General features: G+C 47.6%; 4 protein-coding genes and 1 long non-coding RNA gene across 9 annotated transcripts; 2 read left to right on the top strand and 3 right to left on the bottom strand.

Annotated features, from left to right (window-relative positions):
- Positions 1–2,044: 2,044 nt before the first annotated feature.
- On the bottom strand, positions 2,045–20,581 carry LOC134936028 (transmembrane 4 L6 family member 5-like). The gene is made up of 5 exons (XM_063930931.1): positions 20,228–20,581; positions 18,644–18,709; positions 7,304–7,491; positions 4,758–4,978; positions 2,045–2,316 (listed from the first exon to the last, which is right to left on the bottom strand). The coding sequence occupies exons 1-5, from the start codon at positions 20,408–20,410 to the stop codon at positions 2,312–2,314; spliced, it is 663 nt and encodes a 220-aa protein (XP_063787001.1). The 5' UTR covers positions 20,411–20,581; the 3' UTR covers positions 2,045–2,311.
- Positions 16,342–94,444, top strand: LOC134936030 (uncharacterized). Of its 4 annotated transcripts, none has more exons than XR_010180439.1 (3): positions 16,342–16,467; positions 58,558–58,715; positions 94,293–94,444. It is a non-coding gene; the product is annotated as an uncharacterized LOC134936030 (long non-coding RNA). The 4 variants fall into 4 exon arrangements; XR_010180437.1 differs by lacking the exon at positions 16,342–16,467 and adding an exon at positions 19,794–19,876; XR_010180438.1 differs by lacking the exon at positions 16,342–16,467 and adding an exon at positions 43,733–43,880.
- On the bottom strand, positions 56,994–61,032 carry LOC134936029 (transmembrane 4 L6 family member 4-like). The gene is made up of 5 exons (XM_063930932.1): positions 60,815–61,032; positions 60,642–60,707; positions 59,322–59,494; positions 58,533–58,728; positions 56,994–57,329 (listed from the first exon to the last, which is right to left on the bottom strand). Exons 1-4 carry the CDS (start codon positions 60,995–60,997, stop codon positions 58,536–58,538), a joined length of 615 nt encoding a protein of 204 aa, XP_063787002.1. The 5' UTR covers positions 60,998–61,032; the 3' UTR covers positions 56,994–57,329; positions 58,533–58,535.
- Positions 94,229–97,496, bottom strand: MBLAC1 (metallo-beta-lactamase domain containing 1). 2 transcript variants are annotated; one of them, XM_063930930.1, is made up of 2 exons: positions 97,209–97,496; positions 94,229–95,121 (listed from the first exon to the last, which is right to left on the bottom strand). In XM_063930930.1, the coding sequence occupies exons 1-2, from the start codon at positions 97,221–97,223 to the stop codon at positions 94,489–94,491; spliced, it is 648 nt and encodes a 215-aa protein (XP_063787000.1). In that variant the 5' UTR covers positions 97,224–97,496; the 3' UTR covers positions 94,229–94,488. The 2 variants fall into 2 exon arrangements, with proteins under 2 accessions (XP_063787000.1, XP_063786999.1); XM_063930929.1 differs by lacking the exon at positions 97,209–97,496 and adding an exon at positions 96,516–97,018.
- Positions 97,497–97,754: 258 nt separating this feature from the next.
- Positions 97,755–112,497, top strand: TAF6 (TATA-box binding protein associated factor 6). Its single transcript, XM_063930928.1, has 15 exons — positions 97,755–97,842; positions 99,125–99,297; positions 99,405–99,491; positions 100,922–101,075; positions 101,320–101,376; positions 101,545–101,661; positions 101,751–101,893; positions 101,980–102,057; positions 103,300–103,401; positions 103,521–103,703; positions 104,175–104,249; positions 104,330–104,455; positions 105,924–106,097; positions 106,244–106,447; positions 112,174–112,497. Exons 2-15 carry the CDS (start codon positions 99,148–99,150, stop codon positions 112,396–112,398), a joined length of 1,875 nt encoding a protein of 624 aa, XP_063786998.1. The 5' UTR covers positions 97,755–97,842; positions 99,125–99,147; the 3' UTR covers positions 112,399–112,497.
- The last annotated feature ends 13,015 nt before the right edge of the window (positions 112,498–125,512 follow it).

Here is a 125,512-nt window from a genome sequence, read left to right on the forward strand (position 1 = left end):
ATAAGGAACCTATTAAACCCAACCTGGAGGGATTTGCATAATTTTGAATTATCCCTGTCTCCTTTAGTAGGAAATGTCTTATTACTGTTATATTCCTGGCAAAGTTGTAAAGATTAGTAAATGGTAGGAAATCATTTAGATTTGGGTATGAACAGTAGGGGAGAAGGACAAGCCCTTATACAAAAGTAAGATTATCAGATTTGGGTGCACGCAGTTCACACAAAACTTACATGTGTTCTCTTTTCATACTCAAACATCACCTAAAACGGGTATGGGTCATTGGATAGACACAACTTAGGTCGACAGTCATTAGTTCGACCATGGGAGGTCGACATGCATTAGGTCGACAGGGACAATAGGTCAGCGTGGTCATTAGGTCGACATGTACTAGGTCGACAGGTCGAAAGGTCGACAGTTTTTTTTTACTGTTTTTGGCGTTGTTTTCTTCGTAAAGTGACGGGGAACCCCAATTAGTGCACCGTGTCCCCTCGCATGGCTCGGGCAAGGTGCCTCGCTCTGCTACCGCTTCACTTGGCACAGGTTACCGTTCCAATAGTGGTCCACGTGGATCGTTAAGTATGAAAAAAATCCAAAAAAAGCAAAAAAGTAAAAAAACTCATGTCGACCTTTTGACCTGTCGACCTATTTACCATGTCTACACAGTGTATGTCGACCGTCGGAGGTCGACGTAATGACTGTCGACCTAAGCTGTGTCAACCTAATGACCATATCCCCCTAAAACGACCAGGCAAACTGTGTGACTGCTTCGTAACCTCTATTAGCACTTAAATACATTTATAACATGCAATATGTGGCATTTCACCTTATGTATAGAAACTTCTATTTTCCAATAAATTGGCAGCTAAATCTCTTTGGCTGAGATGTATTAAGCCTCCTAAAGAGTGGAGAAATGAACCAATCAGCTTTTAGCTAGCACTTCTCAAGTACTTTCTATAAAAATGATAGGTAGATGCTTATTGTAAGCTATGGGCAACCATTCCGCTTGTCCATTCCTCAGAGACTTGGTACAGCTCCCCCTTTGTTAGACTGTTCTAATACTGTTTTGTTCGCAGTTAGTAGAACATGCTGCGGCTATATATATATATATATATATATATATATATATATTATTTAGAATATAAATATTGGAATACAAATTACAGTTTGATGTTGACACTATCTATGTCTGAGCCACCTCGCTGACACCAGTATGCCAACATGGTTAAAATACTTCAAGCATTTTAATAGTATCGCCTTTATAACTTTAATCATGCTGTAAAAGACTATCTGGTAACATCAGTAAGATTTGTTGGAAATTATGTATGTTCAGGTGTTGACATTGCAGAGTTATATAGGCACACACCAGAGGATGCCTCCATGAACAGCTCAGTAACTTAACCAGTGATGCTGGTTTATTGATAGATAGCAGGTACAGCCGTACTCACTGTTACATGCACATTGGTGTTGGAGCGGAGCTTGAGCAGAGTGCGGTTTCAGACAGCTTACCAGCTGGTGAGTGTATGCAGGCACAGGTAATTGCAGGCCTCTCTGGAGATAGGTAGGAAACTTCTGTCTCCCACCATGTTACACTATACAGATGGCTCCTGCCCATGCTCAGTACAGAGCTCAGCGGCCATCTTGGGACAGGGCACGAAGCCTCCCCGCAGAACAGGAAGACTGGAGTCAGCGCAGTAGTGCTCTGCTCTTTCAATAAGATTCACTATTCAGGCTGAGTGAAAAATGTTGTCATTTACTTTGACATATTATCGTTTTACCTGGATTTTCCTGTTGTTTTGCATTATTCCCAGGATATCGTCTAAATCGGCGCAAGTATAAACGTCACCTGCGCCTTCACTCGCAGGATTGTGTCAGCCTACGTGAACATGTTCTATTTTCTTTGTGATTAACATTTCCAGCTACACAAACAAGAACAACCCTTTGCTTAGAACACAGAAAGACCTTCCACGGTTTTTTTTATTCACAGTCACAAATCATAAAAAAATATTACATACTATAAACATAGGAAGAAAAACTCCCAGAATCCTTTCTGCTGAAGTAGATATTTATTGGTCAGTTGGGGGAGGGGGGGGTGGCTTATTCCACGCTTTTTCCAGTAGTTCGCCTTCCTGTCCTGTCATTGCCACACGCAACAGGTTAACCTTGTTAACCAGGTTAACAGGTTAATCTTGGGGATGGGCAGGGTTTGAGGGGGGTCTGTAAGGTGCAAGGCGTTTTGAAGCCACAAGCCTTTGTAGTGGGAGATTATGGGTTTATAAGGGCTCTACTTTCCACAGCGAGGAGTGTTGATACATCAACCTGGAGGGATAAAATAAAGAAATGTAAACAGGGGTTTCTTAGAACTTTGTGATTTGGGAATATGTTGTTGATCTATTAAAGTGGTTCTCAAACTCGGTCCACAGGACCCCACGCAGGTCACGTTTTCCAGGTCACTTGGCACGTGCACTGTGTAACACCAACTGTCACAATTACAAAATCCACAGGTGACCTGGAAAACATGACCTGCGTGGTGTCCTGAGAATTGCGTTTGAGAACCAGTGATCAATTATAAACTAAAGATAAGAAATATATAAGAAAATTATTTAAATGTTTTACATTATTCAGGCAAAACCAAATCCCCGATAAGTGACCATTTTTAAGGCGAAACGTGCAGCGAAAATACATAGGTAGTGGACACTATGTATTTTTGCTTGAAAAACTGGGGTATTTTTTAGCATGATTTAATTAAATAGGGGGATAAAAAAAATCGATGAAAAAAATAGTGAAAACCCCCAGTTTTTCACGGCTGCAGCATTTTCGCCTCCGATTGGATGCCCCCTATATACTTTTAATTGTCCTTTACACACTGTATTTTGGCGATTGTGCTGTACACATCATGTTTTTGCTGATTGTGCTGTATATTGGTGATTGGTGCTTGTGTTGTACACAATGCGCCTCATTTATAGCTTGACGCATTTCGCGCACTGATTGCATGCATAAAAATTATGCCATACAAAAAAATGCATTTACGTGTGTACACTGAGTTCTGCGCATCTGCGTCCAACTAAAAGGCAAAGCAGCCTTTCTATGTCAAAGGAAGCTAGGCATACAAATAGCTACAGTATACTAGCTCCCCACAACTGCACAAAGATGCTTTGAGTAAGTTAATATGCAGACCAGGATCATCAGTACAAAATAAACTGTTTGAAGAAATGGGCAGCAATCCCATGAAACGCGTAACAAAGTTTATGCAGTTTGTCACATGCTGTACCAGATGACCAAGACACATTTATATTGACGTCATACTACGAATTTTTAGGAAACTATTTATTGTGAAGAAGTGGTGCTGACTATTCCAATGGGGGAACCTGCACTAGAAAGGACATTGTTTTCATTCTGAAATTACAGTAATAGCTGGGTGTAGTATGGTATGCCGGCGGCCGGGCTCCCGGCGACCAGCATACCGGCGCCGGTATTTCGACCGCCGGCATACTGACAGCGTGGCGAGCGCAAATGTGCCCCTTGCGGGTTCGCTGCGCTCGCCACGCTATTTATTCTCCCTCTAGGGGGGTCGTGGACCGCCAAGAGGGAGAATAAGTGTCGGTATGCCGGCTGTCGGGATTCCGGCGCCGGTATACTGTGCGCCAGGATCCCGACAGTCAGCAAACTGAAGACCACCCTAATAGCCAATTCAAAATTCTGCAAAAAGGGGACAATATGCTGCAGCTCAGGGCAAAATGCATATAAAGTTACCAACAAATGAGTAACTAAGAGAAACCTAATATTACTATTATTTACATTTTGAATTGTTCCTTCTATGTAGATTTGAGTGCAGTGCACACTTTTTGGTAATTTTGCAGTCAAAACTTCAGATCAATTCAAGTTTCATTGTACGGCGCCACATTTTCTCCGCTATCGGCAGATTATAGAACTACATTTTTCCCCGCAGAATCCTTTTACCCAAGTTTTAAACAGCATACTTACTAAAGGGGAGATTTGTCAAAGATTGGAGAGAGATAAATGTGGAGAGAGACGAAGGCGTCTGTTCATGAAGCAGTGAAAAGAGTGGAGAAGTGAGCCAGTGGAGAAGTTGCCCATGGCAACCAATCAGCATTGATGTAACATTTATAATTTGCATACTATACAATTTTACGGAGCAGCTGATTGGTTGTCATGGGCAACTTCTCCACAGGCTCTCTTCTCCACTCTTTTCACTGCTATGTGAATAGACCCCTAAATACCAACCAATCACCTCCTAACTGTCATTTTTCAAACACAGCCTGTAACATGGCAGCTAGGAGCGGATTGGTTGGTACTTTGGGGCAGATGTATTAACCTGGAGAAGGCATAAGGAAGTGATAAACCAGTGATATGAGCAAGGTGATAAAGGCACCAGCCAATCAGCTCCAATATGTAAATTAACAGTTAGGATCTGATTGGCTGGTGCCTTTAACACCTTGCACTTAACACTGCTTTACTACTTCCTTATGCCTTCACCAGGTTAATACATCTGCCCTTTTGTTCTATGGTACATCTATTCAGGGACATGCATGTTATCTGGGCACCAGGAAAAGATGCTATAGCCTGTAATGGCCATAAAATTGTCCCAGCAGTCACTGTACCTGTGCACCATGATTTCCTGTTTTTATGGCTACTACAGAAATATCTGTACCCTGGGCATAATGTTACTAGATCGTAGGTTGCCCTTACTGAGCTTTCAGATGTGAGTGTCATATATTTGTACAGTAATATGTTCTTACATATGGCCTCTTTCTTCATGTCTTCATAGCCAATCTCCTCTTCCCGGCAAGTGCCGCAGATGCAGCCAAACAGGCCGTTGAACAGTTGGACAGTGCATAGGATGACTTCGAAGGAGCTGGCAGCCAGCAGGATTGAAAAAAGGATTATATTAAACTCCGCCACATCCTTAGGTTCAACACAGATGTCCCATGACTCTCTGTGGAATATGTAGCTGTCATTGCTGGAGGATAGAAGAGATAACAAGGTGTTAAATAATCAAGGCTCTGCAGAGGAGGACTTAAATGTAGAGGGCTCTGTACAGCACCGGTACAGAAGATATGAGTTATGTTGAGTGGGGAGCCCAGTAGTGTAGCAATAGTGGTGGCTTGGGGGCGCTGGCGCTTGTGTTATGCAAATTAAAATATCCCTCCAAAAATGGCCGCCGCCAAGAAGGAGACAGACGCTAGAGGTCCTACTGGACCTCTAGCGTCTTTCAGGGACGCACAGCGCGTATATCATTATCTGGAAGTGCCAGGATTCAGGGAACGTTGGCACCACTGGTGAGCATTAAAAGCCTGGCAACAAGCAGAAAACCCATGGCAACAGGCATGAAAGCCCTGGCAATGATCATGAAACCCCTGGCAATGAGCAGGAAACCCCTGGCAATGAACATGTAGGTAAAAATTATAAATAATGTATAGGGAAGGGGCTCCATAAACTTTTTTAGCAGGGGGGAGCAAAATTTATAGTTACGCCACAGGGGGAACCCAGTCTACTATTTTCTCTAACCTAAATGATAAATGTCATAGGCAATCTTCAGCACGCACACATTGGAAGTGACAACAGTTATCTGTGATTATTATTGCACCACAAGGCAGTAAAGCAATATATAGCAATCTATCTCATAATTGACCTAGGAAGGCTTGATTTATACTGTATACAGGCTGTCTATAATTAAAGTTCACCTATTCCAAGAAGTCTACAGCAAAAACTACTTATCGGAATGTCGCCTAAATCCATGGGAAGGAATTTCAAGGCAAAAAAAAAGTTGTTACAAAAAACCACCACCAGGGGGGGCGTTTTATAATGTTATTTGGACCATTGCTGTGCAGTACAGAGGCGATTTGGGTACAGTCAATTCAAAACATGTTTAGTATGATGACCACCATTATCTGCCACCATCTCAGAAGAAGGTTGCTGTTCATTGGAAATAGTGATGAGAGGGTTGACGTGCTAAAGGAAATTTGCTTATCCTTATAAGCGAACAATCACCCCCTGGTGATGAATTTTTGAACTTTTTTTTTTTTTGCTGTGAATTTCCTTCCCATGGTCTCATGAAACCGTGCAAAAAATTTGACAACATTCCAAAAAGTAGTTTTTACTGTAGATTGCTTGGAATATTTGAACATCAGTTATAGACATCCTATATATCGGTTATGGTTCTCTATTAGGACACAGGAAGGGAAAATACTTGGATCTCTAGAAAGACAGAAGGAGAGAGAATTGACAGCATAGGAAAGGAATGAGTTAAACATCTTGTGAGGGGTGGACCTAGCTGGAAGGAAAGTACAGCCCTTTGGGAAAAGGGGAGGGTTAGTATATATAGGGAAGGACAGACATCTTGTCTCTCTCTTGTTGGTGAAATTGCCTTCCCGCCCTCCCGCCCTGTTGGTAAAGGTTTCTGGCACGGAGTGCCTTGGCAGTAAATTGTTTGGCTGGTTTTATCGTTGGCTATTTATTGGCGGAAAAGAACGGCAGTTGGTGGTTGTATGGTAAGCTGTAGTGATTTACAGTTTGATTTGGTTTAGGTGCACTCACCTCCATCGACTTATTTGCCGCTTGACCACCCGTCCGGGAAGGCAGCGGCAGGGCACCCAGGAGCGGTGGGTAGTCACTGTGGGGGTGGAGTTGTCACCTATTACCGGTTTTTGATAGTTGTAGTTAAATTAGGATGGTTTCGAATTTTTTGTATTTTACGGTTAATTTAGGTTAGTAGAGCCGTTCTTTTTGCTGCCACCATATGCCGGCTGTATCGGCATCTTAACAAAGTTTTCATTTACAGGTTTGCTATGGTTAGGGTCAAATAAATAGCTAGCAATTTTTCTGCCAAATTCAAGTCTCCGTGTCTTTATTTATTGGGTTTAGAGGTAACGAATGCTTTACTTGGAATGAACGGGTCCACCAAATGTCACTAGGATGTTTAGTCACCTACAGTGTCTGTGTCTACAATACGCAGAATTTCTGGAAAAAAAATATTATTTGTTCTCTAGAATAATAAAGGAGAAGGATAGAATGTTCTCTAGAAAGGCTTTCGTTTTAGGGGCCTATTTGTCAAACAGAAATTTGTTGGAATCCCCCCTGAAAACACATGTTTTTGAGTAATAGCTGCAAATTTGAAGCATCCCCCAGGATGTATTTGGATGGGGGGCGGGGGTGACCACAGCAGATTTTGGAGGTATCTGCTGTCTTTCTCCATTGTCGATCACACAAACAGCAACCATAGGTAGTGGAAATGAAGGGCACATCTAGAAACAACAGTACAGAGTACACAATCTGCGGGTCTCACTTGTATTCTGGCATTGGTTTCTCAAATGGGCGACCCCAGACAAGGGTGGGCCCAGCAGTGGTGGCATTCGTGAGATCCGTGATGTAATAGGCGCAGACGGGGCCTCTGAAAATTCCCGTAACGCACATGACCAGGCAAAAGAGGGATCCAGTAAGTCCAATAGCAGAGCAGAGGATGGAGAAAAACATCTGGGGGGGAAGGACACACAGCGTTTCATAAATATAAGGCATACACAGCTATACCGTAATATAATAGTAAGTTCTGGTGACCTTCTGTACCTGTTGACCTGAATGTTGACCACATAGTGTCGACCTAATGTCTGTTGACCTCTACATTGTTGATCTGTCACCCAGATACCAAAAGAACTTAGAGTTCCAGGCAGCCTGGCCTGCGGTGTACATGTGTGTGCTGCATTCTTTTGGATGGGATAGTTGTAGGGACTACTTTGATTTGGGTCTCAGTAGTATAAAGATGTCATCAATATACCCAACCACAGCCTGCACTGGTGGACATACCTTAAAACATTGGTCACCCCTAAAATTTCATCCATATATTTGAGGTTTAGCAGTTACCATTTCTGGGGTACTACCACTTGTCTATTCCCCGGGCAATAAGCCTGTACAGAACAAACGCCTCTGCCTCACCACCCTTTTATGTTCCATCTACTAAAAAGTTACGATTGTGTACTGATCCCATTCTGCTGTATTCCCTGACTATAATTATTTTATCTACACTGGTGAAGACTGTTAATATATTATATATAAGCCGTTTCTCTACGTATTACTCCGACTATTATGTGCAGGGTAAGAAGGCTGCTGCCCCATCTACAGATGTGTCTTCATTCACCTACTGTAGCATTTCTGCATTATAGCGACTTTTTTACACAGCAGTGGTTTTATTGCAGTCCTAAAGAGCGCAAATCCATCAGTGGTGGTACGCGCACCTTGTGCAAAAGGGCAATTATTTAGGGGAAAAGACGCATGGTGTGGCTCACTCACATTTCTCTGACGTCCTAGTGGATGCTGGGAACTCCGTAAGGACCATGGGGAATAGCGGGCTCCGAAGGAGGCTGGGCACTCTAGAAAGATCTTAGACTACCTGGTGTGCACTGGCTCCTCCCACTATGACCCTCCTCCAAGCCTCAGTTAGATTTCGTGCCCGGCCGAGGTTGGATGCACACTAGGGACTCTCCTGAGCTCTTAGAAAGTAATAGTCTTAGATTTTTTTTATTTTCAGTGAGACCTGCTGGCAACAGGCTCACTGCAGCGAGGGACTAAGGGGAGAAGAAGCGAATTCGCCTGCTTGCAGCCGGATTGGGCTTCTTAGGCTACTGGACACCATTAGCTCCAGAGGGATCGACCGCAGGCCCAGTCCTTGGTGTTCGGTCCCGAAGCCGCGTCGCCGTCCCCCTTACAGAGCCAGAAGCAAGAAGATGGTCCGGAAAATCGGCGGCATGAAGACTCAGTCTTCACCAAGGTAGCGCACAGCACTGCAGCTGTGTGCCATTGCTCCTCTCACACACTTCACACTGCAGTCACTGAGGGTGCAGGGCGCTGGGGGGGGGGGCGCCCTGAGGCAGCAATAAAAACACCTTGGCTGGCTAAAATACCTCAATATATAGCCCCAGGGGCTATATATGAGGTAAATACCCCTGCCAGAATTCCATAAAAAGCGGGAGAATAGGCCGCGAAAAAGGGGCGGAGCCTATCTCCTCAGCACACTGGCGCCATTTTTCCCTCACAGCTCCGCTGGAAGGAAGCTCCCTAGCTCTCCCCTGCAGTCTACACTACAGAAAAGGGTTAAAAAAGAGAGGGGGGGCACTAAATTTAGGCGCAGTATACATTATGTATAAAAACAGCAGCTATAGGGGACATAACTCAGTTAGTCCCTGCATTATATAGCGCTCTGGTGTGTGCTGGCATACTCTCACTCTGTCCCCCCAAAGGGCTTTTGTGGGTCCTGTCCTCGTTTAGAGCATTCCCTGTGTGTCTGCGGTGTGTCGGTACGGCTGTGTCGACATGTTGAATGAGGAGGCTTATATGGTGACGGAACAGAGGCCGATATATGTGGTGTCGCCCCCTGTGGGGCCGACACCAGAGTGGATGGATAGGTGGAAGGTATTAACCGACAGTGTCAACTCCTTACATAAAAGGGTGGATGACGTAACAGCTGTGGGACAGCCGGCTTCTCAGCCCGCGCCTGCCCAGGCGTCTCAAAGGCCATCAGGGGCTCAAAAACGCCCGCTCTCTCAGATGGCAGACACAGATGTCGACACGGAGTTTGACTCCAGTGTCGACAAGGTTGAGACATATACACAATCCACTAGGAACATCCGTGACTTGATCCCGGCAATAAAAAATGTGTTATACATTTCTGACAGTAACCCAAGCACCTCTAAAAATGGGGTTTAGGTTTGGGGAGAAAAAACAGGCAGTGTTTTGTTCCCCCATCAGATGAATAAATGAAGTGTGTGAAAAGCGTGGGTTCCCCCGTTAAGAAACTGGTAATTTATAAAAAGTTACTGATGGCGTACCCTTTCCCGCCAGGAGGATAAGTTACGCTGGGAGATATCCCCTAGGGTGGATAAGGCGCTCACACGGTTGTCAAAAAAGGTGGCACTGCCGTTTTAGGAACGGCCACTTTGAAGGTACCTGTTGATAAAAAGCAGGAGGCTATCCTGAAGTCTGTATTTACACACTCAGGTACTAGACTGAAACCTGCAGATCGTGCTGCTGCAGCGTGGTCGGTGACCCTGTCAAACATACTATTTTGCTAATATGAGAACATATTAAAGGCGTTGTCTTACATATGAGGGATGCACAGAGGGATATTTTGCCGGCTGGCATCCAAAATGAATGTAATGTCCACTCTGTCAGGAGGGTATTAGAGACCTGTCACTGGACAGGTGATGCTGACTTAAAAAGCGCATAGAGATTCTGCCTTATAAGGGTGAGGAATTATTTGGGGATGGTCTCTGGGACCTTGTATCCACAGCAACTGCTGGGAAGAAATATTTTTACCTCAGGTTTCCTCACAGACAAAGGTACAGTCCTTTCGGCTTCAGAAAAGCAAGCGGGTCAAATAGCGCTCCTTTCTGTACAGAGACAAGGGAAGAGGGAAAAAGCTGCACCAGTCAGCCTGTTCCCAGAATCAAAATTCTTCCCCCGCTTCCTGTGAGTCCACAGCATGACGCGGGTGCTCCACAGATGTAGCCAGGTACGGTGGGTGGCCGTCTCAAAAATTTCAGCAATTAGTGGGCTCGCTCACAGGTGGATCCCTGTTTCTTTCAAGTAGTATTTCAGGGGTACAAGCTGGAATTCGAGATGTCTCCCCCCAGCCGTTTCCTAAAATATGCCTTGCTGACAACTCCCTCAGGCAGGGAGGCTGTGCTAGAGGCAATTAATAAGCGGTATTCCCAGCAGGTAATACTCAAGGTGCCCCTACTTCAACAAGGACGGGGTTACTATTCCACACGGTTTGGGGTACCGAAACCGCATGGTTCGGTGTGACCCATTTTATATATTAAAATCCTTGAACACATACATAAAAAAATTCAAGTTCAAGATGGAATCGCTCAGGGCGGTTATTGCAAGCCTGGACGAGGGGGATTACATGGTATCCCGGGACATCAAGGATGCTTACCTGCATGTCCCCATTTACCATCCTCGCCAGGAGTACCTCAGATTTGTGGTACAGGATTACCATTACCAAGTCCAGACACTGCCGTTTGGACTGTACATGGCACCGAGGGTGTTTTATCAAGGTAATGGCCAAAATTATGATACTCCTTCGAAAAAAGGGGAGTTTTGATTATCCCGTACTTGGACAATCTCTTTATAAGGGCGAGGTCCAAGGAGCAGTTGGTAGTCGGGGTAGCACGGTTGGATTCTAAACAGTCCAAAGTCACAGCTGGTTCCTATGACACGTCTACTGTTCCTGGGAATGGTTCTGGACATAAACCAGAAATAGTGTTCCTCCCGGAGGAGAAAGCCAAGGAGTTGTCATCTCTAGTCAGAGACCTCCTGAAGCCAAAACAGGTAGCGGTGCATCATTGCACGCGAGTCCTGGGAAAAATGGTAGCTTCCTACGAAGCAATCCCATTAGGCAGGTTCCATACAAGAACTTTTCAGAGGGACCTGTTGGACAAGTGGTCCGGATCGCATCTTCCGATGCATAGGCTGATAACCCTGTCTCCGAGGACCTGGGTATCTCTACTGTGGTGGCTGCAGAGTGCCCATCTTCAAGAGGGCCGCAGGTTCGGCATACAGGACTAGGTCCTAGTGACCATGGATGCCAGCCTTTGAGGCTGGGGGGCAGTCACACAGGGAAGAAACTTCCAGGGACTTTGGTCAAGTCAGGTGATTTCCCTACACATAAATATTCTGGACCTGAGGGCCATTTACAATGCCCTGAGGCCGGCAAGGCCTCTGCTTCAAAACCAGCCGGTACTGATCCAATCAGACAACATCACGGCAGTCGCCCATGTAAACCAACAGGGCGGCACAAGAAGCAGGATGGCGATGGCAGAAGCCACAAGGATTCTCCGATAGGCGGAAAATCATGTGTTAGCACTGTCAGCAGTGTTCATTCCCGGAGTGGACAACTGGGAAGCAGATCTTCTCAACAGACACGACCTCCACCCGGGAGAGTGGGGACTTCCTCCAGAAGTCTTCCAAAGGATTGTACACCATTGGGAAACTAGGTTGATTTCTGCATTTCCTGCAAGCAGGAGTGACTATGGGCCTTAAATTAGGTTCCATTAAGGTACAGAACTCGGCTCTGTCGATTTTCTTTCAAAAAGAACTAGCTTCAGTACCTGAAGTTCAGACATTTGTAAAGGGAGTGCTGCATTTTCAGCCCCCGTTTGTGCCTCCTGTGGCACCTTGGGATCTCAACGTGGTGTTGAGTTTCTTAAAATCACATTGGTTTGAACCACTAAAAACCGTGGATCTGAAATATCTCACGTGGAAGGTGGTTATGTTATTGGCCTAGGCTTCTGCCAGGCGAGTATCAGAATTGGCGGCTTTGTCTTGTAAAAGCCCTTATCTGATTTTCCATATGGATAGGGCAGAATTAAGGACTTGTCCCCAGTTTCTCCCTAAGGTGGTGTCAGCGTTTCACCTGAACCAACCTATTGTGGGGCCTGCGGCTACTAGAGACTTGGAGGACTCCAAGTTGTTAGACGTGGTCAGGGCCCTGAAAATATATGTTTCCAGGATGGCTAGAGTCAGAAAATCTGACTCGCTGTTAATCCTATATGCACCCAACAAGTTGGGTGCTCCTGCTTCTAAGCAGACTATTGCTCGTTGGATTTCCAGTACAATCCAACTTGCGCATTCTGTGGCAGGCCTGCCACAGCCAAAATCTGTCAATGCCCATTCCACAAGGAAGGTGGGCTCATCTTGGGCGGCTGCCCGAGGGGTCTCGGCTTTACAACTTTGCCGAGCTGCTACTTGGTCAGGGGCAAACACGTTTGCAAAATTCTATAAATTTGATACCCTGGCTGAGGAGGACCTGGAGTTCTCTCATTCAGTGCTGCAGAGTCATCCGCACTCTCCCGCCCGTTTGGGAGCTTTGGTATAATCCCCATGGTCCTTACGGAGTTCCCAGCATCCACTAGGACGTCAGAGAAAATAAGAATTTACTCACCGGTAATTCTATTTCTCGTAGTCCGTAGTGGATGCTGGGCGCCCATCCCAAGTGCGGTTTATCTGCAATACTTGTACATAGTTATTGTTAACTAAATCGGGTTATTATTGAGCCATCTGTTGAGAGGCGCAGTTGTTTCATACTGTTAACTGGGTATAATATCACGAGTTGTACGGTGTGATTGGTGTGACTGGTATGAGTCTTACCCGGGATTCAAAATCCTTCCTTATTGTGTACGCTCGTCCGGGCACAGTACCTAACTGAGGCTTGGAGGAGGGTCATAGTGGGAGGAGCCAGTGCACACCAGGTAGTCTAAGATCTTTCTAGAGTGCCCAGCCTCCTTCGGAGCCCGCTATTCCCCATGGTCCTTACGGAGTTCCCAGCATCCACTACGGACTACGAGAAATAGAATTACCGGTGAGTAAATTCTTATTTTTTCATGGAGCACCAAATGGGGCTATTTGGTGTGATTTGAGGATAGGTATATGTGGACACATCTGTGATAAAGCAGTAAGCCTTAGGGCCTAAATCAAAGATGGACGCAGTACATACAGCAGCTGCGTCCAATGTCTTAACAGTATTGTAGGCCCTGGGCAAAGCAGTGCACTGGGGCCCTTACCCACCTATTCACGGGAATAAATAAAAAATAAATAAATCTTATTTACCCATCCTGTGGTCCAGAGCTGTCTCTCCACATTCTTTCAAACAGTGAATGACTGTCAGCACTCTGATTGGTTGATAGCTCCAGCCATCCACCAATCACAGCTATTTAGAACGGCTAGGCAGCATCCTCTAGCTGACTTCCAAGAAACTCCTGAGGCCTCAGTTTGGGAGCAGATTTTCCCTGGCCTTCCCCTGCTCAAAGGCCCCTAGAATCATGAAGCCCTGGGCAGCTGCCCAGTGTGCCTATATGTTAAGATGGCCCTGGCGGCAACTACAAATTCAAGTTTAGTAAATAGCATCCAGTTGGTCCAGCGATGGCTACAGTTAAATATACTGCTGTCAGTGTACTAACCAGTCCTGTTATGAGGCCAAGAATGAGCACTCACTCGTAACCTAGCAATCTCCTGTGCCCCAATCTCCTGTGCCCCAATCTCCTGTGCCATTATCGCCACAGTAATAAGGAAAGAAAATGTCACCTGGCACTGCAGGAATATAGGGGTGTATTCATGAAGCAGTGAAAAGAGTGGAGAAGTGAGCCTGTGGAGAAGTTGCCCGTGGCAACCAATCAGCTGCTCTGTATAATTTTATAGTATGCAAATTATAAATGTTACTTCAATGCTGATTGGTTGCCATGGGCAACTTCTCCACTGGCTCACTTCTCCACACTTTTCACTGATTCATGAATAGACCCCATAATCACACAACAGCAGCGTTTCTAGAACTGTTAGCTTCTATTTTCTTAACTGAATATTGAACTATATCATACTTGCCAAGTTTCTGGCTGGTCAGCATTGTACCAGCATAGGCTGGGTGGTCCGGGAGCGTGGAAAGATGCAATTGCATCAACATGCCCTCACCCCCTGCTATACAATTCCCACATTACTGCCACTGTAAAGCAGGGGCAGGGCTAAAATTACTAAATTAATGAATCGTGCCATCACCCCGCCAACTTTTACCTCAGTAAGTGGGCAGCTACAGGTGCGAGTGAGTCACAGCATGGGTGTGCTGGCGGGGGTAAGCCGGCTCCGGGAGAATTACCCACTTTTGTAGCGGGCCGGGAGTGTCACCCCATTTTTCGGGACCCTCCCGGCCATTCCAGGAGAGTAAGCAAGTATGAACTATATATAGTTTTGCAAATACCAGCATGTCCTGCCGGCCTCTGACACTAGATGGCAGTGTCACACTTGCTCACATATTTGCCTGCTTCCAATCAGGTGACCAGTAATAGATCAATGCTGTATGGCAGTGTATGCTTGTAGGTAACTGGCGCTACAATGATAGAGGAAGGGATGTATCATCACCACAAGTGCAGTGAAACCACTGAAAATGCAGTTTTCTGAGGTTTGACCGTCTTTCCCATATGTACAAATATTCATTATTATTATTATTATTATCCTTAATTTATATGGTGCCACATGGGATCCGCAGGCCCCAATTACAGAGTAAACAAATAAGCAAAACATGAAGACAGTGACTTATAGTTCAATATAATATAGGACAAGTAGAGAGTATATAAACATAGCTGCGTCAGTAAACAGCACTTATCAGGGCGGCAGAAAACCGAAGGATTTGGTGCCATCAAAGGGAGTATTGAATAGAAGATAGGATAAGTAAGAGACACAAAAGCACATGAGGGAATAGGACCCTGCTTGTGAGAGCTTACATTCTAAAGGGGAGGGGCAGACAGACAGGGGTGACACAGATGGGGTACATAGAGAGCGTGGAACAGAGGGTTAGGATGAGATTAGGCTGGGTTCATAATAGTAACGTAGAGTAGGGTTTTCCTATTTAGACCAGGGGGGTCTACTACGTTATGCCAGCTGTCAGAATCCCTGCCGAAGATCATGCCAGCAGCTGGGCGAGCGCAAAAGAGCCCCTTGTGGGCTCTCTATGTTTGCCACGCTGCGGGCATGGTGGCGTGCTACATGCACCACGCTATTAATTCTCCCTCCAGGGGTGTCGTGGACACCCCAAGACAGAGAATAGTTGTCGGTATGCTGAGTGCCGGGATCCCGACAGCCAACATATCAAATGCCTCCCAGACCAGGGAACCGGTAGATTTACTAAGTAGCGGACCTGCAGACAGGATCCCCCAGGAAGATGGCGTGATGGCCATTTTCCTGTACATTTGTTCAGTAGAGAAGTCTCTAGAAACAGTGTGGAGTCTGCTGCGCTGCCAGAGAGGAGGGAACCGGTGCAGAGCCTGCGCACGGACCCTCTCCTCACCTAAACTGCTCCTGCTTGCTTAGCATTTACTTCTATTGCCGTTCTAAATCCACCCGTCAACGTTGCCAATGATCCGTGGTCTTGACAACCCGCTCCTGGAAATTTAGCAAAGTCCTAACATTACTTTATCTGACTCAAAAAGTGGCATGCCACCCACATACTGTACGTCTTTGGTCAAACGCCCTAAAACATACCCAGGTGCAGGGCTTCGTGATGAATCAGTATCACATCTTCTACTTTACACAATAATAAAGATGTTTTCTGATAATACGTGTAGATAATGTCTCCCAGGTAATGGAGTTCAGCCTCCATCCAGTTATCAGACTTTCACTGTCACACGCCAGATGTCACATAGCTTGTACACAGCAAAGTCCACCAGCTATGGAGAGTTAATATACATCTACAAACAGGGATACTGTAAGTAGGGATTGACGTGCTGTATACAAGGGCACCAGGGCAGCCAACAGGGGGGGACTGTGGGAAGTGGTGTCCCGGGCACTTACAGAGAGGGGAGCCCACCCCTGGCTCCAACTGCCAATACCTGTAGAGCTGCACCAGCCTGTGACTCAACAGCAGTCTGATACGCAAGAAGGACTTCTTAAAACAAGCCTTATCCGTTCCTGTAGGTCTGTAACACTCCACCTATATGTAACGTCACACTGTATGACCGTCACATAGGGGTGGAGCAGTGTGGCAGAAACTTTTTTGGGAGGGGTCCTGTCTATTTTGTCAGTCCCAGGCCCCTTCATTTCTGAATACAGCCCCGAAGGGCTCAGTGAGCAGGCAGGGACAGGTCTGCCCGATGTGCTGCTGCGGCTGTGCTGCTATACAGACACTGCCGAGATGTGACGAGAGAGGCCCCTGGACCTCCCCTGCGCCCCTGGAGCTGTCCCTGTGCCGGGCGACCGGCACCATGAACACTATATTCTTAAAAAAACTTTATGGGACAGGAGACGTGGCCACGCCTCGTGGAGTTGGCTATCCTTCCTACCACCAGGGCCCGGGCTATCAAAAGACCCGGGCATGCACCCTGGCTTCCACTGCAGGCGCATTGAGGAGATGGGGCAATATCGTTCTGCTGTGTGGGCAAAGTGGGCAGTGTTGCTGAACATACAGCCAAGGCTGTCCAGACCGGTCACGGGCCCTTGTACAGGGCCGTGGCCAAATCTGGGGAAGCGTGGACATAACCCCTAAAACAAATGAAAAATAGAATTACTATGTGCAGCGTCAATCACCGTAAAGGGGCACGCCGCAAGCTGCTGATTGGGACAATGATCCCTTCAGCAACAGCCCCAGGTCCCTCCCCCTTTCCCTCGCGGCGCCCCTGATGATGTCATCATAACATACAGATGTGTGAAAGTGATTAAGGTTTCCACGCAGCTTTCACAGCAATATTTCATTTTCTATTTTGTTTGTTTTGTTTTTCCGCTTTCTATAGAACCTTAATGGTGAACTTAGCAAGTTATTTTCTGATTGTATCGTAATAAAACAGATCTGTTCTCTCATACATACAGTATTACAACATAATAACGGTGATTATGTCACTCACATACAGTGTGAAATAATAACACAGTAATAGGGAGAGACCATTATATTATAAAAGTTTAGGTGGAGATCTGATAACCCGGAGAAATCGCACTATGGGGGTCATTCCGAGTTGTTCGCTCGGAAAATTTCTTCGCATCGCAGCGATTTCCCACTTAGTGCGCATGCGCAATGTTCGCACTGCGACTGCACCAAGTAAATTTGCTATGAAGTTAGGTATTTTACTCACGGCTTTTTCATCGCTCAGGCGATCGGAGTGTGATTGACAGGAAGTGGGTGTTACTGGGCGGAAACAGGCCGTTTTATGGGCGTGTGGGAAAAAACGCTACCGTTTCTGGGAAAAACGCGGGAGTGTCTGGGTGAACGCTGGGTGTGTTTGTGACGTCAAACCAGGAACGACAAGCACTGAACTGATCGCACTGGAAGATTAAGTCTCGAGCTACTCAGAAACTGCACAGAGATGTCTTATCGCAATATTGCGAATCTTTTGTTCGCAATTTTAAGAAGCTAAGATTCACTCCCAGTAGGCGGCGGCTTAGCGTGTGCAATGCTGCTAAAAGCAGCTTGCGAGCGAACAACTCGGAATGACCACCTATGAGCTGAGACACCACATATATTGGGGGGAATTCAATTGTTTGAACAGTCGGTTGGGTGTCTGTTTTTTTCTGTCTATTAGGAAAAAACAGACTCCCAACTGACTTTTCCAACAATTGAATACCCCCCCTTAGTGAGCATATGAGACCATATTTGCAAAGTACCAAAAAATCTGTACTTTCCGCATGCACAGGACCCAGTTTGCATGTGCGTGAACGGGTCATGCGGCATAGGCTTGACAGTCTGATACTATTTCGGGGGTGGCGACGGGCTCCGTTTAGAAAAATGTAGGCGCATCACTACTGTTTAGCGGGTGGGAACAGACCAGGTGATCTCTGTTGCAGGACGGAGATTTACTGGGCTCTGTGACGGGTGGCTTTGCGCGGCCCCATGGGTGCCGTTAGCCGCCCGATGGTGGGTGCTTTTGCTTTGATCTTATGCTGCGTCCTATGACGCAGATTGGATCACTAGTGCAGCAGGAGGCGTCTGAATGTAATAGGCTCCTCCTGCTGAATTTACATACAGTGCTATCACTGCCGCTTCCAAGGATGCACCAGTGATAGCAAGTCCAACAACCTGAATGGCCCTCATTCTGCCCTGCTGGTAACATGATGGATTTCTACAGAGCAATTTAAAATAAAAAAATAAAAAAGTTGTTCTTACCCCCCAGCGGTTTCCGCAGCAGCCTTTCCGCCCCGATGCATGAATCTGGATTGCTGGAATCAGCACCTGGTATGGAGAGAGGGTAAAAGGCTGTATGAAGTATTGTATCTTACCAGCACATTCTCACATGCAAAGACTTTAAAAAAAGTAATTTCCGTCCAGTCCTCCCTCTGAGATGAACACTCTGGACACAACTGTGTTGTAAACTGGAGTACACGCCTAGAGATGTGTGCTGACACAGACCACTCAGTACACTTCTCTCCCCCCACTCAGCACTCAGCGCGATGTGTGTGGAGTGTGGGGGGGGGGGGCTGCTACTCACTTCACATTGCAGGGAAGTGAGCGACCTGACTAGATTGTGCCTGTATCATGTAGGCACAATCTGTAATTGGCTATAGCGACGTGCGGGGCCACGCATCGCTATCGTTATGGGCATACACACGGAGAGATCTGCGCTTAACTTCTAAGCAATCTAGTCAGATTGCTTAGAAATTAAGCACGGATCTCTCTATGGGAGGGTACACACGGGGCAGATGTGTGCTGAGCGGTCTAGCGCAGACCGCTCAGCACACATCTCTCCCCCCCCCCCCCACTCAGCACTCGGCGCAATGTGTGCTGAGCGAGGAGGGGAGACGCTCACTTCACAAAGTGCTGAATCTAGCACCGGCGATATCGATCTATCGCTTGAGGGGCATACACACGAGAGATCCCTGCTTAATTTCTAAGCAATCTAGTCAGATTGCTTAGACCTCTCCGTGTGTACCCCCCTGATGTGTACCCCCCCCCCCCCCCTTAACACTTATTCCAATAAGCCCTCTGAGTCCAACATAAAGGGCTTAAATGAAAAATCTGCTGTTCCAGGTAACCCTACACAATGACCTTTTCCTAAGCAGCTGGACTGTTAACATTATTATATTATCATCACATCTCTACGCTTAGAGACTATGGGGTATATTTATCATAACAGTTTTGCAGGAATATGTGAGTATCCCCTGGATATATTAGCTCTGTTAAAATAAATAAAATAAGGTAATTCTTACCTGCACCCAGAGACCGGTGGTCAGTGATCCGGTGAGGGCAGCCAGTCATCTGGTTGCTGTGCTCTTGCTGTGACCCCTGGTGCAGTAAAGTGATGCTGTAAAGCCGACATCTCACTTTACAGCATTGGGGGACAGAGCAGAGCACAGGATTCGGTGACCTTCTGCCCTCACGGATCACCGGTCCTGACTGCAGGTAAGTGTAAGCTGAGAAAGGGGGTGTTGCATGTGGGGAGGGTGGGAGGCTATACCCCACGGTGGAGGCGCATGCACGGTACAATCTCAGGGTATTTTTCACAAAAAATTCTCTGAGAATTGCTGCACGTGGATTGGGAGGGCCAGCGCTTTCTGGCAGGCTCTGTCCCTGCATGCGATAATTGATACATCACTGTGATCTATTCAATTATCACAAAGCGATTTTGGTGGACTTTATCCCGATTCCCGACCCATCCAAATCTGAGCTGCATATTGTGATAAATATGCCCCTTTGACTCCATTAATACGTGAAAAATAATAAATAATAATGAACAAAATATTAAATTCTCACCAGTAAGCCGCCTGCGATAATCCCTAGGAAAGTTGTAACCTCATAGGTGAGTTTCTCTCCAGCGTTCTCTGCCGCCTCTACGCTCCATCCCGGGAAGTAGAGGATGACGTTCGCGATGATGCAGATTATAGCCAAGGGATACAGGGCTCCCCCGATACATATGGCGCACTTGCCAGTGCACATGGTGAGGCAGAGGAGTGCCAAGGAACAGATAACCCAACAGATAGACAATATCAGGAACGGAGAGGAGAGAGAGGCTCCTTTTATGCCGCCTTCCAACCTTGCAGGTTGCAGTCACGAGACGAGACCCAGCCTCGCTGATTGCAGTCACGGGGATGAGGGAATGGAGTTTGAACTCAATATTTCACTGAGAGATAGAGAAGAAGATGCTCAGAGATACAAGTTATGATGCTGTGTCACAGGATGGCATTATGTCATATATATTGTGACTGCAGACGTATGAAAGACCCAACATTCTATAGGAACCGATCCGCCCAATTCACACTCAAAATGAGTGAACCATGATGGATTTGAGGAATGGTTTTTGACCCATGTGATTTGCTTTGCCTTTTCAGATTGCTGAATTCAGCAATTACCTAACCCGGTTTTCATGGCAAGTGTAACCGTACCAAAAAAAAAATCGTTTCACACAGAAAAACAGAGTAAAATGCAGGTGCACACTCTATGTACTAAGCACTGCTAATCTGCATAATTTTAATACACTCTACAATTTAACATAGAGTATAATTAAGGTGCTTAGCATAATATTTAGCCAAAAATATAGGCCCACCAGTGGCGACCAGGTGACCCTTATCTGGTGGGCCTCTAACATTCCTAAGGTTCAAGTCTGGAGCATTGGACCCACCAAGCCAGCACAAGCCAACCGCCCCATGGCATCACAATAGTGAGAGATAGCGGCTAAAGTGTTAAAAGTGTTACATTGGTACAGTACGAAGCAGCAGGTATGTGTTGAGAGTGAGAGGTAATAATTAGGGTGTTAAATTATGTTACATTTAAAAAAACAAAAACTATCTAAGTGCCAAAAGTGCTAAATTAAGTGTTACAATATGATGCCAGAAAGCAACCAGGCCTCATCAACCCAGGGGGCCCCACACCCCAAACTCATCCCTAAAACTGACAACTAGAGATGCACTTCTGCCAAAAAAGTGCACATAGTGTGAAACGCGTCTCATTATAAGTATGGGGATAAAACCAGAACTCTGCCAGCTCTGAGCTTATGCAGAATTCAAGTGCATCTGAAAAGCCTTCTATAATACTTCACTATAGTAATTTAGTTCCACAAAATAAAGTTTTGCAACAGTTGCAATTAGGGTATATAGGGGCCAATTCAGTAAGGATAGCAAATTCTGCTAATCAGCAGAATTTGCTATCCTTTAGCACGCATACTGGGGGCCGCCCACCATCCTGACCGGCGCCTCCCCCCTGCTACAAGCAGAAATTGCGTTCGCCTCGCAATTCCTGCTTGTTAGCAGAAATTAAGGATGACTCCTGCCGGCGCAGCTTAGTTGCGGCCGCAGGAGTCACAGAGCCATTTTACCTGTTGCGATGGCTGCGTGTGACATCACGCAGCCACTGCGACCGCGCCCCCAGCACGCCCCCGTTCGCGACGCACAACCCACCGTTCGGATTTCCCTGCCCCTGCAACGCTCCGTTTGACAGGCAAAGGCAATCGCATTTTCTGCGCCGCCCCACAGAAAATGCGGACGCATGCGCAGTAGGGCCCGCTGCGCATGTGCCCGCGGCACTCCCGCAATAATTCCGGACGAATTGCGACTTGCAATCCGTACTGAATTAGCCCCATAATGTGTAAATAATATAAAATAAAAACCTGATTTAGGCCGACAATGCTACGGTTCTGTTTACACAGTTATAAATACAATTTTACTGAGATTTGTGCATGCGCAGTAGAGAAGTCAGTAGGGAATGGTGCGTCGGCATTTGTGCATCCGACTCTAGCACAGCGCCGGCGTCTCCTCACAACTGTGCCAAAAGAGAGGAGGGGGCCCCTTCCATTCAAAGACCCTCTCCGCTTTTAGGGCCTAATTCAGCATGGATTGTAGATGTGCGAAAAAAAGGCACATTAATGATCCAGTAGTCTGACATGTGGGGGGATGCCCAGCACAGGACAAGTCCGCCCCACATGACGGGTCCTGCTCCCCCCCACCCCACCCCCGCAAACGTGAAAGCATCGCACAGCGGCGATGCTTTTGCATGTTTAGAGTAGCCTTCCACCTACGCAGCCTAAACGCCAACGCGACGCCCCCTCCCTCCCCTCAAACGCTTCTGCGTGTCAATCGCGAGTCAGAGTGGACAGGATGGGGCTAAAATTAAGTGGATTGGGCAATATTAACCTTGCCTCTCCCCACCGACCCGCAATTTGCGGCATTTCAGCCTAAAGACGTGAGAACCCGCCCCCAGAGTGGTCAGCGCTGGGTCGGAGTTCGTGCCACTATGGAGCGCTAGGGTCTGTGTAATACAATATCTGGGTTGATCTGGTGACTCTCGGCAGTGGCGAGTGCGCTTTTGATTGCTCAGAATGTCCTTCTCAACTGGGCCCATTACAGCTGCGTACAGGAAGAATTCCTCATTTAAACGAAGGTTTTATGGTGATCTGGTCGGTTATATTATATTCCATCTTGCAATAAGGGATAACCTGAGGATTTGGGGGTTTTAGCGTTGGTTTCCTATAAAAGCTGTTTCAGGATTGTATAGAAAGGTCTATGGGGTATTTTTACTAAGGTGCAGGTTTATAGAAGTGTAGATGTTGCCCATAGCAACTAATCAGAGTATACTTCTCACACTGGTGTATTTATAATGGGTGTAGTGTGTGCGGTGCACTGGGTCCAGGGCGGCTTACACAGTACACCCTGCACCCATTTTATTCTATACTTACCCTCCGGAGTCCCACATCGCAACAGCGAAACTGCAGAAATCAATGGGGAAAAGGTGCAGCCGCCATTTTCCCAGTGTTTCGCGCCTGCACAGTAGGAAAATCACTGGGAAAATGGCCACCACGCCATTTTCCCAGAGACCTGCGCATGCACACTACACTCTGGGACAGCACTAGGGTCCCCTAGTGACCCTAGTGCCCAGAGTCAAGAAAGCTGCGACCAGAGAGGAGGGGGCCCAGAAGGAGACTGCATATGTGCGTCCTCTGCTCTTAAGCCGTGCCTGACGTCACATTTATCTAGCACCTTCTAGAAGATAATAGCTAGAAATTTGATTGGTTGTGCCACTAATTCCACTTTTATAAACCCGCATCTTAGAAAATAGGGTGTGATACGGGAGCCCAGCGTTCAGGATGCCAGCGGTCACATGACCGACACCATCATCCTGACAATTCGAATGCCGACAGGCGATGGGGTAATTAATTGACCCTCCCCTGTCCCTACCCTAACCCGCCTGCGGTGGCGGCTAGGGCTGTCACATAGGGTAGCGGCTAGGGCTAATACTGATCACCCCCCCACCACCACCTCTAGTGCCTAAACCTAACCCCCCCTTCGGGATGTGTTGGTATTACGGTTTTGGTCACATGACAACCGCATCCCAGTAAATATACCCCTTAGAGCAGTGATGGCTAACCTTGACACTCCATCTGTTGTTGAACTACACATCCCAGCATGCCCTGCTACAGTTTTGCTATTTGGCCATGCTAAAACTGATGCAGGGCATGCTGGGTTGTGTAGTTCAACAACAGCTGGAGTGTCAAGGTTAGCCATCACTGCCTTAGAGTGTATCTCATTTTTGGTTTACCAGCTGCTGTTTATAATCCTACTGTATGTAACGCAGAGGTGATTGGCTCTATTTGTTTTGGATTGACTAGGTGATCAGAGATGGCCCAAAGGAAAAGGAGGGCAAATTAGCAGGGAAAATTATTCATAATTTAAAAACTTTTCAATTAATCGCCTACAAATGGGGTTATTTCACATCCTTCATTTAACCCTCTTGAAACAAGTGTCTCTAAAGTAAGTACCCAACAGGTTTATTGCTTAGTTAAAAATGTAACTAGAGGGGATATTTCATAAAACATAATTATCATAAAAGCTGTAAAGTGTGATATTTATGTTCTCTGGAGATAAATATCTCCTCACCAGTGGCAGTTGTAGAGCAGTCCAAAATTCAAACAGTGGAGCCACACCCACTACCAGTGAGTCCCGGACAACAATGTCTGGCAGTGTTGGAGGTCGCAGTTGGTGTGGCTCTCCTGTTTGAATTGTGAACTGCTCTACAACTGCCACTGGTGAGGAGATATTTATCTCCATCTCCAGAGAACATAAATATCACATTTTCCAGCTTTTATGAGATAATTATGTTTTATTAAATATACCCATCTGCCTCCTCTTTTCTCGTCAGATTCAACCAATTCAATAGCTCCAAACAATAAATCATCTGGATTACTTTTATCACTCCGATTTGTCACTTTATTCTTAATATTTCCATAGTGTTCCAAAAATTCAAATTTAGAAATGTTTTTTTTTTTTTTTGCCGATACATAAGAATCCTAATTACCAGTGCATTGACCGTGAGCAGGTTCACCTTAATAAGGATCTATATAAAGTGCAGCCCCTACTAATTACCTCTCTGTGGCTTTACCGCTGGTCAAATCAAACAGTCCCGGTGTGAGCTCACCCACAAGTTTCAAAGTGGCAGCCAAGGTCCAAGTACTGTAATTAGTACAATAGCTCCGGATTCTGTGGCACAGTATGGAGATTTGCAGAAAGTATTTGATGACAAGCGGATAGATCCACTGACGCGTTTCTCCTCAATATGAGGCTTTATCATACTTCGGAAATTATACAGGTGCCCAGAGGCATAAACTTATTCCGTCCCACTCCATGGGATCCACTGCACCAATAACTTGACTGGTGGCATCATTGACTCTCTGCACCAGAGGCGGATTGGCCATAGGGTCTACAGGGAAAATTCCCGGTGGGCCGAGGCCTGTTTTATTTGAGGACATGTGGTCCTATTTATAGACATATGGAATAAGATGCCAAACAATTTTCATATACAGGGCCGGCCGCCCGTTACGCGGGGTATGCGGCTGAGTTAGGCGCCACAGTGAGGAGGGTGCCGGCAGCCAGGAGTGCATCACACCCCCAGCCTACCCGAGAGCCCATACTGCATACCGCCAGCTTAAACTTTGCTGACTGGGAGGACGATACCCGCGATGCGGCTCCGCCCCCGTGTGTAACCAGCCAATTGAGTTGTTGTACATTATAATGTCATGCCGCACTCCGCACTCACCCACCCAGCTGCCACAGCTGTGAGAGCTGCTCTCTCAGGTGGTGCCACACTTCCCTTCATTGCAGGCGTGCGGCCACCCACCCTTCTGACTGCGGGCGCATGCTGTGCGGCAACGAGGTGCAGCCTCCCGATGCCCCACAAGCCCTGCCTGTCCTCCCAGAAGATGGCAGGCCACCGCGGGTTGTCAGTAGCGGTAGTCGTTCTGCAGTGCATAGAGAGAGCTGGGGCAGGGCAGTCTGTGGAGGAGACAGCAGCAGTGGGGCCTGGTGCAGAATGTAGCAGCCGGCAGGGAGAGGAACTACTGGGAGCAAATTACATGGGGGATCAACTACAGGGGGCATAGCTGCAGGGGGCATTACCACTGTGGGCTAAACTACATGAGGGCTAAACTACTGGGGGCATTACCACTGGGAGGCTAAACTAAAGGGGGGGGGGTAAACTACTGGGGTCATAACAGCAGGGGCATTGCCACTGGGGGGTAATAAAGCCAGCCTGGTCCCAGATCCGCTGCAGCCGCCCTCAGACTCCTTGCCCGCCCCCAGACCTCGGCACGCCCACAGCCTCCTCCTCTGCAGTATCTCCGAGGAACACAGCCTCCTCCACCCCACGCCTACTACAGCCTCCTAATCCACCGCACCACAGACCACTGCCGCTGCTAAACAGGTAATCTTACCCTGCTGCCTTTCTCCCTAGTCCCTACTGCATGCCCTTGCTGTCCCTCTTTGTCACTCTCCATGTCCCTGCTGTCACTTTCCATGTCCCTGCTGTCACTTTCCATGTCCCTGCTGTCACTCTCCCTTTCCCTCTGTCACTCTAAATTTCGGCTCATTCAGTGTGCTATAATGTGAACGTAGACTCATACCATGTGCTATAATGTGAACGTAGGCTCATACCGTGTGCTATAATGTGAATTTCAGCTCATATTGTTGTGCTATAATGTGAATTTTGGCTTATACCATGTGCTATAATGTGAATTTCGGCTCATTCTGTGTGGTGTAATGTGAATTTCGGCTCATACGGGGCCTAATTCTGAGTTGATCGCAGCAGCAATTTTGTTAGCAGTTGGGCAAAACCATGTACACTGCAGGGGGGCAGATGTAACATGTGCAGAGAGAGTTAGATTTGGGCAGGGTGTATTCAAACTGAAATCTAAATTGCAGTGTAAAAATAAAGCAGCCAGTATTTACCCTGCACAGAAACAAAATAACCCACCCAAATCTAACTCTCTCTGCAAATGTTATATCTGCCGCCCCCCCCCCCTGCAGTGCACATGGTATTGCCCAATTGCTAACAAACTTGCTGCTGCGATCAACTCTGAATTACCCCCACTGTGTGGTATAATGTGAAAGGGGCACCAGTATGGGATCCTACTATTGTGGTGCATAATGTGTACAAGGTGTATATGGTGTGGTAAACTACACAGAAGGACACGCCCCCATTTCCACATAATTACAACCTTCACTTGTACATACCCCCACTTCAAAATTTCCACATCGACCACTGGGTGCTACTACTGTGTGCATTATTACTATTGTGTGACCACGCCCCTTTATTTTCGAGGCCACGCCCCTACGGTGCGCACAATACCTTTATTACATGGGCACAGAGGGGAGGGGGGGGGGGTGAGTTCCCCCACCTCTCTAGGAATACTTTAAGCACTGCTCCTCAGTCACCCACTATCTCTGTCACATCTGCCTCCCCAGTCACTCACTAACTCCCTGTACCCTTGGGGGTACTATTGTGTAGCCACACCCCTTTCTAGTGAGACCACACCCCTTTCTTGTGAGACCACACACCTCTTTTGAAATTTGATCCCATCAAGGGGCGCCAAAGTCTGAACTCGCTTACCAAAAAAATTGAGCTTGGACCGGCCCTGTGTATGTATGAAAATGACTTTGCCACTTAGCCTGTGATTGCAGATTATCTAGTGCATGCTCTGACTGCCTGCTTGGCTGACATATAAGATTGAGTGAATAGTGATTGGGATACGGTTGGTGTAATAAGCATAAAAATATATCTTTCTAAAGAATTATATAGTTTCCTAAATTCTGAATGTGCATCATATAATGTGCTCATAATATTTAATTTTATTTCCTTTTAACTTCCCCCTTGGTGCTGGACATCCCTACTATCTTGAAAGTCTTGGGGGGAGGGTGCTGCTGCCATGGCCCATGGCTAGACCTTACACCTCTGGTGCTGCCCATGTGGGGCCACTAGTACAAATTTTTCCAGGGCCGCTTTTTGTTCCCTATCCGCCCCTGCTCTGCTCTATCCACAAACGAATGACTACTAATGACCTAGAACGTCCTGTATGCCATATGGAACCCGACTTTCAGGAACTCGCCACCATGCATAGTCTGGGAGGACCCCACTCCTAAAACCATCAAGAACAGACTCTAGACCTAACTTTTCCCACGCGTTTCATCAATGCACCACTACTTTCCTAACACAGAATGCGTCGCTCTCTTTTCTGCTAATCCTGCATTAGTATAATGTGTTATTATTCTGAGTATGTAAAGTGCTTTGAGTCCTGTGGGATATGTAATTAAAATGATCAATTATTAATATTATTATTATTACACAGCCAGATCATATATCCTGTAAGTTACTCTATACGTTGGACTTTGCAGTATATAAGCTGAATGGCATCTGGCATATGACTGTGACAGTCTGATAACTGGATGGAGACTGAATTCCATTACCTGAGAAACACTTATCTCCACTTATTATCAGGACACAGCATTGTATAAAGGAGAACATGTGATTTATCATAAACCTGAGCCCCGTCACTGGGTTATATCGCCAGACACGTAACTAGCAAACATGTAACGCCTGGGGTGACCCAAAGGTATACATATAGAGATTCCTTGAATCTAACTGCGTAGTTATCTGCTCTGATCTATATGAGACTGTCCGGCATCCCGACCTTGAAGACCCCGACGTCAGAGGGGGTAAGTATTTTTATACCCCCCAGGGGGGGTATAAAAATAGGGGTCCGATGATTCAGCCTTTATTATATATGGAGGTTTGCAACACGCACGGAAACTAACGATGTTACAAAGTCGCAGGCTATTGCTCTCCTCCCAGTGGGCCTGTTGCTGAGTCGCACTTTGCGCTATTTTAGCAAAACACATGAACCACTAAAATGGCGTGGGGGTCATCCAGCACAGGCCAAACATCGCAAAAACCTCAAAAAGAGGTTGACCTCTGGCTATGCAGCCTGACCGCATAGGCAGGAGCACCGCCGCCATGTTTCCTATTGCAGGAAACACCGGAAATGTCATCGACCAGCCCCGAAAACGGCCATAACAACTGAATTTACTGTATTTATGACGGGGCCCAGACGTTGCACTCTCTAATGGTTAGTCAAACCAATGAGGTTGCAGGCCACACCCCCTCAGCAGACTGGCCACACCCCTAAACATGGGTCCCTACCACTGCATTCCCCCGGTGGGCCCTACATGTCCCAGTCCGACACTGCCCCAGGCCGCCTGCCGCCTGTCAATAGTGCGCCCGTCAATAATGCAATATTCATAATGCGTTTGCATTCTTCCAGGAATTATTGGTCGCGCACGTGCAGTGCGGGCACGGCGCATGCGCTGATGGCCAAAAAGCGCCCATTTGCAAATGTTGCATCACTGCGTCCATCTCAGAATACCGCCCACTGGGGGTGATTCCGAGTTGTTCGCCCGCTAGCAGATTTTAGCAGCATTGCACACGCTAAGCCGCCGCCCTCTGGGAGTGTATCTTAGTTTAGCAGAATAGCGAACGAAAGATTAGCTGAATTGCAAATAGAAATTTCTTAGCAGTTTCTGAGTAGCTCCAGACTTACTCCTAGATTGCGATCAGCTCAGCCCGTTTCGTTCCTGGTTTGACGTCACAAACACGCCCTGCGTTCGGCCAGCCGCTACCCCGTTTCTCCAGACACTCCCGCGTTTTATCCTGGCACGCCTGCGTTTTTCTGCACACTCCCTGAAATCGGCCAGTTTCCGCCCAGAAACACCCACTTCCTGTCAATCACATTCCGAACACTTCAACGATGAAAATTCTTTGTTCTGCCGTGAGTAAATCTACTAAGTTTTGAGCTAAAATACTTAGCGCATGCGCACTGCGTAACATGCGCATGCGCATTTTCGCATTAATCGCTCCGTTGCGAAAATCTGCAACGAGCGAACATCTCGGAATGACCCCCACCTTGTTTAACACATGCACCGTAGGAGTTTTTGAGAATTGCAGTTGCAAAAAAAATCGCTCGGTTCCATGAACATCAGCTTTGTCTGGAGAGTATGAATCAGGCCCAATGTGTGGTTTTGATATACTGTAGGGCCTGATTCTGATTTATGAGTAAAGCAGAATTTGATAGCAAGTAACTGTGCACCTAGATAATGCCATGCTGCGCTGCAGGTGGGGCAGATGTAACAGAGAGATCTAGATGTGAGAGAGGCGTGTCCAAACTCAAATGTAAATTGCAATGTAAAAATAAAGCTGTCCAGCATTTTACAGGGCTGCATGCAAAAGCAGCCAGTAATTACTATTTACCCTGCGTGCAAGCATATACGGCAGCATGGTTTGTGCAGGTGCTCAGTTACATGGTATTTTGTACATTAAACCCACCTCAGGATAAGGCCTATAGCACATTATCCTGCTGGATGTAGCCAATAGAAGATGTGCAGACTATTGTCATAAAGGAACGCACATAGGGGGTCATTCCGACCCGTTTGCTCGCTGCGTTTTAACGCAGCACAGTGAATGCGTCCCTGCTGCGCCGTAGTGCGCCTGCGCATGCGGGATGGCCGTAGCAAGACAGCGATCGCCTCTGCTTGATTGACAGGCAGAGGCGATCGATGGGCGGGAGGGGGCGAAACGGCGGCGTTTGTCCCCCGTTACGTAGGCGCGGTCCGGCCAACGCAGGCGTGGTCGGACCCAACGGCGGGCGGGCCGCAGTGGCTGCGTGACATCATACGCAGCCGCTGCTGGACAGGGAGCGAGGAGTAGCTCCCGGCCAGTACGCTAAAGCTGCGCTGGCCGGGAGTTACTCCTGAAGTGCAAAGGCATCGCCGCAGCGCGATGCCTTTGCACTTCTGCGAGGGGGCCGGCACTGACATGCGGGACGGGACAGCCCTGTGCTGGGCGTCCCCCCGCATGTCAGGAAAGATGATCGTAGCTGTGCTAAATTTAGCACAGCTACGATCAATTCGGAATGACCCACATGGTCTGCAGCAATCCTCAGTGCTCAGTTTGTATTAAGACGTAATCTATGGCAAGAAAATGTTTCACACCCCATTACACCACCTCCTGCAGCCCCAACACCTGACACAGGGACCGACTCAGCGTGAGTTGTAGTTTTGGGCAAAACTACTACTCCTTTCACTAGTGAGCAGGGCCAGATTAACAATGTGGCAGATGGAGCTACAGCTCCAGGCCCCAGATAAAAATAGGCCCATCACCATGACAGCATGATGATCATTAACTGCCCAGTTGGTCACATGGTTTCCATAAATGATAAGAATTGAAATTATAATTCTAATTTCCTCACAAATTGATGTTGGTTTTCTACTGTTACTTATTTTGGGAGACAATGGGGCTTATAGTGTAGTATGGGCCCTCATAATATGGGCCCTCAACTCCGGAGCCCGGGGCACGTGACCCCTTAGCCCCCCCCTAGTTACGGCCCTGCCCATATGTCACTAGCCACACCCATGCAACATTAGCCACACCTCCTCAACTTCTTACAATAGGCCCTTGATCATTTTCAGCGCCAGGCCCATGTGGACCTTAATCCGGCCCAGAAATTTAATTTGTCAGACCGGGCAACTTTTTTAATGCTCAGCTTGTTGGTATATGGAGTGCGCGGTATCCGGTCCTTAGGTCGACCACACTTAGGTTGACAGTCATTAGGTCGACCACTATTGGTAATCAGAATCAGCTTTATTGGCTAGGTATTCTTGCGTAAACATGGTCTTTAGGTTGACATGTCAATGGTCGACACATTAAAAGATCGACAGGAGTTTTCACAATTTTTTCCCAACATTTTTTAAACTTTTTCTTACTTTACGATCCACAAGGACGCCGATTGGGAATAGTAACCTGTGCCGAGCACAGCGGTAGTGGAGCGAGTCACCGTGCCCGAAGATGCGAGGGGACACGGTGCACTAATTGGGGTTCCCGGTCACTTTACGAAGAAAACAACACAAAATTTTTGTAAAAAAAAATACCTCATGTCGACCTTTTTCCATGTTGACCTTTTCCGTGTTGACCTCATGACCATGTCGACCTATTTTAGGTGTTGCCCTAGTCACTGTCGACCACTGGTTTTTCACCTAATGACTGTCGACCTAGTTGGAGTAACCCAATGAACCACACCCGGAATGTGCTAATGCACTTCCTCCATGAGGCTCAATAACAGAAGCATCTATCCTTTACCAAGATGGCTGCCTGTGCATTTGTGAAGCCATCTTGCCACTGTGCTTGAGCACCACAGTGCTACCCTGGTATGTAGTACAGAGCTCCATTGGGGGATCCTGTGATTTCCTGCAATATACGCTGCACATACTGTACATAACCAATTGGTCCGCTGTATGCTCTGCTACCTGTCTGCGTAACTGTTACTACGACTACACTAAACTGTGCGCTACAATGAATCCAAGCTCATGGTTTAGTCTATCTGACTGGGGTGTCTACAACACTTCTCTCTGCTGGCATCTAATTATGTCCTGTGTACACCACAGAACAGTACACACATATAAACAGTACTGCGACGGCATAGAATGCTCCGTGCCAGAAAAGTGAAGTCTTATTAAGCGTAGCAGCTCAAAGAACTATGCCACATGGAAATCTGCAATGGAAATGCAATTTAAGCTTGAGAGACTGTAGAACGTTGCTATTCAGCCAGGTGACAGTCCAAATCAAGGGGACAGTCCAGGTGACAGTCCAAATCCTGATAATATATATAAAGCCGTGGGAACTATAGGCTAGAGCCTTGAACAACATGTTTATTCTGTCACACATGGAAAAATTTTAGCATGTGACATGTGGATAGCCCTGCAGGCAGCATATGGGAATAAGGGCCTCATGCAAAGAATTAATCTGAGGCAAATACTGTATGATACTAAGTTGAATGAATGCAAAAGTGTGAGTGACTACGTCAATAGAACGATATCCATATTTTTTAATGTACGCAAGTGTTGGAATTCTCAGACATCACGCACGCAGTAAGCAGAGTAAGCCAATTTGCTAGTAGTCCTGGGAGACAGGCAGGGGCGGTCTAAGGAAGGAGAGGACCTGTATGTAGGCCCCCTCATCTCTGGCAGTGCTCTGGCTTTATGGCATGCGCAGTTCCCCAGGAATATGTTGCCCGTGCTGTATCCAGAGACATTTTTACAGCACAAGCACCGTTTTCCCAGTGGTTTCTGTCTACTGGGAAATGCAAGACTCCGGAGGGGTAAGTGTAATTACGTGGGTGTAGTGTCTGCAGTGTTGGCTCCCCTAGATACTGTGGCCCATGTGCACCATATACCCTGTGCATACCCATTACAGATACGTCAATGGAGACAGCATTGGAAACCAGTTAAAAAAATCTTAAGAAACTTCAAAGGTTCACCTTTCTGTTATGATCTGAGGAAAGTACCTGGGCAGACTGGCGTGGAGACATGAGTGACTGAAGATGATGAGTAGGATGAACTTGGAAAGATGACGATCTTCTGGATCTTCTGGACAATAACCCCGGACACCTGACAGTAAGACTCGTAGAGTACACCAGCAGGTCTTCTTACCTATAAGAGCCACTTTTCCCTTAAGGCTAGACGAGCCTACCGGTACTGGGAAGCCCACCAGGACTTAAGCCACTGGCGACAGTACAAGCTTACCCCCAAGATGACCAGAGTTATCTGTCGGTAGAAAAGACCAGGACTGAAAGAGAAAGACTAAGACCAGGAATTGGTCTGAGCACAGACTGCGACAGTTGTGACAATGTACACAGTTAAATAGAACAGGGAGAAAGACTGCAGTGGAATGGGACTGTGGTGATAGAGGCAAATGTGGTGGTTATGTGTGAAGCAGCTGTATGCAAATAACAATGATAATGGACAGCAAGCAGAAAGATCAAAGATACAGACAAGACAAAGAAACAAATATTGTGTGGAAGATTCCGCACTGCACCTGATGCTAAGGCAGACAGGATCCAGACAACAATGGGTCTAGCAAAGATTCTTTAGCACGAGAGCTCACAGGACTGGCAGTTTCCCGCAAGAAGCAGGGACTATAACCAGCATTTTGGGAGTGACCAGGAAGGGAATAAAAATGGTGTTGCACCAATCACCTGCTGGGTGAAGATAATGATAAATTGCACGTCCCTCACATACACTAATCACCTGACAATAGGGAACGCCATCTGTATCTGGCATCCCCGTTGCCAGGATTCTGGTGGTTCCCAGCCTGCAGAGCGCCCAACTCCAGCCTGTTGCTAGGCGCAATGCGGGACCAGCGGCCCTAGCGGCCGAAAGAGAATCCAGGAATCCACGCCTTCTCTTCAAAGCCATAGCCTTTCGAATGGACTAAAAAGTGCACCTAGCCATGTACAAACTTGGAGTCTAAGATTTTTTCCACAACAAACACCTGGCACCCTTGAACCATGACTAGGGCAGTTGTCCTAGAGCCCCCGACTTTAAACATTCTTGAAACAAATGCCGGATTCAACAAAGAACAATGAAAAGTATTATTGATTATCAGAGATCTGGGCAGCTGAAGGCGGAAAGCTACAGGATTGATTTTCTGAATTATTTGAAATGACCCACTCTAACCCAATTTCTGAGATGGTTGGCAGAGCTTGATGTTCCGAGCAGATAACCACACTATATCTCCTACCCTGAAAGAACAAAGTATCCAAGATTTATCAACATACCTCTTGGGCAGGACCGCAGCATCTTCCAGGGCTTGATGTACTTTCCTCAAGATCCTCTTGAGATGAGACACAGGAGAAAAGGATGGACCTGACTGTTAAGATGGAGTGAAAGTATTAGACTTTTGAAGGAAACCAGAAACACAAAAGAATGGAGATATGGAAGTACATATGGAGCCGCACTCAGCTAGTGCAGCTCCATCGCAGATGAGCACTACCGGCAGGACTAGGCGATCTAGGCGCCTAGCCCCACTACGGGAGTGCACAGAGACACTCCCATTAAAGTTAATGCAGTGCGTGTGCATCACGGGTGTGTACGTGCCCCAGACGCTGCGATGGGCGCACCTAAGTGGGCGCACCCAGGCACCAATGGAGACTCAATTAGCGTGGCTCCATCTATAGAAGTATGTCCACAATTATTATATGCAATTTCTGCAAAGGCTAGATGGTCAACCCAATCATGCTGACATTTAGAAACGTAACACCGTAGGTACTACTCCAGAGACTGATTTACCTGCTCTGTCTATCCATTGGACTGTGGATGATACCCTGAAGAAAAGCTGATATTGATCCACACTTAAAAAAATAGACCTCCAGAAACGTGTCACAAATTGGATGCCCCTATCGGAGTCCGTGTCTTGAGGTAACCAATCAATTCGTAAGATATGTTGGATGAACAAAGAGGCAAGATCCTTGGCACTAGGCAATTTGGACAGGGGAATGAAGTGATCCATTTTAATGAAACGGTCGACAAAAACCCAGATAACCAAACACTTGGAGGACTTCAGCAGATTCACAACAAAATCCATAGATAGATGAGTCCACGGTTTGGAGGGCACTGATAAAGGTAGCAACTGTCCTGAGAGAAGAACCTGAGGAGTCTTGTTTTTGGTACAAACTCTGCATGCCCTTACAAACTCCTGTACATCAGTCTTGACAGTCGGCCACCACACAGAACATGAGAGAAGGTCCAATGTCCGTATGCTCAGAACTCAGCAGATCTGAATTTCTCTGTTACAAATAGAAGTCCAGATGGAGTTTTGGATGGGGCCTTTGCCTGTGCTGACTGAGTGTGTGACTCGAGATTCACAGTAAGACTGGCAAAAATACATCTCGGGGGAAAAAAATGCACCAGGGACTTGGAGACTTCTTGACCTGGCACAAAACTCCGGGACAAGGTGTCAGCCTTCTGATTCTTGGTTCCAGGTCTAAAGGTGATCATAAAATTGAATCTAGCAAAAAACAGTGGCCATCTGGCCTGCCGGGAATTAAATCTTTTTGCTAATTCGATGGACAAGTTCTTGTGATCGGTGAATACTGTTGCCGCATGTCTAGCCCCTTCTAGACAGTGTCTCCATTCTTCCAGGGCCCATTTGACTGCCAAAACTTCCCGATTTCCAATGTCATCATAATTGACATCTGCAGATGACAACTTCTGTGGGAAGAAGGCACAGGGGTGAATTTTGTGGTCGATCGGATCCTCCTGTGAGAGAATGGCTCCTACTCCGACTTCAGAAGCGTCAATTTCTACAATGAAGGGCAAATCCAGATCAGGATGAGGGAGAACTGGAACGGATATGAACGCTCTCTTAAGATCTTCAAATGCTTTCATCGCCTGTGGAGACCAATGAGTAGGATCTGCACCTTTCTTAGTTAAGCTCACTATAGGTGCTACAATTGTGGAGAAAGAATGAATAAATCTCCTATAGTAATTAGAGAAACCAAGGAAGCGTTGAATGGCTTTCAAACTTGTGGGACGAACCCAGTCAAGGATAGCTGGGAGTTTCTTAGGATCCATAGAAAATACCTTGGACGTGATAATATATCCTAAGAATGTTACCTTTTCCACCTCAAACTCATACTTGTCCAGTGTAGCTTACAGATGACTCTCTGAGTTTCAAAAGAACATCCTCGACATGTGCCTGATGTTCATGAAGAGATTTTTAATAAATCAGTATATCATCCAGGTATACGACCACAAACTTCCCCAAGAATTCTCGGAGAACATAATTTAAGGAGATCTTGAAAGACAGCTGGAGCATTTGAAAGACCAAACGGTATCGCTCATAATGACCTGAGTGAGCATTAAAGGCGGTTTTTACACTCGTCCCCCTTTTTGATCCGGATCAGGTTGTATGCTCCTCATAAATCGATCTTGGAGAAGATCGCAGCCTCCCTTAATTGATTGAACAGGACAGAGATTAAAAGCAATGGGTATGAATTTTTAATAGCACTTTTATTCAGACCCCTATGGTCAATGCATGGCCGAAGGGAGCCATCCTTCTTGGCCACAAAGAAAAATCTGTCCCCTACCAGTGATTTGGAAGTTAAAAAAAAGCAATTTTCTAGACTCTCCTGAATGTACTCCTCCATGGCCTTGGTTTCTGGCAAGGACAATGCATAGAGCTGACCCTTAGGAAGCTTAGCTCTGGGCATTAACTTGATTGCGCAGCCATAGGAGTGATGGGGAGGCAGTGACTCAGCTTGCTGCTTGGAGAAGACATCAGCGAAGGCCAGGTATTGGGTTGGTCACCCCTCAGAACCTGGAAGTGCCGACCGGACATGTACGGCCAAACATTTTGCAGAACATTCTGAGCCCCAAGTTCTCCAGTTGAACACTGGGTTATGTGCTTTGAGCCAAAGTAGACCCAGTACAACAGGGGTTAGAGGACAATGGACAAGGAAGAAGGATAACTCCTCAGGATGTAAGACTCTGACAGAAAAATTAAGAACCGGTGTCCGGGAGTTTACCCGGCGATTGAGGAGCGGATTCCCATCCAAGCCGCAAACGGATATGGGTACGTCCAGATCTTCTATAGATCTTCCCTGGTCACTAGCAGACTCCAGAATCCAAGACGGACAGAACTTAGATCCAGGCAGTTGGAGTGGAGACTTTAGTGGGAAGAAAGAATGAATTATTCGGGGAGATGGAAGAGAGAACTGAGAAAATCCCCCATTTTTTACTCAGGTATGCTTGTTTTCCACCTTTTTGAGGGCAGGTGATTGCCAAGTGCCCCTTGCCCCTGCAATACAGGCACAACCCAAGACTGCATCGCCCAGCCTTCACATGGGGGGAGTCAAGCGGAAAGCCCCAATCTGCATGGGCTCCACAGTATCTTTGGAAACCTCCGCCACTGTCCAACGAGATGTCGGCAAAGGAACCTCCTTTTCCATCTTCCGTTCCTGGATCCGCATATCAACTTTGATAGCAAATTCCATGAGGCCATCCAGGGTTGCCGGAGTCGGATACTGAACCAGATAATCTTTAATTTGCTTGGTAAGGCTCAAGCAAAACTGGCTCTGAAGGGCCGGGTCGTTCTAACCGCAATCATTGGCCCAACGGCGAAACTCTGAGCAATATATTTCCGCTGAATTTCTCCCCTGCTTAAGGGAACGCAGATGTGCCTCTGCAGATGCTGCCTGATCCGTGTCACCATGCCTTGAAAAACGCATCTACAGAACGCAGACTACGATGATCCGCAAGAAGACCAAAAGCCCAGGATTGAGGATCACCCTGCAGGAGGTAAGTGACAATACCCATCCGCTGGGTCTTTGACCCCGATGAGTGAGGCCTAAGCCAGAAGTAGATCTCTGGTAAACCTGTCTGGTAGATTGAGCTTTGGCTCCCTTGGTGGCGAGGATCTTCTGGACAATAACCCCAGACACCTGACAGTAAGACTCGTAGAGTACACCAGCAGGTCTTCTTGCCTATAAAAGCTGCTTTTCCCATAAGGCTAGACGTGCCTACCGGTACTGGGATGCCCAGCAGGCTTTACGCCACTGGCAACAGTACGAGCTTATCCCAGAGATGATCCGAGTTATTAGACAAGGACAGAAAGAGAAAGATTTATACCATGAATTGGTCTGGGGACAGACTGACGGGGCTGTGACAAAGTACACGGGGGAAGGGGCGGGGGGGTGTGGGGGTGATTCAGACCTGATCACTGAGCTGCTAAAATTGTTGTCTTGCAATCAGATAGTCGCCGCCCAAGGGGAGTGTATATTTGCTGTGCATGTGCGCGATCACATGTGTCCGCCGAACTGCTAAAAATCCCTCAGTCAGCAGCCGGCTGCAAATCCATTCTCACCTCACTCACTATTGAATGATTTTCCCACTGTGTGCAGTCTCTGCGCAGCCCAGGACTTACTCATACAGTGTGATGAGAACAGGCTGATTGGGTCTGGAGCTGACGTCACACACCCTCCCAGAAAATGCTTGGGAACGCCTGCATTTTCCCTGACACTCCCAGAAAACGGTCAGTTACCGCCCGCAGACGGCCTCCTCCTGTCAATCAGCTTGCGATTGCACTTTTTGCACCAGCCTGTCACTGACTGGAAATGCCATATTATTGTTTGCCGACACACGTGCGCATTGTGGTGCATACGCACGCGCAGTTTAGTGCTTATTGCCCACTGTGCGAAAAGACACAGAAGCAATCAGGTCTGAATCAACCCAACGGTTAAAGAGGCCGGTGAGAGAGACTGTAGTGGATTGTGACTGTGGTGATAGAGGCAAATGTGGTGGTTATGTGTGAAGCAGCTGTATGCAAATAACATGATAATGGACAGCAAGCAGAAAGACAAAAGATACAGACAAGACAAAGAAACAAATATTGTGTGGAAGATTCCACACTGAACCTGAAGGCAGACAGGATCCAGACAGTAGTGGATCTAGCAAAGATTCTTTAGTACGAGAGCCCACAGGACTGGCAGTTTCTCACAAGAAGTAGGAACTATAACCAGCATTTTGGAAGTGACCAGGAAGGGAATATGAATGGTGCTGCTCCAATCACCTGCTGGGTGAAGATAATGATCAACTTTGTGCAGCTGTCCTGCTGTACGTCCCTCACATACACTAATCACCTGGCAACAGAGAACGCCGTCTGCCTCTGGCGTCCCATTTGCCAGGTATGGGAGGGGGTACAGATTACCTGGGCCCAGGCATGCCAAGGGGCCCAGGCCAGAGCACACCAGACACCATTTTTTTGGTGGGACAATTTTTTTCTTTATTATAAATCAGTGGGCGGGCGAGCAGCGGGTCAGGCTGCCGGGAGGGGGATATATGTGTGTGTCACCTGGCTGTTTGTTCCTTGTCATGGACGCCCCTCCCAGCCACTTCTACCTTCTGCACCGCTTCTAGGATCTCGCGAGATGATATCATCAACTCGCGAGTCAAACTCTGCAGCCAGCTGTGGATGTCTTCTTCAGAATCAGCATGCTCCGGGAGGTGGGCAGGGACTAGGAGGGGAGGACATGCAGCTGGCTGGGCGTGGCCTGTGGGTTTAAGAAGTGGCGCAGCTCATCTCAGTTGTAAGAATCAGCAGCAGGGCTGGTCATCTCGTCGGAAGCTAGTCTGTTAGGCTGTAACACTGTGAGTTGGGGACTGTGACTGTGAGGGACAGATATATATTTCTATATAGATATATATTTACCTACATATAGACACAGATAAATAGACATACTATGGCCACACCCACTCTGGGGGGTGGGGCAGGAAGTTGTTGTACCGGGTGCGCAGGATTTTTTTTGGCAGCCCTGCCAGGTATCCAGCGGTTCCCAGCACGCAGAGCGCCCGAAGCCAGCCTGTTGCTAGGAGCTAGGCGGGGACCAGCGGCCCTAGTGGCCGGAAGAGACGCGGCGTCCCGGTCACCGGGCAACAGCTGGGACCCGCGTCTCCCCGCGGCCGCCATGCGGCTACTAACACTTTCTTGAAGTTTTAAATTACCAACTTCTGTAATGCCAGATAAGAACGATAATCACTTCTTCACGGCAGACCCAGTCAAAACATCGATCTCAACCTTCCCGTAGCTTGCAGGGCAACCTCTGTTCTGGTTTCTGTGGTGCCTCAGAAGTCCAGCTCCCATTAATGCAGCGCACGGTGGCATCTTTGAGGAGCCTTCTGCACTGCAGAGCCAAACTAAATTACTCTGATCCAGTCAAGTGTCAGCCCAGTGGGCAGTGGTGTCAGCGGTCGGCCCAGCAGTCAGTGGCATCAGCACCTAGTCAACCCAGAGGCCAGCTGTGTCAGCGGTCTGCGCAGGGTAAATACTAGCTGCTTTTGCATGTAGCCCATACGTTACGGTATCCGGACTCTGTGTCGACACCACTTAGGTCGACATTCATTGGTTGACAGTGAATAGGTTGACACTATAAATAGGTCGGCATGACCATTAAGTTGACATGCAAAACTGTCGACATGAGTTTTTAGAAAAAAAATATTTTTTTGAACGTTTTCATACTTTACGATCCACGTGGACTACAATTGGGAACGGTAACCTGTGCCGAGTGCAGCGGTAGCAGAGTGAGGCACCTTGCCCGAAGCATGGCGAGCCAAGCGAGCCGCGTGAGGGGACATGGTGATGTCGGACCCCACCCATGAATTGGAAACGGGTCCTTCCCGGGTAGGATCTTGCACTGGAGCCTCTGCGCTGGCTTCCTGACTCGGCAATATGCCGTGTCGATTGCCATAGCAACGGGGGCGGAGCCGGCAACGGGGGCGGAGGTGGCGCTGGGAGAGAGCTCATCTCCGCTCCGCCTCTCCCTATGTAGTAAACGTGTCCCGGGTCTCATCAACCCGGGAATCAGTTTACGCTGCCACTGACCTGGTACTTAACCCGGGGAATAAACCCTTCTTATTACCCGGGTTGAATTACTGGGTCAGGCGACCCAGGAATTCTCCAAGGCCCCTCTCACATCACACAGTGACCCGTGCCGACCCGGCAATATGCCGTGTCGATACCAGGTTATTTTGGCGATGCGAAAGGGGTATAAAGCATTTTATCTGGAGAAAGCCATACTTCTGTTTTCTATGTATTTAGTTACATAAGAAATGACTGGGCCTAATAAAGACCTGATCGCAGCAGCAAAATCGTTCTTTAATGGGCAAAACCATGCTGCACTGCAGGTGGGGTAGATGTAACATGTGCAGAGAGAGTTAGATTTGGGTGTGGTGCGTTCAAATTGAAATCTAAATTGCAGTGTAAAAATAAAGCAGCCAGTATTTACACTGCACAGAAACATATAACCCACCCAAATCTAACTCTCTCTGCACATATTATATCTGACCCACCTGCTGTGCTGCATTGTTTTGCCCATTAGAGAACAATTTTGCTGCTGCAATCAGGTCTGAATTAGGCCCACTGATTTCTCCACTATTTCATCGCTCCTGTCACACTTCTGCAGCCTCCATTGGCCTCTAGATGCATCATGTATCTTCTTACCTGTAGAAATAGAAAGAAATCTGGGAAGATACGTTCTCCTCCTGCATTCCTCCTTTGCCCCTGCCGGCTCCGTCACCTCTACTCCCCCGGCGGCTCCTGCTCCCCCACTGGCTTCAGTCTGCTCCCCCCAGTCGTTTCTCCGATCAGCAACGGTTCACCAACGTTGATCGGAGAATGCACAGATCATTCAAACATCTTTCACAAATGCTACAGATGTCTGAAATCTCGATGTGACAGCGCTTTACCGCAGGGGCTGTCCTGGCTCTTCAAACATATAAACAGTGCAAAAAGTGCAAGGCGAAAACCGGTGATCTTTTTTACTTCCACTTTTCGTTTTGTTTTGCCATTAGACCCCTAAATGTACTGTATAGAAGGTGAGGATTTGTGCCAGTGTCTATGGAAGCTGTAAGGAGTTTCTCCTTAATGACAGCAAAGTAAACATACAGATGGGTCCATGGTAATCTTGGCTAGTTTGCTGCACCTAGGCACAACATGGTTTATTAACATAAACCCTTCATCTATTGTTCTCATCTGCAATACAATACAGAGAACAATACAGCAGGGGATTAAGGTGGTCATTCCGAGATGTTCGCTCGCTAGCAGTTTTTAGCAGCCGTGCAAACGCTATGCCGCCTCCCACTGGGAGTGTATTTTAGCGGTATCCGGGCTCCAGGTCGACAACAAAAAGGTCGACACACCTTAGGGCGACGGCAATTGGTCGACACACCTTAGGTCGACATGGACAAACGGTCGACATGAACACGGTCGACATGGAAAAAGGTCGACATGCATTTTTCCCGATTTTTTTTCTTTTTTGGAACCTTTTCATACTTAATGAGCCACGTGGACTACGATTGGAACGGTAATCTGTGCCGAGCAAAGCGAAGGCACCATGCCCGAAGCATGGCGAGCGAAGCGAGCCATGCGAGGGGACGCGGTGCACTAATTGGGGTTCCCGGTCACTCTACGAAGAAAACGACACCAAAAAAACATAAAAAACTCATGTCGACCCTTTCCATGTCGACCTTGTTCCTGTCGACCTTTTGTCCATGTCGACCTTTTGTCCATGTTAACCTAAGGTGTGTAGACCAATTAGCGTCGACCTAAGGTGTGTCTACCTTTTTGTTGTCGACCTGGAGTCCCAGACCCATTTTAGCTTGGCAGAAGTGCGAACGAAAGGATCGCAGAGCGGCTACAAAATAATTTTGTGCAGTTTCAGAGTAGCTTCAGACCTACTCAGCGCTTGCGATCACTTCAGACTGTTCATTTCCTGTTTTGACGTCACGAACACGCCCTGCGTTCGCCCAGCCACACCTGCAATTTTCCTGGCACGCCTGCGTTTTTTCGAACGCTCCCTGAAAACGGTCAGTTGGCACCCAGAAACGCCCTCTTCCTGTCAATCACTCTGCGGCAGCCAGTGCGACTGAAAAGCTTTGCTAGACCTTGTGTGAAACTACATAGTTCGTTGTAATAGTACGACGCGTATACGCATGCGCAGAAGTGCTGTTTTTTTGCCTGATCGCTGCGCAGCGAACGAAAGCAGCTAGCGATCAACTCGGAATGACCCCCAAGGTTATTACAGCAGGGGTTTAAGTCCGACTGCCCAGTCTCAGTTAATCCTATTAAAGGTCAAGATAAACATGGACCCATCTGTATGTTACATTGGTTTACAATTTAAATGTAAAAGGACTGTATGACACTGCCCCCTAGTGTCAGAGGATGGTTATTGCCTCGAGCCTTGCTGCTCCAAAACAGCTAGAGCAGAGGTTCTCAAACTCGATCCTCAGGACCCCACACCAGGGCCGTAACTACGTGTGTGCCAAGGGGGCTTGGCACACAGCGCAGTTGCCCTGGGGGCGCAACGGCCAGCGGCATGTAATGAGTCAAATTGACTCATTACATGCCGCCTCTGTGTGCACCGCGCTGGAGGAGAGAGACCAGCGCCGGGTTCAAGGAGGAGGAGGGAGGTGGAGCAGTGAGCCGCAGCAGCGCTATTTGATTGGTAGTAAGCGCCGCCGCAGCATCCCCCTCTCCTTCTGTATTGGCTGCCCGGCGCTGCTATGGATGCTGGGATGCGGTTCCTTCATCCCAGCATCCACAGCAGCGCCAGGCAACCAATACAGAAGGAGAGGGGGATGCTGCAGCGGCGCTTACTACCAATCAAATAGCGCTGCTGCGGCTCCCTGCTCCCCCTCCCTCCTCCTCCTTCTCACCTCACACAGCCTGCACCGAGAGGGAGCTGCACGAGGAGCCTGTCAGCGGGGAGAAGGTAAGTATCTCTCTCTCTCTCTCTCTCTCTCTTTCTCTTTCCCTTCTCTCTCTCTCTCTCTCTCTCTCTCTCTCTCTCTCTCTCTCTCTCTCAGGGGGACACCGTCTGCCGCAATGTGTAAAAAGGGGTCCTGGCTGCCGCAATGTATAAAAAGGGGGTCTGGCTGCCACAATGTGTAAAAAGGGGGACTGGCTGCCACAATGTATAAAAAGGGGGTCTGGCTGCCGCAATGTGTAAAAAGGGTGCCTGGCTGCCGCAATGTGTAAAATGGGGTCCTGGCTGCCGCAATGTGTAAAATGGGGTCCTGGCTGCCGCAATGTGTAAAAAGGGGGACTGGCTGCCGCAATGTGTAAAAAGGGGGCCTGGCTGCCGCAATGTGTAAAATGGGGGACTGGCTGCCGCAATGTGTAAAAAGGGGGCCTGGCTGCCGCAATGTGTAAAACGGGGGACTGGCTGCCGCAATGTGTAAAAAGGGGGACTGGCTGCCACAATGTGTAAAAAGGGGGTCTGGCTGCCGCAATGTGTAAAAAGGGTGCCTGGCTGCCGCAATGTGTAAAGAGGGGGCCTGGCTACCGCAATGTGTAAAGAGGGGGACTGGCTGCCGTAATGTGTAAAAAGGGGGGGTCCTGGCTGCCGCAATGTGTAAAATGGGGTCCTGGCTGCCGCAATGTGTAAAATGGGGTCCTGGCTGCCGCAATGTGTAAAAAGGGGGACTGGCTGCCACAATGTATAAAAAGGGGTCTGGCTGCCGCAATGTGTAAAAAGGGTGCCTGGCTGCCGCAATGTGTAAAGAGGGGGCCTGGCTGCCGCAATGTGTAAAGAGGGGGACTGGCTGCTGCAATGTGTAAAAAGGGGGACGCTGTCTGCTGTAATGTATAAAAGGGTCTCTACCTGGTGTAGTGGTGCTACTGTGCAGCGTAATTTGAATAATGTAGACTACTGTGCACCGCAGTATGAATTGCTGTTATTTTGTGGCCACGCCCCTTCCCCGTGAAGCCACGCCCCTATAATTTTTTCGCGCGCCTGCCGCGCGCACTGCCCCTGTCTTACATGGGGGGGTGGGCGCGCCACTGTCGTTTCTTGCACACAGCGCTAAAATGGCTAGTTACGGCACTGCCCCACACAGTGCATGTTTTGCAGGTAACCCAGCAGGTGCACAGGTGTATTAATTACTCACTGACACATTTTTAAAGGTCCACAGGTGGAGCCAAGTATTTCACTTGTGATTCTGTGAGGAGACCTGCAAAACATGCACTGTGTGGGGTCCTGAGGACCGAGTTTGAGAACCTATGAGCTAGAGCAGTGGTTCTCAAACTCGGTCCTCAGGACCCCACACAGTGCATGTTTTGCAGGTTACCGAGCAAGTGCACAGGTGTATTAATTACTCACTGACACATTTTAAAAGGTCCACAGGTGGAGCTAATTATTTCACTTGTGATTCTGTGAGGAGACCTGCAAAACATGCACTGTGTGGGGTCCTGAGGACCGAGTTTGAGAACCTGTGAGCTAGAGAATGACAGCTTTGGCCCCTGCCACTCATGGTAATGGATGGAAATACAGAATGCAGGAAAATGCGGTTCTCTGCTCGGAATTAAATATGCCCGTGTGAGTTACTGAGCATTTCTAGTATAATATAGGACTGTTCAATCTTTCTGCTGTGCGGGATCAGTTTTCCAGTATGCCTAGGGCAGGCGTAAGGATGCACACTTGGGGGGCATTTCAAAAATATAAAGAAAAAAAAATTCACATAGATTTTAACTGATAATTTGAACATAAAATATTATATTCTGTTTTGAATTACAAGTTACTGATGGGTACTTGTTGAAGAATACAGTATGAGTCCTATATAACTCTATCTTACGCTAATCACTATTTCATGTTGCTTTGATCCAAAAAAATAATTCTTTGCACCTATATTATCTCCCCATAGACAGTATACGACAGGTACAAGATATGTGGTGCTATTATCCATTATATGTTCCAGCCGGGTGTAGTTCATAGAGTCGCCCACACTTGGTCGACCACTATTGGTCGACAGTGGCTAAGTCCACATCTAAAATAGGTCGACACAAGCATTAGGTCGACATGAGTTTTTTTTTAACTTTTTTGGATGTCGTTTTCTTCGTAGAGTGACCGGGAACCCCAATTAGTGCACTATGTCCCCTCGCATGCTTCGGGCAAGGTTACCGTTCCCAATCGCAGTCCACGTGGATCGTAAAGTATGAAAAGGTTTTTTTTTTTAAATTGTGAAAAACTCATGTCGACCTTTTGTCATGTCAACCTAGTGACCCTGTCAATCGAATGCATTTAGACCAATAGTGGTTAGCCTAATGACTGCTGACCTAGACCTGTGGTCAACCTAGACACCGGATACCGTTCTAGCAGGTCCTGGTATCCAATGACTGGAAACACATGCTGGTACTTGTGGTTCAACAACCGCCAGCAAGGAGTCCTCTTAGTCAATGGCTGCCACCGGCCCCAAGATAATGGTCCATTTCATGCACAGTACCATCCCTAATTACTTCTCCAACGGGTGGTGCGACCGGAAGGAGGAGGATATGGAGGGTGAAAATACAGTATCTAGCACAAACAGATTTCCCACTATAAACCTGCTGCCACAGAATACATCTAAACATTAATAATAATTGCAGGTCTTTTGCTATCTCCTTGATCTGGTTGTGAACAAATGTGGATATAGCGAAGTTATTCTATCAATTTCGGAAGCAAATTGGCCGCACGCTTTGGCAGCACTGTCTGCATTCATCAGGAATCCAAATCTTACTCTTATTAGTACAGCTCGCCGCTGCGTATATAGGCGGTCGCCCATCAGTAGCTTTATGTAGATGGTGCTACAAGGCCTTTCCCTTGTGTACATCTGTGCGTGCATTTGTAAAATTGCAGTATTGGGAGCATTCATTACCTTGCAGGGAATATCATGGAGGATGTATCTCCAGCCAACCCGGCAGCCCCATTACTGTCCGCAGTCTCCATACACGGGTGGTCTTCGACCGCCGGCATATCGTAGTGAACCCCCATACACTAGTATGGGGACCTTCATTCATCAAAGCCCAAAAGTGAATATATTCAGAGTTTTACTGTGTGGACCCACAGGCAAACGCAGGGGGAGGTGGAGAAGAGGGGGGGTTCCAGTTGCCCAGAAACGCCTAATATCTGCAGCCTGGCCAGCAGCCACTACATGCAGTATAGATGGAGGAATGGAGCAGCTGCACATGCCACCTCCAGATATTCCTGCGTTAGCACCTGGAACCTACACCATATTCTGAGGTCAGGGTTGGGAAAAGGGACCCAAGCACATGACTAAACTACCAGTGTTAAGGATTGAGGGGACAGCTGCTTTTTTGGAGCAGCCATCCCAACTTCGGAGCAATCTTGAATTACTACGATAATGTGGTATCTGACGCCGCAACTCTTGGCGAGTCGGACAACAAATTATTAAGGTGCAGACGGAGCATTGTAATAAATATGCCTCACAGTAACAACAAACATATAAAAAAAAAAAACACCAGTTACTCCCAAAAATGCATGATTGTAGCATTCTAGAGAGTGAACAGTTAATTGCTTCAGTTATAATGAGTTAGTAAGGAACTAACATAAGTGCATACTGGCCCTCATTCCGAGTTGATCGCTCGCAAGGCGATTTTAGCAGAGTTACACACGCTAAGCCGCCGCCTACTGGGAGTGTATCTTAGCTTCTTAAATGTGCGACCGATGTATGCGCAATATTGCGATCACAAACGAGTTAGCAGTTTTTGAGTAGCTTCAGACTTACTCTGCCTGTGCGATCAGTTCAGTGCTTTTCGTTCCCGGCTGACGTCATAAACACACCCAGCGTTCGCCCAGGCACACCCACCGTTTCCCCGGCCACTCCTGCGTTTTTTCCGGAAACGGTAGCGTTTCCAGCCACACGCCCATAAAACGCCGTGCATCCGCCCAGTAACACCCATTTCCTGTCAATCACAATGCGATCGTCGGAGCGAAGAAAAAGCCGTGAGTAAACTTACTTTCTTCATAGTAAAATTACTTGGCGCAGTCGCAGTGCGAACATTGCGCATGCGCACTAAGAGAATTCTCACTGCGATGCGATGAAAAACTCCGAGCGAACAACTCGGAATGAGGGCCACTGAGCGGTGAAGCTGATACCTTCTATAGCACCTTTTGCCACAAATGACCTATATATCTATTTTCTGTTGTTGCAATACCAAGGAAATCTATGCATTAACATGTATGAATAGCAAACAATACCCTTCTTCCACGCTAATAAAATTTTTTTTTGCTTGAAAAGAATAAACTGTGCACCATATCTTTAATATTTAAAGGATAAATAAATATGTTAAAGGTACAGTAGAGTAAATGTAGTGTTTTTTTCATAGACCAACAGATGCTTTGTAGATACAGAGGGTAGAGTGCAAGTTCTCACGAGCAGGGCCCTCTTCCTTCACGTGCTTATTCCTCCCTCACTTAGAGCATCGTCTCCTCCCCACTGCCAACTGCACCACCCAACCTTTGGGTTACACAGACACTCCTATTGTGGGTATTATGACAGCATACAGTGTCAGGGCACATACTTAGGGGTGTGACCAGCCTCCATAGGGGGTGTGGCCAACCTTCACAGAGGTCTGGCTTAGCATTAGAACGTGCATAATTTGGACCCCTTTATAAAAATATATATAGTAAATACTGCTAGTGCATGCATGTTAATGTACCAGATAATAATAAGAATTTACTTACCGATAATTCTATTTCTCGTAGTCCGTAGTGGATGCTGGGACTCCGTAAGGACCATGGGGAATAGCGGCTCCGCAGGAGACTGGGCACAAAAAGTAAAGCTTTAGGACTACCTGGTGTGCACTGGCTCCTCCCCCTATGACCCTCCTCCAAGCCTCAGTTAGGATACTGTGCCCGGACGAGCGTACACAAGGAAGGATTTTGAATCCCGGGTAAGACTCATACCAGCCACACCAATCACACCGTACAACTTGTGATCTAAACCCAGTTAACAGTATGATAAAACGTAGGAGCCTCTGAAAAGATGGCTCACAACAATAAACAACCCGATTTTTTGTAACAATAACTATATACAAGTATTGCAGACAATCCGCACTTGGGATGGGCGCCCAGCATCCACTACGGACTACGAGAAATAGAATTATCGGTAAGTAAATTCTTATTTTCTCTGACGTCCTAGTGGATGCTGGGACTCCATAAGGACCATGGGGATTATACCAAAGCTCCCAAACGGGCGGGAGAGTGCGGATGACTCTGCAGCACCGAATGAGAGAACTCCAGGTCCTCTCAGCCAGGGTATCGAATTTGTAAAATTTAGCAAACGTGTTTGCCCCTGACCAAGTAGCTGCTCGGCAAAGTTGTAAAGCCGAGACCCCTCGGGCAGCCGCCCAAGATGAGCCCACTTTCCTTGTGGAATGGGCTTTAACAGATTTTGGCTGTGGCAGGCCTGCCACAGAATGTGCAAGCTGAATTCTACTACAAATCCAACGAGCAATCGTCTGCTTAGAAGCAGGAGCACCCAGCTTGTTGGGTGCATACAGGATAAACAGCGAGTCAGATTTTCTGACTCCAGCCGTCCTGGAAACATATATTTTCAGGGCCCTGACTACGTCAAGCAACTTGGAGTCCTCCAAGTCCCTAGTAGCCGCAGGTACCACGATAGGCTGGTTCATGTGAAACGCTGAAACCACCTTAGGGAGAAATTGAGGACGAGTCCTCAATTCTGCCCTGTCTGAATGAAAAATTAGGTAAGGGCCGCCAATTCTGAGACACGCCTGGCTGACGCCAGGGCTAATAGCATGACCACCTTCCATGTGAGATATCTTAATTCCACCGTGGTGAGTGGTTCAAACCAATGTGATTTTAGGAACCCTAAAACTACATTGAGATCCCAAGGTGCCACTGGAGGCACAAAAGGAGGCTGTATATGCAGTACCCCCTTGACAAACATCTGAACTTCAGGCACTGAAGCCAGTTCTTTCTGGAAGAAGATCGACAGGGCCGAAATTTGAACCTTAATGGATCCTAATTTTAAGCCCATAGACAGTCCTGCTTGCAGGAAATGTAGGAAACGACCCAGTTGAAATTCCTCTGTAGGGGCCTTCTTGGCCTCACACCACGCAACATATTTCCGCCAAATGCGGTGATAATGTTTTGCGGTTACATCCTTCCTGGCTTTGATCAGGGTAGGGATGACTTCATCTGGAATGCCTTTTTCCTTCAGGATCCGGCGTTCAACTGCCATGCCGTCAAACGCAGCCGCGGTAAGTCTTGGAACAGACAAGGTCCCTGCTGGAGCAGGTCCTTTCTTAGAGGTAGAGGCCACGGGTCCTCCGTGAGCATCTCTTGCAGTTCCGGGTACCAAGTTCTTCTTGGCCAATCCGGAGCCACGAGTATAGTTCTTACTCCTCTCCTTCTTACGATTCTCAGTACCTTGGGTATGAGAGGCAGAGGAGGGAACACATACACCGACTGGTACACCCACGGTGTTACCAGAGCGTCCACCGCTATTGCCTGAGGGTCCCTTGACCTGGCGCAATATCTGTCCAGTTTTTTGTTGATACGGGACGCCATCATGTCCACCTTTGGTTTTTCCCAACGGTTTACAATTGTCACAATCCTGACTGTAGGTTTTATATTTGGTGACTTACCCCTGCCATCTGTCCTGGATCCTGTGTCTTTTCACTCACGGAGTTAAACAGCTTGTCAGCACTGAGTTTTCCTGAGTTCTCAGCCTGAGAGGTAATAGTCAATTAGCTCCACCTGTGGTGATCTCCTGTGTGAGGCTGAATTCAGTAATCTGAACTTTAGGTCTAAAAGCCAGCATCCTGTGTTTTGCAGAAGTCCAGGCTTCAGTGTTCTCTCGGCCTGCTAGGCCTCCTTCTACATCACAGCCTTGGCTAGAGTAGTCACATGACAGTGACTGACTGTTCACCTGACCCAGAGTTGTCCAATCCTCTGCCAGCCTGAGACTCTCTACATCACCTAATCCTGCCCACCAATCATCAAGGACCAGGAAGTATAAATCAGGAGGCTGAGTTGGAATCTGGGCCAGTTCCTTGGGTCACATACAGCCTTGTGTGGGTCTTAAGCTGAGCTCCCTAAAGGTAACCTTTGTACCTAAGTTCCTGTGGAAACTCTGTTCCCTTGTTACCGTTTGGTTTACTTGTGTGTTGCCATTTGATTTCATCATTTTCCCTGAGTCTCAATGTAAAGGTACAGCTGCAATGTTTCGTCTTAAAGGCACAGTACTGAAGTCCGTGTTCTCCACTGAAAACCACAGCTGTCGTGTTTCAGTTTTACTACTGTTGTAGTTGGGATCTCCAGGGCTCAGTACCTCGTGCCTCAGCATCTCCGTGCTTCCAGCATCTCCGTGCCTCAGCATCTCCGTGCCTCAGCACCTCCGTGCTTCCAGCATCTCTGTGCCTCAGTACCTCCGTGCCTCAGCACCTCCGTGCTTCCAGCACCTTAGTATCTCCGTGACTCAGCATCTCCGTGCCTCAGCACCTCAGTGCCTCAGTACCTCCGTGACTCAGCATCTCCGTGCCTCCGTGCCTCAGCACCTCCGTGCCTCAGCACCTCCGTGCCTCAGCACCTCCGTGCTTCCAGCACCTCCGTGCCTCAGTACCTCCGTGCCTCAGCACCTCCGTGCCTCAGCACCTCCGTGCCTCAGCATCTCCGTGCCTCAGCACCCCAGTGCCTCTACGCACCCCAGTGCCTCCACGCACCCCAGTGCCTCCACGCACCCCAGTGCCTCCACGCACCCCAGTGTCCGCAAGCACCTCAGTGTCCGCAAGCACCTCAGTTTCAGCAAGCACCTCAGTGTCTCCAAGCACCCCGTGCCCTTTAGCACAATTATACCTGGTATTCTTCACTGATTCAGCAGCGCCTTTCCAGTTCTGTCTTTCAGGAGACCTTCAGCATGCCTCCTGTCTGCCGACCTAATCCTGCATGAGGAGAACCTAGATTCGGCCATCTCTGCTGCGGTTCCTCTTCCCAGTCACCGGAAGAAACCCAGAGTCCACAACAGTCCCAAACCAGGTCAGTGGTAGTATTCATATAATCCTCCAGTCGCCCGCACAGACTTCACTAACACCGGGTTCACAAAACCTTAGTCATGACAACAATCACTTGGAAGACTTCTGGGTGAAGTCCCCACTCCCCCGGGTGGAGGTCGTGTCTGCTGAGGAAGTCTGCTTCCCAGTTGTCCACTCCCGGAATGAACACTGCTGACAGTGCTATCACATGATTTTCCGCCCAGCGGAGAATCCTTGCAGCTTCTGCCATTGCCCTCCTGCTTCTTGTGCCGCCCTGTCTGTTTACGTGGGCGACAGCCGTGATGTTGTCCGACTGGATCAATACCGGTTGACCCTGAAGCAGAGGCCTTGCTTGACTTAGGGCATTGTAAATGGCCCTTAGTTCCAGGATATTTATGTGAAGAGACGTTTCCATGCTTGACCACAAGCCCTGGAAATTTCTTCCCTGTGTGACTGCTCCCCAGCCTCTCAGGCTGGCATCCGTGGTCACCAGCATCCAATCCTGAATGCCGAATCTGCGGCCCTCTAGAAGATGAGCACTCTGTAACCACCACAGGAGAGACACCCTTGTCCTTGGAGATAGGGTTATCCGCTGATGCATCTGAAGATGCGATCCGGACCATTTGTCCAGCAGATCCCACTGAAAAGTTCTTGCATGGAATCTTCCGAATGGAATCGCTTCGTAAGAAGCCACCATTTTCCCCAGGACTCTCGTGCATTGATGCACTGACACTTGGCCTGGTTTTAGGAGGTTCCTGACTAGCTCGGATAACTCCCTGGCCTTCTCCTCCGGGAGAAACACCTTTTTCTGGACTGTGTCCAGAATCATCCCTAGGAACAGTAGACATGTTGTTGGAATCAGCTGTGATTTTGGGATATTTAGAATCCACTCGTGCTGTCGTAGCACTACCTGAGATAGTGCTACTCCGACCTCTAACTGTTCCCTGGACTTTGCCCTTATCAGGAGATCGTCCAAGTAAGGGATAATTAAGACGCCTTTTCTTCGAAGAAGAATCATCATTTCGGCCATTACCTTGGTAAAGACCCGGGGTGCCATGGACAATCCAAACGGCAGCGTCTGAAACTGATAATGACAGTTTTGTACCACAAACCTGAGGTACCCTTGGTGAGAAGGGAAGATTGGGACATGGAGATAAGCATCTTTGATGTCCAGAGATACCATATAGTCCCCTTCTTCCAGGTTCGCTATCACTGCTCTGAGTGACTCCATCTTGAATTTGAACCTCTTTATGTAAGTGTTCAAGGATTTTAGATTTAAAATTGGTCTCACCGAGCCGTCCGGCTTCGGTACCACAAACAGCGTGGAATAATACCCCTTTCCCTGTTGTAGGAGGGGTACCTTGATTATCACCTGCTGGGAATACAGCTTGTGAATAGCTTCCAATACTGCCTCCCTGTCGGAGGGAGACGTTGGTAGAGCAGACTTCAGGAACCGGCGAGGGGGAGATGTCTCGAATTCCAATTTGTACCCCTGTGATACTACCTGCAGGATCCAGGGGTCCACTTGCGAGTGAGCCCACTGCGCGTTGAAATTTTTGAGACGGGCCCCCACCGTGCCTGAGTCCGCTTGTAAAGCCCCAGCGTCATGCTGAAGACTTGGCCGAAGCGGGGGAGGGCTTCTGCTCCTGGGAAGAGGCTGCCTGGTGCAGTCTTTTTCCTCTTCCTCTGCCCCGGGGCAGAAATGAGTGGCCTTTTGCCCGTTTGTTCTTATGGGGACGAAAGGACTGAGTTTGAAAAGACGGTGTCTTTTTCTGCTGAGAGGTGACCTGGGGTAAAAAGGTGGATTTTCCAGCCGTTGCCGTGGCCACCAGGTCCAATAGACCGACCCCAAATAACTCCTCCCCTTTATACGGCAATACTTCCATATGTCGTTTGGAATCCGCATCACCTGACCACTGTCGCGTCCATAACGCTCTTCTGGCAGAAATGGACATCGCACTCACTCTTGATGCCAGGGTGCAAATATCCCTCTGTGCATCTCGCATATATAGTAATGCATCCTTTAAATGCTCTATAGATAATAATATACTGTCCCTATCCAGGGTATCAATATTTTCAGTCAGGGAATCCGACCAAGCCACTCCAGCGCTGCACATCCAGGCTGAGGCGATTGCTGGTCGCAGTATAACACCAGTATGTGTGTATATACCTTTTAGGATATTCTCCAGCCTTCTATCAGCTGGCTCCTTGAGGGCGGCCGTATCAGGAGACGGTAACGCCACTTGTTTTGATAAGCGTGTGAGCGCCTTATCTACCCTAGGGGGTGTTTCCCAACGCGCCCTAACCTCTGGCGGGAAAGGATATAGTGCCAATAATTTATTAGAAATCAGCAGTTTTTTATCGGGGGAAACCCACGCTTTATCACACACCTCATTTAATTCATCTGATTCAGGAAAAACTACTGGTAGTTTTTTCACACCCCACATAATACCCTTTTTTGTGGTACTTGTAGTGTCAGAAATGTTCGACGCCTCCTTCATTGCCGTGATCATGTAACGTGTGGCCCTACTGGACATTACGTTTGTCTCCTCACCGTCGACACTGGATTCAGTATCCGTGTCTGGGTCTGTGTCGACCATCTGAGGTAACGGGCGTTTTAGCGCCCCTGACGGTGTCTGAGACGCCTGGACAGGCACTAATTGATTTGCCGGCTGTCTCTTGTCGTCAACAGTTTTTTGCAAAGTGCTGACATTGTCACGTAATTCTTTAAATACGACTATCCACTCAGGTGTCGACTCCCTAGGGGGTGACATCACTAAAACAGGCAATTGCTCCGCTTCCACATCATTTTCCTCCTCATACATGTCGACACAATCGTACCGACACCCAGCACACACACAGGGAATGCTCTGATAGAGGACAGGACCCCACTAGCCCTTTGGGGAGACAGAGGGAGAGTTTGCCAGCACACACCAGAGCGCTATATCTGTATAGGGATAACCTTATATAAGTGTTTCTCCCTTTTATAGCTGCTGTTTTATATTAGCTGCCAATAGTGCCCCCCCTCTCTTGTTTTACCCTGTTTCTGTAGTGCAGGACTGCAGGGGAGAGTCAGGGAGCCGTCCTTCCAGCGGAGCTGTGAGGGAAAATGGCGCTTGTGTGCTGAGGAGATAGGCTCCGCCTCCTTCACGGCGGCCTTTTCTCCCGCTTTTTTCAGGAAAACTGGCAGGGGTTAAATGCATCCATATAGCCCAGGAGCTATATGTGATGCATTTCTTTAGCCATATAAGGTATAAACAGTGTTTTATTGCGTCTCAGGGCGCTCCCCCCCCCCCCCCCAGCGCCCTGCACCCTCAGTGACCGGAGTGTGAAGTGTGCTGAGAGCAATGGCGCACAGCTGCGGTGCTGTGCGCTACCTTATTTGAATACAGGAACGTCTTCTGCCGCCGATTTCTCCGGACCTCTTCGCTCTTCTGGCTCTGTAAGGGGGCCGGCGGCGCGGCTTCGGGACCCATCCAGGCTGAACATGTGATCGTCCCTCTGGAGCTAATGTCCAGTAGCCTAAGAAGCCCAATCCACTCTGCACGCAGGTGAGTTCGCTTCTTCTCCCCTTAGTCCCACGATGCAGTGAGCCTGTTGCCAGCAGGACTCACTGAAAATAAAAAACCTATTTAAACTTTTACTCTAAGCAGCTCAGGAGAGCCACCTAGATTGCACCCTTCTCGTTCGGGCACAAACATCTAACTGAGGCTTGGAGGAGGGTCATAGGGGGAGGAGCCAGTGCACACCAGCTAGTCTAAAGCTTTTACTTTTTGTGCCCAGTCTCCTGCGGAGCCGCTATTCCCCATGGTCCTTACGGAGTCCCAGCATCCACTAGGACGTCAGAGAAAACAGCAATGCACTGTAGAGCATACATCATAGTTCTGTGCAGTATAAGGTAACATCTATAATGTATAATTAAAAACCACAGTCTGGAAGCTGATCCCTAGAGGATGAGAAGGAGAATGGGCTGTCTGGCAGTGGGGTACATCTGGGGTTTCTCCTGATCCCCTGTGGGCCAATCCAACCCTAATGGCAAACACATGTTTCAGTGGCAAATGCAGGTTTTCTAGAGCGGGGGGTTTCCAAATTCAATCCACAATTTCCCACTCGGTGGAACATCGGAGCAAGTGCGGGAGACTGGGGGAGCAGTAAAAGAACCTAGTAACGACCCTGGACATTAATGTAAATAATGGTCTTTTTATACACTGGACAGTGTACGGACTATAGATGGTCTATAGTATAGGCTGTATCGCACATATTTAACTAATATAAATAAGATAAGTGGTCAGGAAAAGGTTAAACATACTATAATAAATACACAAACATAATAGAACCAGAACTGCACTTTCTAAGCACACATTCTCCCACCTCATAGTGAGGCTCCTGTCTCTTCTTCCTGGCAGCTACTCTCTGGTCCAGTGCAGTGACTGACGACTCAGATCCGCGCACACAGCAAACTTGGCAGAAGAAGCTGTTACCACTGGGTATGTGTAGTAGCTCTGCACTGTCCCTAAAACTGCATGATGTGGCAGCTCTAGTAATCATATTATATATACCATTGCTATTGTTGTCATAATTTGAGCCCCTTGCCAAGAGGAGGGGTCCGGGCAACCAAAACCCCTCCTCCTGCGTTTACCTATGTGTTTATATAGCATGCAATCCATGTTCTGCACTTTTGTCTTGCTTTGTTTTCACTGTATCCAGTGTACATTGTAAGGTGCTGTGGACCCCGGGTAGCACCATATAAATAAAGTATAATAATAACGACAACAATAATAATAATAATAATTAACCTGATTGGTGGCTGTGGTTTAATTGCAGAATTAATTTATAAAACTGGACCCTTAATTTGTCATTTGTTCTGGTCATCAAAGGGTACTGTTCCATTAAACAATATATGTTGTCTTATGTGGACCAAGCATGTTACACTCATTAGTCCATACACAATTACTGGAACCATCCTATATTGAATAGTTATAGAGAGATAGTGAGATATCAGAATTACAAGAGCGGTAGTCTGTATTATGCAGAAGACAAGAGACATAAATCTGTATGTACATCTCTGTTTATTCACAAACCGAAGCTGGTATAAATTATATATACAAATATGATGGTTATGTACACATAAGGCGCCTCTCCCAGAATCCTCTCTGCTGTGAGGGAGAGTCAGTCTAGCAGGAGCCGTCATTCTGTCTCACTGGGGGTCGGGTCACCTCTCCCTTCTGTCTTCAACGCACACAGAGGTTTGCTACCCGGTGCTCAGCCAGAGCGGGTGGCTGTGACAACGGTGCTTCTATCAAAGGAGCCAGCCTTTGAAGTGGGATGGGGCGGGGTTGATGAAGGTGGGACTTTTTACAGTTGGGTGAGCTAGCAGTGAAAAAGCCTGGAAGATAAAAAAGATCGCCACATAAGCGGTTGAGAAGCAAAAATCAGGCAGAAATAATCGCAGTATGTTCTACATTACTTACATAACACACACTATGCATGTGCTATATATTATATACTCATAAGTATATGATACATTCCATTCAGTACACATTTATATAACTATACCAGTGCATATATATATATATATATATATACAGGTTGAGTATCCCTTATCCAAAATGCTTGGGACCAGAGGTATTTTGGATATCGGATTTTTCCGTATTTTGGAATAATCTATATATACACACATAGACAGACAGACAGACAGATAGATAGATGTAAAATTATTATTATTTTGCTGCGTCACTTTCTATCCTGCATACAAAATACGGATGGAACTTTATTTTAAAACATTCAAAAATAAAATATAGTTCTGTGAGTGCAGTTATTGGTCGTATGTACTGTATTTCTCAATTTACCACTTTTACTAGGAAAATACACTGTTGCACAGGGCAATGCACTATAGCAGTGGTTCTCAACTTCAACCCTCGACAGGTCATGTTTTCAGGATTTCTGCCAGTAGCACAAAGGTGGGATAATTACTGACCCAGCAAAATAGATGACCATATGTGTGCACGATTAGAGAAATCTATAAAACATGACCTGTTGAAGGTACCTGAGGACTGGAACTGAGAATCCCTGTACTATAGGATCTCTCTCTGGGATGATCTTACATAACAATACAGAGTCTGCAGGCTGAAAGTGCATTTATTCAATACAGCGTCACCATAACAGATTGAGCCCTGGTTAGAATGCAACCCATGACCCTAGTGCTGTGGTGCCAGTGCTAACCACTGTGCCACCATGCTGTCCATAGAGCTAAAAGAGGTGCTGGGTGCATGTGACTCCTAATAATACACAAATATTTGCAGTGAATATCAGCACTGGACTCACTAAGAGCTGGCAATAACATGACGCTGATGTTCATGCATGTCTTACGTGGAGCAATTTATAAAACACTGGGGGAGATTTAGCAAAGCTTGGAGAGAAATAAAGTACCAACCAATCAGCTTGTAACTGTCGTTTTACATTTCAAAAAATGACAGGCGCTGATTAGTTGGTACTGTCTGTCTCTCCAAGATTTGATATATGTCCCCCACTGTAAGGACAGTGCTGGCGCTAGACTTATGTATCAGTTATACGGGAAGTTCCAACTCACTCTTTATTCTTTATCCTTCCGGCAGGTACCGCACAAGCAGCCAAACAGGCCGTTTAACACCTGGATGGTGCATAGGATCAGAGAGATGCCAGTAGTGGAAAGAACCATGGAAAACAGGACTATATTAAACAACGCCACGTCTTTGGGATAGATACATGCATTCCACATATCCTGGTTGAACAGGTAATTTTTGTCACTGCAGAAGAGAAGGGAAACAATGTATTAAGCTGTTAGTAACAAAATGCAGAAATGAGATGTGTTATGTGAAATGGGGTGATAAAGATGAGATAAATGGGTGGTTGCCAGATTTATATGAGGGCACCGCTGAGATATCTGCAATGGAATCTCATCTTTATGGGTCGCAGTTTACGCCATCTGGCTGTACTACTGCACTTTTCGCCCGATTCCACAAAAGTCTACATGCAATAAACGCATCAGGGTTACTTTATCGCCTCACTCCATCCACTCATGAAGGAGACTGCCGCAGGTATTATACGAGGAGACAAAGACAATTTGCACCTGCACCATTTATAGCTATGAACTATGAAGTGAGAGCACAAAGTGAAACGCGCCAAGTGTACAAGTAGACGTACATTTGCGAGCAGAAAGAAGCATTGTGGGTCTGCAGCTTACAATACAGTGATGATTGTTCTAACGACGCGGATTACTGCTGTCAAGTTAATAAAAAATACACGGCTTGTGAATTTGGTATATTTCACCCTTAAAAACACTTTGGGGGGAGGGGGGCAATAAGGGAGCTTTAATAAGGCTATAACCTAAAAGACTCACGTTAAATTTGCAAGGCCTGTGTCAAAGGGTCGGCCCCAGGTAAGTACACCTGTAGAAGTAGAGTTTGTCCAATACTGGCACTGAGGTCCATTCACCATGCCCACGATAGACACGGCAAAACCGTACACAGAACCAGCAACCCCGATGAGAGCAAACAGGATGGACAGGAACATCTGTGGGAGTGAAGGGGTTAAACATTAGGTGTGACGAAGGAGAAATGCAATTGCCAAACGGTATCACTCGCGTTTCGCTTTCACTAGGCCAGTCCACAAAATGCCATTCCGCAGTCTCTTTATATTGTATTCCATGAAAGGGAGTTGGGACAGAGAGTATCCACTGGACACTGGTGAATTCTTAGTGGATCAGTTTTGCAAAACTGGGCTCATCTCTGCTACATCGTCTGATGTCATATATACTGAGACCAGGGGGGTAAATTTACTAAAGATCGAATTTGTTAGATTTAAAATCGATCAACATCATTATCATGTCTCAGGGTCTAAATCACATATTTACAAACAATTTTTGACACTGTTTTTAAAATTGCCATTAAAAATTTGTCTGTTATTAAATGTGCAATTTGGACCCTAAAACAGGACATTGATGCTGATCGATTTTAAATTAATCAATTATCTGTCTTTAGAAAATGTACCCCCAGTATCGTATAACTCGGTGAATCTAGCTGCAGCTCTGGATTACCAAGCACCTGAGAGATCTACACTATGGCTGATACCTGTAATACCTGCCATGGTTCTATTGTGATGTACTACTATAACCTTTATCCTCTGCAGCCCCTCATTACAGATGAGATCAATTTCTGTGTTGAAACTCTTATAGATCCTTGAATTGTATGGGGAGGGGCTGGACTGCACGCCCTGATTCTGAACATATTAAGACATGCTACCATGCTGAGACTTGTAGTGCCGCACAGAAAAAAAGAAAAATACTAAGAACACTAGCAATCAGAACAGTTATAATAAACTTTGCAATTTCACACAGTGTAAGGTTGAGGTTCTTAGCATAATTTTTGGCCAAAAATACGGGCCAACCTACCACGGCCAGGCGACCTCATCAGGTGGGGCCCTAATATTTCTAAGGTCTAAGTCCAGAGCACAGGACCAATCTTCAATCCTTAGATTGATAAGGATTTTTAATAACTACAATCAAAAATGTAATTTGGTCACTGGAAAAACTTCTCTTAAAAAATGTGAATTGAGAAATTTTTTTTGGCATGTCTCCTTCTTTGCCAGATACACAGATGTACCTACAGTATATGTTATGATAGTTCTGCAAGGCCTACATAATATTCGGTTGGGTTCTTACCCCACAGCGGTTATTGCAGCATCCTTCTCGCCCCGTGGCTTGGATGTGGATGGCCGGAATCAGAACCTGGGGTGAGGGAATAGTTAACAGTTAATAGTTAATAGGAAAATAAAAAATGACTTTGTGGTGCCACGAGGGGACCCGCTTATAATATATAACACCAAGACACTTACCAGTATCCCGCCTCCTATAACCCCTCCTAGGTATATGACTTCTGGTGTCATCTGATCTTTTACATTGACAATTGGGTCAGTCTGCCATCCCGGGAAGAACTGGATGATATTGGCGATGATAGAGATGACGGACAGGGGGAACAGCGAGACGCCGATAAACTTTGCGCATTTCCCAGTGCACATGGTGAGAGCTGGACGAGCTGGAGGTACAGAGCAGGAGACCGAGGAACTGTGTAGAGGAGTCTAATCCGGGAGCCTTATATCCCCTGACCCAACCCCGCAGATAACAGAGTCACAGGACAGGTGGAATTTGGACTTCATCTCACACACAGGGAGATAGAGACGGCTGTGACGCACTGGGCTGCAGTATCACACAATGACACAATAAATGTATCACACAAAGGCGGCACGGTGATGCAACGTCACCCACGGATATCCCGATTGGGTTCACTCTACAAGGTGAGTGAACCCAATTATTGGTGGAGCGCATCTACTTCCTTACGGATTGCAAGCTGGGATCATTATGTGCAACACAGAAGACTGCACCCAGGATTAATTATAACGATGAGATGGTATAAAAGGACGCAGTGGGCTACCTGCTATGTCCTGGCGGGAAATTCCAAGGATATAGAGAACATTACACACCTGAGAGGTCTTGTTATCTTACATACTGGACAATGCTAGGGGCCCACTGAAGAATGATAGGCCCACTTGTACAATGCTAGGGGCCCACTGAAGAATGATAGGCCCACTTGTACAATGCTAGGGGCCCACTGAAGAATGATAGGCCCACTTGTACAATGCTAGGGGCCCACTGAAGAATGATAGACCCACTTGTACAATGCTAGGGGCCCACTGAAGAATGATAGGCCCACTTGTACAATGCTAGGGGCCCACTGAAGAATGATAGGCCCACTTGTACAATGCTAGGGGCCCACTGAACAATGATAGGCCCACTTGTACAATGATAACGGCCCACTGAACAATGATAACGGCCCACTGAACAATGGTAACGGCCCACTGAACAATGATAACGGCCCACTGAACAATGATAATGGCCCACCGGCCCACTGAACAATTATAACGGCTCACTGAACAATGGTAATGGCCCACTGAACAATGATAACGGCCCACTGAACATTGATAACGGGCCACTGAATAATGATAGGCCCACTGGTACAATTATAACGGCCCACTGAACAATGATAGGAGTCCACTGAAGGAACATGCAGCCACCTGAATGGGTGTGGCCAGCCATCAAAGCGGCAGTTGCCTCTCCTGGGTGCTTCTTCATTCCTTCTGGCACAGGGCAAGCTGGATGGGTATCATACAGTATTAGCCAGTGAGGCCACTCTCCAACCACTTCATTAAATAAAGTCACCACCACGCCTTTCTGAGTGCCCCCCTCCTTCCCCATCATTCAACTTCCCCCCACTGGTTCTTCCTACAAAGTCTCACCTTCACACCCAGCCCTGGATATGTCGCTGACAGCGGCAACAAGATAATGTGAAGTTAGAATAGAACAAATACAATTACTTACACTGCAGTATACGGCACCACACAACAGTATACAGTATATGTGGCATAACTGGGAAATACATACATTAAGTCTTTATAGAAAGATGGGAATGCGCAATGGGTGACTCCCCAATGACTTCATGCTGAGATGCAAAATACGTACAAACAGTGCACGATACAGCACAGTTGGCGTAATGGTTAGCATTACTGTCTCATAGTTCTAAGGCCATGAGTCCAATTTCAGACCAATGTGGAGTTTGTATGTGTTCCCCGTTTGCATGTTTCCTTCAGGAGCTTCGGTTTCCTCCCATGCTCCAAAAATTACTGGTAGGTTAACTGGCTTCTGGCAAATAAATGAACCCTAGTGTGCATGTGCATCTGGTAGGGAAAATAGATTGTAAGCTCCACCGGGTCAGGGAATGATGTTAATGGGCAAATATTCTCTAAAGAGCTGTAGAATATGTGCGCGCTATATAAATAACTGGTAATAAATGTATATTATAATCAAAATACTAAATTGCACCAATACCTGCAGACTGCTTGAGACCTATCCGTGGGACCCTTGCTTCTGCCCATGATTTCCCATGCTTCCAGTTACGTAGTTTAAGATCTGTAAAGTTACAGGGTAATCAGTTCTTTCCACTCTGACAATGGAAATTGCTGAAGCTGGAGAGCGCCACCGCGCATAACCCATATTAGTTCCTCCAGGGAGGCTTCAAGATGGCAACGGGAGTCACTTTGACCGCCGGCCCGTCAATCCGCATCGCTCTCCATTACCTGCACTGCATTCTAGTGATATTGTAGCGTGCTATGAAGTTTTCAATTACTTTTTAGTTGCTAAGATCATCAGTTAGATTTGTGTAGGTGTCTCTTCTGCCTGGCCTCAGGTGTCCACCATTTCCTTTCCAAACTCTAAATGATCCATTGCCTAGAGGACACTGCCATATCCCAGCTCTCATCTTATCTCACATTGTTTCTCCATCACTTGGTAATCAGTGATGGGTCCCCTTCTAGTGTTTCTTAATACCCCCCCATCTAAATGGAAATGGCAGGTTTGTGGTCAGTATCATCACGATCAAGATGATACCCAATTCTTCTACTGTCTGTGTGAATGCTCCTGCTTAGTCCATAGTAGGCTCTTCCATGATGTCATCCCTCTACCTAAATCTTTACTGGTCCTTAGCTAGTCAGACACAGGTCTAGCCACCAGGACAGGACTATCCTTAAGGCGTTTGTTATGGCATTTAGTGGGCAGGTCCTGCCTATGCGCCACTTGGTCAGCTCCTTCATCCCGCCGACGCTGTGTGGCGCCATCCATTGATGTTTGCGGATTCTTAAGCAAACACTTTACGTTGGTTCCAGCATAGTCGGTCAGTGTGTGTGGGTTGAGGGAGGACAGTCAACGGCAGCACCCTGTGCCCTACCCTCCCTCAGTAGAGGGCAAGACTCTTGAGTCTTCCATTGGGCCTCTCCTCCATTGAGACTTTCCTCCATTGATCCTGTTTGACTCTGACACCAAATATTAATTCTGGACACCATACATGGACCAGGAACCAGTCTAATACACAATGCACCAAGGGTCAGCAAATTTGTCTACGTACCAGACATTGGTCTGCATGCTAGACTGGGCAATAAATATGGGCATTCATATTGTCTAGGTCCCATAAATGGATTAGGCACCCTAGATTGACCTTTATATTAGACAGGGAAGCATGTTTCTGCATATTAGACTTGGCACCAGATAGGGATCTGTAGATTCTACTTGGTTTGTAGACCTGGCGCAAGATGTGTCTCATTACGTTACACTCGGCACCAGATGTGGCTTACCATAAGGTGGCTTTTAACTTTTGGAGTTGGCTCCTAAGCTTTAAAGATATATACTGAGGTTCAAGTAATCTTAGACACACTCTGCTATAGAATGTACTTAAGGAAGAATTGCAAATACATAGGGTATACAACTAATGGACAAGATCCTATGGGTCCTTTATGTTGAAAAATGCTGGGCACATCCTGTTATTATACTGGTTTCATGTAGGAATTCCTATGGGGTCTCAGTAGCTGACAATCAGCACCAAGGTATCTCTAAGGCAGAAGATGAGACAGATATTAGAGCTGGATGATCCTGGCACCAAGGAGACTCGAACCTCTGTTGACGGCAGGCGTACACGTCATACTGTGCCAAACACAGAACCATGGGCCCCTCGGACAGCACAGACCAACATATTGTTTGTAGCCTCCCCTCTCTTTAAACTTGCAATCCAGTGGTGGAAACCAAGATTAGGGGGTCTATTCACGAAGAAGTGAAAAGTGTGGAGAAGTGAGCCAGTAGAGAAGTTGCCCTTGGCAACTAATCAGCATTGAAGTTACATTTATAATTTGCTTACTTTACATTAATACAAAGCAGCTGATTGGTTGCCATGGGCAACTTCTCCACTGGTTCACTTCTCCACACTTTTCACTGCTTCATGAATAGACCACCTAGGTCTCCAAGGGAGGAATCCAACTCAAATACCGTAACGGGGTGGGGAAATAAGTAAAGGTGAAAGATTATTTCAACCTCTTCTCCATTTCCCCCCTAATGCTAGACATGTGATGCAGGTTAGAGGTGTTCTTGCATCTTAGCAAACATCAATTTCATATTGCAGCTTTGAGGAAAGGAGCAAAAACAAAAAAAGGCAAGATATGTAAGATTTGACCATAAATGTCTCATTGCATCTATCTGCCTTCTCTCCCTTACTGTCTGGGACCACGTCACGCTGCATTCCGTTGTCCTCGTGGAAAATCGGTTTTATAGCTCTGTAGTAATCTTTGTTTATCTATAGGTGACATCATCTGACATCTAACCATTATGCACTACAAATGAGGGATCTGCCCAAGAGTTCAAGTACACAGGGAAATGACAAATGGAATGGGGATATCCTATATAATAAAAAGGCTAGCGCTGCTCCTCACCTCTATGGGGGGATTCAAGTGTTTTGCGTGCTGGCAGCTGCTAGATGGCGCACTACAAACAAAAATTGTGTCAACCGATCAAATGCGCCTATAAGCAGCCTAATAGATAAGTAGGTGTAGTAGCTTAACCTAAACTACTAAACAATACACAAAAAGAGCAAAATCACCACTTTATTCTTTGGCGCTATTGGTAGAATATATAACACTTTCAAAATTTCACCTCCTCAAATGTTCCTCCCAGCAGCAGCTTTCTTACAGCTTCCAAACACGCTCAAAAACAGAAGGAAAAAAAATCTCATAGTGTCTCACCCCTTCAATATATTTGACATGCAAGGTTTGATGATATAGCCCCCTACTGGAAAGAGTGGTCTACTTGATATGTAGACAATAACACATTTACTGGAGTGGCATCAGCCAATCATGATCCTACTTCTACCTTCTATGGACTTTCAATATTCATCCGTTGTATATGAGGGATAAAGGAAAATCTTGAGGAAGATACTTTGATATCGAAACGCGTTGGGGAGGACTGTGTTATGAAGCTCTCTCATGGTCAGACGGTATAGTGCATATCCTGGGGACGCCTATGATATTCTTAAAAATTATGTGCATTTGTCTACTTCTTTTGTTGGGTAGACCACATGACCGGGTGAGAGTCCATTTTAAATGTTTTGTTTTATGAAATTTATTTAAAAAAATAAGAATTTACTCACCGGTAATTCTATTTCTCGTAGTCCGTAGTGGATGCTGGGGACTCCGTAAGGACCATGGGGAATAGACGGGCTCCGCAGGAGACTGGGCACTCTAAAGAAAGATTAGGTACTATCTGGTGTGCACTGGCTCCTCCCTCTATGCCCCTCCTCCAGACCTCAGTTAGGGAAACTGTGCCCGGAAGAGCTGACACTACAAGGAAAGGATTTGGAACCCAGGGTAAGACTCATACCAGCCACACCAATCACACCGTATAACTGGTGATAATTTACCCAGTTAACAGTATTAACAAACAACAGAGCATCAACCAATGGATGCCAACATAACATAACCCTTTATTAAGCAATAACTTAATATACACGTATTGCAGAAAGTCCGCACTTGGGACGGGCGCCCAGCATCCACTACGGACTACGAGAAATAGATTTACCGGTGAGTAAAATCTTATTTTCTCTAACGTCCTAGTGGATTCTGGGGACTCCGTAAGGACCATGGGGATTATACCAAAGCTTCCAAATGGGCGGGAGAGAGCGGATGACTCTGCAGCACCGAATGGGCAAACACAAGGTCCTCCTCAGCCAGGGTATCAAGCTTGTAGAAATTTGCAAATGTGTTTGAACCCGACCAAGTAGCAGCTCGGCAAAGCTGTAATGCTGAGACCCCTCGGGCAGCCGCCCAAGAAGAGCCCACCTTCCTTGTGGAATGGGCTTTCACTGATTTTGGATGCGGCAATCCCGCCGCAGAATGAGCCTGCTGAATCGTGTTACAGATCCAGCGAGCAATAGTTTGCTTTGAAGCAGGAACCCTCAGCTTGTTGGATGCATACAGGAAAAACAGCGAGTCAGTCTTCCTGACTCCAACCGTTCTGGTTACCTAAATCTTCAAAGCCCGAACTACGTCAAGCAACTTGGAATCCTCCAAGTCACAAGTAGCCGCAGGCACCACAATAGGTTGGTTCAAATGAAAAGATGACACCACCTTTGGCAGAAATTGCGGACGAGTCCGCAATTCTGCCCTGTCCATATGGAAAAACAGATAGCGGCTTTCACATGACAAAGCCGCCAATTCTGACACACGCCTAGCCGAAGCGAAGGCCAACAGCATGACCACTTTCCACGTGAGATACTTTAGCTCCACAGTCTTAAGTGGCTCAAACCAGTGGGATTTCAGGAAACCCAACACCACGTTTAGATCCCAAGGTGCCACTGGTGGCACAAAAGGGGGCTGAATATGCAGCACTCCCTTAACAAACGTCTGAACCTCAGGCAGTGAAGCCAGTTCTTTTTGAAAGAAAATGGCAGGGCCAAAATCTGGACCTTTATGGACCCTAATTTTAGGCCCATAGTCACTCCTGACTGTAGGAAGTTCAGGAATCGACCCATCTGGAATTCCTCTGTAGGGGCCTTCCTGGCCTCACACCAAGCAACATATTTTCGCCATATACGGTGATAATGCTTTGCTGTCACGTCCTTCCTAGCCTTTATCAGCGTAGGAATAACTTAATCCGGAATGCCTTTTTCCGCTACGATCCGGCGTTCAACCGCCATGCCGTCAAACGCAGCCGCGGTAAGTCTTGGAACAGACAGGGCCCTTGTTGCAACAGGGCCTGTCTGAGAGGCAGAGGCCATGGGTCCTCTGTGAGCATTTCTTGCAGTTCCGGGTACCAAATCCTTCTTGGCCAATCCGGAACAATGCGTATAGTTCTCACTCCTTCTTTTTCTTACAATTCTCAGCACCTTTGGTATGAGAGGAAGAGGAGGAAACACATAGACCGACTGGAACACCCACTGTGTTACTAGTGCGTCCACAGCTATCGCCTGAGGGTCCCTTGACCTGGCGCAATACCTTTTTTAGCTATTTGTTGAGGCGGGACACCATCATGTCCACCTGTGGCAGTTCCCATCGATTTGCAATCTGCGTGAAGACTTCTTGATGAAGTCCCCACTCTCCCGGGTGGAGGTCGTGCCTGCTGAGGAAGTCTGCTTCCCAGTTGTCCACTCCCGGAATGAACACTGCTGACAGTGCGCTTATGTGATTCTCCGCCCAGCAAAGAATTCTGGTGACTTCTACCATCGCCACCCTGCTCCTTGTGCTGCCTTGGCGGTTTACATGAGCCCATGCGGTCTAACTGGATCAGAATCAGTTGGTCGCGAAGCAGGGTCTCCGCTTGACTTAGGGCGTTGTATATGGACCTTAGTTCCAGGATATTGATGTGAAGGCAAGTCTCCTGCCTTGACCACAGCTCTTGGAAATTTCTTCCCTGTGTGACTGCCCCCCACCCTCGGAGGCTTGCATCCGTGGTCACCAGGACCCAGTCCTGAATGCCGAATCTGCGACCTTCGAGAAGGTGAGCACTCTGCAGTCACCACAGGAGAGACACCCTGGCTCTGGGGGATAGGGTGATTAACCGATGCATCCGAAGATGTGATCCGGACCACTTGTCCAGTAAGTCCCATTGGAAGGTCCTCGTATGGAACCTGCCGAAGGGAATGGCCTCGAATGATGCCACCCTCCTTCCCTGGACTCGAGTGCAGTGATGCACTGACACCTGTTTTGGTTTTAATAGATTCCTGACCAGTGTCACGAGCTCCTGAGCTCTCTCTATCGGGAGATAAACCCTTTTCTGGTTTGTGTCTAGGATCATGCCTAGGAGAGGCAGATGAGCTGTAAGAACCAACTGCGACTTTGGAATATATAGAATCCAGCCGTGTTGCCGTTTCACTTCCAGAGAAAGTAATACGCTGTTCAGCAACTGCTCTCTTGATCTCGCTTTTATGAGATCGTCCAAGTACGTGATAATAGTGACACCTTGCTTCCGCAGGAGCACCATAATTTCCGTCTGAAATTGGTAATGACCATCCCGTACCGCAATTCTGAGGTACGCCTGATGAGGTGGATAAATGGGGACATGAAGGTATGCATCCTTTATGTCCCGAGTCACCATAAAATCTCCCCCTTTCAGGCTTGCAATAACCGCTCTTAGCGATTCCATCTTGAACTTGAACCCTTTCAGGTATATGTTCAGGGATTTTAAATTCAACATGGGTCCGACCGAGCCGTCTGGTTTCGGGACTACAAAATGATCGAATAATAATCCCCTCCTTGTTGAAGCAGGGGAACCTTGACCACCACCTGTTGAAGATACAATTTATGAATTGCAGTTAACACTGTTTCCCTCTCGTGGGGGGAAGCCGGCAGGGCCGTCGGTGAGGGGGCATCTTCTCAAAGTTCAGCTTGTATCCCTGAGACACAATATCTATTGCCCAGGGATCTAACAGGGAGTGAACCCACTTGTGGCTGAACTTACGAAGGCGTGCCCCCACCGGGCCTAGCTCCGCCTGTGGAGCCCCAGCGACATGCGGTGGATTTTTGTAGAGGCCGGGGAGGACTTCTGTTCCTGGGAACTAGCTGTATTGTGCAGCTTCTTTCCTCTGCCCCCGCTTCTGGCAAGAAAGGACGCAACTTGGACTTTCTTGTTTCTTTATTCGAAAGGCTGCATTTGATAATGTCGTGCTTTCCTAGGCTGTGCAGGATATAAGGCAAAATATCAGAATTACCAGCTATAGCTGTGGAGACCAGGTTCGAGAACCCATCTCCACACAATCCTCAGCCTTCCATATGCCTCTTAAGTCGGCATCATCTGTCCATTGCATATTCTACGGGACACGTCAAGCAGAAATCGACATAGCTTTGACTCTAGGACCCAGTATACTCATGTCTCTTTGGGCATGTTTTGTATGTATATATATATATATATATATATATATATATATATATACCTATTACTTAAGGCAGCATCTTTAATATATATATATCTCTCTATATATACATATATATATATATATCTATATGCATACTAGGGTCTCAATCTCTGCTGATAAGGTACCTGTCCACGCTGCCACAGCGCTATAAACCCATATACTAGAATGTGCCCGCTATCTGCAGGATCCCTGAGAATAGCTAGTGCTACCTTCTGTGCAAACGGGGCACCCTAGGGGAAGATTCCCATCACATCCTGGCCCTAGTGGGGAAAGGATACTGCCTGAGAATTTTTTTGTGGGAAGCTGCAGTCTCTTGTCTGTAGATTCCCGCTCTTTTCCCTCATGAGAGGAGGGAAATTTACCTCAGCTTTCTTCCCCTTAACATGTGTACCCTTGTGTCAGGGACAAATGAGTCATCAGTGATATGCAAATCATCTTTTATTACAATAATCATATATTGAATACCTTTCAGCCATTTTGGCTGTAACTTTGCATTATCGTAGTCGACACTGGAGTCAAACTCTGTGTCGATATCAGTGTTTATTTTGGATAGTGAGCATTGTGAGACTCTGAAGGTCTCTGTGACATAGGGACAGACATGGGTAGATTTCCTGTCTGTTCTCTAATCTTTTGTGCAATAAATTCACCTCAGCACTTACACATATACAAACAGGTGTCGGCGTTGTCGACGGAGACACCCTCTCACACACATATTTGCTCTATCTCCTCCTTAGGGGAGCCTTTTACCTCAGACATGTCGACACACACGTACCGACACACCACACACAGGGGATGCTCTATTTGAAGACAGTTCCCCCACAAGGCCCTTTGGAGAGACAGAGAGAGAGTATGCCAGCACACACCCCAGCACTATGACTCAGGAATCACACAGTAACTTAGTGTTAACCCAGTAGCTGCTGTATATATTGTTTTTACACCAAATTTATGTGCCCCCCCCCCCCCCTCTCTTTTTCACCCTCTCTATCGTGCAGGGGAGAGCCTGGGGAGCTTCCTCTCGGTGGAGCTGTGGAGAGAAAATGGCGCTGGTGAGTGCTGAGGAAGAAGGCCCCGCCCCCTCAGCAGCGGGCTTCTCCTACGATTTTGTGTAAAATGAATGGCAGGGGCTCATGCATATAACAGTGTCCAACTGTATATATGCTGCTTTTGCCAGGAGGTACTTAATTGCTGCCTAGGGCGCCCCCCCCCCCCCCTGCGCCCTGCACCCCACAGTGACCGGAGTGTGTGGGTGTAATGTGGTAGCAATGGCGCACAGCTGCAGTGCTGTGCGCTACCTCATGTGAAGACCACCGATTTCGCTGTCTTCTTGCTTCTGTCTTCTGGCTCTGCGAGGGGAACGGCGGCGCGGATCCGGGAACGGACGACATGGTCAGGTCCTGTGTTCGATCCCTCTGGAGCTAATGGTGTCCAGTAGCCTAAGAAGCGCAACCTAGCCGCAGTTAGTAGGTTTGCTTCTCTCCCCTCAGTCCCACGTAGCAGAGAGTCTGTTACCAGCAGAAGCTCTCTGAAAATAAAAAACCTAACTAAAATACTTTCTTATTAGCAAGCTCAGGAGAGCTCACTAAAAGCACCCAGCTCTGGTCGGGCACAGATTCTAACTGAGGTCTGGAGGAGGGGCATAGAGGGAGGAGCCAGTGCACACCAGTAGTATTAAATCTTTCTTAGAGTGCCCAGTCTCCTGCGGAGCCCGTCTATTCCCCATGGTCCTTACGGAGTCCCCAGCATCCACTAGGATGTTAGAGAAATTGTATTACACCAGTGGAAGCTTTTCCTTTATCCCACATATACAACGGATGAATATTGAAAGTCCATTGAAGGAAGAAGTAGGATCATGATTGGCTGATGCCGCTCCAGTAAATGTAAAACAAAAGGGATTTTTCCAACGCACTCTGCTGGCTGTTAGTAAGAAGAACTATATACTATGTAATAATAGAAAATGTAGAGATCTTCGTTACATATGTTTTGCAAAAGATATGATAAGCCTCCAGGCCACTTCACGGCTGCTCTATTACTGGAGGTCCCTAACTAAGCATAGGTCCAGGGCTTGGACCCCACAAAGTCGGCTCAGGCCCGACCATATTAACACTTGAGTAACTTAATGGTGTGCTGCCCTAGGGTGGTCGGACCTGAGCCAACTTTGTGGGGTCCAAGCCCTGGACTTATACTTAGTTAGGGACCTCCAGTAATAGAGCAGCTGTGAAGTGGCCTGGAGGGTTATCCTATCTTTTTCAAAACATATGTAACGAAGAGCTCTAAATTTTCTATTATTACATAGTATATAGTTTTTCTTACTAACAGCCAGCAGAGTGCGTGGGAAATCCCTTTTGTTTTTCTTGTCTAGAGTAACCCCCTCTCGCAGCACCTGAGGAATGTTACCAGCTTGATTAGAGCAGTTTGCCACCATTTATTGCGCTCCAGTAAATGTGTTATTGTCTACATATCAAGTAGACCACTCTTTCCGGTAGGGGGCTATATCATCAAAGCTTGCATGTCAAATATATTGAAGGGGCGATACACTATGAGATTTTTTTTTCCTTCTGTTTTTGAGCGTGCTTGGAAGCTGTAAGAAAGCTGCTGCGAGGAGGAACATTTCAGGAGGTGGAATTTTGAAAGTGTTATCTATTCTACCAACAGCGCCAAAGGATAAAGTGGTGATTTTGTTCTTATTGTGACTAGATGGCACCCGACAGGGGCAGTAGGCACGGACAGCCGCCGTAATGACGTTAGTGTTATGTGTTCATGTTCGCGGGCTGGTAACTAGTAATAAATATTTGCACAGCGGACAGAAAACGTCTACACACCTTTACAGCTTTGTTACGTGAAGCCTAAAATCAAGATATATATCAGGTCAGAACTTTACCCACCATTACTGTTACTTTGAAACCAACATGTACATGTGTGACCCTCATTACCACCCAACTATGCCCTGGCAGTCACAAGCGGAGAGGCCTCTGAGTTGCGTATGCCTCGTCCATAGATGTGTGTGAAAATATGCAGTCCTGCGTCAGAGCAGCAAAAATCACAGTGGAAAATGGTGCAGTGGCCATTTTCCCGGTGATCTGCGCATACGCTATAGAGGAGTCCTCAGTTACAAGGCGTGGGGGCCATGTTTCCGGAGACCTGTGGTGATCTGCCAGAGCCTGCTCACGGTTCCTCTCCTCTCTTAAACCACTCCTGCTTGTGTTCAACTCTGCATTAGCCCTAAGGGGTATATTTACTAAGGTGGGAGTTTTTTTTTTGAAGTGGAGCTTTTGCCTATAGCAACCAATCGGATTCTAGCTATTATCTTCTAGAAGCAGCTAGATAAATGTTAAGTGGAATCTGATTGGTTGCTGTGGGCAACATCTTAACTTCTAAAAGGGAAGCAGTTAGTTTCCCGACAGACGGGATCCCGGCGGTCGATATGCCTACGGCGTCACATTACCAACAGCCGGCATCCCGATCATCCGGATAGCAGGACACACTGGCGTCCTGCCGCTGGGGTGGGGTTAGGGACCGGGGTGGGAGGGTTAGGGACCGCGGTGGGAGGGTGTTAGGCACATAGAAGGGGGGGGGGGGTTTGAGACTTTTATACAGGTTGAGTATCCCATATCCAAATAATACGGAATTTTTCGAGTGAGTGAGATAGTGTAACCTTTGTTTTCTGATGGCACAATGTACACAAACTTTGTTTAATACACAAAATAATTCAAAATATTGTATTAAATGACCTTCAGGCTATGTGTATAATGGGGGTCATTCCGAGTTGTTCGCTCGCTAGCTGTCTTTAGCAGCCGTGCAAACGCTATGCCGCCTCCCACTGGGAGTGTATTTTAGCTTAGCGGAAGTGCGAACGAAAAAATCGCAGAGCGGCTGCAAAGTTTTTTTGTGTAGTTTCAGAGTAGCTCAAAACCTACTCAGCGCTTGCGATTACTTCAGACTATTCAGTTCCGGATTTGACGTCACAAACACGCCCTGCGTTCGTCCAGCCACGCCTGCGTTTTTCCTGGCACGCCTGCGTTTTTTCGAACACTCCCTGAAAACGGTCAGTTGACACCCAGAAACGCCCTCTTCCTGTCAATCACTCTGCGGCCAGCAGTGCGACTGAAAAGCTTCGCTAGACCCTGTGTGAAACTACATTGTTTGTTGTGAAAGTACGCCGCACGTGCGCATTGCGTACCATACTGCGAACAACGGCAGTTAGCGATCAACTCGGAATGACCACCAATGTCAGGGCATCCATCGGTGGACTGAAACCTGACAGATTTTTCACTTTAAAATTAAAACGTGTCCCCCCCCCGTTGTAATATTACTTTGTGCGTGCGCATTTCGCCGCATACTCATGCGCAGAAGTGCAGTTTTTTGCCTCATCGCTGCGCAGAAAACAAATGCAGCTAGCGATCAACTCAGAATGACCACCAATGCGTATATGAAACATAAATGAATTGTGTGAATTTACACACACTTTGTTTAATGCACTAAGTTATTAAACAAATTGGCTAAAATTACCTTCAGGCTGTGTGTATAAGGCAGAGGTTCCCAAAAGCAGTCCTCAAGACCCCCCAACAGTCCAGGTTTTAGGTATATCCATGGCTCAGCACAGATTGTTAAATCAAATTGACTAAGTCACCTGTGGCCAAGCATGGATACATTTAAAACCAGGACCGATGGGGTGTCTTGAGGATCGTGTTTGGGAACCTCTGGTATAAGGTGTATATGAAACGTAAATGCATTCTGTGCTTAGTCTTGCTGCCATGATATTTCATTATGATATGCAGAGGCAGAACTCTGGGAGGCAACGGAGTCATCTGCCACCGGGCTCCTTCTCTGAAGGGGGGCACCTCTCCTCCCATTCTGTGACACCATTGAATTAAGTTAATTGATATATGTTGCTGTCTTTTCAGTGGCCGACTTCCTCACTGGTCCCTGCACTTTATAAATCACACCCTCTTTATTATACGGAATATACTCATTTTACAAGTGTCATACCCAGGATTAGAAAACACAACCTATTTACACTGGAATCAGACACCTTACTGATGAAGCTATTTGCTCCTGGATAGGAAATATGAGAATTTTAACTATATGAAGATACTTCTCTGGCAGTTACACGTAACTTCATATAGTTAGAATTCTCATGCTTCCTCTACAGGAGCAAATAGCTCCATCAGTAAAGTGTCTGCTGTCAGTGTAACAGGTCATGGGTTATAATCTTGGGTATGACTGCTAAGAAATGTGTGATTTAAAATAAAAGACAATTAAATGTATAAATACAGTATATAATCTTTTTTCAGAACACTCCATACACACACACACACACGCGCACATACATACATATATTTATCTTAATTTAGGAAATAGGGGGGCACCAATATTTATCTTGCCTCCGGGCGACTGTGATGAATTTACGCCACTGATGATATGCAATCATTCCAAAATACGGAAAAATCCGACATCCAAAATACTTCTGGTCCCAAGCATTTTGGATATGGGATACTCAACCTGTAGTATCTACGTTGTAGTGATGTTACAGTGGTCTGGGTGGGAGAGAATGAGGATTATTACACTGGGCTCGGATGGGTATATTGCAGGTGCCTTGAAAGGGGTGGAGAGGTGAATAAAAGAACAGTGGGATGCAGGATATTATCAAATGTTTATTAGAGTGCAGAGTAATAAAATACAAGGCACACTGGGGGTCTCTCTAACCTGATAACACGCTGACGTTCGTCGTAGCGCAGCAATCTGGTCAGAAGTGCGCATGCGCCGGCAGTACACCGGTGCATGGCTGACAGCCGATGGCTGTCGTTTCCTAGCGATCGCCTCTGCTGATTGACAGGCAGAAGTGGTCGTTGGGCGTGAGGGGGCGGCACTGTGGTGTTTGGCCGCCATTTTGGGGGCGCGGTCCGGCAATGTAGGAATTCCCAGACCGTGATGTCACATGCAGCCCCTGCGATCTGGGCAGCGTCGAGTAGCTCCTGGCCAGTAGGACTGTATACAAGGGGAGTGATTATAAGGATACTGTAATGTACCTACTAATGGCTCCACGGTTTCTTGAAGGATTTTCTGAGCAACCTGAAGCTAACTCAAACGACGATGTTCATGCAGTTGATCCAATGATGTTGCAACCTTGGAAACAGCAGCGGGTCAGAGAAGTTGGTGGGTGGGGTCAATTAACATAAGATGCCTCCTGCTTCATTAGCATATTACCGCACAACAACGGCTGCGTACAAAGACGAAGCAGCTGTGCGATCTGCATCCATCCCAGAATCGGGTCCTGTGCACGCAGTCACGTAGGCGATGCACAGCGCACTTTCACTGCATCAACACTGATGCTATAGAGGTTACCGGGCTGCAATGGGCATTCCCACACGCAGTTCCTGGTGATCTGAATAGACACACATGTCTAAAAGCACTGCTGTCGAATTTCCAAACTTGAATTGAATATGCTTTTGTCGAACTGCAGCACTTGTATCATTGCAGAAAAGTCGAATTTGCAAAAAGTTGAATTTCAAAAAGTCGAATTTTGAAAGTCAGTTTTTTGTCGGAAAGTACTGAATTGCATTGTCGAATTATTTTTTTTTTGGGCGAAAAAGTGCAGTTTTTCAACAATTTCGGGAATTCGCCGCTAATTGCGAATGTCTAGGTCGAAAGTCTATAGGTCGACCCCATATGAACGAAACTGACAAAAGGTCAACAGATTCAAATGGTCTTGATTTTGTAGGGTTTCTTTTTTTTGAAGGCTTTCTTTTTTTGTAGGGTTTCTATTTTTTGTAGGGTTTCTTTTTTGTGTGCATTTTTTACACCTTTTTTATACTTTACCATCCACGTGGAGTGTGGACCTAATTCATAATGGATCGCTGCAGCTACATGCTACATAGCAAAGAAATCTGACGTCACAGCCGGAAAGAGCTTTTGGGGGGGAGGTGAGAAGTCTTGGAGGCCTGCCTGCTCCCCATCACTGACTGAGATACTACAGACTGCACTGACATGACTGTGTGCTAGGCACTGTAGCTGCAAGCTCTGTGAATCAAGCAGCGGATTGCAGGGTGTGTAGAAAGGGCAAGCCCTGGGATATCCATACATTATTGCCACATCTTATGTCAAGCCTGAAGAAGAGTCACGTGATGCTAGTACCAGTTACAGACTGTCTCAGATTAGCTGGCAATTCCCGAGTTATCTATGTCATAAATCGCTCCGACAGCCTATAAAGGCTCACAGTGCTAGAAATATTGATGTTTTACAGCTATACACACACACAGCTACGCAAACTCATTACGTGTGCTCACACAGGGAGTGAAAGCAACAGGATGAATATAGCAGAACCCCAGTTCCTCTGTTGCAAGGCATCATCCCAGTTTGTTATTTTGCACTAATAAGGTACTCATTGGTACATTGGTGGTCATTCAGAGTTGATCGCTCGCTAGCAGTTTTTAGCAGCCGTGCAAACGCTATGCCGCCGCCCACTGGGAGTGTATTTTAGCTTAGCAGAAGTGCGAACGAAGGGATAGCAGAGCGACGGCAAAAGTTTTTGTGCAGTTTTAGAGTAGCTCAAAACCTACTCAGCGCTTGCGATGACTTCAGACTGTTCAGTTCCTGTTTTGACGTCACAAACACGCCCTGCGTTCATCCACTCACGCCTGCCTTTTTTGAACACTCCCTGAAAACGGTCAGTTGACACCCAGAATCGCCCACTTCATGTCAATCAATCTGCGGCCAACAGTGCGACTGAAAAGCTTCACTAGACCTTGTGTGAAGCTACATCGTTCATTGTAATAGTACGACGCACGTGCACATTACGCCGCATACGCATGCACAGAAGTGCCGTTTTTTGCCTCATCGCTGCACAACGAACGAATGCAGCTAGCGATCAACTCGGAATGACCACCATTATCATTTACAGCTGTATTCCCTAGGTGTCCCCTCAAAAGTAACCCGGGTACAGTGACCTGGCAATACAAACCCGGGAAGCAAACAGGGTTGAACACGGGTAGAACCTGGGTAACGCGGCAGTGGAAACAGATGCTACCCGGGTTCTGTGACCCAGGTAGGCTGACGGAGCACAGGCTGCTGTGAACTGTCCGCCCCACTTCCTTTTATGACCTCATCTTTGTCAGCCTAACAAAGTCTATTTTTGATGACATCCATAGGGTTTTGCAGGGATGACCCAGGTTCAGTGTAAACAGGGTCTGAAGCAGGGGTCCGACCCTAGATCGGACCCGAGAGTTTGGTGTAAAAGCGGTATTAGTGTCTAGCCATCAGATTTGGGTTTGTTCAGCAGGGATGGGGAACCTTCGGCCCTCCAGCTGTTGTTGAACTACACATCCCAGCATGGCCTGCAACAGTTTTAGCATGGTCAAATAGCAAAACTGTAACAAGGCATGCTGGTATGTGTAGTTCAACAACAGTTGGAGGGCCAAAGGTTCCCCATCCCTGTTGTGCAGCTTGCCAGAAAGGGTATCCGGACTCTGGGTCGACACCACTTAGGTAGACACCCATTGGTCGACAGTGTATAGGTTGACACTAGAAATAGGTTGACGCAACCATTAGGACGACGTGCAAAAAGGTCGGCATGAGTTTTTCAACATTTTTTATCAACTTTTTAATCCATTACAATCAACGTGTACTACGATATGGAACGTTAACCTTGCCAGAGGCACGGCGAACAAAGCAAGCCATTTGAGGGGACACGGTGCACTAATTGGGGATCCCGGTCACTGTACAAAGAAAACGACACCAAAAAAACATGAAAAACTCACGTTGACCTTGTTCATGACGATCTAATGGCTGTGTCGACCTATTTCTAGTGTCGACCTAGCCACTGTCGACCAATAGGTGTCGACCCTGAGTCCTATACCCGTTGGAAACAATAGAAAGTGGGAAGCTGATAAAAGCAACACAATTATTATACACAATAATGTACAATGAACTTTGTATGACTGTATATAGAATTCTGCATCAGAATAATACCATGCAAAAAGAATGCATGCATTCCTATCTATAACGCAACAAAGACTCCTTAGTGTCATAACTAACAATCAATGCAAGTCCTGCAGACATACATATATGTGTAATGTAAATGCATAAGGGTGAGTCCAAATCCTCCCTGGTGGGCATGTATGGGACATGTGTGGGAGAAGGCTCTACACTAGAGTCTACAGTCATCTCTGGAGGCGGGGGAAGACATTTAACATGATCAGTTGGCCATTCATGATTGAGACCCTCCACCAATTTGGATTCGAGGTCGACTTTCTCACCGGAGGTCCGGCTTTTCCAGCTCACCAAGAGACAGCAAGAAATCAGGTGCAGGAGAGGGGTTTAAAAATCCCAAACACCCACAGTGCATTGCGCTGATGCCTATTAGGGGCCAGTGAGCAGTTTATAGCGCCAGGCAGAGGCATCAGTTACATGTGAAACACCTGGGGCCAAATGTAATAGAGAGAGATTTTCAAAAAGTGAGAGATTTGGTAAGGTTTTGCAGTTTTTGTTAAAGTGGCAATCATTTACACAGCAAGATCAACCTGGTTTTGCAATGTAAATGATTGCCACTTTAAAAAAGAAAAAAAAAAACCTTACCAAATCTCTCACTTTCTGAAACTCTCACTCTATTACATTTAGCACATGGTGCGGCTTCTATAAAAGGTGGCGTGGCTTCGTGGGGTGTTGTTGGAAGGGAGCGTTGCTATGCTTCCCGACCCCCATTTTCATCATTACGGGGGTACAGGAGGTTCCGGCTTCTTCGCGGTGACAGAAGCCGGGCACTGCACGTAATGTTACAGTGCAGCACTGAGCAGGAGCCGACACTTTGGTGACACCCCTCGGTGGGTCGCACCCTCCCCACCCCTGTTGTGATGCCACTGGCGCCAGGGACTGTGGACATTGGTCGTGCCAGGAGAGCATGGCATGTGCGGCTACAAGCCACTGCAGCAGAATGACTATTGAGCACAGGAAGTGCCAGGACCTTTATTATTTGTCTGTTTATTTTCTGTATGTACCTGTGTGACCAGGCCCAAACCCGAGTATTCTGTTCTACAATGTCTGATGCCAATAAAGACACTGTGGTTGTAATCAGAAAACCTGCTTGCGAGTCCTTATTTCAGTACCCGTGTTACAACTAAGATTGGTGTTTGGTCCAAAATCCAACACAGGGCATTGCTGAGAGTTTTTCAAACACTCAAATTTACTAAGAATTGTGTTTGACAAAATTGTATTTTCCGATGGGAGATAAATTCGGTGTATGTGTACTGCATTTATTTTTATATTTCCTTTACAAGTGCCGGCATGCAGGGAAGGCTTGCTGGGACCTGTAGTCCCACTGTCATGGAAAATATTACTTTAAAATCTATCTTTCATACTGCTATCAGCCCCACACTCACTACTCGAGAGGGGGACCCTTATTTTGTATCCCCACTTCCCAAAGGAATCGGTGCTGTCTAGTTGGGGGGGGTTTAATGCTGTAGCCGAGGTGACCCCGTCAAGTCTGACCCCTGGCTGTGGCATTACTCCCTAGCTAGTTGAACCTGGCGCTGGTTCTTTAAATATGGAGGACCCCCAGGTATTTTCCCCCCATATTTTTAAATCCAGGGCCAGCTCTTTGGTCCATTGCTGGTTATAGTTTTGGAGGGGGTGGGGGGCAGGCAAAATAAGAATTTACTCACCGGTAATTCTATTTCTCGTAGTCCGTAGTGGATGCTGGGGACTCCGTAAGGACCATGGGGAATAGACGGCTCCGCATGAGACTGGGCACATCTAAAGAAAGATTTAGGACTATCTGGTGTGCACTGGCTCCTCCCCCTATGACCCTCCTCCAAGCCTCAGTTAGGACACTGTGCCCGGAAGAACTGACACAATAAGGAAGGATTTTGAATCCCGGGTAAGACTCATACCAGCCACACCAATCACACCGTATAACTCGTGATAGGAACCCCGGTTAACAGTATGATAACAAAAGGAGCCTCTGAACAGATGGCTCGCAATAACAACCCGATTTGTGTAACAATAACTATTTACAAGTATTGCAGACAATCCGCACTTGGGATGGGTGCCCAGCATCCACTACGGACTACGAGAAATAGAATTGCCGGTGAGTAAATTCTTATTTTCTCTAACGTCCTAGTGGATGCTGGGGACTCCGTAAGGACCATGAGGATTATACCAAAGCTCCCAAACGGGCGGGAGAGTGCGGATGACTCTGCAGCACCGAATGAGAGAACTCCAGGTCCTCCTCGGCCAGGGTATCAAATTTATAAAATTTTGCAAATGTATTTGCCCCTGACCAAGTAGCAGCTCGGCAAAGTTGTAAAGCCGAGACCCCTCGGGCAGCCGCCCAAGATGAGCCCACCTTCCTCGTGGAATGGGCTTTTACTGATTTAGGCTGCGGTAATCCTACCGCAGAATGCGCCAGCTGAATAGTGCTACAAATCCAGCGCGGGATAGTCTGCTTAGAAGCAGGAGCACCCAGCTTGTTGGGTGCATACAGGATAAACAGCGAGTCAGTCTTCCGGACTCCAGCCGTCCTGGAAACATATATTTTCAGGACCCTGACTACGTCCAGAAACTTGGAATCCTCCAAGTCCCTAGTAGCCGCAGGCACCACAATAGGTTGGTTCAAGTGAAAAGCTGATACCACCTTTGGGAGAAACTGAGGACGTGTCCTCAATTCTGCCCTATCCATATGGAAAATCAGATAGGGGCTTTTACAGGACAAAGCCGCCAGTTCTGACACACTTCTGGACGAAGCCAGAGCCAACAACATCACCACTTTCCACGTGAGATATTTTAAATCCACAGTCTTAAGTGGCTCAAACCAATGTGATTTTAGAAACTCCAAGACCACATTGAGATCCCAAGGTGCCACTGGGGGCACAAAAGGAGGCTGAATATGCAGAACTCCCTTGACAAAAGTCTGAACTTCAGGCAGTGAAGCCAGTTCTTTCTGGAAGAAAATCGACAGGGCCGAGATCTGGACTTTAATGGACCCCAATTTGAGGCCCAAAGTCACACCTGCTTGCAGGAAATGTAGGAATCGACCCAGTTGAAATTCCTCCGTTGGGGCCTTCTTGGCCTCACACCAAGCAACATACTTCCGCCAAATGCGGTGATAATGCTTTACGGTGACATCCTTCCTGGCCTTGATCAGGGTAGGGATGACTTCCTCCAGAATTACTTTTTCCTTTAGGATCCGGCATTCAACCGCCATGCCGTCAAACGCAGCCGCGGTAAGTCTTGGAAGAGACAGGGTCCCTGCTGCAGCAGGTCTTGTCTGAGCGGCAGAGGCCAAGGGTCCTCTGCAAGCATCTCTTGAAGTTCCGGGTACCAAGCTCTTCTTGGCCAATCCGGAGCCACGAGAATAGTGCTCACTCCTCACCTTCTTATTATTCTCAATACCTTGCGTATGAGAGGTAGAAGAGGGAACACATAAACCGACTGGTACACCCACGGTATCACTAGAGCGTCCACAGCGATCGCTTGAGGGTCCCTTGACCTGGCGCAATACCTTTTTAGCTTTTTGTTGAGGCGGGACACCATCATGTCCACCTGTGGTTTTTCCTAACGATTTACCAGCATCTGGAAGACTTCTGGATGAAGTCCCCATTCTCCCGGGTGGAGGTCGTGCCTGCTGAGGAAGTCTGCTTCCCAGTTGTCCACTCCCGGAATGAATACTGCTGTCAGTGCTAGCACATGATTCTCTGCCCATCGGAGAATTCTTGTGGCTTCTGCCATTGCCCTCCTGCTTCTTGTGCCGCCCTGTCTGTTTACATGAGCGACCGCCGTGATGTTGTCTGACTGGATCAGCACCGGCCGGTTCTGAAGCAGGGGTCTTGCTTGACTTAGGGCATTGTAAATGGCCCTTAGCTCCAGAAAATTTATTTGCAGCGATATCTCCTGAGCTGACCACAGCCCCTGGAAATTTCTTCCCTGTGTGACTGCCCCCCAGCCCCGAAGGCTGGCATCCGTGGTAACTAGGACCCAGTCCTGTATTCCGAATCTGCGGACCTCTAGTAGATGAGCCCTCTGCAGCCACCACAGCAGCGACACCCTGGTCCTTACAGACAGGGTTATCCGCTGTTGCATCTGGAGATGGGACCCGGACCATTTGTCCAACAGGTCCCACTGGAAAGTCCTTGCGTGGAACCTTCCGAATGGAATTGCCTCGTACGAGGCTACCATTTTTCCCAGGACTCGTGTGCATTGATGTACTGACACCTGTCCCAGTTTTAGGATGTCTCTGATTAGAGTTGACAACTCCTCTGCTTTTTCCACTGGAAGAAACACTCTTTTCTGGTCTGTGTCCAGAATCATTCCCAGGAACAGAAGACGTGTCGTCGGGACCAGCTGTGACTTTGGAATATTGAGAATCCAGCCGTGCTGTTGTAGCACTTCCTGAGAAAGTGCTACCCCCACTACCAACTGTTCCTTGGACCTCGCCTTTATCAGGAGATCGTCCAAGTACGGGATAATTGAAACTCCTTTCTTGCGAAGGAGTATCATCATTTCAGCCATTACTTTGGTAAAGACCCTCGGTGCCGTGGATAACCCAAACGGCAGCGTCTGGAACTGATAGTGACAGTCCTGTACCACAAATCTGAGGTACTCCTGGTGAGGAGGGTAAATGGGGACATGTAGGTATGCATCCTTGATGTCCAGGGAGACCATGTAGTCCCCCTCCTCCAGGCTCGCAATAACCGCCCTGAGCGATTCCATCTTGAACTTGAACCTTTTTGATATAAGTGTTCAAGGATTTTAAATTTAAGATGGGCCTCACCGAACCGTCCGGTTTCGGTACCACAAACATTGTGGAATAGAAACCCTTTCCTTGTTGAAGGAGGGGTACCTTGACAATCACTTGCTGTGAATACAGCTTTTGGATAGCCACCGACACGGCGGGGGGGAGACGTCTCGAATTCCAGCCTGTACCCCTGAAGTATTAGTTGAAGGACCCAGGGATCCACCTGTGAGTGAGCCCACTGTGTGCTGAAATTTCTGAGACGGGCCCCCACCGTACCCGAGTCCGCCTGAGCAGCCCCAGCGTCATGCTGTGGACTTACCGGACGCAGGGGAGGACTTCTGCTCCTGGGAACTAGCTGTGTGTTGCAGCTTTTTTCCTCTACCTCTGCCTCTCGGCAGAAAGGAGGAGCCTCTAGCCCTCTTGCTTTTCTGGGGCCGAAAGGACTGTACCTGATAATACGGTGCTTTCTTTTGCTGTGGGGCAGCCTGTGGCAAAAAGGTAGATTTCCCAGCAGTAGCTGTGGACACGAGGTCCGAAAGACCATCCCGAACAGTTCCACCCCCTTATAGGGCAAAACCTCCATGTGCCGCTTTGAGTCGGCATCACCTGACCATTGCCTAGTCCATAACCCCCGTCTGGCGGCAATGGACATAGCGCTTACTCTTGATGCCAGCTGGCAAATATCCCTCTGTGCATCACGCATGTATAAGACGGCGTCTTTTATATGCTCAAGTGTCAGCAAAATATTGTCCCTATCCATGGTATCAATATTATCCAGAAGGGAATCTGACCACTCAGCAGCAGCACTGCACATCCAAGCTGATGCAATCGCTGGTCGCAATATAATGCCTGAGTGTGTGTAAATATCCTTTAGGGTATTTTCCTGCTTTCTGTCCGCAGGTTCCTTCAGGGTGGCCGTATCCGGAGACGGTAGTGCCACCTTCTTTGACAAGCGTGTCAGCGCCTTGTCTACCCTAGGGGGTGTTTCCCAACGTGACCTATCCTCTAGCGGGAAAGGGTACGCTGACAATAATCGTTTAGAAATTATCAATTTCTTATCGGGGGAAGTCCACGCTTCCTCACACACCTCATTTAATTCCTCAGATGCAGGAAAAACTACTGGTAGTTTTTTCTCACCAAACATAACACCCTTTTTTGTGTACCTGGGGTCTTATCAGAAATGTGTAAAACATTTTTCATTGCCTCAATCATGTAACGGGTGGACCTATTGGAGGGTACACTAGTCTCATCACCGCCGACACTGGAGTCGGTATCCGTGTCGACGTCTGCATCTGTCACCTGAGGTAGCGGGCGTTTTAAAGCCCCTGATGACATTTGAGACGCTGGAACAGGCACAAGCTGTGTAGCCGGCTGTCCTATGTCGTCAAACCTTTTGTGTAAGGAGTTGACACTTTCACGCAATTCCTTCCATAAGTCCAGCCACACCGGTGTCGACCCCTCAGGGGGTGACAACACATTCACAGGCATTTGCTCCGCCTCCACATCATTTTCCTCCTCATACATGTCGACACAGCAGTACCGACACACAGCAGACACACAGGGAATGCTCTCACAGAGGACAGGACCCCACAAAGCCCTTTGGGGAGACAGAGGGAGAGTATGCCAGCACACACCAGAGCGCTATATATCACAGGGATATCACCTATAAAAGAGTGTTTTCCCCTTATAGCTGCATATATATATATTATACTGCGCCTAATTTGTGCCCCCCTCTCTTTTTTACCCTTTTCTGTAGTGCAGGACTGCAGGGGAGAGCCAGGGAGCTTCCTTCCAGCGGAGCTGTGAGGGAAAAATGGCACCAGTGTGCTGAGGGAGAAGGCCCGCCCCTTTTTCGGCGGGCTTTCTCCCGCTATTTTAATGTATCTGGCAGGGGTTAATATACACCTATATAGCCCCTGGTGCTATATATGGTGTTAGTTTTGCCAGCCAAGGTGTAAATATTGCTGCTCAGGGCCCCCCCCCCCCCAGCACCCATCAGTGACCGCAGTGTGTGGTGTGCATGAGGAGCAATGGCGCACAGCTGCAGTGCTGTGCGCTACCTTGGAGAAGACAGAAGTCTTCAGCCGCCGATTTTCTGGACCTCTTCTTGCTTCTGGCTCTGTAAGGGGGACGGCGGCGCGGCTCCGGGAACGGACGACGAGGTCGGGTCCTGTGTTCGATCCCTCTGGAGCTAATGTTGTCCAGTAGCCTAAGAAGCCCAAGCTACCAACACTTAGGTAGGTTCGCTTCTTCTCCCCTTAGTCCCTCGATGCAGTGAGCCTGTTGCCAGCAGGTCTCACTGAAAATAAAAAACCTAATAAACACTGTCTTTCTAGAAGCTCAGGAGAGCCCCTAGTGTGCATTCAGCTCAGCCGGGCACAGAAATCTAACTGAGGCTTGGAGGAGGGCCATAGGGGGAGGAGCCAGTGCACACCAGATAGTCCTAAATCTTTCTTTAGATGTGCCCAGTCTCCTGCGGAGCCGTCTATTCCCCATGGTCCTTACGGAGTCCCCAGCATCCACTAGGACGTTAGAGAAATTTTAATTCTGTTTATTTACACTGACACACTGAGAAGCACTGCGCAGATCACACAAATCTTTGCAGGCATCTGCAAAACACACTGCTGAGGAGGACGTCTTACCTATTATGTTTTTATTCATCGACAATAAATGTGTTCGCAATGCGATTGCAGGCCCAGCGAAGTGATCGTTTATGGGAAGTTACATGGCATTTGTGAGGAGTAGTTGGGAAAATTCAGCTGCGAATAAAAACATGGCGCCGATGTGACTGCAGCTGGGTATATCCTGTGTATGCATGGGTCAACCAGAATTGTCGACGGTACTCAATTTCTGCGTATGCATCGCAATTACAGACGGGCGTCTTTTTCCTTTCTGGGCGGCTCTTCACATGCGGTTTTTAGCAGAACCCGTTCTGAGAAAATCATAATTTCTGTCGCTAGAGTGTTTTCTATCGCCGCGATAGAAAACACTCTAGCGACAGAAATTATGTCTGTGTGTGATGTAACGCAACCGCCTCGATAACGCCCCCGCCACACCGCCCCCCGTTTGCCGCCTCCGCAACACTCCACCTCCACTCTGGAAACGAAGCGTTGCCGCCTCCCCTCGCCCCTGCCGGATTGACAGGAATAGGCAATCGCATTGTTTGCGCCCCCCCCCCCCCCCTCCCCTCGCAGAAAAATGCGGGTGCATACGCCCACATCTTTTTCTCAGTTTTTGCGGTTGGGTCACACACTGCGATCCAACCCGAATCAGCCCCTTAATGTGATAAACTGAAGTATTTGTAAACTAGCCAACCCCTGCACTCCATGCAAAACGCCAACAGCCGAACATAAAACAATTAGCATGCATGAATCACCCGATTGTTTTGGAACAGGAAGAACTATATTTAGCTGTATTGATAAGATCAGAGGTTACAGGTAGTGTGAAGGTCTCTGGTTCCTGATTAACAGTTCCCCCTTCTCCTCCGTCGACTGCACCTTGCCTCCGAAGACGTAGAACAATTGGCTCTAGGAGGAAGATGAACAAGTACCGATCAAGTTTCCTAACATCACAAATTCCAAAAGATAAAGCTTATAGACGTACAGTATTAATCTTTTATTCAGAAAGAAATGATTAACAAAAAACATTCCATGATGCACCTAGTGGAAGGGAGACTGAGTGGTCCAATCACGGAAGGTTGTCTATCTTTCCCGTCACCTGCTGGGAGAGAGAGTAAGAGCAGAGATAAGTTAGGAATAGCCGATTCCGCCCATTCAGCGAAGAAAGCGAAGACCTTGACAACAACCAGTCCCGGAGATATGGATGAATTCATGTTTCCGTGAGACGGCCGGCCGGATGACAGGGAGTCCATAGGCCAGTTATTAGTGATTGTTTGAATGTGTGAACCACAGCCCTGGTCTCTCCAGGCGACTCTTGTGTTACACTGGAAGTGCCAAATTTGGCTTTGCAATAACAAACAATGGCAGCTGCTCATTGGCTGGTAATTCTGCTGACGGACTTCAGTTAAAATGCAGCAGAAAATGCACGCCAACGGAGTTGGTTTGCAGAGGGTTGACGTTCCGTTGTTCAAATCTTCCCGGATGCCATTGTGCATTTAAAAATTCAGCATTTTGCAGAATAAGTCGTTTATAAATAGAAATGTGATAAAGGAGTTTTAATTCAAGCCTATTCTATGGAGATGTTGGTGGATAGTAAGGGAGAACTCATATAACCAGTTATGTTATCGGACACTGTTTTTGGAACCTCCATAGGTTTATTTACACTATGAAAAAAAGCAACACATATCTTCCACTATGACAGGGTGTGGATGAGCCATGTATAACTCGCGTCAGGCTGGCTGCGTGTGGCAGAAGATGCCCTTTAGTGCGGCCTAAGTGGGGTGGTCTGAGTAAGGTTGCACAAATGTCCAGGCTTCCTGTGGACAGTACGCAAATCAATCCTAGATGTGTAGTGTCCGGTCTCTTCCTCCATACACCTCCTCGTGGGTGTGGTATTGAAGGTCGACAGTATCTAGGTCAACAGGGATGCTAGGTCGACAGGTCAACAGGTCGACATGAGTTTTTTATGTTTTTTTGGTGTCGTTTTCCCCATACAGTGACCGAGAACCCAAATTAGGGCACAGTGTCCCATCGCCATGCTTCGGGCAAGGTGCTTTGCTGCGCTCGGCACAAGTTACTATTCCCAATAGTAGTCCGCGTGGATCATTAAGTATCAAAAAGTTCCAAAAATGAAAAGCGAATGTGAAAAACTCATGTCGACCTTTTGACCTGTCGACCTAGAACATGTCAACCTAGTTACTGTCGATCTAGAGACCGGATTCCCTCCTCGCAGTTGACGAGCTCTATGGGTTGTGGGTCACAGGAAGGATATCACTGCCAGGTGGACACAGTCCACCAGCACTGGGGAGGAGGCCACTGACTTGCAAGAGACGGCAGAGAAAGGGGATTCCAGGAGGGAGAGGAATAGAACATGAGCCAGGATGGAGGATGGTTCTTCATCTACAGCAGCCTGTATGACTCCACCTCCCTCCTCCTATAACGTGTAATAGATGCCGGGTGACCAATTTCTAAACAGGTGGGCAACTCACCCTTTGTAGACAAACCAGGGGGCAGCAGCTTGTCCCTTGAACCACTGCCCCCTCCTGCCATTCAATAGGTGCCAGCAGGTGTTGGTGTACTATAAGCTCCAGTAGGCTCATTCCCTGACTCTACTTGTAACTTTCTGTATGACTGCAACATTATGTTGACTGGTTATGTAGCTACCGTACCACTGGTGCAGCAGTGCACCGTCACTGGGGACTGGTTCACCAACCAATCCCTGCCGCCAGTTCTGGAAGCTGATTCCAGGCGCCGTCCAAGAACTCGCGCTCACGGTACACTTTTCTATCATGACAATGCACCTGCCCACAAGTCCACGAAAGTGGTGGATTTTCTGGCCCATGAACGCATCCAGGATCTTGGTCATCCATCGTACAGTCCACACCTGGCCCCATGTGGCTTCTTCGTGTTCCCACAAACAAGCCCAAGATGCATGGGATTCATTTTGAGTCATCAGAAGCTGCAGTGGAGACCTTCATCCAGGATATAGAAGACATACCTGCTTCGGACTGGCCCAGCTGCTTTGCTAAGTGGTTTGAGAACATGCAACTTTGCATAGAGTCCTCTGGCGAATACGTTGAAAAAAAAATTTCATGTGCACTTTGTTTGTTTGTAAAACTTTTTGTGCATCTGGAAACTTATTGTACACCCGTTATAAATTGCCCCAAATCATACCTGGGCGAGTGTCTGGTCAGCATTTTATTGTATTAGAATTGCATCTGTAATGTACTTTAAACATTTACTTTAAGGCCTCCTGCATGTTTCATGGTTCCTGGTGGCCCCATGGAGAACGTGAGTCTGACACGGCTGGTGTAGATTCATTCCCACAAAAGAACAATACACAACACACAATGGGGCCGGTGAGCATTGGGGACCACTTTTACTTACATCCTTATACTCTCAGTGACAACAAACCAAAACTCACTATAATGGAACCCAGAGCCTGATCAGAGATGGACATAAACGCAGTCAACATCATAACATGCCCCTCCTGCGGTACTGTGCTGCCTCTTCCCATGCTTCCATACAGTGAATGGAAGTCAGAACTCTGATTGGTGGATAGCTCCAGCCATCCACCAATCAGCTTGCTGACAGCCATTATCTGTATGGCTGAAGGTAGTGAGGTAGGTAGAGAATGCCACACTCTGATTGGTGGAGAGGTACAGCCATCCACCACTCAGCATGCTGACAGCCATTCACTGTCTGGCAGGCAGGTAGAGATGCTGCTCTGATTGTGTGACCACCACCCACCCCTGGCCGGAGGCCCCTAGAATTGTGGTCAGTGTGCCTATATTTTAAGATGGCCCTGGCGTCGGTCACAGATCAGTCAATCATCCTGAGAAGACATAGGATTCTGCAGAATGGCCGCGGGTACTGAGACACCGGAGCCGTGTTATCTACGTACTGGATTGCAGTCGCAGTTTGAGACACACACACCAAAAAACTGGAGCGACACCCTGCGTTTGCATCGCCGCACCCAGCTGCTGCCCACAAATGGCCCCTGCATGTCAATCCCTTTGCGAATAAGTCCTCTCTGCGACCGTCCCCGCGCGAGCATTGCGGCACATGTGCAGGGTAAGTTAGACGCATGTGCAGACCAATGATAAGCGATTAAATGCAAACAAAAATTGGATTTCCGTTAGAGATGAGCGGGTTCGGTTTTACTCGGTTCTCAAAACGGCATCTAATTGGCTCACGGATGTCACGTGTTTTGGATAGCCAATAAGGTTCGGTTTTGAGAACCGAGTAAAACCGAATCCGCTCATCTCTAGTTTCCGTACAAATCTGAATCGTGACACCAAAACGTACGCTATTTTACTGATAATGCCACAGACTATACTGTACAACTATCATTTTTGGGAACTGGAATTGTATATGTTACAACAAATTATATAATAATATATGTTTTGTCTACCGTTAGTGGCTGAAGGGCCTAATACAGACCTGATCGCTGTTGTGCGAAATTGCAAGGAGGGCAATTACTGAACGACTGCGCATGTGGCCAAACGGCAAAAAATCCTGTGTTTTTTTTGTTGTAATCGCTAGGCAAACACAGGCTGATTGACAAGAAGAGGACGTTTAGGGGCGGTAACTGCCCGTTTTCTGGGAGTGTCAGGAAAAAACGCAGGCGTTCCCAAGCGTTTTCAGGGAGGGTGTGTGACTTCAGCTCCGCCCGATCAGCCTGTTTATATTGCACTGTAGGAGTAAGTCCCGGGCTATGCACAGACTGGAAAAAAACATTTGATGGTGAGTGAGTTGCGAACGAATTTGCAGCTGACCGGCGTTCGTAGAGATTTTCGCACAGCGTACGCAGACTTACACGGGGCGGATTTACACTCTGTCTGGGCTGCGACTATCTGATCGCAGACCTCTGCAAATTCACAGAGGAACGATCCGGTCTGATTTAGGCCCGAAAACCGCATTAAAAATAGGATGATTTCCTATAGAAGCGTTCCCGCAATGGATTCTAAAATGAGTTTGAATGCAGCATTATCTACATTATACTTGTGTGTTATAAACATGATACCGGTAGGATAGTTCGCATTGGTAAAAGCGCAAGGTAGGTTACACATTCCTTGTGCCAACAAGCTACAGGAGAATGGCCCTCATTCCGAGTTGTTCGCTCGCTAGCTGCTTTCAGCAGCCGTGCAAATGCTAAGCCGCCGCCCTCTGGGAGTGAATCTTAGCAGAAGTGCGACTGAAAGGATCGCAGAACTGCTCCAAAATATTTTGAGAGTTTCTGAGTAGCTCCAGACCTACTCCTAGCTTGCGATCACTTCAGACTATTTAGTTCCTGTTTTGACATCACAAACACGCCTGCGTTTTTACACACACTCAACGAAAACGGTCAGTTACCACCCAGAAACACCCAGAAACACCCACTTCCTGTCAATCACTTAGCGGTCAGCAGTGAGACTGAAAAGCATCGCTATACCTTCTGTGAAACTGCATTGTTTGTTGTGAAAGTACGCCGCATGTGCGCATTGCGTACCATACTGCAAACAACGGCAGCTAGCAATCAACCCGGAATGACCACCAATGTCAGGGCATCAATCTGTGGACTGAAACCTGACAGATTTTTCACTTTAAAATTAAAACGTGTCCCTCGCCCCCCCCCCCCAGTGACCAGCATCCTACCAAAAGAAAAAAAATCCTACTAAACACTAAATTAATGGCTCAGAATCCATGCACTCATCATCTCCTGCACTGATTATTGCAATAGTCTCTGGTCTTCTCAAGAAAAGACTTTCACCCCTACAATCCATTCTGAATGCAGATGCAAGGCTGATCTTCCTCGCTAGACGTTCATCATCTGCAGATCCACTCTGTCAGTCCCTCCATTGGTTACCTGTATTCTACCGTATTCCATATACTACACCAATATATATCTCTTATCTCAAAATATCTCCCTACCCGACCTCTCCACTCTGCACAAGATCTGCGTCTCTCATCTGCGCGGATCACTCGCTCCCATTCACAATTGCAGAACATTCTTCGGGCTGCACACACTCTGTGGAATGCCCTCCCACGCTCCAATAAGACTTTCCTCTAGTCTCCAAACTTTCAAGCATTCCCTGAAAACTCCCCTCTTTAGGCAAACCTATCAAATTCCGTTAATTTTAGGTGCCACATGGGGGGGGGGGGGGGGTAGAGTTAGGCTGTGAGGGGGGAGCAGGGAGGGGTTAAGGCACTTAATAGGGAGGTAAGGCTAGGGGTCACATACTTACCACGCCCCTGTTGGAATTATAAACATCGGGATTCTGGCGTCGGTTGTGAATCTGCCAGCATCCCATCTGACGGTCAAACATACTGAAGGCAACGGGGGCTTGTTCATAGTTGGGCGTAAGTCAGTCTTATGACACGCCTCTCAGAGGGTGCGGTACACACCCTCTGCGCCAGTGGCCCCGTTCCCACAGACGCTGCTGTCACCGTCTCCCTGAAACGCTTTTTCAAAAGTAGACGAGGGCTTAATTATAGCAATGGGTGGCAACGGCACTACGTGTAAATTTAATGGACGAAATGAAAGACACAGCGTCCCCACCCCACCTCAGTTAAGCGGCTAATAATAATAATAATAATAAATATGTCTTGCCAGTATCCCGTAACTTGGCTACACCCTGCTATATGGGGGTAATTCAGACCTGATCGCAGCAGCAAACTTGTTAGCCAAAGGGCAAAACCATGTGCACTGCAGGTGGGGCAGATGTAACATGTGCAGAGAGAGTTAGATTTGGGTGGGGTATGTTCAAGCTGAAATCTATCTATCAAATTACAACCCATCAGGACTGTTTTTGCAATTTGTTGACTACTATGCTATAGATAGAGCCACAGCTTGAAGTGGTCCTGGAGAGGGGATCGAACTCATTTACCCAGCAACCCCCCCCATTAAGCGGAGCCAGGTCCAGTGCTAGTGTTTTCGGGACCCCCCTGAAAATAATAATAGTTCCCTACTTCCCATACTTCATAAAGGGACATTGATCTCACAAAGAAACAACATGGGGCCTAAATCAGACCTGATCGCTGCGTATGCACCGCAATGCGCATGCGCGTTGGAAAACAACAGGCATCACCGGTCAGCGACAGGTTGGTGCAAAAATTCTAATTGCACAGCCATTTGCATGATAATTGGCAGGAAGAGAGTGCTTGTGGCTGGAAACTGCCCGTTTTCTGGAAGTGTCAGGGAAAATGCATGCGTGCCGACGCGTTTTCAGGGCGGGTGTGTGACGTCAGCTCCGGCCTGATCAGCCTGTTCTCATAGCACTGTAGGAGTAAGTCCTGGGCTGCGCACACACTGCACACACAGGGCAAATCATCACTGGTGAGTGAGGTGGGAACGGATTGCAGCTGTCCGCTGACGGAGGAATTTTTAGCAGCTCGGCGTACACATGGGATCGCACACTTGCTCGGCGAATATACACTCCCCTTGGGCGGCGACTATCTGATCGCAGGACAACAATTTTAGCAGCCTAGCGATCAGGTCTGAATTAGGCCTCATGCTATGTGCCATTGTCATGGGAGGTCAAATAGACTCTGAGAAAGCGCAAGGCGTCCATTCCTTGTACCCATGGCGGCTCTGGCATCTCAGTCATGGTGCACTTGGTTGATCGGATGCACATCCTGTAGAGGATATTGGGGGTCATTCTGACCCGATCGCATGCTGCAGTTTTTCGCAGCGTAGCGATTGGGTCAGAACTGCGCATGCGCCGGCGCTACAATCGCTTCTGCCTGATTGACAGGCAGAGGCGGTCGATGGGCAGGAGGGGGCGAAATGGCAGCGTAAGGCCGCCGTTTCGTGGGCGCGGTCCGGCCAACGTAGGCGTGGCCGGACCATGCGGGGAGTGGCCCGCAGCGGCTGCGTGACGTCGAACGCAGCCGCGCGGGCCGGGGAGCGAAGAGTAGCTCCCGGCCAGCACGCTAAAGCTGCGCTGGTCGGGAGCTATTCTTGAAGTGCAAAGGCATCGCCGACATGCGGGGCGGACTAGCTCTGTGCTGGGCATCCCCCCGCATGTCTGAGTTCATGATCGTAGCTGTGCTAAATTTAGCACAGCTACAATCAACTCGAGATGACCCCCATGGACCAGTCTTTTCCTTAAAAGAATTCCCAATTACGACAAAAAAAAAACAGCAGATCAATTTTTTGCCCCACTTTATTTACTGTTACCAGTTAGTAACCATCTTATTTACATTTGTTGCAGGCCAGAATATATTGACCCAATGGTTTTTCACAACATAATGATCAGAAACATCGGCTGAAATGATGAAGGAGTTGCCACCACTATGTTAGATAATACACTAGGCATCTGTGGTTGTAAATCATAAAGACAGAAAATAAATGTAGAAAAATGAATTTTAATCTCATCTATGCTAATGGAGTTTAGGAGGACCAGGTTCCTATCCAGCCCGGACTACCCTGAATGGAGGCCCATGTCCTGGCACGATGACATCGGCCAACTCCAGTAGAGTCCTTCGACTCTTCTCTTGTAATTCTGGGTTCTCACTAAGTTCTCTCCAGGTGTCCTCATCTCCTTCTCTTTCAAACACGTCCCCGGCTACCGCAACTGTGCCAAGTGTTGTGCCAGGAACAAGGAGTGCTATATCACTGCCCGTGTGGCCTGGTGTTGGCACCACTCTCAAACCTTCTCCACCAGGTAACAGGTAAGGGTCTCCGCCACGGAAGTTGTGAGAAACATAGGATCCATCTCGCCAGAGGTCATACGACACCAGAATCTCGGCCTTGGGGAAAAGGTTCAGGTTGCCCACGTGATCGGAGTGTCCATGGGTGCAGATAACATTTGTCACATCATCGGGAGACACACCGCGGCTCTGCAGGGAATGCAGGATGAAGTCACGAGACCAGGGACCAGCGGTGTCTACCAATACAGTCAGGGGGCCACGGACGAGGGTGACCGAGCCATCAGCTTGGAAACGATCAACACCTACATCCCTGCAGTAACCTTCTAGAAGAATGTGTACAGAATGGGGGGTGCCGGGAATATCATGGGATAAGAGGGGTGACGTCACATACTGTGGGAGAAAGGGAAAAGGAGGACACAGTGGACTTTATGACCAATTTTTTTTTACATGAAGCTTTAAAAATTGACTATTTACCAATATACTAGTGATGAGCGGATTCGGTTTTACTAGGTTCTCAAAACGGCATCTTATTGGCTCATGAATGTCACGTGTTTTGGATAGCCAATAAGATGCCATTTTGAGAACCGAGTAAAACCGAATCCGCTCATCACTACTTTATACCTGCCCTCACCATATAATTAGATGTAACTCTTAAGGGTCCCATACACTAAGACGACATGACGCTCCGTCATGTCGTCTAGGATTTCCCTTCAATCTCCCGGCAGCCTCCCGGGCGGCAGGATAGTAAACGATACATCGTATGCTGTCCTTTTGCATACGATGTATCTTTTACTATCCCATCCATTCCTGCGGGATCCGTCATATCACAAGTGCAGCACTCGTGATATGTCGGATCTAGGGTGATCCGATCCGATGCTCACGGGAATGCGCATCGGATTGGCTGTAAAGCACAACGAAAATGCCCGATTTCACCAAATATATCGTCCAAATGCCCAAATTGGGCTAAAATTGGGCATTATCATTCTAGTGTATGGGGCCCTTCACAGTCCTCGATGAAAACTGGGATTTTCTCATGTTTGTAGAGTAGGCTGTCTGCTGGAGGACAATTAACCTACCAGTATATTTTTAGATTGTTGGAGGAAACTCCAAGGTGGGAATCGAACTCAGGACCTCAGTACTGTCAGGGAGTCATGCTAACCATAACACCATCCAAACTGCCCTCAATGTGTCAGCATGCAGAGGGAGAATAGGTAGCACAAAAGATTTTTTTTTTTTTTTTAAATGTGAACATTTTAGGCTGGTCTATACAGCACTAGACTGACGAGCATAGGAAAACAATCTCCAACTCATCCTCTTCCCAATCACAACTTTATCATAAATATCTTCAAATCTCGTAAAATGTCTGTCATTCTCGACTATGAGGGTCATTCCGAGTTGATCGCTCGCTAGCAGTTTTTAGCAGCCGTGCAAACGCTATGTGTATTTTCGCTTTGCAGAAGTGCGAACGTTTGTGCAGCAGAGCGCCTGCAAAATCTTTTTGTGCAAAACAAGACCAGCCCTGTAGTTCCTCTTTGTGTGCGTTGATTCTAACGATGGAGGGACGGCTTTTGACGTCACACACCCGCCCAGCTACGCCTGCGTATTCCCTGACACGCCTGCACTTTTCTAAGCACTCCCTGAAAACGGTCAGTTGCCACTCAGAAACGCCCACCTCATGTCAATCTTCCTGCGTTCTGCCGTACGACTGAGGGGGGGGGGTTAGGCTGCAGGGAGGGGGTAAGGCACTAAATAGGGAGGTTAGGGCTAAGGGGTCACACACTTACCACGCCCCTGTTGGAATTATAAACATCGGGATTCTGGCGTCGGTTGTGAATCTGCCAGCATCCCATCTGACTGTGAAACATACTGTAGGCAACGGGGGCTTGTTCATAGTTGGGCGTAAGTCAGTCTTATGACACGCCTCTCAGAGGGTGCGGTACACACCCTCTGCGCCAGTGGCTCCGTTCCCACAGACGCTGCTGTCACCGTCTCCCTGAAACGCTTTTTCAAAAGTAGACGAGGGCTCAATTATAGCAATGGGTGGCAACGGCACTACGTGTAAATTTAATGGACGAAATGAAAGACACAGCGTCCCCACCCCACCTCAGTTAAGCGGCTAATAATAATAATAATAATACATATGTCTTGCCAGTATCCCGTGACTTGGCTACACCCTGCTATATGGGGGTAATTCAAACCTGTTTGCAGCAGCAAATTTGTTAATTAATGGGCAAAATCATGTGCACTGCAGGTGGGGCAGATGTAACATGTGCAGAGAGAGTTAGATTTGGGTGGGGTGTGTTCAAACTGAAATCTAAATTGCAGTGTAAAAATAAAGCAGCCAGTATTTACCCTGCACAGAAACAATAAAACCCACCCAAATCGAACTATCTCTGCACATGTTACATCTGCATTCCCCCCCCAGGTTTGAATTACCCCCCCCCCCCCCATATCACCATGTTATGCCTGTATCTCACCTGAGCCACCGCCATGATTACTACTGGAGAGACTGTGACTGAGGGCTAGATGCGGAGAATGGGAGTCACATGACCCAGCAGCAGCTGCAACGGCAGGACTACAATTCCCAGAAGACACCGTACCAACCGATTCATAAGTGAGAATAATGAGGACTGTACATGAGCCTGAGCTTTAGGTCTCCGGGATAAAGCGTTCCTCGTGTGTTAATATTTAATATTTTAGAAGATGTGGTGAATGCAAATTGCGCATGCGCAGCAGCCCCAGATCTCCCCCTTTACTAGAGCGCGGGATTCCGAATGCTGCCATTGCGCATGCGTACAGTCTGCGAAGGCGGAAGCGGCTTCCGTCGCGCTGCGTTCCACGCACAGGTCCTGGAAGATGCGCCACAGCTGTTTTACAGTCTCTCATGTGCTGACCACAGAATCATGGCATGTATATTACATATATATTGTAGTATTAATTAGATATACTAAGGACGGGACTCTGCTAGCTGGCAGCGGCATGTTTCCTGACTGACAGTCAGCCGTGTGTACCGCCCTTCCAGGAATGCATAGTGTTGGAGACAGCCGGAAGTTTACCTGGGAACCGGAAGTAGTTCTGGAAACAGCAGCAGCAGGGTACTGGGGAGCTGGGGTGAGTGCTCCTCGGAATCCGGGTATAGTGCCATATGGTGGGACCCGACATGGGGGAATAGGGCGTGCCCAGTGTGACAGCCTGGGGTGGGGGGAGTATGACAGTGCTAGGGAGGGACACTGTGACTGAAGGCAATGTGGTGGGGCAGGGATCCCCAGGGCTGGGACAGCAGGGGAGCTGTGATGGTGGTCACACAGCTGGGACAGTGGTCTTAGGGGCAGGGACAGATGGTGATTGGGAAGCACAGTGCCCAAGGGTGAGGCTGCGGGAAATTGGGTGTATAGGGAATGGGCGGTTCAGGGTGGGGGGTGATGGGGCAAGGATGGGCGTGCAACATGACGGGTCTTCGGGACAGAGATCTGGTATCACGGCACAAGGGCCAGGGTGGGGGATAACGTGACAGGGGGAGGTATCTTTGGGTTGAAGGGACAGGAGTGGGGTCCCTGTGGCATGGGTGGGGGAATGACACTGACAAGACAGGTACAGGGATCTTCGGGACGGGGACCGACATGCCAGGGACAGGGGTCTACAGGACGGGGAAGGACAAGCAGAGACAAGGGTCTCCGGGATGGCGAATGACAGGACTAGGATGGGGAATGACAAGCAAGGGACAGGGGTCTCCGGGATGGGGAATGACAAGCAGGGTTAGGGGTCTCAGAAACGGGGACTGATAGGACTGACACAGGGGTCTCCGGGATGGGGAATGACAAGTAGGGACAGGGGTCTCAGGGATGGGGAATAACAGGATTGGGACAGGGACTGACAAGACTAGGGCGGGGGTCTCCGAGACGTGGACTGACAGGACTGGGACAGGGGTCTAAGGGATGGGGAATGTCAAGACATTTTTCTGGGATGGGGTATTACGGGACAGGAGATGCTTCGGTCATGGGTGAGGACATGGTGGAATAGGAATCTTTGGGATGGAATGACAAGACGGGTCTTCTGAACACTGGGTTGACAAGGCATATATGGGGAATGATGAAGATGGCAGGGACAGGGGTCTTCAGGTCGTGGATGGGAGTATGACATGGATTGAAGTCCTAGCAAGGTTCATTTATGGGTATATCTGCTAACCAAGGTGCAGAACATTGCTTGATGGGAATCACGATGATGAAGGAAATCCATGTATGAGTTGTCTGTCAGTGTCTGTTACATGCACTGAACTAGATACAAGTGTACAAATAATGGAGAAGGTCTTAATCATTTACCAACTATTATTTACACCTCCTGGAAATGTTACACATTTAATGTCTAACGTCTGTATTTATCTGTGTCACTGAAGCTCTCCTTACGTGCTGCCCTGTCATGGCGGAGAGCAAGAAGATTGGCAATGCCTTCCTCCCCACCGAGTCCATGAAAGTGATCGCTGAGTCTATAGGGGTGTCCCAGATATCGGAGGAAACCTGCCAGCTCCTAACACAAGAAGTCAGTTTCCGAATAAAAGAGGTCACCCAGGTCAGAGGGCATCTACGAGGCGGGGTGGGAGGAAGCTACCCAATACCACAGTGTGTAGTTCCACTGGTCTCCCTGGGATCACATTCATGGCTTCTTTTCTTCTCCAGGATGCTCTGAAGTTCATGCATGTGGGCAAAAGACAGAAACTCACCACCAACGACATTGATGCTGCCCTCAAGCTGAAGAATGTGGAGGTAAGGGAGCAGTATTCATTCTGAGTAACTTCTTGTGAGTACATGATGTTTCAAAACCTTGGATGCGTGACATCCTTTAGAATGTAAGCGCTCATGAGTAGGGCCCTCTTCCCTCATGTGCTTATCTTTTTCTTACTTTAATGATCCCTCAACTGCCCAAATCCTGCAGTTTTTTGGCCACCTTGAAACTTATCTCTATGGGGTCGATTCAATTCAGCAACAGTTGAATAGCGCCGGGAATTAGCTCCCGACGCTATTCAATTCAGTTAAAGTTAAGTCGGCGAATGCCCGTTCTCGCGGACTTAACAGGTTGTTTTGTCGGGAGAACGGGCATTCTCCGACTTAACTACCCGCGGCGATGCTGGTTCCCGACAGAATCAGCCTTGCGGCAGCCCTTTTGTCGGTTTTCTTCTCTCACCCCCCAGGGGTGAGAGAAGAATACCCCTGGGGTGAGAGAAGAATTCCCGACAATTGAGGGTAACTAGTTGCTGTATTGAATAGCGTCAGGAACTAATTACCGGCGCTATTCAACTGTAGCTGAATTGAATCGACCCCTATGTCGTCTACTGACGTAGTTATGTTTGGTTACCCTGTACTTGTCCTATATAGTCTTCAACTGTAAGTCACTCTTTTCCTGTTTTGATTATGTGCATATGTACTCGTAATTTGGCACTGTGGAACCCTTGTGGCACCATATAAAGCATAATAATAAATAGATACCAGCGCCATGCGTAACGATGCTTGCATACTTTTCCCGAATATTGTGTATTTGCTAGTAGTGTACTAAGCATTTAGGTTTAGTATCTTGTCTCAAAGAAATCAGTATAAACTAGCAGTTTAAGTGTAATGATGCTCATGAATTTATGTGTTTTTGGGGTCTATTTACTAAGCCTTGGAGAGAGATAAAGTACCAACCAATCAGCTCCTGTCGTTTTTCAAACACGGCCTTTAACATGGCAGTTGGGAGCCGATTGGTTGGTACTATCCTTGGGCTGAGCACATCAGCAAAATTGTTCTCTAATGGTCAAGATCATATGCAGTACAGGTGGGGCAGATGTAACATGTGCAGAGAGAGTTAATTTGGGTGGGGGGTGTTCAAACTGAAATCTAAATTGCAGTGTAAAAATAAAGCAGCCAGTATTTACCTTTCACAGAAACAATATAACCTGTTAACTGTAACTCTCTCTGCACATGTTACATCTGCCCCACCTGCTGTGCAGCATGGTTTTGCCCTTTAGAGAACAATTTTGCTGCTGCGATCAGGTCTGAATTAGGCCCTTTGTCCACTTTATCTCTCGCCAAGACTTCGTAAATAGACCCCTTCATTTGTTCATGTTCCCTTAATGTAGAGCAGTACAGTTAGACTAGTAGAGTATTCGAACCTCTGTCTGCATGCGTGTTCCATTAAGCGCCATTCTCTCTTCCGGCAGCCTATATATGGTTTCCACGCCAAGGAGTTTCTGCCCTTCCGCTACGCTAGTGGTGGGGGACGGGAACTGCATTTCTATGAGGAAAAGGAGATAGACCTATGTGATATAATCAGCACCCCACTGCCACGTGTGCCTCTTGACGTGTCCTTAAAAGGTGAGAGTGACCCACAGTGTTTTTGTCTGTCTCCTCTGTTTATACATGATTGTGAGCCTATCCCATCAGACCTCTCCCGTTTTACTAGTCGTGCTTTAAAAGACTATTGGCTTTGGAAACCTCTCTTACTGATGGTATGTAATAACGGGGGTGAAGTAGTACATATCGTAATCAGAGATAGCTGCTGGTGGGACGTGCACTGTATTGCGGCATTCGTTACTGATGTAACTCTGTATTTTTACAGCTCACTGGTTGAGTATTGAAGGAGTGCAACCGGCCATCCCAGAAAACCCTCCGCCAGGTAATGTCCTCTCAACCAACGTCATCTTCTCTTTTCTCTGGACTGTTTCTAATAAAACTGAAAGTGATTTGGGAAACGAGGAAGCCTGCAGCTGTCTGTCTCTCTCATTCATCCCTTCCTTTATTTGCACTTCCCTTATCTCTTGTAACCGTGTCTTTTTCCATCTAGTCCCCAAGGAGCAACAGAAAATAGAAGCCACCGAGCCGCTGAAGGCCGCGAAGCCAGGACAAGAGGAAGGAGGACTGAAAGGGAAAGGACAGGGAGCTAATGCGGTGGAGGGTAAAGGTCAGCGTCATGAGTATATGTGACAACACGGAGATCACGTATGTGAGCAAATCACTTATTGTTTGCCTTGGTCTTAATATACCACCCAGGCAAGGAGAAGAAGAACACCATTCTAGAGGGAGGCCCACTGAAGCTGAAGCCTCGCAGCATCCACGAGCTGTCTGTGGAGCAGCAGCTGTACTACAAGGAGATTACAGAGGCCTGCGTCGGCTCCTGTGAAGCCAAGAGAGCCGTACGTTGACACTGCACACACGTGTTTTGGTGTATGTTCATGTGTCATTGCACAACCTCATGCACTGACCCCTCTGGCTATTACAGGAAGCTCTGCAGAGCATCGCTACTGATCCAGGCCTGTACCAGATGCTGCCGCGGTTTAGCACTTTCATTTCAGAGGGGGTGAGTAGGGCGAGAGGGATAGACGATTGTCTTTTTCTCACCCGCCGATGGTGTCATTAATGTTGGATTTTGGGGGGGTTTCTGCTATAAACTGTAAAAAAGCATTTAGCAATAAATATAAGCACTTGTTAATAAGGATGTATATAACATTTTTATAGAGACTAAATAGAGAGAGGGGGTTATACTGTCGATATGTAGTTAAATGTTTAATCACTACATTCTGTCTCAACTGTGTTATTGTGCATAACTCCTCTGTCTAAATAACATCACGTCTGAGTAAATATTACTTTGCCAAACTTAAAAGGGCAGATTGTCTAGACTCAAGGTGCAGGACTTGTTTACATGCCTCTATAATAGTGTCTGGAAGGGAAGTGCTCAAGTCTGTCACTGTGTTATTGGAGCGTCACAGTGCTAAGCCCAATAGAAACTGATACCTTATCGTATTGACTGATGTTTGTCCTCTATCAAGTTGTTTCCAGTTATAATAAGGGCTACTCTGGTTTGGAATCAACGTATAAACTAACCTCTTTGGCTCACATCCGCTATGCACCTACCGGGAAGCAGTTACCTTACCGACATATGGGATCCTGGCAGTCAGTATACCGACGCTGAATCCCAAGGGAGAACGCAATGCTGGCGTCGCATTACAGACAGCCGTAGGTTTTGGCTGCAGAAGGGGGGTTAGGGTTAGGCTGCAGCGCAGGGAAGGTTAGGGTTATGTACCAGGGAGGGTTATGGTTAGGCATCAAGCAGGAGGGTTAGGGTTAGTCAACAAGCGGGAGGGTTAGGGTAGGGTAGGGGCAAGATTAGGGGGCATACGGGGGGGGGTTGTCGGTATTGCGATGGACGAGATGCCGCTGTTGGTATTCTAACCGCCGGCAAAGCATACTGATCCCCACTTACCAACTTGTAGTCATCTGCCAATACGTTCATGTTGGTTCAATCCCTTTCCCGTCCTCCTTTGCCTTGCCTTGTTTACTCTGTATGGAGATCTTTCCGCTCCTGTTCTTAATGCAGAGAAAAATGTCAAAGAATTCATTGTCACACACACTACAGTTTTCTGCCAGGCGACACTTACAGCCGCCCTCCTCCTCGTATATTATGTACCGATGTGAAGCTTCAGTCATAAAGGTGTTGACGGCAGAATAAACCAATCTGCTTATACTTATATCTGTAGCTGAGATTTCTCGTTGTCCTGTCTCCTGAGCTTCTCATCTCTCTCTCTCCCTCTCCATCTGTCAGGTGCGAGTGAACGTTGTGCAAAACAACTTGGCGCTACTCATTTATCTCATGCGAATGGTGAAGGCTCTCATGGACAACCCCACCCTCTACCTGGAGAAATACGTAAGTGCCACAGTCTGCGTCCCGTATGCATTGGAATAGAGGAAACCTCTGATTGTACAGCGCTGCCAAATAGGTTGATGCTTTAATAGTAATGATCCCATCCTCCCTCTTCCTTCCAGCTACACGAGTTGATCCCAGCGGTGATGACCTGCATCGTCAGCCGCCAGCTCTGCCTCCGTCCCGACGTGGATAATCACTGGGCTCTGAGGGACTTTGCTGCCCGGCTCATCGCGCAGATCTGCAAGAACTTCAGCACCACCACCAACAACATCCAGTCGCGAATAACTAAGACGTTCACCAAGGTCAGGACAACGGGAGCGCCTCTCTAGCTCATCTCCTCTTGTTTCAAAAACAGAACAAAAACTCCAGCAGTAATTTATGTCAATTTAAAAAAGAAAATTTGGAGGAAGTTAGGGCTGTATGGAAATGGCAGCTGTGTGTACTTTTTTGTCGGGATACTTCGTCTCCCCGGTCGCAGCTGTCTAGTTAGCTGCATCTGAGGTCGATGACATTGGACCAGCGGAAGTCAGTGAATTGAGGCGGGTGGGAGTCCATGGTTCCACTAATTGCTGGTAGGACTGGTCTCCAATAAATGACCCTGGGTGTCATTTCTTTGCTCCCAAAATTGTTGGTTAAGAAGAGAATTGGAGACCGGGGTTTTATACAGGAGCTATAGATTCACTTCTATACATAAATTACGTTTTGTTGAGGATTGCAGCTCTGAAACCAACCTCCTACATCGTTAATCTTACTTTGATGTCTCTTTATCACAGAGTTGGGTTGATGACCGCACGCCTTGGACTACACGGTATGGATCCATCGCCGGCCTTGCAGAACTTGGACCGGATGTGAGTTTTGGGGAGGTTTGGGAAAGCAAATGGTTTGTGTGTATGCGGTCGTGGCTGACGTCACTGTTCCCTCACTGAAGGTCATCAAAACTGTGATCGTTCCACACTTGTCAGTGGAGGGAGAGCGGCTTAGGGCCATCCTGGAGGGGCCGGTGATATCCAACATCGATAAGATCGGAGCAGACCACGTACAGAGCCTCCTGCTGGTAATGTTCTGTAACTACATCGTGTTTGTGTCTGCTTTCTCGTTTGAGCTTATGGTATGCACAATTGAGTCATCAGTATCTGTGTGTACAGGGCCACCAGTTGCGGGGCGGGAGAGGACACATATGATTGGCTGCTTGTTTCTTTAAGGACTTACATTGGATAAAGGGAACAATATCTAATCCGCAATTATTATTCTAATCTACTAATGTAGTATAACCTTCTGTATCCTTATCTCTCAAGCGGACAGGCTCAAAACAAAGGAGCTTACAATTTTTCTGTGTGATAGCGGGTGTGTATGTGGGATCCAGACGGGATCCCGGCTGTCGACATGCCGACGCCGGAATCTCGACACCAATCAGATTGCCAGCATCCCGAATGAGATCACAAGACAGGCTTCCCAACAGCCGGGATCCTGATCAAGTGACTGCCAGGCCGCCGGAGAGGTAAGCCGCGGGTTGGGGGGGTGGTTTAGGTTTAGGCTGCGGGAGGAGGGTTAGGCTGTGGGAAGGGGGGATTAGGGTTAGGCACCCCCGGTTGGGAGAGGGGGGGTTTAATGGTTTAGGACAGGCCTGGCCAACCTGTGGCTCTCCAGCTGTTGTAAAACTACAAGTCCCATCATGCCTTTCCACAGTTTTGCTATTAGGGAATGCTAAAACTGTGGCAGGGCATGCTGGGATGTGTAGTTTCACAACATCTGGAGAGCCACAGGTTGGCCAGGCCTGGTTTAGGAGGAGGAGGGTTAGGCTGCAGGGGTGAGGGTTAGGTTTAGGGTGCAGTAGGGTAGGGCTGAGGGGGTAGCATGTTACCCGATCCCTGTTGGGATTCTAAACAGCGGGATGCCGTATTCGGGTATTCTGACCGCCGGAATTTCAGCCTTAGCCCGTGTATGTTATGTGGCCGTATACCATAGTTGTAACCAGGAGTTATGTTCAGTGTACATAATACAGATCTAATAAGCCACACGTCTTATTATGTATTATTTACCTTTTTTTCTTTTATGTAGTGCTTGCAGAATTTTAGCTTGCTTTTATACTGTTTTGAGTCTATATAAACATTATTATTATTATGTAATATTTAAAATAAAAGAAGGATGAATTGTAGATTGCAAATAATACTTGTGCTCTGGAGTATTATACAGTAATAGTGTTTCAAAAAATAGTTTGTTTGACCCTCTCGCAGCCGGTTACCAATATATTTTTTTTTATATTTTTTTTTATTGACCAAGACGTCAAAGAAATATGACGTTAAGAAACGCTTAGTAACCAGATGTGTGGTGATAACACCGGGTCGGCAGTAAACACTAAAGTATTATTTCAGGCTTCTCCAACTTTCTAATGTCACAGCACTTTGTCCTATCAATAATAGTGCCCTATGAACTCTTGATTGTTGTGTTGTGCTGTCGTTAGTTTGGGTTGTGTGTGTTACAGTACAGGAGTGATGTGCGATTTTATTCTTCTCATGCTATAGAAACACACCGCCCCGGTGCTCGTCAAACAGCGCTCTGCCCCCGACGTACCGGAAGCATACCGGACGGATTTCGGGTTCCTGGGCCCTACACTCTGCTCCCACGTGTTAAAGGCCAGAGCACAGAGCGCTCTGCAAGGGCCACAGGTGAACCGGACAACCCTGACTGTCACACAGGTAACACTCTGCGTCATCGCACGTGGTATATACATGTAGTGTAACCACGGCGGCTGTGTTATATGCCGTGATGGTTTGTGACATGTATTATTGTCTCTTCTCAGTCCCCTCCTTTTTCTCACCATGCCCTCTTTCTCCTCTCTCAGCCTCGTCCCACTCTCACCCTCTCTCAGCCAACCTCAGGCTCCATTACACCATCCTCTCGCCCGTCGGGAATAATTAAGGTGACTGGGTCCTTAACTTTGCCAGTACAGACCTTAGTAAGTGCCCGTCCTGCAACGCCGACCCAGCCTTCACCACCACCCACCAAGTACATTGTGGTGTCTTCAGCCGGGAGCACTGGGACCCAGGTAACGCTACATTTTCTCCTCCATGTTTGTTCTCCTCCGTAAAACAGTTCTGTGTCTTTCCAAACCTCTCATACTTTTCTCCCAGACCCTGCCTCCCTCCCCCATTGTTTTCCTATAGCATTCCATATGTAAACCCTCCCTCATTTTATGCATTTTGTGTGCACTTTCCCCCCCTTCCCTTGGCTTATGCTCCGCTCTTGCTTGGCCAGGGCAGCCCGCTCCTATTGGTCGCTGTGACCTCTGTACTGCGTTACTAACCTTCCTTTCTGCAGCAGGGTACACTGGTATTCCACAGGGAATAACATTGGGGTGTAGAGTTGGATCTTGATCCGAGGCACCAACTGGCTAAAAGCTTTGTCGGTTCCCAGGATGCATAGCGCCGCCTCCTCTATATCCCCGCCTCCAGGCACTGGAGCTCAGTTTGTAAGTTGGTGCGTACAGTGCAGGCGGCTAACATGGAGAGCTGCGCTAGGCAGCCCTGAGAAGAGCTTTTCTGAAGAAAGAAGACTTCAAGGGCCGCAGCACAGGCACTTACAAGTGCTATATGTCAGTCTGACGTATCGTGCTGTGGCTCCCTCACCTCCCCCAGCGGCGCTGTATACTCCCGCGCCCTGGTTGCCGGGTACTTACAGCGGAGGGCTCCGGTTACTTCAAGGCACACACCCGCCGCTGCTCTCCTGGATCGCGTGGCCGCATCTTAAGGGAAGAGGTAAGAGGGTCCCCCACGCTGGACCTGCTGAAATCGCGATCCGGCGCGGTCTCCGGAAACGGACCGCGCGCGCTGGCGTGGACACTGTGGCCGTACAGGGACCCCCCACTAGACCACCAGGGCAAGGGGCACAGGTCGGATTTCTAAAAATCCGTTTCAAATAGGCCCCGCAGTACCCGGTGGTGAAGTCCAGCAAGGGGATAAGGCTCTGACCTGTAGCCCCTCCCCCAGCCGCCATTTACTGTAAATGTTCCCGCCCTGGAACTGCATATCTCTCACTCCCTGTCAGTGTTTGGGCGCCATTACACACAAGCTGAGCTGATTCTGGGACTGGTGGGCAATGTCTCCTCTGTAGTGCTGCCTGTGTCATCAGCGCTGTGCATTTGCAGGACACTTAAGTATTCTACATGTCATTTAGACAGTGTTAGTTAAGAAAAAGTGCATTCTGTCAGGGTTTTTAGTACAAGTACCCTGAGATATACATCCAGTCTTTACAGTGCATTGTTATATCTGTATACATACATAGCTTTACTTCGTAGTCCAGTTACTTAGTATTGTTAGTCCAGTGCAGTTTTATTGTTGTTTGTAATTTCTGCATTGTACATGTGACTGTGTGTGCCAATAGCTGCTGTGTGGTCTCTATTCCGTGTATCTCACACATATTGCTATCCCCTATATTCTGTACCCTGAAGGGGCTAAGTGCATCAGGGTTCTCATATAATATAGTGTTTCACAGGATATACTACTATGGTATTTTTCTCTGTGTGTTTCAGTGACCATATACCTCTTAGATTCTCTGTTTGTGCTCTGCTCTGCAGTAACACTATACAGGGTTTTTTTTGTCAGGTACTTTGTCTGCTTTCATTGTACTATTACTCCCTAAGGTTACGCTTACAAATAATGTCTGCTAAACAGGGTGGTAGATCCATGGCTTATCCTGTACCATGCAGTGCTGACGCCACAGATTGCTTGGAGGAAAGCATTGCAGCTGAGGGTTCAGGTACCTGGGGTTCTATACCGCCCCCCCCCCCCCCCCCCCCCTGTTAGTCTGCAGCACTGGGGGCACACCAAGACCCACCTTGGGCTGCCTTTTCTAATTTACTAATTTACGGACTACGCTAGTAACTAGACTTGCGCCCCCTGTGGGACCTCCTGTGCCATTACAGCCAAATATTGTCCCTGCAGTTAATCCGTTATGGGCAGATAATCTGTCCACTCAGTTATAGCAATTAAATCAGTCTTTGACTAAACAAAACCCTAGCCCTCGCCCGCCTAGGACCAAGAGGTCCTCTAAGCGGGCCATTACCTCCTCACAATTCACACATGTTTCGGATACTTCATCCGATGAAGATGGCGCATACACTGACCCCTCAGACACTGATGCAGATGCTTCTGATGGGGAATCTATTACACAGGTGGATGTTCCTGACCTCTTGGAGGCCATCAGACTGATCCTTCAAATTGATGATGATGCAGAACCTCCAGATACGTCTAAGAAACCTGATAAGTTCAAGTTTCAGAAGGTCACTAATTTAGTTTTACCCCATTCTGACCATTTGGTTGACATACGTCAGGAATCCTGGGAGTATCCAGGAAGGAAATTCTCCATCTAAGAAGATGCTAGCTCGTTATCACCTCGCTGCAGAGTTAAGTAAAAATTGTGAAACACCGCCGCCGGTGGACTCACAGGTCGCACGTCTGGTGGTGTCATCTGCTCTGCCTGTCACTAACGTCACCTCTCTGAAGGAACCGACGGATAAGCGTGTGGAGGGTTGCTTGAAGTCTATGATAATGCCAGACAGTGTCTTTCATACATTGTTACAGCCTCTCATTATATTCAGGAGGCGGCATCTGATGCTGGTGTCCTGGCGGACAAAGCGTCTACTACGTCCATTCTGGCTCGCAGGATTCTCTGGTTGCGGTCCTGGTCTGCAGATCTGGACTCTAAAAAGACCTTGGAGGTGATTCCCTTTAAGGGAAACATCATTTTTGGGGAAGATCTTAACAAGAGTGTTGCTGATTTAGCATCCACTAAGACTGCCTGTCTGCTTAGTACTACTCCTTCGGCTCCGAAGGTTAAAAGTACTTCCTTTCACTCCTTTCGACCTCCAAGTAAAGCAAAGGGTCAGGCGTACCCGAAACAGATTTTGCACTTCCAAATCCACTAAGCCCAAACCTAAATGTTCTGGGCTGCCCATCAGCCTGCTTCCAAATCTGACAAGCCTGCTGCATGATGGGGCGGGCCTCCTCCTGGGGGACCCCAGGGTGGGAGGCCGACTTCTGCGGTTTGCTGAAGTATGGTTACAGACCACTTCAGATGCCTGGGTAAAGGAAGTCGTCACTCATGGATACGCCATCTCTTTCAAGAAACGTCCCACTCGCCAGTTTTGCTCAACAAACATCCCTTCGGATCCGGTAAAAGCAAAAACTCTCCATCTGGTGGTACAATCCCTCCTGGACACAGGGAAGATAGTGTCAGTGCCTCTGGCTCAAAGAGGCAGGGGGTACTATTCAACGTTGTTCCTAGTTCCGAAACCGAATGGGTCTTCCCGGACCATTCTCAACATCATGTCTTTGAAAAAATTTGTGAAAGTCTCCAAATTCCGTATGGAATCTCTTCGCTCTATTGTTCTGGCCTTGAAGCCCAAGGAGTACATGGTATTCCTGCCTCACCGGATCAGGACTCGCATGATCTCCTCGACTCCGGAGGTTCGCCTGTCACTGACCTGGTGACTACAGGAGCAGCAATTGAGCAGGGGTCGTCCCTTTTGGATCTCCAACCTGGTCCTTCTAACAACGGATGCCAGTTTGCGGGATTGGGGCTCGGTGTTCGAGCAACACTCTCTTCAGGGTCGATGGACCAGGGAGGAATCTCTCCTCCCGATTAAACATTCTGGAATTGCAGGCAATGTTCAATGTTTTAAAACTGGCCAAGCCTCTGGTACAGAACAGGCCTGTTCAAGTACAGTCGGACAACGCCACCACTATGGTGTACATCAATCATCAAGGCAGCACTTGAAGCCGCATGGCTATGGGGGAAGTGTCAAAGATTCTTCTATGGGCGGAACGCCATCTGCCAGCCATATCGGCCTTGACTGGGAAGCTGACTTCCTCAGTCGTCAGGACATACACGCTGGAGAGTGGAGCCTTCATCCACAAGTATTTCTACTCCTAGTGGACAAGTGGGACCTACCAGATGTAGACCTGATAGCGTCTCGACACAATCACAAGGTTCCGGTCTTCAGAGCAAGGACAAGGGATCCTCAAGCAGCGTTTGTGAACGCCCTGGCAATTCCATGGAACTCTCGGCTGTCATACGTGTTCCCTCCAGTGTCACTCCTGTCCAGGGTGATAAGGTAGTTCAAGCAAGAAGATGGATTACTACTTCTAATCGCTCCAGCGTGGTCCAGACGGCATTGGTTCTCAGACCTACAGGGTCTCTTGATAGAGCGTCCTCTTCTACTTCCGCAACGCCCAGACTTCCTCGTTCAGGGCCCTTGTGTCTACTAGGATCTGGCCCGATTGGCTTTGACGGCGTGGCTCTTGAAGATTCAGTTCTGAGGGCCAAGAGATTTTCTGAGGCGGTCATTCAAACTATGTTGAAAGCCCGCACCTGGTGTGCGGCTAAGAATTATGATGCGTACAAGTTCAGTACTGCCAAACTTTTGGCTTTTCAGCAACAGGGCCTGGACTTATACCTTCGTCTGGCCTCCCTCAAGGTTCATATTTCGGCCTTGTCGGTATGGTTTCAGAGATAAATTGCGAATCTGCCTGACGTTCATACTTTCACTCAGGGTGTTTTACAGATAAAACCTCCCTATGTTCCTCCTGTGGCTCCTTGAACCTCTTGAGTCTGTGCACCTTAAGTGGTTTACGATTAAGGTCCTGTTTTTGCTGGTTATTGCCTCTGCTAGATGGTTTTCAGACTTGGGTGCCTTGTTCTCTCGTCACCCATTCTGATTTTTCACCGTGACCAGGCGGTTCTTAGAACTCGCCCTGGTTATCTACCTAAGGTGGTGTCATCTTTCCACCTTAACCAAGAGATCGTGGTTTCGGCCTTTAGCTCTCCTAGTTTATCCTCCAAAGAGCGGCCTTTGGTTGTGGTACGGGCTCTCCGTATTTATGCGAAGAGAACAGCTTTGCTTAGTAGATCTGATTCTCTGTTTGTTCTTTTTGGTTTTCACAAACGTGGCTGGCCTGCTAGTAAGCAGACTTTGGCCAGATGGATTAGAATGGTGATTGCACATGCTTATGTACAGGCTGACTTCCATCTCCTGCTACCATCAAGGCCCATTCTACTCGGTCTGTTGGACCTTCTTGGACGGCCCGCCGTGGTGTGACCCTTGAACAATTGTGCAAGACAGCTACATGGTCCTCAGTGAACACGTTCATAAGGTTCTATGCCTTCGATACTTCCGCCTCCAAGGATGCCTCCTTTGGACGCCGGGTTCTTGTACCCGCTACAGTGCGTCCCCTCCCATGTTGAACTACTTTAGGACATCCCCGATGTTATTCCCTGTGGAATACCAGTGTACCCCGCTGCAGAAAAGGAGATTTATGGTAAGAACTTACCTTTCTTAAATCTCTTCCTGCAAGGTACACTGGGCTCCACAGGGCGCCCGACCTAACGCACTTAGCTTCTTTGGGTTTGTATGGCATTAGCCGCTGGTACCTTCTCATGTGGTGTATGTGGCTACTAACTGTTGTCGTCTCTCTTACCTGCTACTGCATTGGACTGGTTAGCAAAACTGAGCTCCAGTGCCTGGAGGCGGGGCTATAGAGGAGGCAGTGCTGTGCATTCTGGGAACGGTCAAAGCTTTTAGCCTGTTGGTGCCTCGGATGAGGATCCAACTCTACACCCCGATGTTATTCCCTGTGGAATCCAGTGTACCTCGCAGAAAGAGATTTAACAAAAGGTAAGTTCTTTTCCATAAATCTCCTTTTCTTGCTGTTAGCTACAAGCTCACTTCTCGTGGCATTACCGCAGCCTTTGATCTCTCACTCTCTGTCCTTCTAGGTCCTCACGCCCACCGGAGTCTCTTCCTCGTCCACACCCTGCCCCCCAGGCGTCCAGCCCATCGTGAAGCTTGTATCGGGCGGGCCGACCAGCGGCGTGGGGGGGTCCGCAGCCGGGGGCAGCAGCGGGATGCAGAAATACATTGTCGTGTCACTTCCGCCCACGGGTGAAAGCAAAACCCCACAGCCCTCTCCTCCCTCCGCTACAGATGCCTCCAAGTTGTGACAGAGACTCCTGTGATGAATGCGTGGTGTGTGCTTGTATGAATGCGTCCGTGTGTAAAATGGTAAATATAAACATTTTATTAATAAAATACAGAAAATACCGGTTTCCGTCTTTTAAAAATGTGTAATAACGGGTGGCGAAGACGGTTTTGCAGGAAAGCTGTATAAAGCCTGTTAAATGTCGGATACACTGTATCTGTATTTTTCTGTAAAGAGAAGATATGATTCTATGTGCCTTTTTATATACTGCTAAGTACGCCCTGTGCCAGCTGCCCGTTCTCCCGTGCTGCTTCATGAGGTCTGGCGCAGGTTATAAATAAAATCATGAAGCCGTCGTATTGTAATCAGGTCACAAAGCTTGTGTTTAATAATATTTAAAAATAAACACAAACTTTTGGTTAGTAAAAGCAGAGAATCCTCTGATTTATCAGGATTTTATTATCGTAATTGTATGTTTTCAAAAGTCGTATTTAAAAGGCATCCAGCAGCACAGAGTTTATCAGGAGATGAGTGATGTGCCAGTGAGGACAGGGCTGCATGTGACATGATGTGAGGAGGGGAATGGAGGCAGCAGGGAGCCACAGACTGAGAGTTATATAAAGGAAGGAGATGGTTCTCCCAACAGCACAGAGTATATCAGGAGATGAGTGATGTGTCAGTGAGGACAGGGCTGCATGTGACAGGGGCAGTGATATGATGTGAGGAGGGGAATGGAGGCAGCAGGGAGCCACAGACTGAGAGTTATATAGTGGGAGGAGCAGGGTCCCCAGCAGCACAGAGTATATCAGGAGATGTATCAGTGAGAGCCGGGCTGCATGTGACAGGGGCAGTGACATGATGTGAGGAAGGAAATGGAGGCAGAAGGAAACCACAGACCGAAGGTTATATAGTGGGAGGAGCAGTGTCCCCAGCAGCACAGAGTATATCAGGAGATGAATAATGTTAGTGAGAACAGGGCTGCATGTGACAGGGGCAGTGACATGATGTGGGGAGGGGAATGGAGGCAGAAGGAAACCACAGACTGAGAGTTATATAGTAGGAGGAGCAGTGTCCCCAGCAGCACAGAGTATATCAGGAGATGAGTGATGTATCAGTGAGAGCAGGGCTGCATGTGACAGGGGCAGTGACATGATGTGAGGAAGGAAATGGAGGCAGAAGGAAACCACAGACTGAGAGTTATATAGTAGGAGGAGCAGTGTCCCCAGCAGCACAGAGTGTATCAGGAGATGAGTGATGTGTCAGTGAGGACAGGGCTGCATGTGACAGGGGCAGTGACATGATGTGGGGAGGGGAATGGAGGCAGAAGGAAACCACAGACTGAGAGTTATATAGTAGGAGGAGCAGTGTCCCCAGCAGCACAGAGTATATCAGGAGATGAGTGATGTATCAGTGAGAGCAGGGCTGCATGTGACAGGGGCAGTGACATGATGTAAGGAGGGAAATGGAGGCAGCAGGAAGCCACAGACTGAGAGTTATATAGTGGAAGGAGATGGTTCTCCCAACAGCACAGAGTATATCAGGAGATGAGTGATGTGCCAGTGAGGACAGGGCTGCATGTGACAGGGGCAGTGACATGATGTGAGGAGGGGAATGGAGGCAGAAGGAAACCACAGACTGAGTGTTATATAGTGGGAGGAGCAGGGTCCCCAGCAGTACAGAGTATATCAGGAGATGAGTGATGTGCCAGTGAGGACAGGGCTGCATGTGACATGATGTAAATGGAGGCAGCAGAAAGCCCCAGACTGAGAGTTATATAGTGGGAGGAGCAGGGTCCCCAGCAGCACAGAGTATATCAGGAGATGAGTGATGTGTCAGTGAGGACAGGGCTGCATGTGACATGATGTAAGGAGGGAAATGGAGGCAGCAGAAAGCCCCAGACTGAGAGTTATATAGTGGGAGGAGCAGGGTCCCCAGCAGCACAGAGTATATCAGGAGATGAGGGATGTGTTAGTGAGGACAGGGCTGCATGTGACAGGGGCAGTGACATGATGTGAGGAGGGGAATGGAGGCAGCAGGAAGCCACAGACTGAGAGGCAGATGTATTAACCTGGAGAAGTGATAAAGCAATGATAAATGCAAGGTGATAAACACACCAGCCAATCAGCTCCTAACTGGTTATTTACATATTGGAGCTGATTGGCTGGTGCATTATCACCTTGCATTTATTACTGCTTTATCACTTCCTTATGCCTTCTCCAGGTTAATACATCTGCCCCTGAGAGTTATATAGTGGGAGGAGCAGGGTCCCCAGCAGCACAGAGTATATCAGGAGATGAGTGATGTGTCAGTGAGGACAGGGCTGCATGTGACAGGGGCAGTGACATGATGTGAGGAGGGGAATGGAGGCAGCAGGAAGCCACAGACTGAGAGTTATATAGTGGGAGGAGCAGGGTTCCTAGCAGCACAGAGTATATCAGGAGATGAGGGATGTGTCAGTGAGGACAGGGCTGCATGTGACATGATGTAAGGAGGGGAATGGAGGCAGCAGGAAGCCACAGACTGAGAGTTATATAGTGGGAGGAGCAGTGTCCCCAGCAGTACAGAGTATATCAGGAGATGAGTAATGTTAGTGAGGACAGGGCTGCATGTGACGGGGGCAGTGACATGATGTGAGGAGGGGAATGGGGACAGCAGGTTCCCCAGCAGCACAGAGTATATCAGGAGATGAATGATGTGTCAGTGAGGACAGGGCTGCATGTGACAGGGGCAGTGACATGATGTGAGGAGGGGAATGGAGGCAGCAGGAAGCCATAGACTGAGAGTTATATAGTGGGAGGAGCAGTGTCCCCAGCAGCACAGAGTATATCAGGAGATGAGTAATGTTAGTGAGGACAGAGCTGTGTGTGACAGGGGCAGTGACATGATGTGAGGAGGGGAATGGAGGCAGCAGGAAGCCACAGACTGAGAGTTATATAGTGGGAGAAGATGGGTCCCCAGCAGCACAGATTATATCAGGAGTGAAATGATGTGTCGGGAAGGACAGGGCTGTGTGTGACAGGGGCAGTGACATGATGTGAGATTGTAAATAGGGAAGTCAGGGAGTGAAAGGATCAGGGCAACTTTTGTTATTTTGGCTCATGGTGTTAGGGTGTTGCAGTGTTGTAAGCCTGTGTGTAAATAACATAGTTAATTTTTCACTTTCCCAAGCACGGGAACAGCTGCCATCTGCTTGGAACACTGTTTAATGTCCTTGTGATAAGATCTTTATTAAGGGTCAGAGTTCATTCATATAGTACTGAAAACAAGTATGATATTCAGAAGTATTTGCTGATATTTCAGTTATATTGGTAAAACATTTAGCTGTGTGATTAGATAGGTAAAGTTCCAGCTTTACATGTCACAGGTTACAGAGAAAGAGTAGTAACAAATGCTAGGACCCCCAGACAGTGTTGGAGAACTAGATTGAATGATACTAGGAGCGAATTAGGATGCAGTGGGAATCACTGACATTTGGCTGGTTGAATGTTGTGTGTAAACAGTGTATGTCCTTTCTCCTACGTCCTAGAGGATGCTGGGGACACTTCAAGAACCATGGGGTATAGACTGGATCCGCAGGAGACATGGGCACTTTAAGACTTTAGAAGGGGTGTGAACTGGCTCCTCCCTCTATGCCCCTCCTCCAGACTTCAGTTTAGAATCTGTGCCCAGTGAGACTGAGTTTCTCTGAAAAAAAGACTTTTGTTAGGTTTATTATTTTCAGGGAGAACTGCTGGCAACAGGCTCCCTGCTTTGTGGGACTTAGGGGAGAGAAGTCAGACCTACTTCTGTGAGTTTCAAGGTTCTGCTTCTTAGGCTACAGGACACCATTAGCTCCTTAGGGTCTGAACGCTAGGTACCTCTAGATGCTCGTTCCCGGAGCCCGCCGTCCCCCCTTACAGAGCCAGAAGTCAGAAGACAGGTGAGTAGGAGAAGATCAGAAGACTTCAGTGCCGGCTTTGAGGTAACGCACAGCGGCCGCGCTGCGCGCCATGCTCCCACACACACAGCGGCACTACAGGGTGCGGGGGGGGGGGGGGCGCCCTGGGCAGCATAAAATCCTAATTTTGAGACTGGCTATGTGGTATTTAAGTGCCTAGGCACTAAATCCGGACCACTGCCGGTATAAATAATTTAGAAAATAGCGGGGCTGAAGCGCGCCATTAAGAGGGCGTGTCTAAGCCCTCACAGCTCTCATCAGTGCCATTTTCTCTTCACAGAGCTGCAGAGACGCTGGTCCTTCCTCAACACTGCTGTATCAAGTAACAGGTTGCAAAACGTGGGGGGCACAGTTAATTGGGTGCTGGATTAATGATATAAAAGCGCTAACAGGTCTGAGGCATTATATAAAGTTTCAGAACCGGGATAGGCGCTGGGTTGTGAGCTGGCACACTCCCTCTGTGTTTCTCTGACAGGCTTTACTGTGGGCCTGTCCTCTATATGCCCAGTGTGTTTGTGGTGTCGGTACACATGTGTCGGCATGTCTGAGGCTGAGTGCTCTTCCCAGGAGGAGACTGGATTAGGGAAAGAAACGACTGAGGGAGTGACCCTGTCGGCACCGTCGACGCCTGATTGGGCGTTTAAAGACGTGTTACATATCCTGGAGGACCCTGCTGTTCCTGATACAAGGGTCTGTATGTTTAAAGGAAAGTAACCTGAGGTGACGTTTCCTCCCTCTCATGAACTGAACGCTCTTTTTGAAAAGGTTTGGGAAAATCCTGATAAGTTTTAGATTCCCAAGAGAATTCCGGTGGCATATCCGTTCCCCTCTGGGTATAGGGAAAAGTGGGAGTCACCCCCCACTGTGGACAAAGCTCTATCACGACTGTCCAAAAAGGTGGCGCTTCTGTCTCCTGACACGGCAGCCCTAAAGGAACCTGCGGATCGTAAGCAGGAAAATACATTGAAATCCATTTATGTCACTACGGGTACGCTACTCAGACCTGCAGTTGCTTCGGTGTGGGTGAGTAGCGCTATTGAAAAGTGGGCAGATAACGTCATCTGAGTTAGATTCCCTGGATAGGGATAGCATTCTTTTGACACTCGGTCATATCAGGGATGCTGCAGCCTACCTTAAGGAAGCTGCGAGGGACATTGGCCTTTTGGGATCAAGGACCAATGCCATGGCAGTATCAGCTAGAATAGCATTGTGGATTCATCAATGGAATGCTGATGCTGACTCTAAGAAGGCTATGGAGTTCTGCCGTATAAAGGTGGTGTCTTGTTTGGTGACGGCCTCGCTGACCTGGTATCTACGGTTACCGCGGGGTAAGTCAACCTTTTTACCTTATGTTCCTTCACAACAAAAGAAAACGCACCACTATCAGATGCAGTCCTTTCGGCCCTATAAATACAAAAGAGGATAAGGGTCTTCCTTCCTTGCTTCTAGAGGAAGAGGAAAGGGAAAAAGGTCACCGGCTGTGGCAGATTACCAAGAGCAGAAGTCCTCTCCGGCTTCTACCAAATCCACCGCATGACGCTGGGACTCCTCTGCGGGAGTCCGCACCAGTGGGGGCACGTCTCCGACTCTTCAGTCATTCGGCCCTAGACCCATGGGTATTAGAAATAGTGTCCCAAGGGTAGAAGCTGGAATTTCAAGATGTGCCCCCTCGACGATTTTTCAAATCAGCCTTACCAGTTTCTCTTCAGGACAGGGAGGTGGTATGCGGTGCTATACAAAAGCTATGTCAAAATCAAGTCATTGTCACAGTACCCCCGTCACAACAGGGAGAAGGTTTTTATTCGAGCCTGTTCGTGGTCCTGAAGCCGGACGGCTTGGTCAGACCAATTCTGAACTTAAAATCCCTCAATTTCTATCTAAGAAAATTCAAATTCAAGATGGAGTCTCTCCGAGCAGTGATCTCCAGTCTGGAGGAAGGGGATTTTATGGTGTCGGTCGACATAAAGGATGCCTACTTACACGTCCCCATATATCCTCCACATCAGGCTTACCTGAGGTTTGCCGTTCAGCATTGTCATTACCAATTTCAGACGTTGCCGTTTGGTCTGTCCACGGCTCCGAGGGTTTTCACCAAAGTTATGGCGGAAATGATGGTTCTCCTGCGCGAGCAAGGAGTCACAATTATCCCATACCTAGACGATCTCCTAATAAAAGCGAGGGCCAAGGAACAATTACTGCAGAGCATGACGCTCTCCCTGACAATTCTGCAACAACATGGTTGGCTCCTAAACTTGCCAAAATCAAAGTTGGTTCTGACGACAAGGCTGTCGTTCTTGGGTATGATTCTGGACACGGAATTACAGAGTTTTTCTTCCAGTGAAAAAGGCTCTGTAAATCAGAACCTGGTCAAACAGATTCTGAAGCCAGCAAGGAGTGTCGATTCATCAATGCACTCGGTTGCTAGGGAAGATGGTGGTGGCCTACGAAGCCATTCAGTTTGGCAGATTCCAAAGTGTTTCAGTGGGACCTGCACATCCACCGACAGATAATCCTGTCTTCCAAGACCAGAATCTCACTCCTGTGGTGGCTGCACAGCTCTCACCTCCTAGAGGGACGCAGATTCGGGATCCAGGACTGGATCCTGATGACCACGGATGCGAGTCTCCGAGGCTGGGGTGCAGTCACACAGGGGGAAAATTTCCCGGGAAAATGGTCAAGCTTGTCTACACATAAACATTCTGGAATTAAGGGCCTTCTACAAGCGGTACATCTTCGCGATCTGCCCGTCTTGATTCAGTCGGACAACATAACAGCAGTGGCGTACGTAAACCGCCAGGGCGGAACGAAGAGCAGAGCGGTAATGGCAGAAACCACAAAAGTTCTCCGCTGGGCGGAAAGGCATGTAAGCACTCTGTCAGCGGTCTTCATTCCAGGTGTGGACAACTGGGAAGCAGACTTCCTCAGCAGACACTATCTCCATCCAGGAGAGTGGGGTCTTCATCAAGAGGTCTTTGCAGAAGTGACAAGTCATTGGGGAATTCCTCAAATAGACATGATGGCGTCTCGCCTCAACAAGAAACTTCCGAGATATTGTTCCAGGTCGAGGGACCCTCAGGCAAATAGCGTGGACGCCCTAGTGACACCGTGGGTGCTTCAGTCAGTATATGTGTTCCCTCCGATTCCACTCATTCCAAAAGTGATAAAGATCATAAGAAGAACAGGGGTTCATGCAATCCTCATTGTTCCAGACTGGCCAAGGAGGGCCTGGTATCCATATCTTCAGGAATTGCTTATAGGAGATCCCTGGCCTCTTCCTCTACGAGAGGATCTGTTACAGCAGGGGCCGTGCGTGTACCAAGACTTACCTCGGCTTCGTTTGACGGCTTGGAGGTTGAACGCAGGATCCTAGCCCGAAAGGGTATTCCCGGTGAAGTAATTCCCACACTGCTTCAGGCTAGAAAAGAGGTAACGGCGAAACATTATCACCGTATTTGGAGAAAATATGTGTCTTGGTGTGAATCCAAGGAGGCTCCTACGGAAGAATTTCAGCTGGCCCGTTTTCTCCATTTTCCTCAAGCAGGGGTGGATGCTGGCCTAAAATTAGGCTCAATTAAAATACAAATTTCGGCCTTCTCAATTTTCTTTCAAAAATAATTTGCTTCCCTTCCGGAAGTTCAGACTTTCGTGAAAGGCGTGCTGCACATCCAACCTCCCTTTGTGCCCCCGGTGGCACCATGGGATCTTAACGTGGTGTTGCAGTTCCTGCAATCTCATTGGTTTGAACCTTTACGTAAGGTAGAGTTGAATTACGTCACTTGGAAAGTGATCATGCTGTTGGCCTTGGCCTCTGCAAGGCGGGTGTCTGAATTGGCAGCTTTGTCTCACAAGAGCCCCTATTTGATCTTCCATGAAGATAGAGTGGAGTTGAGAACTCGTTAGCAATTTCTGCCAAAAGTGACGTTATCGTTTCACATGAACCAACCTATTGTGGTGCCAGTGGCTACTGACGCCTTAGAGGAATCGAAGTCTCTAGATGTAGTCAGAGCTTTGAAAATTTATGTAGCCAGAACGGCTCAGATTAAGAAAACGGAGGCTCTGTTTATCATGTATGATCCCAACAAGATTGGAGCTCCTGCTTCCAAGCAGACTATTGCACGCTGGATCTGTAATACGATTCGGCAGGCTCATTCTACGGCTGGATTACCATTACCGAAGTCAGTGAAGGCCCATTCTACCAGAAAGGTGGGCTCATCCTGGGCGGCTGCCCGGGGGGTCTCGGCATTACAGCTATGCCGAGCAGCTACTTGGTCGGGATCCAACACTTTTACAAAGTTTTACAAGTTTGATACCCTAGATAAGGAAGATCTCTTGTTTGGTCAATCTGTGCTGCACAGTCATCCGCACTCTCCCGCCCGTTCTTGAGCTTTGGTATAAACCCCATGGTTCTTGAAGTGTCCCCAGCATCCTCTAGGACGTAGGAGAAAATAGGATTTTAATACCTACCGGTAAATCCTTTTCTCTTAGTCTGTAGAGGATGCTGGGCGCCCGTCCCAGTGCGTACTGTATCTGCAGTTATTGGTTATGGTTACACACATGTTGTGTTGCGTTTATAGGCAGCCTGTTACTGTCATTATTCATGCCGTTGTATGCGTTGGGTTGAATGCCATGTTGTACGGCATGCTTGAGGTGTGAGCTGGTATGTATCTCACCTTAGTTTAAATCAAAATAAATCCTTTTTCCTCTAAATGTCCGTCTCCCTGGGCACAGTTCCTATAACTGGAGTCTGGAGGAGGGGCATAGAGGGAGGAGCCAGTTCACGCCCCCTTTTAAAGTCTTAAAGTGCCCATGTCTCCTGCGGATCCCGTCTATACCCCATGGTTCTTGAAGTGTCCCCAGCATCCTCTACGGACTAAGAGAAAAGGATTTACCGGTAGGTATTAAAATCCTATTTTTTCGGGGGAAGAACTTGTATCAGGGTTGGCTGGTTTAAACAAAATGTTGTGGGGTTTTTTTTTTTAAACAAACCACTCTGGGTCTTTTTTATTATGCTGTGACTACAGCCACAAAGCCATGACTTATTAAAAAAAGACTATTATAAGGAAATACCCCCTGCTGCAATTCCACATTCTTGTTGCTTGTGGTTTTCTTTCGAGTGAGCTGAACCAATGCAGTAAATTCACACACACAAGAGATATAGGGTGGGTGAGCAAGATCAGAGAGGTACTAAATCTACTTAGCATTAGCTAAGACTCCTCAAACTCCTCCCCTAACAATCCTGTAGGACAGGAGAAAACCACAACATTCTCAATCTTAAAGAGTATACAACTCCAACACATTAAAGAGGCAATGCACAGTGAATAGTGTAATCTTCATGTTCATTTCAATTAAAATCCTTCAGTCCTATTGAGATGTATATTGTATGTTTTAATATGTTTAGTCTATCTACATATATTCAGATGCAATAGAAATAATAAGCAATAAAAAAATCGGTTTTATTAAAATATTTAAAAATAATTCAAAAACGAATAACTTTGGATTTCTAATTTTAAAAAGCATTAAAACATGGTTGATAATTTTTTATAATATTTGACTCCAATCATAAAAAAATTAAGTGGTGTCTGGTATTTAGTATCCCAGGAAAGCAGCGTGAGACTGTAAAATATTGGGGGTAATTCCAAGTTGATCGCTGCAGGAATTTTGTTAGCAGTTGGGCAAAACCATGTGCACTGCAGGGGAGGCAGATTTAACATGTGCAGAGAGAGTTAGATTTGGATGTGGTGTGTTCAATCTGCAATCTAATTTGCAGTGTAAAAATAGAGCAGCCAGTATTTACCCTGCACAGAAATTAAATAACCCACCCAAATCTAACTCTTTCTGCACATGTTATATCTGCCTCCCCTGCAGTGCATATGGTTTTGCCCAACTGCTAACAAAATTCCTGCTGCGATCAACTTGGAATTACCCCCATAATTGTTAGAGAAAGACATTAGCAGCTAAAGACCCCGTGCCAAAGGAAATGGGACGTCTCTGTATTGTGCTGCATTTTTTTTATTTAGAAGGTGATGAAACCACTAATAAAATCTCCTGTTTAGAGATCACGCCCTCTCCCGTTTAGTATTTTGAGTATGTTTTGATGCATTTTGAGAATACACCATTTTCTGCTACAGTTTTTTTTTTTACTAAGATTAGCACTACTACATCACCCCTCTTTTTATCTTCTATAGGTGAGAGGTGCAGATCCTCTCCTGGGATTGCTGTTGACCTAGCAGCCAATAACCTGTTTTCACACAGTGCACTTTTAAATGCTACACAGAACTGTATGAGAACCTCTACGGCAGCGGTGGGGAACCTGCGGTTCTCCAGCTGTTGCTGAACTACACATCCCAGCATGCCTTGCAACCATGGCCAAATAGCAAAACTGTAACAGGGCATGCTGGTATGTGTAGTTCAACAACAGCTGGAGGGCAAAAGGTTCCCCACCCCTGCTCTACGGGCTGAATGTGGTCTGTCTGCTCTATAGAATGGACTAAAGGTGGGCCTCTACCCTATAGAATGGACTAAAGGTGGGCCTCTACCCTACAGAATGGACTAAAGAAGGGCCATCAGGTGCTGGAAAGGGGGAGGGGTCACAGACAAACAGATGGGGGGGGGGATTGCAAATCCCACCCCTACATATCTTTTCAGCACACTAAAAAATTACCTGTAACCGTACCTAAACCTATCTGGTAATAGTAATTCAGAGAAGTAGTCACACATGTTTAGCTGCTGAGCCACTTCAAGGCTTCTCCGATGTCAGCAGTCCTAACACTACATAATAGCAGTGCCCACATGCTTTAGTGTGCTGAAGGGAAATGTAGGGGTGGGATTTGCAAACCCCCCCCCCCTGTCTGTGACCCCTCCGCCTTTGCAGCACCTGATGCATAATTATCTCCAGAAATGATAGAGCATTTACCATTGTTTGTCTGCGGACAATGGCCCTCATTCTGAGTTGTTCGCTTGCTAGCTGCTTTTAGCAGCATTGCTCACGCTAAGCTGCCACCCTCTGGGAGTGTATCTTAGCTTAGCAGAATTGCGAATGAAAGATTTGCAAATTGCGAATAGAAATTTCTTAGCAGTTTCTGAGTAGCTCGAGACTTACTCTGCCACTGCGATCAGTTCAGTCCGTTTCGTTCCTGGTTTGACGTCACAAACACACCCAGCGTTTGCCCAGGCACTCCTGCGTTTTTCCCAGAAACGGCAGCGTTTTTTCGCACACACCCATAAAACGGCCAGTTTCCGCCCAGAAACACCCACTTCCTGTCAATTGCACTCCGATCACCAGAACAAAGAAAAATCCTCGTAATGCCGTCAGTAAAATACCTAACTGTTGAGTAAAATAACTAAGCACATGCGCTCTGCGAACATTGCGCATGCGCAGTAAGCGACTAATCGCAATATAGAGAAAATCGGCAACGAGCGAACAACTCGGAATGAAGGCCAATGTCAGCTCCTCGTGGTAGTAAAAGTCCAGCATTTGTTAATTCCTGGACCTTTAATTAAACTTCCTGCGCTCTGCCTCTCTTCCATTTGCGTTTATTGACATCTCATTGCGCTATGGGCCTGATGCAGAGTGCTATGCTAACGCAATTGCAATTTTCTAAGCTGCGGAACTGTTACTGTTAGCAAGTGACGCTGCCGCCCAGAAAGTGAAAGAGACGCCAAATTCCTTTGCACTTGCGTACACATTCGCAGCCTGACTGCAAAAATGAGGAACATCGACCAAGTAAGTCTATGGCTACCCAGACTGGACGCTGCAGGCGCCATGTTTCTCTGCGTACATGATCGCAGCTGACACACCCTGAAAACGTCCGCGACATGCCTGCATTTTTGATGCCACTCTAAATCAGGCCCTATAAGGCAATGCCCCTTTTACAGAGTATTCAACCCCGTGGCTGGTTGCCGCGCCGGAGCAGTCCCAGTAGTGGGGATTTCCCCGTACGTCAATCCCCAAAGTCGTACTGAACCTCGCAAGTCTACTAGCTGGTAAAGTCTGCGAGAAAAAAAGTCAAAATTGAGTTAGCGTGTGGGAAAATACCCATTCATTCCACAGTTTACGCGGAATCAGTGGGTTTCCGTGCCCGAATCCCGATATTTAGGCACGGGGCAAAGGCTATTTAATTGAATAGCCTTTCGCCGCACCACAGGGATTTTATCTGGCAATTAGCTGTGGGGTAACCCCGTAGCTAATTGAATACCCCTGTTATACCCCTTTCAGACAGAGAAAACCCGGTAATTTCCCGGCTCCTGAAGGGTCGACCCGGGATTTTTTTCTGTCTGAAAGGGTCAACACGGGACTGAGTTCCCGGGAATTCGACCCAGGAATTTACCTGGATTTTTCCCGGGTCTTACACGGGTTGCCGGCTGTCTGAAAGGGTCCGACCCGGGATTTTAGAAACTGGTCGAGGCTGACAGCGCTTATTGGCTGAGCTGACAGGGCACTGGCGATTGGCTGAGCAGCAGGGTCTCTCTGATTGGCTGAGCGGCGTGGCACTGGCATCTGAGGTCATCATTATGCTGCAGCAAATACCTCCTGCGCAAATGAGACCCTTGTGGGCTTGTTACGCTGTGGGCATGGTGGCGCGCTACACGCGCCACGCTATCTATTCTACTTCCAGGGGGGTCGTGGACCACCAAGAGGGAGAAAAAGGGTCTGTATGCCGGCTGTCGGGGATTCCGGCGCCGGTATACTGGGCGCCGGGATCCCGAGAGCCGGCAAACTGAAGACCACCCGATCAGTCACCACCCACTTTCATGACCTCATCTCTGTGTGCCATAAAAACAGTCCATTTTTTATGATACACAAGTCTATTGCAAGGCTGACACGGGTTCTGTCTGAAAGGGGTCAACCCGGGAATTTACCGGGTTTTTTGTGCTGTGTGAAAGGGGGTAAGGGACTGTAACCCGGGTTTTTCCCGGGAACACAAACCTGTGAAAAATCCGTGTTTTTGAGATTTTTCTGTCTGAAAGTGGTTTAAGTAACCTGCAACCCGACTACCTGTTTTGGGTTGACAAGCCCTCCTGTTTAACTTGCATGCAAAGTCATCTTATCTTGTTACTAGTTAGTGTATCACTTATTATGCTGTCACCTGGCTGCCTATCGTGCAAACGAATCCGCTTTGTCATTCGTGTCCAATGCTGTATTCTAGTAGCAGAAAGACATAGCACCGCCTTCAGGCTAGCGAGGCGGAATAAAAAAATC

This window comes from Pseudophryne corroboree, chromosome 6 (assembly GCF_028390025.1).
Source record: "Pseudophryne corroboree isolate aPseCor3 chromosome 6, aPseCor3.hap2, whole genome shotgun sequence".
In the NCBI taxonomy this organism is placed as follows: domain Eukaryota; kingdom Metazoa; phylum Chordata; class Amphibia; order Anura; family Myobatrachidae; genus Pseudophryne; species Pseudophryne corroboree.

Coding starts and splice junctions, on each gene's coding strand:
- LOC134936028 (XM_063930931.1), bottom strand. CDS start 20,410: ATGTGCACTGGCAAGTGCGCCATATGTATCGGGGGAGCCCTGTATCCC. Junction 7,492..18,643: donor GCTGCGGAAACCGCTGGGGG/GTAAGAACAACT, acceptor CTTCCCCCCCAG/ATGTTTTTCTCCATCCTCTG. Junction 4,979..7,303: donor AAACCAATGCCAGAATACAA/GTGAGACCCGCA, acceptor TCTATCCTCCAG/CAATGACAGCTACATATTCC.
- LOC134936029 (XM_063930932.1), bottom strand. CDS start 60,997: ATGTGCACTGGGAAATGCGCAAAGTTTATCGGCGTCTCGCTGTTCCCC. Junction 60,708..60,814: donor TTATAGGAGGCGGGATACTG/GTAAGTGTCTTG, acceptor CCCTCACCCCAG/GTTCTGATTCCGGCCATCCA. Junction 58,729..59,321: donor ACAGGCCTTGCAAATTTAAC/GTGAGTCTTTTA, acceptor TCTCTTCTGCAG/TGACAAAAATTACCTGTTCA.
- MBLAC1 (XM_063930929.1), bottom strand. CDS start 96,596: ATGTTTCACAGTCAGATGGGATGCTGGCAGATTCACAACCGACGCCAG. Junction 95,122..96,515: donor ATAATTCCAACAGGGGCGTG/GTAAGTGTGTGA, acceptor TTTCTCCCACAG/TATGTGACGTCACCCCTCTT.
- TAF6 (XM_063930928.1), top strand. CDS start 99,148: ATGGCGGAGAGCAAGAAGATTGGCAATGCCTTCCTCCCCACCGAGTCC. Junction 101,662..101,750: donor TAATGCGGTGGAGGGTAAAG/GTCAGCGTCATG, acceptor TATACCACCCAG/GCAAGGAGAAGAAGAACACC. Junction 102,058..103,299: donor GCACTTTCATTTCAGAGGGG/GTGAGTAGGGCG, acceptor TCCATCTGTCAG/GTGCGAGTGAACGTTGTGCA.